This window comes from Rhea pennata, unplaced genomic scaffold (genome assembly GCF_028389875.1).
Source record: "Rhea pennata isolate bPtePen1 unplaced genomic scaffold, bPtePen1.pri scaffold_23_1, whole genome shotgun sequence".
Taxonomy (NCBI): Eukaryota; Metazoa; Chordata; class Aves; order Rheiformes; family Rheidae; genus Rhea; species Rhea pennata.
Window position 1 is genome coordinate 607,990 of NW_026907675.1, and position 144,179 is coordinate 752,168.

Below are 144,179 nucleotides of genomic sequence, written 5' to 3' on the forward strand. Positions count from 1 at the left end.
GCACCAATGGCCACACCAAAAGGCACCTCCCAAGGACAAACAGCACCTTCCCACACTGACACATGCCTGCCAGGGCCTCACGCAGCACTCACCTCACAGCTGCCAAGAGCAGCCAGGCAACCAGCACTGGCCTAGCACGCACTGCTTCACAAGTGACCTCAAAACCACCACCACCAGCAGCAGCCAACACCCTAGCACTGCCCGCCAAGGCACACAGGCACAAGTGACCTCACAATGCTGCCTCCAGCTCTGGCCTCTCACACCCTGGGACACAAGGCACCAGCCACAGCACCAATGGCCACACCAAAAGGCACCTCCCAAGGACAAACAGCACCTTCCCACACTGACACATGCCTGCCAGGGCCTCACGCAGCACTCACCTCACAGCTGCCAAGAGCAGCCAGGCAACCAGCACTGGCCTAGCACGCACTGCTTCACAAGTGACCTCACAACCACCACCAGCAGCAGCCAACACCCTAGCACTGCCTGCCAAGGCACACAGGCACAAGTGACTTCACAATGCTGCCTCCAGCTCTGGCCTCTCACACCCTGGACCACAAGGCATCAGCCACAGCACCAATGGCCACACCAAAAGGCACCTCCCAAGCACAAACAGCACCTTCCCACACTGACACATGCCTGCCAGGGCCTCACGCAGCACTCACCTCACAGCTGCCAAGAGCAGCCAGGCAACCAGCGCTGGCCTAGCATGCACTGCTTCACAAGTCATCTCACAACCACCACCACCAGCAGCAGCCAACACCCTAGCACAGCCCGCCAAGGCACACAGGCACAAGTGACCTCACAATGCTGCCTCCAGCTCTGGCCTCTCACACCCTGGGACACAAGGCACCAGCCACAGCACCAATGGCCACACCAAAAGGCACCTCCCAAGCACAAACAGCACCTTCCCACACTGACACATGCCTGCCAGGGCCTCACGCAGCACTCACCTCACAGCTGCCAAGAGCAGCCAGGCAACCAGCACTGGCCTAGCACGCACTGCTTCACAAGTGACCTCACAACCACCACCACCAGCAGCAGCCAACACCCTAGCACTGCCCGCCAAGGCACACAGGCACAAGTGACCTCACAATGCTGCCTCCAGCTCTGGCCTCTCACACCCTGGGCCTCAAAGCACCAGCCACAGCACCAATGGCCACACCAAAAGGCACCTCCCAAGCACAAACAGCACCTTCCCACACTGACACATGCCTGCGACGGCCTCACGCAGCACTCACCTCACAGCTGCCAAGAGCAGCCATGCAACCAGCACTGGCCTAGCACGCACTGCTTCACAAGTGACCTCACAACCACCACCACCAGCAGCAGCCAACACCCTAGCACTGCCCGCCAAGGCACATAGGCACAAGTGACCTCACAATGCTGCCTCCAGCTCTGGCCTCGCACACCCTGGGCCTCAAAGCACCAGCCACAGCACCAATGGCCACACCAAAAGGCACCTTCCAAGGATAAACAGCACCTTCCCACACTGACACATGCCTGCCAGGGCCTCACGCAGCACTCACCTCACAGCTGCCAAGAGCAGCCAGGCAACCAGCACTGGCCTAGCATGCACTGCTTCACAAGTGACCTCACAACCACCACCACCAGCAGCAGCCAACACCCTAGCACTGCCCGCCAAGGCACACAGGCACAAGTGACCTCACAATGCTGCCTCCAGCTCTGGCCTCTCACACCCTGGGACACAAGGCACCAGCCACAGCACCAATGGCCACACCAAAAGGCACCTCCCAAGGACAAACAGCACCTTCCCACACTGACACATGCCTGCCAGGGCCTCACGCAGCACTCACCTCACAGCTGCCAAGAGCAGCCAGGCAACCAGCACTGGCCTAGCACGCACAGCTTCACAAGTGACCTCACAACCACCACCAGCAGCAGCCAACACCCTAGCACTGCCTGCCAAGGCACAGAGGCACAAGTGACTTCACAATGCTGCCTCCAGTTCTGGCCTCTCACACCCTGGGCCTCAAAGCACCAGCCACAGCACCAATGGCCACACCAAAAGGCACCTCCCAAGCACAAACAGCACCTTCCCACACTGACACATGCCTGCCAGGGCCTCACGCAGCACTCACCTCACAGCTGCCAAGAGCAGCCAGGCAACCAGCACTGGCCTAGCACGCACTGCTTCACAAGTGACCTCACAACCACCACCACCAGCAGCAGCCAACACCCTAACACTGCCCGCCAAGGCACACAGGCACAAGTGACCTCACAATGCTGCCTCCAGCTCTGGCCTCTCACACCCTGGGCCTCAAAGCACCAGCCACAGCACCAATGGCCACACCAAAAGGCACCTCCCAAGCACAAACAGATCCTTCCCACACTGACACATGCCTGAGACGGCCTCACGCAGCACTCACCTCACAGCTGCCAAGAGCAGCCAGGCAACCAGCGCTGGCCTAGCACGCACTGCTTCACAAGTCACCTCACAACCACCACCACCAGCAGCAGCCAACACCCTAGCACAGCCCGCCAAGGCACACAGGCACAAGTGACCTCACAATGCTGCCTCCAGCTCTGGCCTCTCACACCCTGGGACACAAGGCACCAGCCACAGCACCAATGGCCACACCAAAAGGCACCTCCCAAGGACAAACAGCACCTTCCCACACTGACACATGCCTGCCAGGGCCTCACGCAGCACTCACCTCACAGCTGCCAAGAGCAGCCAGGCAACCAGCACTGGCCTAGCACGCACTGCTTCACAAGTGACCTCAAAACCACCACCACCAGCAGCAGCCAACACCCTAGCACTGCCCGCCAAGGCACACAGGCACAAGTGACCTCACAATGCTGCCTCCAGCTCTGGCCTCTCACACCCTGGGACACAAGGCACCAGCCACAGCACCAATGGCCACACCAAAAGGCACCTCCCAAGGACAAACAGCACCTTCCCACACTGACACATGCCTGCCAGGGCCTCACGCAGCACTCACCTCACAGCTGCCAAGAGCAGCCAGGCAACCAGCACTGGCCTAGCACGCACTGCTTCACAAGTGACCTCACAACCACCACCAGCAGCAGCCAACACCCTAGCACTGCCTGCCAAGGCACACAGGCACAAGTCACCTCACAATGCTGCCTCCAGCTCTGGCCTCGCACACCCTGGACCACAAGGCACCAGCCACAGCACCAATGGCCACACCAAAAGGCACCTCCCAAGCACAAACAGCACCTTCCCACACTGACACATGCCTGCCAGGGCCTCACGCAGCACTCACCTCACAGCTGCCAAGAGCAGCCAGGCAACCAGCGCTGGCCTAGCACGCACTGCTTCACAAGTGACCTCACAACCACCACCACCAGCAGCAGCCAACACCCTAGCACAGCCCGCCAAGGCACACAGGCACAAGTGACCTCACAATGCTGCCTCCAGCTCTGGCCTCTCACACCCTGGGACACAAGGCACCAGCCACAGCACCAATGGCCACACCAAAAGGCACCTCCCAAGGACAAACAGCACCTTCCCACACTGACACATGCCTGCCAGGGCCTCACGCAGCACTCACCTCACAGCTGCCAAGAGCAGCCAGGCAACCAGCACTGGCCTAGCACGCACTGCTTCACAAGTGACCTCACAACCACCACCACCAGCAGCAGCCAACACCCTAGCACTGCCCGCCAAGGCACACAGGCACAAGTGACCTCACAATGCTGCCTCCAGCTCTGGCCTCTCACACCCTGGGCCTCAAAGCACCACCCACAGCACCAATGGCCACACCAAAAGGCACCTCCCAAGGACAAAGAGCAACTTCCCACACTGACACATGCCTACGACAGCCTCACGCAGCACTCACCTCACAGCTGCCAAGAGCAGCCAGGCAACCAGCACTGGCCTAGCACGCACTGCTTCACAAGTCACCTCACAACCACCACCACCAGCAGCAGCCAACACCCTAGCACTGCCCGCCAAGGCACACAGGCACAAGTGACCTCACAATGCTGCCTCCAGCTCTGGCCTCTCACACCCTGGGCCTCAAAGCACCAGCCACAGCACCAATGGCCACACCAAAAGGCACCTCCCAAGCACAAACAGCACCTTCCCACACTGACACATGCCTGCGACAGCCTCACGCAGCACTCACCTCACAGCTGCCAAGAGCAGCCAGGCAACCAGCACTGGCCTAGCACGCACAGCTTCACAAGTGACCTCACAACCACCACCACCAGCAGCAGCCAACACCCTAGCACTGCCTGCCAAGGCACACAGGCACAAGTGACTTCACAATGCTGCCTCCAGCTCTGGCCTCTCACACCCTGGACCACAAGGCACCAGCCACAGCACCAATGGCCACACCAAAAGGCACCTCCCAAGCACAAACAGCACCTTCCCACACTGACACATGCCTGCCAGGGCCTCACGCAGCACTCACCTCACAGCTGCCAAGAGCAGCCAGGCAACCAGCACTGGCCTAGCACGCACTGCTTCACAAGTGACCTCACAACCACCACCACCAGCAGCAGCCAACACCCTAGCACTGCCCGCCAAGGCACACAGGCACAAGTGACCTCACAATGCTGCCTCCAGCTCTGGCCTCTCACACCCTGGGCCTCAAAGCACCAGCCACAGCACCAATGGCCACACCAAAAGGCACCTCCCAAGGACAAACAGCACCTTCCCACACTGACACATGCCTGCCAGGGCCTCACGCAGCACTCACCTCACAGCTGCCAAGAGCAGCCAGGCAACCAGCACTGGCCTAGCACGCACTGCTTCACAAGTGACCTCACAACCACCACCACCAGCAGCAGCCAACACCCTAGCACTGCCCGCCAAGGCACACAGGCACAAGTGACCTCACAATGCTGCCTCCAGCTCTGGCCTCTCACACCCTGGGACACAAGGCACCAGCCACAGCACCAATGGCCACACCAAAAGGCACCTCCCAAGCACAAACAGCACCTTCCCACACTTACACATGCCTGCCAGGGCCTCACGCAGCACTCACCTCACAGCTGCCAAGAGCAGCCAGGCAACCAGCACTGGCCTAGCACGCACTGCTTCACAAGTCACCTCACAACCACCACCACCAGCAGCAGCCAACACCCTAGCACTGCCCGCCAAGGCACATAGGCACAAGTGACCTCACAATGCTGCCTCCAGCTCTGGCCTCTCACACCCTGGGCCTCAAAGCACCAGCCACAGCACCAATGGCCACACCAAAAGGCACCTTCCAAGGACAAACAGCACCTTCCCACACTGACACATGCCTGCCAGGGCCTCACGCAGCACTCACTTCACAGCTGCCAAGAGCAGCCAGGCAACCAGCGCTGGCCTAGCACGCACTGCTTCACAAGTGACCTCACAACCACCACCACCAGCAGCAGCCAACACCCTAGCACTGCCCGCCAAGGCACAAAGGCACAAGTGACCTCACAATGCTGCCTCCAGCTCTGGCCTCTCACACCCTGGGCCTCAAAGCACCAGCCACAGCACCAATGGCCACACCAAAAGGCACCTCCCAAGGACAAACAGCACCTTCCCACACTGACACATGCCTGCCAGGGCCTCACGCAGCACTCACCTCACAGCTGCCAAGAGCAGCCAGGCAACCAGCACTGGCCTAGCACGCACTGCTTCACAAGTCACCTCACAACCACCACCAGCAGCAGCAGCCAACACCCTAGCACTGCCCGCCAAGGCACATAGGCACAAGTGACCTCACAATGCTGCCTCCAGCTCTGGCCTCTCACACCCTGGGCCTCAAAGCACCAGCCACAGCACCAATGGCCACACCAAAAGGCACCTCCCAAGCACAAACAGCACCTTCCCACACTGACACATGCCTGCGACAGCCTAACGCAGCACTCACCTCACAGCTGCCAAGAGGAGCCAGGCAACCAGCACTGGCCTAGCACGCACAGCTTCACAAGTGACCTCACAACCACCACCACCAGCAGCCAACACCCTAGCACTGCCTGCCAAGGCACACAGGCACAAGTGACTTCACAATGCTGCCTCCAGCTCTGGCCTCTCACACCCTGGGACACAAGGCACCAGCCACAGCACCAATGGCCACACCAAAAGGCACCTCCCAAGGACAAACAGCACCTTCCCACACTGACACATGCCTGCCAGGGCCTCACGCAGCACTCACCTCACAGCTGCCAAGAGCAGCCAGGCAACCAGCACTGGCCTAGCACGCACTGCTTCACAAGTCACCTCACAACCACCACCACCAGCAGCAGCCAACACCCTAGCACTGCCCGCCAAGGCACACAGGCACAAGTGACCTCACAATGCTGCCTCCAGCTCTGGCCTCTCACACCCTGGGACACAAGGCACCAGCCACAGCACCAATGGCCACACCAAAAGGCACCTCCCAAGGACAAACAGCACCTTCCCACACTGACACATGCCTGCCAGGGCCTCACGCAGCACTCACCTCACAGCTGCCAAGAGCAGCCAGGCAACCAGCACTGGCCTAGCACGCACTGCTTCACAAGTGACCTCACAACCACCACCACCAGCAGCAGCCAACACCCTAGCACTGCCCGCCAAGGCACACAGGCACAAGTGACCTCACAATGCTGCCTCCAGCTCTGGCCTCGCACACCCTGGGCCTCAAAGCACCAGCCACAGCACCAATGGCCACACCAAAAGGCACCTCCCAAGCACAAACAGCACCTTCCCACACTGACACATGCCTGCCAGGGCCTCACGCAGCACTCACCTCACAGCTGCCAAGAGCAGCCAGGCAACCAGCACTGGCCTAGCACGCACTGCTTCACAAGTGACCTCACAACCACCACCACCAGCAGCAGCCAACACCCTAGCACTGCCCGCCAAGGCACACAGGCACAAGTGACCTCACAATGCTGCCTCCAGCTCTGGCCTCTCACACCCTGGGCCTCAAAGCACCAGCCACAGCACCAATGGCCACACCAAAAGGCACCTCCCAAGCACAAACAGCACCTTCCCACACTGACACATGCCTGCCAGGGCCTCACGCAGCACTCACCTCACAGCTGCCAAGAGCAGCCAGGCAACCAGCACTGGCCTAGCACGCACTGCTTCACAAGTGACCTCACAACCACCACCAGCAGCAGCCAACACCCTAGCACTGCCTGCCAAGGCACACAGGCACAAGTGACTTCACAATGCTGCCTCCAGCTCTGGCCTCTCACACCCTGGGCCTCAAAGCACCAGCCACAGCACCAATGGCCACACCAAAAGGCACCTCCCAAGGACAAACAGCACCTTCCCACACTGACACATGCCTGCCAGGGCCTCACGCAGCACTCACCTCACAGCTGCCAAGAGCAGCCAGGCAACCAGCACTGGCCTAGCACGCACTGCTTCACAAGTCACCTCACAACCACCACCAGCAGCAGCAGCCAACACCCTAGCACTGCCCGCCAAGGCACATAGGCACAAGTGACCTCACAATGCTGCCTCCAGCTCTGGCCTCTCACACCCTGGGCCTCAAAGCACCAGCCACAGCACCAATGGCCACACCAAAAGGCACCTCCCAAGCACAAACAGCACCTTCCCACACTGACACATGCCTGCGACAGCCTAACGCAGCACTCACCTCACAGCTGCCAAGAGGAGCCAGGCAACCAGCACTGGCCTAGCACGCACAGCTTCACAAGTGACCTCACAACCACCACCACCAGCAGCCAACACCCTAGCACTGCCCGCCAAGGCACACAGGCACAAGTGACCTCACAATGCTGCCTCCAGCTCTGGCCTCTCACACCCTGGGACACAAGGCACCAGCCACAGCACCAATGGCCACACCAAAAGGCACCTCCCAAGGACAAACAGCACCTTCCCACACTGACACATGCCTGCCAGGGCCTCACGCAGCACTCACCTCACAGCTGCCAAGAGCAGCCAGGCAACCAGCACTGGCCTAGCACGCACTGCTTCACAAGTGACCTCACAACCACCACCACCAGCAGCAGCCAACACCCTAGCACTGCCCGCCAAGGCACACAGGCACAAGTGACCTCACAATGCTGCCTCCAGCTCTGGCCTCTCACACCCTGGGCCTCAAAGCACCAGCCACAGCACCAATGCCCACACCAAAAGGCACCTCCCAAGCACAAACAGCACCTTCCCACACTGACACATGCCTGCCAGGGCCTCACGCAGCACTCACCTCACAGCTGCCAAGAGCAGCCATGCAACCAGCACTGGCCTAGCACGCACTGCTTCACAAGTGACCTCACAACCACCACCACCAGCAGCAGCCAACACCCTAGCACTGCCCGCCAAGGCACATAGGCACAAGTGACCTCACAATGCTGCCTCCAGCTCTGGCCTCGCACACCCTGGGCCTCAAAGCACCAGCCACAGCACCAATGGCCACACCAAAAGGCACCTTCCAAGGATAAACAGCACCTTCCCACACTGACACATGCCTGCCAGGGCCTCACGCAGCACTCACCTCACAGCTGCCAAGAGCAGCCAGGCAACCAGCACTGGCCTAGCACGCACTGCTTCACAAGTGACCTCACAACCACCACCACCAGCAGCAGCCAACACCCTAGCACTGCCCGCCAAGGCACACAGGCACAAGTGACCTCACAATGCTGCCTCCAGCTCTGGCCTCTCACACCCTGGGCCTCAAAGCACCAGCCACAGCACCAATGGCCACACCAAAAGGCACCTCCCAAGCACAAACAGCACCTTCCCACACTGACACATGCCTGCCAGGGCCTCACGCAGCACTCACCTCACAGCTGCCAAGAGCAGCCAGGCAACCAGCACTGGCCTAGCACGCACTGCTTCACAAGTGACCTCACAACCACCACCAGCAGCAGCCAACACCCTAGCACTGCCTGCCAAGGCACACAGGCACAAGTGACTTCACAATGCTGCCTCCAGCTCTGGCCTCTCACACCCTGGGCCTCAAAGCACCAGCCACAGCACCAATGGCCACACCAAAAGGCACCTCCCAAGGACAAACAGCACCTTCCCACACTGACACATGCCTGCCAGGGCCTCACGCAGCACTCACCTCACAGCTGCCAAGAGCAGCCAGGCAACCAGCACTGGCCTAGCACGCACTGCTTCACAAGTCACCTCACAACCACCACCAGCAGCAGCAGCCAACACCCTAGCACTGCCCGCCAAGGCACATAGGCACAAGTGACCTCACAATGCTGCCTCCAGCTCTGGCCTCTCACACCCTGGGACACAAAGCACCAGCCACAGCACCAATGGCCACACCAAAAGGCACCTCCCAAGCACAAACAGCACCTTCCCACACTGACACATGCCTGCGACAGCCTAACGCAGCACTCACCTCACAGCTGCCAAGAGGAGCCAGGCAACCAGCACTGGCCTAGCACGCACAGCTTCACAAGTGACCTCACAACCACCACCACCAGCAGCCAACACCCTAGCACTGCCTGCCAAGGCACACAGGCACAAGTGACTTCACAATGCTGCCTCCAGCTCTGGCCTCTCACACCCTGGGACACAAGGCACCAGCCACAGCACCAATGGCCACACCAAAAGGCACCTCCCAAGGACAAACAGCACCTTCCCACACTGACACATGCCTGCCAGGGCCTCACGCAGCACTCACCTCACAGCTGCCAAGAGCAGCCAGGCAACCAGCACTGGCCTAGCACGCACTGCTTCACAAGTCACCTCACAACCACCACCACCAGCAGCAGCCAACACCCTAGCACTGCCCGCCAAGGCACACAGGCACAAGTGACCTCACAATGCTGCCTCCAGCTCTGGCCTCTCACACCCTGGGACACAAGGCACCAGCCACAGCACCAATGGCCACACCAAAAGGCACCTCCCAAGGACAAACAGCACCTTCCCACACTGACACATGCCTGCCAGGGCCTCACGCAGCACTCACCTCACAGCTGCCAAGAGCAGCCAGGCAACCAGCACTGGCCTAGCACGCACTGCTTCACAAGTGACCTCACAACCACCACCACCAGCAGCAGCCAACACCCTAGCACTGCCCGCCAAGGCACACAGGCACAAGTGACCTCACAATGCTGCCTCCAGCTCTGGCCTCTCACACCCTGGGCCTCAAAGCACCAGCCACAGCACCAATGCCCACACCAAAAGGCACCTCCCAAGCACAAACAGCACCTTCCCACACTGACACATGCCTGCCAGGGCCTCACGCAGCACTCACCTCACAGCTGCCAAGAGCAGCCATGCAACCAGCACTGGCCTAGCACGCACTGCTTCACAAGTGACCTCACAACCACCACCACCAGCAGCAGCCAACACCCTAGCACTGCCCGCCAAGGCACATAGGCACAAGTGACCTCACAATGCTGCCTCCAGCTCTGGCCTCGCACACCCTGGGCCTCAAAGCACCAGCCACAGCACCAATGGCCACACCAAAAGGCACCTTCCAAGGATAAACAGCACCTTCCCACACTGACACATGCCTGCCAGGGCCTCACGCAGCACTCACCTCACAGCTGCCAAGAGCAGCCAGGCAACCAGCACTGGCCTAGCACGCACTGCTTCACAAGTGACCTCACAACCACCACCACCAGCAGCAGCCAACACCCTAGCACTGCCCGCCAAGGCACACAGGCACAAGTGACCTCACAATGCTGCCTCCAGCTCTGGCCTCTCACACCCTGGGCCTCAAAGCACCAGCCACAGCACCAATGGCCACACCAAAAGGCACCTCCCAAGCACAAACAGCACCTTCCCACACTGACACATGCCTGCCAGGGCCTCACGCAGCACTCACCTCACAGCTGCCAAGAGCAGCCAGGCAACCAGCACTGGCCTAGCACGCACTGCTTCACAAGTGACCTCACAACCACCACCAGCAGCAGCCAACACCCTAGCACTGCCTGCCAAGGCACACAGGCACAAGTGACTTCACAATGCTGCCTCCAGCTCTGGCCTCTCACACCCTGGGCCTCAAAGCACCAGCCACAGCACCAATGGCCACACCAAAAGGCACCTCCCAAGGACAAACAGCACCTTCCCACACTGACACATGCCTGCCAGGGCCTCACGCAGCACTCACCTCACAGCTGCCAAGAGCAGCCAGGCAACCAGCACTGGCCTAGCACGCACTGCTTCACAAGTCACCTCACAACCACCACCAGCAGCAGCAGCCAACACCCTAGCACTGCCCGCCAAGGCACATAGGCACAAGTGACCTCACAATGCTGCCTCCAGCTCTGGCCTCTCACACCCTGGGCCTCAAAGCACCAGCCACAGCACCAATGGCCACACCAAAAGGCACCTCCCAAGCACAAACAGCACCTTCCCACACTGACACATGCCTGCGACAGCCTAACGCAGCACTCACCTCACAGCTGCCAAGAGGAGCCAGGCAACCAGCACTGGCCTAGCACGCACAGCTTCACAAGTGACCTCACAACCACCACCACCAGCAGCCAACACCCTAGCACTGCCTGCCAAGGCACACAGGCACAAGTGACTTCACAATGCTGCCTCCAGCTCTGGCCTCTCGCACCCTGGGACACAAGGCACCAGCCACAGCACCAATGGCCACACCAAAAGGCACCTCCCAAGGACAAACAGCACCTTCCCACACTGACACATGCCTGCCAGGGCCTCACGCAGCACTCACCTCACAGCTGCCAAGAGCAGCCAGGCAACCAGCACTGGCCTAGCACGCACTGCTTCACAAGTCACCTCACAACCACCACCACCAGCAGCAGCCAACACCCTAGCACTGCCCGCCAAGGCACACAGGCACAAGTGACCTCACAATGCTGCCTCCAGCTCTGGCCTCTCACACCCTGGGACACAAGGCACCAGCCACAGCACCAATGGCCACACCAAAAGGCACCTCCCAAGGACAAACAGCACCTTCCCACACTGACACATGCCTGCCAGGGCCTCACGCAGCACTCACCTCACAGCTGCCAAGAGCAGCCAGGCAACCAGCACTGGCCTAGCACGCACTGCTTCACAAGTGACCTCACAACCACCACCACCAGCAGCAGCCAACACCCTAGCACTGCCCGCCAAGGCACACAGGCACAAGTGACCTCACAATGCTGCCTCCAGCTCTGGCCTCTCACACCCTGGGCCTCAAAGCACCAGCCACAGCACCAATGCCCACACCAAAAGGCACCTCCCAAGCACAAACAGCACCTTCCCACACTGACACATGCCTGCCAGGGCCTCACGCAGCACTCACCTCACAGCTGCCAAGAGCAGCCATGCAACCAGCACTGGCCTAGCACGCACTGCTTCACAAGTGACCTCACAACCACCACCACCAGCAGCAGCCAACACCCTAGCACTGCCCGCCAAGGCACATAGGCACAAGTGACCTCACAATGCTGCCTCCAGCTCTGGCCTCGCACAACCTGGGCCTCAAAGCACCAGCCACAGCACCAATGGCCACACCAAAAGGCACCTTCCAAGGATAAACAGCACCTTCCCACACTGACACATGCCTGCCAGGGCCTCACGCAGCACTCACCTCACAGCTGCCAAGAGCAGCCAGGCAACCAGCACTGGCCTAGCACGCACTGCTTCACAAGTGACCTCACAACCACCACCACCAGCAGCAGCCAACACCCTAGCACTGCCCGCCAAGGCACACAGGCACAAGTGACCTCACAATGCTGCCTCCAGCTCTGGCCTCTCACACCCTGGGCCTCAAAGCACCAGCCACAGCACCAATGGCCACACCAAAAGGCACCTCCCAAGCACAAACAGCACCTTCCCACACTGACACATGCCTGCCAGGGCCTCACGCAGCACTCACCTCACAGCTGCCAAGAGCAGCCAGGCAACCAGCACTGGCCTAGCACGCACTGCTTCACAAGTGACCTCACAACCACCACCAGCAGCAGCCAACACCCTAGCACTGCCTGCCAAGGCACACAGGCACAAGTGACTTCACAATGCTGCCTCCAGCTCTGGCCTCTCACACCCTGGACCACAAGGCACCAGCCACAGCACCAATGGCCACACCAAAAGGCACCTCCCAAGCACAAACAGCACCTTCCCACACTGACACATGCCTGCCAGGGCCTCACGCAGCACTCACCTCACAGCTGCCAAGAGCAGCCAGGCAACCAGCACTGGCCTAGCACGCACTGCTTCACAAGTCACCTCACAACCACCACCACCAGCAGCAGCCAACACCCTAGCACTGCCCGCCAAGGCACACAGGCACAAGTGACCTCACAATGCTGCCTCCAGCTCTGGCCTCTCACACCCTGGGCCTCAAAGCACCAGCCACAGCACCAATGGCCACACCAAAAGGCACCTCCCAAGCACAAACAGCACCTTCCCACACTGACACATGCCTGCCAGGGCCTCACGCAGCACTCACCTCACAGCTGCCAAGAGCAGCCAGGCAACCAGCACTGGCCTAGCACGCACTGCTTCACAAGTCACCTCACAACCACCACCACCAGCAGCAGCCAACACCCTAGCACTGCCCGCCAAGGCACACAGGCACAAGTGACCTCACAATGCTGCCTCCAGCTCTGGCCTCTCACACCCTGGGCCTCAAAGCACCAGCCACAGCACCAATGGCCACACCAAAAGGCACCTCCCAAGGACAAACAGCACCTTCCCACACTGACACATGCCTGCCAGGGCCTCACGCAGCACTCACCTCACAGCTGCCAAGAGCAGCCAGGCAACCAGCACTGGCCTAGCACGCACAGCTTCACAAGTGACCTCACAACCACCACCAGCAGCAGCCAACACCCTAGCACTGCCTGCCAAGGCACACAGGCACAAGTGACTTCACAATGCTGCCTCCAGCTCTGGCCTCTCACACCCTGGACCACAAGGCACCAGCCACAGCACCAATGGCCACACCAAAAGGCACCTCCCAAGCACAAACAGCACCTTCCCACACTGACACATGCCTGCCAGGGCCTCACGCAGCACTCACCTCACAGCTGCCAAGAGCAGCCAGGCAACCAGCACTGGCCTAGCACGCACTGCTTCACAAGTGACCTCACAACCACCACCACCAGCAGCAGCCAACACCCTAGCACTGCCCGCCAAGGCACACAGGCACAAGTGACCTCACAATGCTGCCTCCAGCTCTGGCCTCTCACACCCTGGGCCTCAAAGCACCAGCCACAGCACCAATGGCCACACCAAAAGGCACCTCCCAAGCACAAACAGCACCTTCCCACACTGACACATGCCTGCCAGGGCCTCACGCAGCACTCACCTCACAGCTGCCAAGAGCAGCCAGGCAACCAGCACTGGCCTAGCACGCACTGCTTCACAAGTGACCTCACAACCACCACCACCAGCAGCAGCCAACACCCTAGCACTGCCCGCCAAGGCACACAGGCACAAGTGACCTCACAATGCTGCCTCCAGCTCTGGCCTCTCACACCCTGGGCCTCAAAGCACCAGCCACAGCACCAATGGCCACACCAAAAGGCACCTCCCAAGCACAAACAGCACCTTCCCACACTGACACATGCCTGCCAGGGCCTCACGCAGCACTCACCTCACAGCTGCCAAGAGCAGCCATGCAACCAGCACTGGCCTAGCACGCACTGCTTCACAAGTCACCTCACAACCACCACCACCAGCAGCAGCCAACACCCTAGCACTGCCCGCCAAGGCACATAGGCACAAGTGACCTCACAATGCTGCCTCCAGCTCTGGCCTCGCACACCCTGGGCCTCAAAGCACCAGCCACAGCACCAATGGCCACACCAAAAGGCACCTCCCAAGCACAAACAGCACCTTCCCACACTGACACATGCCTGCCAGGGCCTCACGCAGCACTCACCTCACAGCTGCCAAGAGCAGCCAGGCAACCAGCACTGGCCTAGCACGCACTGCTTCACAAGTCACCTCACAACCACCACCACCAGCAGCAGCCAACACCCTAGCACTGCCCGCCAAGGCACACAGGCACAAGTGACCTCACAATGCTGCCTCCAGCTCTGGCCTCTCACACCCTGGGCCTCAAAGCACCAGCCACAGCACCAATGGCCACACCAAAAGGCACCTCCCAAGGACAAACAGCACCTTCCCACACTGACACATGCCTGCCAGGGCCTCACGCAGCACTCACCTCACAGCTGCCAAGAGCAGCCAGGCAACCAGCACTGGCCTAGCACGCACAGCTTCACAAGTGACCTCACAACCACCACCAGCAGCAGCCAACACCCTAGCACTGCCCGCCAAGGCACACAGGCACAAGTGACTTCACAATGCTGCCTCCAGCTCTGGCCTCTCACACCCTGGACCACAAGGCACCAGCCACAGCACCAATGGCCACACCAAAAGGCACCTCCCAAGCACAAACAGCACCTTCCCACACTGACACATGCCTGCCAGGGCCTCACGCAGCACTCACCTCACAGCTGCCAAGAGCAGCCAGGCAACCAGCACTGGCCTAGCACGCACTGCTTCACAAGTGACCTCACAACCACCACCACCAGCAGCAGCCAACACCCTAGCACTGCCCGCCAAGGCACACAGGCACAAGTGACCTCACAATGCTGCCTCCAGCTCTGGCCTCTCACACCCTGGGCCTCAAAGCACCAGCCACAGCACCAATGGCCACACCAAAAGGCACCTCCCAAGCACAAACAGCACCTTCCCACACTGACACATGCCTGCCAGGGCCTCACGCAGCACTCACCTCACAGCTGCCAAGAGCAGCCAGGCAACCAGCACTGGCCTAGCACGCACTGCTTCACAAGTGACCTCACAACCACCACCACCAGCAGCAGCCAACACCCTAGCACTGCCCGCCAAGGCACACAGGCACAAGTGACCTCACAATGCTGCCTCCAGCTCTGGCCTCTCACACCCTGGGCCTCAAAGCACCAGCCACAGCACCAATGGCCACACCAAAAGGCACCTCCCAAGCACAAACAGCACCTTCCCACACTGACACATGCCTGCCAGGGCCTCACGCAGCACTCACCTCACAGCTGCCAAGAGCAGCCATGCAACCAGCACTGGCCTAGCACGCACTGCTTCACAAGTCACCTCACAACCACCACCACCAGCAGCAGCCAACACCCTAGCACTGCCCGCCAAGGCACATAGGCACAAGTGACCTCACAATGCTGCCTCCAGCTCTGGCCTCTCACACCCTGGGCCTCAAAGCACCAGCCACAGCACCAATGCCCACACCAAAAGGCACCTTCCAAGGATAAACAGCACCTTCCCACACTGACACATGCCTGCCAGGGCCTCACGCAGCACTCACCTCACAGCTGCCAAGAGCAGCCAGGCAACCAGCACTGGCCTAGCACGCACTGCTTCACAAGTGACCTCACAACCACCACCACCAGCAGCAGCCAACACCTTAGCACTGCCCGCCAAGGCACACAGGCACAAGTGACCTCACAATGCTGCCTCCAGCTCTGGCCTCTCACACCCTGGGACACAAGGCACCAGCCACAGCACCAATGGCCACACCAAAAGGCACCTCCCAAGGACAAACAGCACCTTCCCACACTTACACATGCCTGCCAGGGCCTCACGCAGCACTCACCTCACAGCTGCCAAGAGCAGCCAGGCAACCAGCACTGGCCTAGCACGCACAGCTTCACAAGTGACCTCACAACCACCACCAGCAGCAGCCAACACCCTAGCACTGCCTGCCAAGGCACACAGGCACAAGTGACCTCACAATGCTGCCTCCAGCTCTGGCCTCTCACACCCTGGACCACAAGGCACCAGCCACAGCACCAATGGCCACACCAAAAGGCACCTCCCAAGCACAAACAGCACCTTCCCACACTGACACATGCCTGCCAGGGCCTCACGCAGCACTCACCTCACAGCTGCCAAGAGCAGCCAGGCAACCAACACTGGCCTAGCACGCACTGCTTCACAAGTGACCTCACAACCACCACCACCAGCAGCAGCCAACACCCTAGCACTGCCCGCCAAGGCACACAGGCACAAGTGACCTCACAATGCTGCCTCCAGCTCTGGCCTCTCACACCCTGGGCCTCAAAGCACCAGCCACAGCACCAATGCCCACACCAAAAGGCACCTTCCAAGGATAAACAGCACCTTCCCACACTGACACATGCCTGCCAGGGCCTCACGCAGCACTCACCTCACAGCTGCCAAGAGCAGCCAGGCAACCAGCACTGGCCTAGCACGCACTGCTTCACAAGTGACCTCACAACCACCACCACCAGCAGCAGCCAACACCTTAGCACTGCCCGCCAAGGCACACAGGCACAAGTGACCTCACAATGCTGCCTCCAGCTCTGGCCTCTCACACCCTGGGACACAAGGCACCAGCCACAGCACCAATGGCCACACCAAAAGGCACCTCCCAAGGACAAACAGCACCTTCCCACACTTACACATGCCTGCCAGGGCCTCACGCAGCACTCACCTCACAGCTGCCAAGAGCAGCCAGGCAACCAGCACTGGCCTAGCACGCACTGCTTCACAAGTGACCTCACAACCACCACCAGCAGCAGCCAACACCCTAGCACTGCCTGCCAAGGCACACAGGCACAAGTGACTTCACAATGCTGCCTCCAGCTCTGGCCTCTCACACCCTGGACCACAAGGCACCAGCCACAGCACCAATGGCCACACCAAAAGGCACCTCCCAAGCACAAACAGCACCTTCCCACACTGACACATGCCTGCCAGGGCCTCACGCAGCACTCACCTCACAGCTGCCAAGAGCAGCCAGGCAACCAACACTGGCCTAGCACGCACTGCTTCACAAGTGACCTCACAACCACCACCACCAGCAGCAGCCAACACCCTAGCACTGCCCGCCAAGGCACACAGGCACAAGTGACCTCACAATGCTGCCTCCAGCTCTGGCCTCTCACACCCTGGGCCTCAAAGCACCAGCCACAGCACCAATGGCCACACCAAAAGGCACCTCCCAAGCACAAACAGCACCTTCCCACACTGACACATGCCTGCCAGGGCCTCACGCAGCACTCACCTCACAGCTGCCAAGAGCAGCCAGGCAACCAGCACTGGCCTAGCACGCACTGCTTCACAAGTCACCTCACAACCACCACCAGCAGCAGCAGCCAACACCCTAGCACTGCCCGCCAAGGCACATAGGCACAAGTGACCTCACAATGCTGCCTCCAGCTCTGGCCTCTCACACCCTGGGCCTCAAAGCACCAGCCACAGCACCAATGGCCACACCAAAAGGCACCTCCCAAGCACAAACAGCACCTTCCCACACTGACACATGCCTGCGACAGCCTCACGCAGCACTCACCTCACAGCTGCCAAGAGCAGCCAGGCAACCAGCACTGGCCTAGCACGCACAGCTTCACAAGTGACCTCACAACCACCACCAGCAGCAGCCAACACCCTAGCACTGCCCGCCAAGGCACACAGGCACAAGTGACCTCACAATGCTGCCTCCAGCTCTGGCCTCGCACACCCTGGGACACAAGGCACCAGCCACAGCACCAATGGCCACACCAAAAGGCACCTCCCAAGCACAAACAGCACCTTCCCACACTGACACATGCCTGAGACGGCCTCACGCAGCACTCACCTCACAGCTGCCAAGAGCAGCCAGGCAACCAGCGCTGGCCTAGCACGCACTGCTTCACAAGTCATCTCACAACCACCACCACCAGCAGCAGCCAACACCCTAGCACAGCCCGCCAAGGCACACAGGCACAAGTGACCTGACAATGCTGCCTCCAGCTCTGGCCTCTCACACCCTGGGACACAAGGCACCAGCCACAGCACCAATGGCCACACCAAAAGGCACCTCCCAAGCACAAACAGCACCTTCCCACACTGACACATGCCTGCCAGGGCCTCACGCAGCACTCACCTCACAGCTGCCAAGAGCAGCCAGGCAACCAGCACTGGCCTAGCACGCACTGCTTCACAAGTCACCTCACAACCACCACCACCAGCAGCAGCCAACACCCTAGCACTGCCCGCCAAGGCACATAGGCACAAGTGACCTCACAATGCTGCCTCCAGCTCTGGCCTCTCACACCCTGGGCCTCAAAGCACCAGCCACAGCACCAATGGCCACACCAAAAGGCACCTCCCAAGCACAAACAGCACCTTCCCACACTGACACATGCCTGCGACAGCCTCACGCAGCACTCACCTCACAGCTGCCAAGAGCAGCCAGGCAACCAGCACTGGCCTAGCACGCACAGCTTCACAAGTGACCTCACAACCACCACCAGCAGCAGCCAACACCCTAGCACTGCCCGCCAAGGCACACAGGCACAAGTGACCTCACAATGCTGCCTCCAGCTCTGGCCTCGCACACCCTGGGACACAAGGCACCAGCCACAGCACCAATGGCCACACCAAAAGGCACCTCCCAAGCACAAACAGCACCTTCCCACACTGACACATGCCTGAGACGGCCTCACGCAGCACTCACCTCACAGCTGCCAAGAGCAGCCAGGCAACCAGCGCTGGCCTAGCACGCACTGCTTCACAAGTCATCTCACAACCACCACCACCAGCAGCAGCCAACACCCTAGCACAGCCCGCCAAGGCACACAGGCACAAGTGACCTGACAATGCTGCCTCCAGCTCTGGCCTCTCACACCCTGGGACACAAGGCACCAGCCACAGCACCAATGGCCACACCAAAAGGCACCTCCCAAGCACAAACAGCACCTTCCCACACTGACACATGCCTGCCAGGGCCTCACGCAGCACTCACCTCACAGCTGCCAAGAGCAGCCAGGCAACCAGCACTGGCCTAGCACGCACTGCTTCACAAGTGACCTCACAACCACCACCACCAGCAGCAGCCAACACCCTAGCACTGCCCGCCAAGGCACACAGGCACAAGTGACCTCACAATGCTGCCTCCAGCTCTGGCCTCTCACACCCTGGGCCTCAAAGCACCACCCACAGCACCAATGGCCACACCAAAAGGCACCTCCCAAGCACAAACAGCACCTTCCCACACTGACACATGCCTGCCAGGGCCTCACGCAGCACTCACCTCACAGCTGCCAAGAGCAGCCAGGCAACCAGCACTGGCCTAGCACGCACTGCTTCACAAGTCACCTCACAACCACCACCACCAGCAGCAGCCAACACCCTAGCACTGCCCGCCAAGGCACATAGGCACAAGTGACCTCACAATGCTGCCTCCAGCTCTGGCCTCGCACACCCTGGGCCTCAAAGCACCAGCCACAGCACCAATGGCCACACCAAAAGGCACCTTCCAAGGATAAACAGCACCTTCCCACACTGACACATGCCTGCCAGGGCCTCACGCAGCACTCACCTCACAGCTGCCAAGAGCAGCCAGGCAACCAGCACTGGCCTAGCACGCACTGCTTCACAAGTGACCTCACAACCACCACCACCAGCAGCAGCCAACACCCTAGCACTGCCCGCCAAGGCACACAGGCACAAGTGACCTCACAATGCTGCCTCCAGCTCTGGCCTCTCACACCCTGGGACACAAGGCACCAGCCACAGCACCAATGGCCACACCAAAAGGCACCTCCCAAGGACAAACAGCACCTTCCCACACTGACACATGCCTGCCAGGGCCTCACGCAGCACTCACCTCACAGCTGCCAAGAGCAGCCAGGCAACCAGCACTGGCGTAGCACGCACAGCTTCACAAGTGACCTCACAACCACCACCAGCAGCAGCCAACACCCTAGCACTGCCCGCCAAGGCACACAGGCACAAGTGACTTCACAATGCTGCCTCCAGCTCTGGCCTCTCACACCCTGGACCACAAGGCACCAGCCACAGCACCAATGGCCACACCAAAAGGCACCTCCCAAGCACAAACAGCACCTTCCCACACTGACACATGCCTGCCAGGGCCTCACGCAGCACTCACCTCACAGCTGCCAAGAGCAGCCAGGCAACCAGCACTGGCCTAGCACACACTGCTTCACAAGTGACCTCACAACCACCACCACCAGCAGCAGCCAACACCCTAGCACTGCCCGCCAAGGCACACAGGCACAAGTGACCTCACAATGCTGCCTCCAGCTCTGGCCTCTCACACCCTGGGCCTCAAAGCACCAGCCACAGCACCAATGGCCACACCAGAAGGCACCTCCCAAGGACAAACAGCACCTTCCCACACTGACACATGCCTGCCAGGGCCTCACGCAGCACTCACCTCACAGCTGCCAAGAGCAGCCAGGCAACCAGCACTGGCCTAGCACGCACAGCTTCACAAGTGACCTCACAACCACCACCAGCAGCAGCCAACACCCTAGCACTGCCTGCCAAGGCACACAGGCACAAGTGACTTCACAATGCTGCCTCCAGCTCTGGCCTCTCACACCCTGGACCACAAGGCACCAGCCACAGCACCAATGGCCACACCAAAAGGCACCTCCCAAGCACAAACAGCACCTTCCCACACTGACACATGCCTGAGACGGCCTCACGCAGCACTCACCTCACAGCTGCCAAGAGCAGCCAGGCAACCAGCGCTGGCCTAGCACGCACTGCTTCACAAGTCATCTCACAACCACCACCACCAGCAGCAGCCAACACCCTAGCACAGCCCGCCAAGGCACACAGGCACAAGTGACCTCACAATGCTGCCTCCAGCTCTGGCCTCTCACACCCTGGGACACAAGGCACCAGCCACAGCACCAATGGCCACACCAAAAGGCACCTCCCAAGCACAAACAGCACCTTCCCACACTGACACATGCCTGCCAGGGCCTCACGCAGCACTCACCTCACAGCTGCCAAGAGCAGCCAGGCAACCAGCACTGGCCTAGCACGCACTGCTTCACAAGTGACCTCACAACCACCACCACCAGCAGCAGCCAACACCCTAGCACTGCCCGCCAAGGCACACAGGCACAAGTGACCTCACAATGCTGCCTCCAGCTCTGGCCTCGCACACCCTGGGCCTCAAAGCACCAGCCACAGCACCAATGGCCACACCAAAAGGCACCTTCCAAGGATAAACAGCACCTTCCCACACTGACACATGCCTGCCAGGGCCTCACGCAGCACTCACCTCACAGCTGCCAAGAGCAGCCAGGCAACCAGCACTGGCCTAGCACGCACTGCTTCACAAGTGACCTCACAACCACCACCACCAGCAGCAGCCAACACCCTAGCACTGCCCGCCAAGGCACACAGGCACAAGTGACCTCACAATGCTGCCTCCAGCTCTGGCCTCTCACACCCTGGGACACAAGGCACCAGCCACAGCACCAATGGCCACACCAAAAGGCACCTCCCAAGGACAAACAGCACCTTCCCACACTGACACATGCCTGCCAGGGCCTCACGCAGCACTCACCTCACAGCTGCCAAGAGCAGCCAGGCAACCAGCACTGGCGTAGCATGCACAGCTTCACAAGTGACCTCACAACCACCACCAGCAGCAGCCAACACCCTAGCACTGCCCGCCAAGGCACACAGGCACAAGTGACTTCACAATGCTGCCTCCAGCTCTGGCCTCTCACACCCTGGACCACAAGGCACCAGCCACAGCACCAATGGCCACACCAAAAGGCACCTCCCAAGCACAAACAGCACCTTCCCACACTGACACATGCCTGCCAGGGCCTCACGCAGCACTCACCTCACAGCTGCCAAGAGCAGCCAGGCAACCAGCACTGGCCTAGCACACACTGCTTCACAAGTGACCTCACAACCACCACCACCAGCAGCAGCCAACACCCTAGCACTGCCCGCCAAGGCACACAGGCACAAGTGACCTCACAATGCTGCCTCCAGCTCTGGCCTCTCACACCCTGGGCCTCAAAGCACCAGCCACAGCACCAATGGCCACACCAGAAGGCACCTCCCAAGGACAAACAGCACCTTCCCACACTGACACATGCCTGCCAGGGCCTCACGCAGCACTCACCTCACAGCTGCCAAGAGCAGCCAGGCAACCAGCACTGGCCTAGCACGCACAGCTTCACAAGTGACCTCACAACCACCACCAGCAGCAGCCAACACCCTAGCACTGCCTGCCAAGGCACACAGGCACAAGTGACTTCACAATGCTGCCTCCAGCTCTGGCCTCTCACACCCTGGACCACAAGGCACCAGCCACAGCACCAATGGCCACACCAAAAGGCACCTCCCAAGCACAAACAGCACCTTCCCACACTGACACATGCCTGAGACGGCCTCACGCAGCACTCACCTCACAGCTGCCAAGAGCAGCCAGGCAACCAGCGCTGGCCTAGCACGCACTGCTTCACAAGTCATCTCACAACCACCACCACCAGCAGCAGCCAACACCCTAGCACAGCCCGCCAAGGCACACAGGCACAAGTGACCTCACAATGCTGCCTCCAGCTCTGGCCTCTCACACCCTGGGACACAAGGCACCAGCCACAGCACCAATGGCCACACCAAAAGGCACCTCCCAAGCACAAACAGCACCTTCCCACACTGACACATGCCTGCCAGGGCCTCACGCAGCACTCACCTCACAGCTGCCAAGAGCAGCCAGGCAACCAGCACTGGCCTAGCACGCACTGCTTCACAAGTGACCTCACAACCACCACCACCAGCAGCAGCCAACACCCTAGCACTGCCCGCCAAGGCACACAGGCACAAGTGACCTCACAATGCTGCCTCCAGCTCTGGCCTCTCACACCCTGGGACACAAGGCACCAGCCACAGCACCAATGGCCACACCAAAAGGCACCTCCCAAGGACAAACAGCACCTTCCCACACTGACACATGCCTGCCAGGGCCTCACGCAGCACTCACCTCACAGCTGCCAAGAGCAGCCAGGCAACCAGCACTGGCCTAGCACGCACTGCTTCACAAGTGACCTCACAACCACCACCAGCAGCAGGCAACACCCTAGCACTGCCTGCCAAGGCACACAGGCACAAGTGACCTCACAATGCTGCCTCCAGCTCTGGCCTCTCACACCCTGGGACACAAGGCACCAGCCACAGCACCAATGCCCACACCAAAAGGCACCTCCCAAGGACAAACAGCACCTTCCCACACTGACACATGCCTGCCAGGGCCTCACGCAGCACTCACCTCACAGCTGCCAAGAGCAGCCAGGCAACCAGCACTGGCCTAGCACGCACAGCTTCACAAGTGACCTCACAACCACCACCAGCAGCAGCCAACACCCTAGCACTGCCTGCCAAGGCACACAGGCACAATTGACTTCACAATGCTGCCTCCAGCTCTGGCCTCTCACACCCTGGGACACAAGGCACCAGCCACAGCACCAATGGCCACACCAAAAGGCACCTCCCAAGCACAAACAGCACCTTCCCACACTGACACATGCCTGCCAGGGCCTCACGCAGCACTCACCTCACAGCTGCCAAGAGCAGCCAGGCAACCAGCACTGGCCTAGCACGCACTGCTTCACAAGTGACCTCACAACCACCACCACCAGCAGCAGCCAACACCCTAGCACAGCCTGCCAAGGCACACAGGCACAAGTGACCTCACAATGCTGCCTCCAGCTCTGGCCTCTCACACCCTGGGCCTCAAAGCACCAGCCACAGCACCAATGGCCACACCAAAAGGCACCTCCCAAGGACAAACAGCACCTTCCCACACTGACACATGCCTGCCAGGGCCTCACGCAGCACTCACCTCACAGGTGCCAAGAGCAGCCAGGCAACCAGCACTGGCCTAGCACGCACTGCTTCACAAGTCACCTCACAACCACCACCAGCAGCAGCAGCCAACACCCTAGCACTGCCCGCCAAGGCACATAGGCACAAGTGACCTCACAATGCTGCCTCCAGCTCTGGCCTCGCACACCCTGGGCCTCAAAGCACCAGCCACAGCACCAATGGCCACACCAAAAGGCACCTTCCAAGGATAAACAGCACCTTCCCACACTGACACATGCCTGCCAGGGCCTCACGCAGCACTCACCTCACAGCTGCCAAGAGCAGCCAGGCAACCAGCACTGGCCTAGCACGCACTGCTTCACAAGTGACCTCACAACCACCACCACCAGCAGCAGCCAACACCCTAGCACTGCCCGCCAAGGCACACAGGCACAAGTGACCTCACAATGCTGCCTCCAGCTCTGGCCTCTCACACCCTGGGACACAAGGCACCAGCCACAGCACCAATGGCCACACCAAAAGGCACCTCCCAAGGACAAACAGCACCTTCCCACACTGACACATGCCTGCCAGGGCCTCACGCAGCACTCACCTCACAGCTGCCAAGAGCAGCCAGGCAACCAGCACTGGCGTAGCACGCACAGCTTCACAAGTGACCTCACAACCACCACCAGCAGCAGCCAACACCCTAGCACTGCCTGCCAAGGCACACAGGCACAAGTGACTTCACAATGCTGCCTCCAGCTCTGGCCTCTCACACCCTGGACCACAAGGCACCAGCCACAGCACCAATGGCCACACCAAAAGGCACCTCCCAAGGACAAACAGCACCTTCCCACACTGACACATGCCTGCCAGGGCCTCACGCAGCACTCACCTCACAGCTGCCAAGAGCAGCCAGGCAACCAGCACTGGCCTAGCACGCACTGCTTCACAAGTGACCTCACAACCACCACCACCAGCAGCAGCCAACACCCTAGCACTGCCCGCCAAGGCACACAGGCACAAGTGACCTCACAATGCTGCCTCCAGCTCTGGCCTCTCACACCCTGGGCCTCAAAGCACCAGCCACAGCACCAATGGCCACACCAAAAGGCACCTCCCAAGCACAAACAGCACCTTCCCACACTGACACATGCCTGCCAGGGCCTCACGCAGCACTCACCTCACAGCTGCCAAGAGCAGCCAGGCAACCAGCACTGGCCTAGCACGCACAGCTTCACAAGTGACCTCACAACCACCACCAGCAGCAGCCAACACCCTAGCACTGCCTGCCAAGGCACACAGGCACAAGTGACTTCACAATGCTGCCTCCAGCTCTGGCCTCTCACACCCTGGACCACAAGGCACCAGCCACAGCACCAATGGCCACACCAAAAGGCACCTCCCAAGCACAAACAGCACCTTCCCACACTGACACATGCCTGAGACGGCCTCAGGCAGCACTCACCTCACAGCTGCCAAGAGCAGCCAGGCAACCAGCGCTGGCCTAGCACGCACTGCTTCACAAGTCATCTCACAACCACCACCACCAGCAGCAGCCAACACCCTAGCACAGCCCGCCAAGGCACACAGGCACAAGTGACCTCACAATGCTGCCTCCAGCTCTGGCCTCTCACACCCTGGGACACAAGGCACCAGCCACAGCACCAATGGCCACACCAAAAGGCACCTCCCAAGCACAAACAGCACCTTCCCACACTGACACATGCCTGCCAGGGCCTCACGCAGCACTCACCTCACAGCTGCCAAGAGCAGCCAGGCAACCAGCACTGGCCTAGCACGCACTGCTTCACAAGTCACCTCACAACCACCACCACCAGCAGCAGCCAACACCCTAGCACTGCCCGCCAAGGCACACAGGCACAAGTGACCTCACAATGCTGCCTCCAGCTCTGGCCTCTCACACCCTGGGACACAAGGCACCAGCCACAGCACCAATGCCCACACCAAAAGGCACCTCCCAAGGACAAACAGCACCTTCCCACACTGACACATGCCTGCCAGGGCCTCACGCAGCACTCACCTCACAGCTGCCAAGAGCAGCCAGGCAACCAGCACTGGCCTAGCACGCACAGCTTCACAAGTGACCTCACAACCACCACCAGCTGCAACCAACACCCTACCACTGCCTGCCAAGGCACACAGGCACAAGTGACTTCACAATGCTGCCTCCAGCTCTGGCCTCTCACACCCTGGACCACAAGGCACCAGCCACAGCACCAATGGCCACACCAAAAGGCACCTCCCAAGCACAAACAGCACCTTCCCACACTGACACATGCCTGAGACGGTCTCAGGCAGCACTCACCTCACAGCTGCCAAGAGCAGCCAGGCAACCAGCACTGGCCTAGCACGCACTGCTTCACAAGTGACCTCAAAACCACCACCACCAGCAGCAGCCAACACCCTAGCACTGCCCGCCAAGGCACACAGGCACAAGTGACCTCACAATGCTGCCTCCAGCTCTGGCCTCTCACACCCTGGGACACAAGGCACCAGCCACAGCACCAATGGCCACACCAGAAGGCACCTCCCAAGCACAAACAGCACCTTCCCACACTGACACATGCCTGCCAGGGCCTCAAGCAGCACTCACCTCACAGCTGCCAAGAGCAGCCAGGCAACCAGCACTGGCCTAGCACGCACTGCTTCACAAGTGACCTCACAACCACCACCACCAGCAGCAGCCAACACCCTAGCACTGCCCGCCAAGGCACACAGGCACAAGTGACCTCACAATGCTGCCTCCAGCTCTGGCCTCTCACACCCTGGGCCACAAAGCACCACCCAGAGCACCAATGGCCACACCAAAAGGCACCTCCCAAGGACAAAGAGCACCTTCCCACACTGACACATGCCTGCGACAGCCTCACGCAGCACTCACCTCACAGCTGCCAAGAGCAGCCAGGCAACCAGCACTGGCCTAGCACGCACTGCTTCACAAGTGACCTCACAACCACCACCACCAGCAGCAGCCAACACCCTAGCACTGCCCGCCAAGGCACATAGGCACAAGTGACCTCACAATGCTGCCTCCAGCTCTGGCCTCGCACACCCTGGGCCTCAAAGCACCAGCCACAGCACCAATGGCCACACCAAAAGGCACCTTCCAAGGATAAACAGCACCTTCCCACACTGACACATGCCTGCCAGGGCCTCACGCAGCACTCACCTCACAGCTGCCAAGAGCAGCCAGGCAACCAGCACTGGCCTAGCACGCACTGCTTCACAAGTGACCTCACAACCACCACCACCAGCAGCAGCCAACACCTTAGCACTGCCCGCCAAGGCACACAGGCACAAGTGACCTCACAATGCTGCCTCCAGCTCTGGCCTCTCACACCCTGGGACACAAGGCACCAGCCACAGCACCAATGCCCACACCAAAAGGCACCTCCCAAGGACAAACAGCACCTTCCCACACTGACACATGCCTGCCAGGGCCTCACGCAGCACTCACCTCACAGCTGCCAAGAGCAGCCAGGCAACCAGCACTGGCCTAGCACGCACAGCTTCACAAGTGACCTCACAACCACCACCAGCTGCAGCCAACACCCTACCACTGCCTGCCAAGGCACACAGGCACAAGTGACTTCACAATGCTGCCTCCAGCTCTGGCCTCTCACACCCTGGACCACAAGGCACCAGCCACAGCACCAATGGCCACACCAAAAGGCACCTCCCAAGCACAAACAGCACCTTCCCACACTGACACATGCCTGCCAGGGCCTCACGCAGCACTCACCTCACAGCTGCCAAGAGCAGCCAGGCAACCAGCACTGGCCTAGCACGCACTGCTTCACAAGTGACCTCAAAACCACCACCACCAGCAGCAGCCAACACCCTAGCACTGCCCGCCAAGGCACACAGGCACAAGTGACCTCACAATGCTGCCTCCAGCTCTGGCCTCTCACACCCTGGGACACAAGGCACCAGCCACAGCACCAATGGCCACACCAGAAGGCACCTCCCAAGCACAAACAGCACCTTCCCACACTGACACATGCCTGCCAGGGCCTCAAGCAGCACTCACCTCACAGCTGCCAAGAGCAGCCAGGCAACCAGCACTGGCCTAGCACGCACTGCTTCACAAGTGACCTCACAACCACCACCACCAGCAGCAGCCAACACCCTAGCACTGCCCGCCAAGGCACACAGGCACAAGTGACCTCACAATGCTGCCTCCAGCTCTGGCCTCTCACACCCTGGGCCACAAAGCACCACCCACAGCACCAATGGCCACACCAAAAGGCACCTCCCAAGGACAAAGAGCACCTTCCCACACTGACACATGCCTGCGACAGCCTCACGCAGCACTCACCTCACAGCTGCCAAGAGCAGCCAGGCAACCAGCACTGGCCTAGCACGCACTGCTTCACAAGTGACCTCACAACCACCACCACCAGCAGCAGCCAACACCCTAGCACTGCCCGCCAAGGCACATAGGCACAAGTGACCTCACAATGCTGCCTCCAGCTCTGGCCTCACACACCCTGGGCCTCAAAGCACCAGCCACAGCACCAATGGCCACACCAAAAGGCACCTTCCAAGGATAAACAGCACCTTCCCACACTGACACATGCCTGCCAGGGCCTCACGCAGCACTCACCTCACAGCTGCCAAGAGCAGCCAGGCAACCAGCACTGGCGTAGCACGCACTGCTTCACAAGTGACCTCAAAACCACCACCACCAGCAGCAGCCAACACCCTAGCACTGCCCGCCAAGGCACACAGGCACAAGTGACCTCACAATGCTGCCTCCAGCTCTGGCCTCTCACACCCTGGACCACAAGGCACCAGCCACAGCACCAATGGCCACACCAAAAGGCACCTCCCAAGCACAAACAGCACCTTCCCACACTGACACATGCCTGAGACGGCCTCACGCAGCACTCACCTCACAGCTGCCAAGAGCAGCCAGGCAACCAGCGCTGGCCTAGCACGCACTGCTTCACAAGTGACCTCACAACCACCACCACCAGCAGCAGCCAACACCCTAGCACAGCCCGCCAAGGCACACAGGCACAAGTGACCTCACAATGCTGCCTCCAGCTCTGGCCTCGCACACCCTGGGCCTCAAAGCACCAGCCACAGCACCAATGGCCACACCAAAAGGCACCTCCCAAGCACAAACAGCACCTTCCCACACTTACACATGCCTGCCAGGGCCTCACGCAGCACTCACCTCACAGCTGCCAAGAGCAGCCATGCAACCAGCACTGGCCTAGCACGCACTGCTTCACAAGTCACCTCACAACCACCACCACCAGCAGCAGCCAACACCCTAGTACTGCCCGCCAAGGCACATAGGCACAAGTGACCTCACAATGCTGCCTCCAGCTCTGGCCTCGCACACCCTGGGCCTCAAAGCACCAGCCACAGCACCAATGGCCACACCAAAAGGCACCTTCCAAGGATAAACAGCACCTTCCCACACTGACACATGCCTGCCAGGGCCTCACGCAGCACTCACCTCACAGCTGCCAAGAGCAGCCAGGCAACCAGCACTGGCCTAGCACGCACTGCTTCACAAGTGACCTCACAACCACCACCACCAGCAGCAGCCAACACCCTAGCACTGCCCGCCAAGGCACACAGGCACAAGTGACCTCACAATGCTGCCTCCAGCTCTGGCCTCTCACACCCTGGGACACAAGGCACCAGCCACAGCACCAATGGCCACACCAAAAGGCACCTCCCAAGGACAAACAGCACCTTCCCACACTGACACATGCCTGCCAGGGCCTCACGCAGCACTCACCTCACAGCTGCCAAGAGCAGCCAGGCAACCAGCACTGGCCTAGCACGCACTGCTTCACAAGTGACCTCACAACCACCACCACCAGCAGCAGCCAACACCCTAGCACTGCCCGCCAAGGCACACAGGCACAAGTGACCTCACAATGCTGCCTCCAGCTCTGGCCTCGCACACCCTGGGCCTCAAAGCACCAGCCACAGCACCAATGGCCACACCAAAAGGCACCTCCCAAGCACAAACAGCACCTTCCCACACTGACACATGCCTGCCAGGGCCTCACGCAGCACTCACCTCACAGCTGCCAAGAGCAGCCAGGCAACCAGCACTGGCCTAGCACGCACAGCTTCACAAGTGACCTCACAACCACCACCAGCAGCAGCCAACACCCTAGCACTGCCTGCCAAGGCACACAGGCACAAGTGACTTCACAATGCTGCCTCCAGCTCTGGCCTCGCACACCCTGGACCACAAGGCACCAGCCACAGCACCAATGGCCACACCAAAAGGCACCTCCCAAGCACAAACAGCACCTTCCCACACTGACACATGCCTGAGACGGCCTCACGCAGCACTCACCTCACAGCTGCCAAGAGCAGCCAGGCAACCAGCGCTGGCCTAGCACGCACTGCTTCACAAGTGACCTCACAACCACCACCACCAGCAGCAGCCAACACCCTAGCACAGCCCGCCAAGGCACACAGGCACAAGTGACCTCACAATGCTGCCTCCAGCTCTGGCCTCGCACACCCTGGGACACAAGGCACCAGCCACAGCACCAATGGCCACACCAAAAGGCACCTCCCAAGCACAAACAGCACCTTCCCACACTGACACATGCCTGCCAGGGCCTCACGCAGCACTCACCTCACAGCTGCCAAGAGCAGCCAGGCAACCAGCACTGGCCTAGCATGCACTGCTTCACAAGTGACCTCACAACCACCACCACCAGCAGCAGCCAACACCCTAGCACTGCCCGCCAAGGCACACAGGCACAAGTGACCTCACAATGCTGCCTCCAGCTCTGGCCTCTCACACCCTGGGACACAAGGCACCAGCCACAGCACCAATGGCCACACCAAAAGGCACCTCCCAAGGACAAACAGCACCTTCCCACACTGACACATGCCTGCCAGGGCCTCACGCAGCACGCACCTCACAGCTGCCAAGAGCAGCCAGGCAACCAGCACTGGCCTAGCACGCACTGCTTCACAAGTGACCTCACAACCACCACCACCAGCAGCAGCCAACACCCTAGCACTGCCCGCCAAGGCACACAGGCACAAGTGACCTCACAATGCTGCCTCCAGCTCTGGCCTCTCACACCCTGTGCCTCAAAGCACCAGCCACAGCACCAATGGCCACACCAAAAGGCACCTCCCAAGCACAAACAGCACCTTCCCACACTTACACATGCCTGCCAGGGCCTCACGCAGCACTCACCAACAGCTGCCAAGAGCAGCCAGGCAACCAGCACTGGCCTAGCACGCACTGCTTCACAAGTGACCTCACAACCACCACCACCAGCAGCAGCCAACACCCTAGCACTGCCCGCCAAGGCACACAGGCACAAGTGACCTCACAATGCTGCCTCCAGCTCTGGCCTCTCACACCCTGGGCCTCAAAGCACCAGCCACAGCACCAATGGCCACACCAAAAGGCACCTCCCAAGGACAAACAGCACCTTCCCACACTGACACATGCCTGCCAGGGCCTCACGCAGCACTCACCAACAGCTGCCAAGAGCAGCCAGGCAACCAGCACTGGCCTAGCACGCACAGCTTCACAAGTGACCTCACAACCACCACCAGCAGCAGCCAACACCCTAGCACTGCCTGCCAAGGCACACAGGCACAAGTGACTTCACAATGCTGCCTCCAGCTCTGGCCTCTCACACCCTGGACCACAAGGCACCAGCCACAGCACCAATGGCCACACCAAAAGGCACCTCCCAAGCACAAACAGCACCTTCCCACACTGACACATGCCTGCGACGGCCTCACGCAGCACTCACCTCACAGCTGCCAAGAGCAGCCAGGCAACCAGCGCTGTCCTAGCACGCACTGCTTCACAAGTGACCTCACAACCACCACCACCAGCAGCAGCCAACACCCTAGCACAGCCCGCCAAGGCACACAGGCACAAGTGACCTCACAATGCTGCCTCCAGCTCTGGCCTCGCACACCCTGGGCCTCAAAGCACCAGCCACAGCACCAATGACCACACCAAAAGGCACCTCCCAAGCACAAACAGCACCTTCCCACACTTACACATGCCTGCCAGGGCCTCACGCAGCACTCACCTCACAGCTGCCAAGAGCAGCCATGCAACCAGCACTGGCCTAGCACGCACTGCTTCACAAGTCACCTCACAACCACCACCACCAGCAGCAGCCAACACCCTAGCACTGCCCGCCAAGGCACATAGGCACAAGTGACCTCACAATGCTGCCTCCAGCTCTGGCCTCGCACACCCTGGGCCTCAAAGCACCAGCCACAGCACCAATGGCCACACCAAAAGGCACCTTCCAAGGATAAACAGCACCTTCCCACACTGACACATGCCTGCCAGGGCCTCACGCAGCACTCACCTCACAGCTGCCAAGAGCAGCCAGGCAACCAGCACTGGCCTAGCACGCACTGCTTCACAAGTGACCTCACAACCACCACCACCAGCAGCAGCCAACACCCTAGCACTGCCCGCCAAGGCACACAGGCACAAGTGACCTCACAATGCTGCCTCCAGCTCTGGCCTCTCACACCCTGGGACACAAGGCACCAGCCACAGCACCAATGGCCACACCAAAAGGCACCTCCCAAGGACAAACAGCACCTTCCCACACTGACACATGCCTGCCAGGGCCTCACGCAGCACTCACCTCACAGCTGCCAAGAGCAGCCAGGCAACCAGCACTGGCCTAGCACGCACAGCTTCACAAGTGACCTCACAACCACCACCAGCAGCAGCCAACACCCTACCACTGCCTGCCAAGGCACACAGGCACAAGTGACTTCACAATGCTGCCTCCAGCTCTGGCCTCTCACACCCTGGACCACAAGGCACCAGCCACAGCACCAATGGCCACACCAAAAGGCACCTCCCAAGCACAAACAGCACCTTCCCACACTGACACATGCCTGCGACGGCCTCATGCAGCACTCACCTCACAGCTGCCAAGAGCAGCCAGGCAACGAGCACTGGCGTAGCACGCACTGCTTCACAAGTGACCTCACAATCACCACCACCAGCAGCAGCCAACACCCTAGCACTGCCCGCCAAGGCACACAGGCACAAGTGACCTCACAATGCTGCCTCCAGCTCTGGCCTCTCACACCCTGGGCCACAAGGCACCAGCCACAGCACCAATGGCCACACCAGAAGGCACCTCCCAAGCACAAACAGCACCTTCCCACACTGACACATGCCTGCCAGGGCCTCACGCAGCACTCACCTCACAGCTGCCAAGAGCAGCCAGGCAACCAGCACTGGCCTAGCACGCACTGCTTCACAAGTGACCTCACAACCACCACCACCAGCAGCAGCCAACACCCTAGCACTGCCCGCCAAGGCACACAGGCACAAGTGACCTCACAATGCTGCCTCCAGCTCTGGCCTCTCACACCCTGGGACACAAGGCACCAGCCACAGCACCAATGGCCACACCAAAAGGCACCTCCCAAGGACAAAGAGCACCTTCCCACACTGACACATGCCTGCCAGGGCCTCACGCAGCACTCACCTCACAGCTGCCAAGAGCAGCCAGGCAACCAGCACTGGCCTAGCACGCACTGCTTCACAAGTGACCTCACAACCACCACCACCAGCAGCAGCCAACACCCTAGCACTGCCCGCCAAGGCACACAGGCACAAGTGACCTCACAATGCTGCCTCCAGCTCTGGCCTCGCACACCCTGGGCCTCAAAGCACCAGCCACAGCACCAATGGCCAAACCAAAAGGCACCTCCCAAGCACAAACAGCACCTTCCCACACTGACACATGCCTGCGACAGCCTCACGCAGCACTCACCTCACAGCTGCCAAGAGCAGCCAGGCAACCAGCACTGGCCTAGCACGCACAGCTTCACAAGTGACCTCACAACCACCACCACCAGCAGCAGCCAACACCCTAGCACTGCCTGCCAAGGCACACAGGCACAAGTGACTTCACAATGCTGCCTCCAGCTCTGGCCTCGCACACCCTGGACCACAAGGCACCAGCCACAGCACCAATGGCCACACCAAAAGGCACCTCCCAAGCACAAACAGCACCTTCCCACACTGACACATGCCTGAGACGGCCTCACGCAGCACTCACCTCACAGCTGCCAAGAGCAGCCAGGCAACCAGCACTGGCCTAGCATGCACTGCTTCACAAGTGACCTCACAACCACCACCACCAGCAGCAGCCAACACCCTAGCACTGCCCGCCAAGGCACACAGGCACAAGTGACCTCACAATGCTGCCTCCAGCTCTGGCCTCGCACACCCTGGGACACAAGGCACCAGCCACAGCACCAATGGCCACACCAAAAGGCACCTCCCAAGGACAAACAGCACCTTCCCACACTGACACATGCCTGCCAGGGCCTCACGCAGCACTCACCTCACAGCTGCCAAGAGCAGCCAGGCAACCAGCACTGGCCTAGCATGCACTGCTTCACAAGTGACCTCACAACCACCACCACCAGCAGCAGCCAACACCCTAGCACTGCCCGCCAAGGCACACAGGCACAAGTGACCTCACAATGCTGCCTCCAGCTCTGGCCTCTCACACCCTGGGACACAAGGCACCAGCCACAGCACCAATGGCCACACCAAAAGGCACCTCCCAAGGACAAACAGCACCTTCCCACACTGACACATGCCTGCCAGGGCCTCACGCAGCACTCACCTCACAGCTGCCAAGAGCAGCCAGGCAACCAGCACTGGCCTAGCACGCACTGCTTCACAAGTCACCTCACAACCACCACCACCAGCAGCAGCCAACACCCTAGCACTGCCCGCCAAGGCACACAGGCACAAGTGACCTCACAATGCTGCCTCCAGCTCTGGCCTCGCACACCCTGGGCCTCAAAGCACCAGCCACAGCACCAATGGCCACACCAAAAGGCACCTCCCAAGGACAAACAGCACCTTCCCACACTGACACATGCCTGCCAGGGCCTCACGCAGCACTCACCTCACAGCTGCCAAGAGCAGCCAGGCAACCAGCACTGGCCTAGCACGCACAGCTTCACAAGTGACCTCACAACCACCACCAGCAGCAGCCAACACCCTAGCACTGCCTGCCAAGGCACACAGGCACAAGTGACTTCACAATGCTGCCTCCAGCTCTGGCCTCTCACACCCTGGACCACAAGGCACCAGCCACAGCACCAATGGCCACACCAAAAGGCACCTCCCAAGCACAAACAGCACCTTCCCACACTGACACATGCCTGCGACGGCCTCACGCAGCACTCACCTCACAGCTGCCAAGAGCAGCCAGGCAACCAGCACTGGCGTAGCACGCACTGCTTCACAAGTGACCTCAAAACCACCACCACCAGCAGCAGCCAACACCCTAGCACTGCCCGCCAAGGCACACAGCCACAAGTGACCTCACAATGCTGCCTCCAGCTCTGGCCTCTCACACCCTGGGCCACAAGGCACCAGCCACGGCACCAATGGCCACACCAGAAGGCACCTCCCAAGCACAAACAGCACCTTCCCACACTGACACATGCCTGCCAGGGCCTCAAGCAGCACTCACCTCACAGCTGCCAAGAGCAGCCAGGCAACCAGCACTGGCCTAGCACGCACTGCTTCACAAGTGACCTCACAACCACCACCACCAGCAGCAGCCAACACCCTAGCACTGCCCGCCAAGGCACACAGGCACAAGTGACCTCACAATGCTGCCTCCAGCTCTGGCCTCTCACACCCTGGGCCACAAAGCACCACCCACAGCACCAATGGCCACACCAAAAGGCACCTCCCAAGGACAAAGAGCACCTTCCCACACTGACACATGCCTGCGGCAGCCTCACGCAGCACTCACCTCACAGCTGCCAAGAGCAGCCAGGCAACCTGCACTGGCCTAGCACGCACTGCTTCACAAGTGACCTCACAACCACCACCACCAGCAGCAGCCAACACCCTAGCACTGCCCGCCAAGGCACACAGGCACAAGTGACCTCACAATGCTGCCTCCAGCTCTGGCCTCGCACACCCTGGGCCTCAAAGCACCAGCCACAGCACCAATGGCCACACCAAAAGGCACCTCCCAAGCACAAACAGCACCTTCCCACACTGACACATGCCTGCGACAGCCTCACGCAGCACTCACCTCACAGCTGCCAAGAGCAGCCAGGCAACCAGCACTGGCCTAGCACGCACAGCTTCACAAGTGACCTCACAACCACCACCAGCAGCAGCCAACACCCTAGCACTGCCCGCCAAGGCACACAGGCACAAGTGACCTCACAATGCTGCCTCCAGCTCTGGCCTCTCACACCCTGGGCCACAAGGCACCAGCCACAGCACCAATGGCCACACCAGAAGGCACCTCCCAAGCACAAACAGCACCTTCCCACACTGACACATGCCTGCCAGGGCCTCAAGCAGCACTCACCTCACAGCTGCCAAGAGCAGCCAGGCAACCAGCACTGGCCTAGCACGCACTGCTTCACAAGTGACCTCACAACCACCACCACCAGCAGCAGCCAACACCCTAGCACTGCCCGCCAAGGCACACAGGCACAAGTGACCTCACAATGCTGCCTCCAGCTCTGGCCTCTCACACCCTGGGCCACAAAGCACCACCCACAGCACCAATGGCCACACCAAAAGGCACCTCCCAAGGACAAAGAGCACCTTCCCACACTGACACATGCCTGCGGCAGCCTCACGCAGCACTCACCTCACAGCTGCCAAGAGCAGCCAGGCAACCAGCACTGGCCTAGCACGCACTGCTTCACAAGTGACCTCACAACCACCACCACCAGCAGCAGCCAACACCCTAGCACAGCCCGCCAAGGCACACAGGCACAAGTGACCTCACAATGCTGCCTCCAGCTCTGGCCTCGCACACCCTGGGCCTCAAAGCACCAGCCACAGCACCAATGGCCACACCAAAAGGCACCTCCCAAGCACAAACAGCACCTTCCCACACTGACACATGCCTGCCAGGGCCTCACGCAGCACTCACCTCACAGCTGCCAAGAGCAGCCAGGCAACCAGCACTGGCCTAGGACGCACAGCTTCACAAGTGACCTCACAACCACCACCAGTAGCAGCCAACACCCTAGCACTGCCCGCCAAGGCACACAGGCACAAGTGACCTCACAATGCTGCCTCCAGCTCTGGCCTCGCACACCCTGGGACACAAGGCACCAGCCACAGCACCAATGGCCACACCAAAAGGCACCTCCCAAGCACAAACAGCACCTTCCCACACTGACACATGCCTGCCAGGGCCTCACGCAGCACTCACCTCACAGCTGCCAAGAGCAGCCAGGCAACCAGCACTGGCCTAGCATGCACTGCTTCACAAGTGACCTCACAACCACCACCACCAGCAGCAGCCAACACCCTAGCACTGCCCGCCAAGGCACACAGGCACAAGTGACCTCACAATGCTGCCTCCAGCTCTGGCCTCTCACACCCTGGGACACAAGGCACCAGCCACAGCACCAATGGCCACACCAAAAGGCACCTCCCAAGGACAAACAGCACCTTCCCACACTGACACATGCCTGCCAGGGCCTCACGCAGCACTCAACTCACAGCTGCCAAGAGCAGCCAGGCAACCAGCACTGGCCTAGCACGCACTGCTTCACAAGTGACCTCACAACCACCACCACCAGCAGCAGCCAACACCCTAGCACTGCCCGCCAAGGCACACAGGCACAAGTGACCTCACAATGCTGCCTCCAGCTCTGGCCTCTCACACCCTGGGCCTCAAAGCACCAGCCACAGCACCAATGGCCACACCAAAAGGCACCTCCCAAGCACAAACAGCACCTTCCCACACTGACACATGCCTGCCAGGGCCTCACGCAGCACTCACCTCACAGCTGCCAAGAGCAGCCAGGCAACCAGCACTGGCCTAGCACACACTGCTTCACAAGTGACCTCACAACCACCACCACCAGCAGCAGCCAACACCCTAGCACTGCCCGCCAAGGCACACAGGCACAAGTGACCTCACAATGCTGCCTCCAGCTCTGGCCTCTCACACCCTGGGACACAAGGCACCAGCCACAGCACCAATGGCCACACCAAAAGGCACCTCCCAAGGACAAACAGCACCTTCCCACACTGACACATGCCTGCCAGGGCCTCACGCAGCACTCACCTCACAGCTGCCAAGAGCAGCCAGGCAACCAGCACTGGCCTAGCACGCACAGCTTCACAAGTGACCTCACAACCACCACCACCAGCAGCAGCCAACACCCTAGCACTGCCCGCCAAGGCACACAGGCACAAGTGACCTCACAATGCTGCCTCCAGCTCTGGCCTCTCACACCCTGGGCCTCAAAGCACCAGCCACAGCACCAATGGCCACACCAAAAGGCACCTCCCAAGGACAAACAGCACCTTCCCACACTGACACATGCCTTCCAGGGCCTCACGCAGCACTCACCTCACAGCTGCCAAGAGCAGCCAGGCAACCAGCACTGGCCTAGCACGCACTGCTTCACAAGTGACCTCACAACCACCACCACCAGCAGCAGCCAACACCCTAGCACTGCCCGCCAAGGCACATAGGCACAAGTGACCTCACAATGCTGCCTCCAGCTCTGGCCTCTCACACCCTGGGCCTCAAAGCACCAGCCACAGCACCAATGGCCACACCAAAAGGCACCTCCCAAGGACAAACAGCACCTTCCCACACTGACACATGCCTGAGACGGCCTCACGCAGCACTCACCTCACAGCTGCCAAGAGCAGCCAGGCAACCAGCACTGGCCTAGCACGCACTGCTTCACAAGTCACCTCACAACCACCACCACCAGCAGAAGCCAACACCCTAGCACAGCCCGCCAAGGCACACAGGCACAAGTGACCTCACAATGCTGCCTCCAGCTCTGGCCTCGCACACCCTGGGCCACAAGGCACCAGCCACAGCACCAATGGCCACACCAAAAGGCACCTCCCAAGCACAAACAGCACCTTCCCACACTGACACATGCCTGCCAGGGCCTCACGCAGCACTCACCTCACAGCTGCCAAGAGCAGCCAGGCAACCAGCACTGGCCTAGCATGCACTGCTTCACAAGTGACCTCACAACCACCACCACCAGCAGCAGCCAACACCCTAGCACTGCCCGCCAAGGCACACAGGCACAAGTGACCTCACAATGCTGCCTCCAGGTCTGGCCTCGCACACCCTGGGACACAAGGCACCAGCCACAGCACCAATGGCCACACCAAAAGGCACCTCCCAAGGACAAACAGCACCTTCCCACACTGACACATGCCTGCCAGGGCCTCACGCAGCACTCACCTCACAGCTGCCAAGAGCAGCCAGGCAACCAGCACTGGCCTAGCACGCACTGCTTCACAAGTGACCTCACAACCACCACCACCAGCAGCAGCCAACACCCTAGCACTGCCCGCCAAGGCACACAGGCACAAGTGACCTCACAATGCTGCCTCCAGCTCTGGCCTCTCACACCCTGGGCCTCAAAGCACCAGCCACAGCACCAATGGCCACACCAAAAGGCACCTCCCAAGCACAAACAGCACCTTCCCACACTTACACATGCCTGCCAGGGCCTCACGCAGCACTCACCTCACAGCTGCCAAGAGCAGCCAGGCAACCAGCACTGGCCTAGCACGCACTGCTTCACAAGTGACCTCACAACCACCACCACCAGCAGCAGCCAACACCCTAGCACTGCCCGCCAAGGCACATAGGCACAAGTGACCTCACAATGCTGCCTCCAGCTCTGGCCTCGCACACCCTGGGCCTCAAAGCACCAGCCACAGCACCAATGGCCACACCAAAAGGCACCTTCCAAGGATAAACAGCACCTTCCCACACTGACACATGCCTGCCAGGGCCTCACGCAGCACTCACCTTACAGCTGCCAAGAGCAGCCAGGCAACCAGCACTGGCCTAGCACGCACTGCTTCACAAGTGACCTCACAACCACCACCACCAGCAGCAGCCAACACCCTAGCACTGCCCGCCAAGGCACACAGGCACAAGTGACCTCACAATGCTGCCTCCAGCTCTGGCCTCTCACACCCTGGGCCACAAGGCACCAGCCACAGCACCAATGGCCACACCAGAAGGCACCTCCCAAGCACAAACAGCACCTTCCCACACTGACACATGCCTGAGACGGCCTCACGCAGCACTCACCTCACAGCTGCCAAGAGCAGCCAGGCAACCAGCACTGGCCTAGCACGCACTGCTTCACAAGTGACCTCACAACCACCACCACCAGCAGCAGCCAACACCCTAGCACTGCCCGCCAAGGCACACAGGCACAAGTGACCTCACAATGCTGCCTCCAGCTCTGGCCTCGCACACCCTGGGCCACAAAGCACCACCCACAGCACCAATGGCCACACCAAAAGGCACCTCCCAAGGACAAAGAGCACCTTCCCACACTGACACATGCCTGCGACAGCCTCACGCAGCACTCACCTCACAGCTGCCAAGAGCAGCCAGGCAACCAGCACTGGCCTAGCACGCACTGCTTCACAAGTGACCTCACAACCACCACCACCAGCAGCAGCCAACACCCTAGCACTGCCCGCCAAGGCACACAGGCACAAGTGACCTCACAATGCTGCCTCCAGCTCTGGCCTCTCACACCCTGGGCCTCAAAGCACCAGCCACAGCACCAATGGCCACACCAAAAGGCACCTCCCAAGGACAAACAGCACCTTCCCACACTGACACATGCCTGCCAGGGCCTCACGCAGCACTCACCTCACAGCTGCCAAGAGCAGCCAGGCAACCAGCACTGGCCTAGCACGCACTGCTTCACAAGTCACCTCACAACCACCACCAGCAGCAGCAGCCAACACCCTAGCACTGCCCGCCAAGGCACATAGGCACAAGTGACCTCACAATGCTGCCTCCAGCTCTGGCCTCTCACACCCTGGGCCTCAAAGCACCAGCCACAGCACCAATGGCCACACCAAAAGGCACCTCCCAAGCACAAACAGCACCTTCCCACACTGACACATGCCTGCCAGGGCCTCACGCAGCACTCACCTCACAGCTGCCAAGAGCAGCCAGGCAACCAGCACTGGCCTAGCACGCACAGCTTCACAAGTGACCTCACAACCACCACCAGCAGCAGCCAACACCCTAGCACTGCCTGCCAAGGCACACAGGCACAAGTGACTTCACAATGCTGCCTCCAGCTCTGGCCTCGCACACCCTGGACCACAAGGCACCAGCCACAGCACCAATGGCCACACCAAAAGGCACCTCCCAAGGACAAACAGCACCTTCCCACACTGACACATGCCTGAGACGGCCTCACGCAGCACTCACCTCACAGCTGCCAAGAGCAGCCAGGCAACCAGCGCTGGCCTAGCACGCACTGCTTCACAAGTCACCTCACAACCACCACCACCAGCAGCAGCCAACACCCTAGCACAGCCCGCCAAGGCACACAGGCACAAGTGACCTCACAATGCTGCCTCCAGCTCTGGCCTCGCACACCCTGGGACACAAGGCACCAGCCACAGCACCAATGGCCACACCAAAAGGCACCTCCCAAGCACAAACAGCACCTTCCCACACTGACACATGCCTGCCAGGGCCTCACGCAGCACTCACCTCACAGCTGCCAAGAGCAGCCAGGCAACCAGCACTGGCCTAGCATGCACTGCTTCACAAGTGACCTCACAACCACCACCACCAGCAGCAGCCAACACCCTAGCACTGCCCGCCAAGGCACACAGGCACAAGTGACCTCACAATGCTGCCTCCAGCTCTGGCCTCTCACACCCTGGGCCACAAGGCACCAGCCACAGCACCAATGGCCACACCAAAAGGCACCTCCCAAGGACAAACAGCACCTTCCCACACTGACACATGCCTGCCAGGGCCTCACGCAGCACTCACCTCACAGCTGCCAAGAGCAGCCAGGCAACCAGCACTGGCCTAGCACGCACTGCTTCACAAGTGACCTCACAACCACCACCACCAGCAGCAGCCAACACCCTAGCACTGCCCGCCAAGGCACACAGGCACAAGTGACCTCACAATGCTGCCTCCAGCTCTGGCCTCTCACACCCTGGGCCTCAAAGCACCAGCCACAGCACCAATGGCCACACCAAAAGGCACCTCCCAAGCACAAACAGCACCTTCCCACACTTACACATGCCTGCGACGGCCTCACGCAGCACTCACCTCACAGCTGCCAAGAGCAGCCAGGCAACCAGCACTGGCCTAGCACGCACTGCTTCACAAGTCACCTCACAACCACCACCACCAGCAGCAGCCAACACCCTAGCACTGCCCGCCAAGGCACACAGGCACAAGTGACCTCACAATGCTGCCTCCAGGTCTGGCCTCTCACACCCTGGGACACAAGGCACCAGCCACAGCACCAATGGCCACACCAAAAGGCACCTCCCAAGGACAAACAGCACCTTCCCACACTGACACATGCCTGCCAGGGCCTCACGCAGCACTCACCTCACAGCTGCCAAGAGCAGCCAGGCAACCAGCACTGGCGTAGCACGCACAGCTTCACAAGTGACCTCACAACCACCACCACCAGCAGCAGCCAACACCCTAGCACTGCCCGCCAAGGCACACAGGCACAAGTGACCTCACAATGCTGCCTCCAGCTCTGGCCTCTCACACCCTGGGACACAAGGCACCAGCCACAGCACCAATGGCCACACCAAAAGGCACCTCCCAAGGACAAACAGCACCTTCCCACACTGACACATGCCTGCCAGGGCCTCACGCAGCACTCACCTCACAGCTGCCAAGAGCAGCCAGGCAACCAGCACTGGCCTAGCACGCACTGCTTCACAAGTGACCTCACAACCACCACCACCAGCAGCAGCCAACACCCTAGCACTGCCCGCCAAGGCACACAGGCACAAGTGACCTCACAATGCTGCCTCCAGCTCTGGCCTCTCACACCCTGGGCCTCAAAGCACCAGCCACAGCACCAATGGCCACACCAAAAGGCACCTCCCAAGCACAAACAGCACCTTCCCACACTTACACATGCCTGCCAGGGCCTCACGCAGCACTCACCTCACAGCTGCCAAGAGCAGCCAGGCAACCAGCACTGGCCTAGCACGCACTGCTTCACAAGTCACCTCACAACCACCACCACCAGCAGCAGCCAACACCCTAGCACTGCCCGCCAAGGCACATAGGCACAAGTGACCTCACAATGCTGCCTCCAGCTCTGGCCTCGCACACCCTGGGCCTCAAAGCACCAGCCACAGCACCAATGGCCACACCAAAAGGCACCTTCCAAGGATAAACAGCACCTTCCCACACTGACACATGCCTGCCAGGGCCTCAAGCAGCACTCACCTCACAGCTGCCAAGAGCAGCCAGGCAACCAGCACTGGCCTAGCACGCACTGCTTCACAAGTGACCTCACAACCACCACCACCAGCAGCAGCCAACACCCTAGCACTGCCCGCCAAGGCACACAGGCACAAGTGACCTCACAATGCTGCCTCCAGCTCTGGCCTCTCACACCCTGGGCCACAAGGCACCAGCCACAGCACCAATGGCCACACCAGAAGGCACCTCCCAAGCACAAACAGCACCTTCCCACACTGACACATGCCTGCCAGGGCCTCAAGCAGCACTCACCTCACAGCTGCCAAGAGCAGCCAGGCAACCAGCACTGGCCTAGCACGCACTGCTTCACAAGTGACCTCACAACCACCACCACCAGCAGCAGCCAACACCCTAGCACTGCCCGCCAAGGCACACAGGCACAAGTGACCTCACAATGCTGCCTCCAGCTCTGGCCTCTCACACCCTGGGCCACAAAGCACCACCCACAGCACCAATGGCCACACCAAAAGGCACCTCCCAAGGACAAAGAGCACCTTCCCACACTGACACATGCCTGCGACAGCCTCACGCAGCACTCACCTCAAAGCTGCCAAGAGCAGCCAGGCAACCAGCACTGGCCTAGCACGCACTGCTTCACAAGTGACCTCACAACCACCACCACCAGCAGCAGCCAACACCCTAGCACTGCCCGCCAAGGCACACAGGCACAAGTGACCTCACAATGCTGCCTCCAGCTCTGGCCTCTCACACCCTGGGCCTCAAAGCACCAGCCACAGCACCAATGGCCACACCAAAAGGCACCTCCCAAGGACAAACAGCACCTTCCCACACTGACACATGCCTGCCAGGGCCTCACGCAGCACTCACCTCACAGCTGCCAAGAGCAGCCAGGCAACCAGCACTGGCCTAGCACGCACTGCTTCACAAGTCACCTCACAACCACCACCACCAGCAGCAGCCAACACCCGAGCACTGCCCGCCAAGGCACATAGGCACAAGTGACCTCACAATGCTGCCTCCAGCTCTGGCCTCTCACACCCTGGGCCTCAAAGCACCAGCCACAGCACCAATGGCCACACCAAAAGGCACCTCCCAAGCACAAACAGCACCTTCCCACACTGACACATGCCTGCGACAGCCTCACGCAGCACTCACCTCACAGCTGCCAAGAGCAGCCAGGCAACCAGCACTGGCCTAGCACGCACAGCTTCACAAGTGACCTCACAACCACCACCAGCAGCAGCCAACACCCTAGCACTGCCTGCCAAGGCACACAGGCACAAGTGACTTCACAATGCTGCCTCCAGCTCTGGCCTCGCACACCCTGGACCACAAGGCACCAGCCACAGCACCAATGGCCACACCAAAAGGCACCTCCCAAGCACAAACAGCACCTTCCCACACTTACACATGCCTGCCAGGGCCTCACGCAGCACTCACCTCACAGCTGCCAAGAGCAGCCAGGCAACCAGCACTGGCCTAGCACGCACTGCTTCACAAGTGACCTCACAACCACCACCACCAGCAGCAGCCAACACCCTAGCACTGCCCGCCAAGGCACACAGGCACAAGTGACCTCACAATGCTGCCTCCAGCTCTGGCCTCGCACACCCTGGGACACAAGGCACCAGCCACAGCACCAATGGCCACACCAAAAGGCACCTCCCAAGGACAAACAGCACCTTCCCACACTGACACATGCCTGCCAGGGCCTCACGCAGCACTCACCTCACAGCTGCCAAGAGCAGCCAGGCAACCAGCACTGGCCTAGCACGCACTGCTTCACAAGTCACCTCACAACCACCACCACCAGCAGCAGCCAACACCCTAGCACTGCCCGCCAAGGCACACAGGCACAAGTGACCTCACAATGCTGCCTCCAGCTCTGGCCTCTCACACCCTGGGCCTCAAAGCACCAGCCACAGCACCAATGGCCACACCAAAAGGCACCTCCCAAGCACAAACAGCACCTTCCCACACTTACACATGCCTGCCAGGGCCTCACGCAGCACTCACCTCACAGCTGCCAAGAGCAGCCAGGCAACCAGCACTGGCCTAGCACGCACTGCTTCACAAGTCACCTCACAACCACCACCACCAGCAGCAGCCAACACCCTAGCACTGCCCGCCAAGGCACATAGGCACAAGTGACCTCACAATGCTGCCTCCAGCTCTGGCCTCGCACACCCTGGGCCTCAAAGCACCAGCCACAGCACCAATGGCCACACCAAAAGGCACCTTCCAAGGATAAACAGCACCTTCCCACACTGACACATGCCTGCCAGAGCCTCACGCAGCACTCACCTCACAGCTGCCAAGAGCAGCCAGGCAACCAGCACTGGCCTAGCACGCACTGCTTCACAAGTGACCTCACAACCACCACCACCAGCAGCAGCCAACACCCTAGCACTGCCCGCCAAGGCACACAGGCACAAGTGACCTCACAATGCTGCCTCCAGCTCTGGCCTCGCACACCCTGGGACACAAGGCACCAGCCACAGCACCAATGGCCACACCAGAAGGCACCTCCCAAGCACAAACAGCACCTTCCCACACTGACACATGCCTGCCAGGGCCTCAAGCAGCACTCACCTCACAGCTGCCAAGAGCAGCCAGGCAACCAGCACTGGCCTAGCACGCACTGCTTCACAAGTCACCTCACAACCACCACCACCAGCAGCAGCCAACACCCTAGCACTGCCCGCCAAGGCACACAGGCACAAGTGACCTCACAATGCTGCCTCCAGCTCTGGCCTCTCACACCCTGGGCCACAAAGCACCACCCACAGCACCAATGGCCACACCAAAAGGCACCTCCCAAGGACAAACAGCACCTTCCCACACTGACACATGCCTGCGACAGCCTCACGCAGCACTCACCTCACAGCTGCCAAGAGCAGCCAGGCAACCAGCACTGGCCTAGCACGCACTGCTTCACAAGTGACCTCAGAACCACCACCACCAGCAGCAGCCAACACCCTAGCACTGCCCGCCAAGGCACACAGGCACAAGTGACCTCACAATGCTGCCTCCAGCTCTGGCCTCGCACACCCTGGGCCTCAAAGCACCAGCCACAGCACCAATGGCCACACCAAAAGGCACCTCCCAAGCACAAACAGCACCTTCCCACACTGACACATGCCTGCCAGGGCCTCACGCAGCACTCACCTCACAGCTGCCAAGAGCAGCCAGGCAACCAGCACTGGCCTAGCACGCACTGCTTCACAAGTGACCTCACAACCACCACCACCAGCAGCAGCCAACACCCTAGCACTGCCCGCCAAGGCACACAGGCACAAGTGACCTCACAATGCTGCCTCCAGCTCTGGCCTCTCACACCCTGGGCCTCAAAGCACCAGCCACAGCACCAATGGCCACACCAAAAGGCACCTCCCAAGCACAAACAGCACCTTCCCACACTTACACATGCCTGCCAGGGCCTCACGCAGCACTCACCTCACAGCTGCCAAGAGCAGCCAGGCAACCAGCACTGGCCTAGCACGCACTGCTTCACAAGTCACCTCACAACCACCACCACCAGCAGCAGCCAACACCCTAGCACTGCCCGCCAAGGCACATAGGCACAAGTGACCTCACAATGCTGCCTCCAGCTCTGGCCTCGCACACCCTGGGCCTCAAAGCACCAGCCACAGCACCAATGGCCACACCAAAAGGCACCTTCCAAGGATAAACAGCACCTTCCCACACTGACACATGCCTGCCAGGGCCTCACGCAGCACTCACCTCACAGCTGCCAAGAGCAGCCAGGCAACCAGCACTGGCCTAGCACGCACTGCTTCACAAGTGACCTCACAACCACCACCACCAGCAGCAGCCAACACCCTAGCACTGCCCGCCAAGGCACACAGGCACAAGTGACCTCACAATGCTGCCTCCAGCTCTGGCCTCTCACACCCTGGGCCACAAGACACCAGCCACAGCTCCAATGGCCACACCAGAAGGCACCTCCCAAGCACAAACAGCACCTTCCCACACTGACACATGCCTGCCAGGGCCTCAAGCAGCACTCACCTCACAGCTGCCAAGAGCAGCCAGGCAACCAGCACTGGCCTAGCACGCACTGCTTCACAAGTGACCTCACAACCACCACCACCAGCAGCAGCCAACACCCTAGCACTGCCCGCCAAGGCACACAGGCACAAGTGACCTCACAATGCTGCCTCCAGCTCTGGCCTCTCACACCCTGGGCCACAAGGCACCAGCCACAGCACCAATGGCCACACCAAAAGGCACCTCCCAAGGACAAACAGCACCTTCCCACACTGACACATGCCTGCGACAGCCTCACGCAGCACTCACCTCACAGCTGCCAAGAGCAGCCAGGCAACCAGCACTGGCCTAGCACGCACTGCTTCACAAGTGACCTCAGAACCACCACCACCAGCAGCAGCCAACACCCTAGCACTGCCCGCCAAGGCACACAGGCACAAGTGACCTCACAATGCTGCCTCCAGCTCTGGCCTCGCACACCCTGGGCCTCAAAGCACCAGCCACAGCACCAATGGCCACACCAAAAGGCACCTCCCAAGCACAAACAGCACCTTCCCACACTGACACATGCCTGCCAGGGCCTCACGCAGCACTCACCTCACAGCTGCCAAGAGCAGCCAGGCAACCAGCACTGGCCTAGCACGCACTGCTTCACAAGTGACCTCACAACCACCACCACCAGCAGCAGCCAACACCCTAGCACTGCCCGCCAAGGCACACAGGCACAAGTGACCTCACAATGCTGCCTCCAGCTCTGGCCTCTCACACCCTGGGCCTCAAAGCACCAGCCACAGCACCAATGGCCACACCAAAAGGCACCTCCCAAGCACAAACAGCACCTTCCCACACTTACACATGCCTGCCAGGGCCTCACGCAGCACTCACCTCACAGCTGCCAAGAGCAGCCAGGCAACCAGCACTGGCCTAGCACGCACTGCTTCACAAGTCACCTCACAACCACCACCACCAGCAGCAGCCAACACCCTAGCACTGCCCGCCAAGGCACATAGGCACAAGTGACCTCACAATGCTGCCTCCAGCTCTGGCCTCGCACACCCTGGGCCTCAAAGCACCAGCCACAGCACCAATGGCCACACCAAAAGGCACCTTCCAAGGATAAACAGCACCTTCCCACACTGACACATGCCTGCCAGGGCCTCACGCAGCACTCACCTCACAGCTGCCAAGAGCAGCCAGGCAACCAGCACTGGCCTAGCACGCACTGCTTCACAAGTGACCTCACAACCACCACCACCAGCAGCAGCCAACACCCTAGCACTGCCCGCCAAGGCACACAGGCACAAGTGACCTCACAATGCTGCCTCCAGCTCTGGCCTCTCACACCCTGGGCCACAAGACACCAGCCACAGCTCCAATGGCCACACCAGAAGGCACCTCCCAAGCACAAACAGCACCTTCCCACACTGACACATGCCTGCCAGGGCCTCAAGCAGCACTCACCTCACAGCTGCCAAGAGCAGCCAGGCAACCAGCACTGGCCTAGCACGCACTGCTTCACAAGTGACCTCACAACCACCACCACCAGCAGCAGCCAACACCCTAGCACTGCCCGCCAAGGCACACAGGCACAAGTGACCTCACAATGCTGCCTCCAGCTCTGGCCTCTCACACCCTGGGCCACAAGGCACCAGCCACAGCACCAATGGCCACACCAAAAGGCACCTCCCAAGGACAAACAGCACCTTCCCACACTGACACATGCCTGCGACAGCCTCACGCAGCACTCACCTCACAGCTGCCAAGAGCAGCCAGGCAACCAGCACTGGCCTAGCACGCACTGCTTCACAAGTGACCTCAGAACCACCACCACCAGCAGCAGCCAACACCCTAGCACTGCCCGCCAAGGCACACAGGCACAAGTGACCTCACAATGCTGCCTCCAGCTCTGGCCTCGCACACCCTGGGCCTCAAAGCACCAGCCACAGCACCAATGGCCACACCAAAAGGCACCTCCCAAGCACAAACAGCACCTTCCCACACTGACACATGCCTGCCAGGGCCTCACGCAGCACTCACCTCACAGCTGCCAAGAGCAGCCAGGCAACCAGCACTGGCCTAGCACGCACTGCTTCACAAGTGACCTCACAACCACCACGAGCAGCAGCCAACACCCTAGCACTGCCCGCCAAGGCACACAGGCACAAGTGACTTCACAATGCTGCCTCCAGCTCTGGCCTCGCACACCCTGGACCACAAGGCACCAGCCACAGCACCAATGGCCACACCAAAAGGCACCTCCCAAGCACAAACAGCACCTTCCCACACTGACACATGCCTGCCAGGGCCTCACGCAGCACTCACCTCACAGCTGCCAAGAGCAGCCAGGCAACCAGCACTGGCCTAGCACGCACAGCTTCACAAGTCACCTCACAACCACCACCAGCAGCAGCCAACACCCTAGCACTGCCCGCCAAGGCACATAGGCACAAGTGACCTCACAATGCTGCCTCCAGCTCTGGCCTCGCACACCCTGGGCCTCAAAGCACCAGCCACAGCACCAATGGCCACACCAAAAGGCACCTTCCAAGGATAAACAGCACCTTCCCACACTGACACATGCCTGCCAGGGCCTCACGCAGCACTCACCTCACAGCTGCCAAGAGCAGCCAGGCAACCAGCACTGGCCTAGCACGCACTGCTTCACAAGTGACCTCACAACCACCACCACCAGCAGCAGCCAACACCCTAGCACTGCCCGCCAAGGCACACAGGCACAAGTGACCTCACAATGCTGCCTCCAGCTCTGGCCTCTCACACCCTGGGACACAAGGCACCAGCCACAGCACCAATGGCCACACCAAAAGGCACCTCCCAAGGACAAACAGCACCTTCCCACACTGACACATGCCTGCCAGGGCCTCACGCAGCACTCACCTCACAGCTGCCAAGAGCAGCCAGGCAACCAGCACTGGCCTAGCACGCACTGCTTCACAAGTGACCTCACAACCACCACCACCAGCAGCAGCCAACACCCTAGCACTGCCCGCCAAGGCACACAGGCACAAGTGACCTCACAATGCTGCCTCCAGCTCTGGCCTCTCACACCCTGGGCCACAAGGCACCAGCCACAGCACCAATGGCCACACCAGAAGGCACCTCCCAAGCACAAACAGCACCTTCCCACACTGACACATGCCTGCCAGGGCCTCAAGCAGCACTCACCTCACAGCTGCCAAGAGCAGCCAGGCAACCAGCACTGGCCTAGCACGCACTGCTTCACAAGTCACCTCACAACCACCACCACCAGCAGCAGCCAACACCCTAGCACTGCCCGCCAAGGCACACAGGCACAAGTGACCTCACAATGCTGCCTCCAGCTCTGGCCTCTCACACCCTGGGCCACAAAGCACCACCCACAGCACCAATGGCCACACCAAAAGGCACCTCCCAAGGACAAAGAGCACCTTCCCACACTGACACATGCCTGCGACAGCCTCACGCAGCACTCACCTCACAGCTGCCAAGAGCAGCCAGGCAACCAGCACTGGCCTAGCACGCACTGCTTCACAAGTGACCTCAGAACCACCACCACCAGCAGCAGCCAACACCCTAGCACTGCCCGCCAAGGCACACAGGCACAAGTGACCTCACAATGCTGCCTCCAGCTCTGGCCTCGCACACCCTGGGCCTCAAAGCACCAGCCACAGCACCAATGGCCACACCAAAAGGCACCTCCCAAGCACAAACAGCACCTTCCCACACTGACACATGCCTGCCAGGGCCTCACGCAGCACTCACCTCACAGCTGCCAAGAGCAGCCAGGCAACCAGCACTGGCCTAGCACGCACTGCTTCACAAGTCACCTCACAACCACCACCAGCAGCAGCCAACACCCTAGCACTGCCTGCCAAGGCACACAGGCACAAGTGACTTCACAATGCTGCCTCCAGCTCTGGCCTCGCACACCCTGGACCACAAGGCACCAGCCACAGCACCAATGGCCACACCAAAAGGCACCTCCCAAGCACAAACAGCACCTTCCCACACTGACACATGCCTGAGACGGCCTCACGCAGCACTCACCTCACAGCTGCCAAGAGCAGCCAGGCAACCAGCACTGGCCTAGCACACACAGCTTCACAAGTCACCTCACAACCACCACCACCAGCAGCCAACACCCTAGCACTGCCCGCCAAGGCACATAGGCACAAGTGACCTCACAATGCTGCCTCCAGCTCTGGCCTCGCACACCCTGGGCCTCAAAGCACCAGCCACAGCACCAATGGCCACACCAAAAGGCACCTTCCAAGGATAAACAGCACCTTCCCACACTGACACATGCCTGCCAGGGCCTCACGCAGCACTCACCTCACAGCTGCCAAGAGCAGCCAGGCAACCAGCACTGGCCTAGCACGCACTGCTTCACAAGTGACCTCACAACCACCACCACCAGCAGCAGCCAACACCCTAGCACTGCCCGCCAAGGCACACAGGCACAAGTGACCTCACAATGCTGCCTCCAGCTCTGGCCTCTCACACCCTGGGACACAAGGCACCAGCCACAGCACCAATGGCCACACCAAAAGGCACCTCCCAAGCACAAACAGCACCTTCCCACACTGACACATGCCTGCCAGGGCCTCACGCAGCACTCACCTCACAGCTGCCAAGAGCAGCCAGGCAACCAGCACTGGCCTAGCACGCACTGCTTCACAAGTGACCTCACAACCACCACCACCAGCAGCAGCCAACACCCTAGCACTGCCCGCCAAGGCACACAGGCACAAGTGACCTCACAATGCTGCCTCCAGCTCTGGCCTCTCACACCCTGGGCCACAAGGCACCAGCCACAGCACCAAAGGCCACACCAGAAGGCACCTCCCAAGCACAAACAGCACCTTCCCACACTGACACATGCCTGCCAGGGCCTCAAGCAGCACTCACCTCACAGCTGCCAAGAGCAGCCAGGCAACCAGCACTGGCCTAGCACGCACTGCTTCACAAGTCACCTCACAACCACCACCACCAGCAGCAGCCAACACCCTAGCACTGCCCGCCAAGGCACACAGGCACAAGTGACCTCACAATGCTGCCTCCAGCTCTGGCCTCGCACACCCTGGGCCTCAAAGCACCAGCCACAGCACCAATGGCCACACCAAAAGGCACCTCCCAAGCACAAACAGCACCTTCCCACACTGACACATGCCTGCCAGGGCCTCACGCAGCACTCACCTCACAGCTGCCAAGAGCAGCCAGGCAACCAGCACTGGCCTAGCACGCACTGCTTCACAAGTCACCTCACAACCACCACCAGCAGCAGCCAACACCCTAGCACTGCCTGCCAAGGCACACAGGCACAAGTGACCTCACAATGCTGCCTCCAGCTCTGGCCTCGCACACCCTGGACCACAAGGCACCAGCCACAGCACCAATGGCCACACCAAAAGGCACCTCCCAAGCACAAACAGCACCTTCCCACACTGACACATGCCTGAGACGGCCTCACGCAGCACTCACCTCACAGCTGCCAAGAGCAGCCAGGCAACCAGCACTGGCCTAGCACACACAGCTTCACAAGTCACCTCACAACCACCACCACCAGCAGCCAACACCCTAGCACTGCCCGCCAAGGCACATAGGCACAAGTGACCTCACAATGCTGCCTCCAGCTCTGGCCTCGCACACCCTGGGCCTCAAAGCACCAGCCACAGCACCAATGGCCACACCAAAAGGCACCTTCCAAGGATAAACAGCACCTTCCCACACTGACACATGCCTGCCAGGGCCTCACGCAGCACTCACCTCACAGCTGCCAAGAGCAGCCAGGCAACCAGCACTGGCCTAGCACGCACTGCTTCACAAGTGACCTCACAACCACCACCACCAGCAGCAGCCAACACCCTAGCACTGCCCGCCAAGGCACACAGGCACAAGTGACCTCACAATGCTGCCTCCAGCTCTGGCCTCTCACACCCTGGGACACAAGGCACCAGCCACAGCACCAATGGCCACACCAAAAGGCACCTCCCAAGCACAAACAGCACCTTCCCACACTGACACATGCCTGCCAGGGCCTCACGCAGCACTCACCTCACAGCTGCCAAGAGCAGCCAGGCAACCAGCACTGGCCTAGCACGCACTGCTTCACAAGTGACCTCACAACCACCACCACCAGCAGCAGCCAACACCCTAGCACTGCCCGCCAAGGCACACAGGCACAAGTGACCTCACAATGCTGCCTCCAGCTCTGGCCTCTCACACCCTGGGCCACAAGGCACCAGCCACAGCACCAAAGGCCACACCAGAAGGCACCTCCCAAGCACAAACAGCACCTTCCCACACTGACACATGCCTGCCAGGGCCTCAAGCAGCACTCACCTCACAGCTGCCAAGAGCAGCCAGGCAACCAGCACTGGCCTAGCACGCACTGCTTCACAAGTCACCTCACAACCACCACCACCAGCAGCAGCCAACACCCTAGCACTGCCCGCCAAGGCACACAGGCACAAGTGACCTCACAATGCTGCCTCCAGCTCTGGCCTCTCACACCCTGGGCCACAAAGCACCACCCACAGCACCAATGGCCACACCAAAAGGCACCTCCCAAGGACAAACAGCACCTTCCCACACTGACACATGCCTGCGACAGCCTCACGCAGCACTCACCTCACAGCTGCCAAGAGCAGCCAGGCAACCAGCACTGGCCTAGCACGCACTGCTTCACAAGTCATCTCACAAACACCACCACCAGCAGCAGCCAACACCCTAGCACTGCCCGCCAAGGCACACAGGCACAAGTGACCTCACAATGCTGCCTCCAGCTCTGGCCTCGCACACCCTGGGCCTCAAAGCACCAGCCACAGCACCAATGGCCACACCAAAAGGCACCTCCCAAGCACAAACAGCACCTTCCCACACTGACACATGCCTGCGACAGCCTCACGCAGCACTCACCTCACAGCTGCCAAGAGCAGCCAGGCAACCAGCACTGGCCTAGCACGCACAGCTTCACAAGTGACCTCACAACCACCACCAGCAGCAGCCAACACCCTAGCACTGCCCGCCAAGGCACACAGGCACAAGTGACCTCACAATGCTGCCTCCAGCTCTGGCCTCTCACACCCTGGGACACAAGGCACCAGCCACAGCACCAATGGCCACACCAGAAGGCACCTCCCAAGCACAAACAGCACCTTCCCACACTGACACATGCCTGCCAGGGCCTCAAGCAGCACTCACCTCACAGCTGCCAAGAGCAGCCAGGCAACCAGCACTGGCCTAGCACGCACTGCTTCACAAGTGACCTCACAACCACCACCACCAGCAGCAGCCAACACCCTAGCACTGCCCGCCAAGGCACACAGGCACAAGTGACCTCACAATGCTGCCTCCAGCTCTGGCCTCGCACACCCTGGGCCACAAAGCACCACCCACAGCACCAATGGCCACACCAAAAGGCACCTCCCAAGGACAAAGAGCACCTTCCCACACTGACACATGCCTGCGACAGCCTCACGCAGCACTCACCTCACAGCTGCCAAGAGCAGCCAGGCAACCAGCACTGGCCTAGCACGCACTGCTTCACAAGTGACCTCAGAACCACCACCACCAGCAGCAGCCAACACCCTAGCACTGCCCGCCAAGGCACACAGGCACAAGTGACCTCACAATGCTGCCTCCAGCTCTGGCCTCGCACACCCTGGGCCTCAAAGCACCAGCCACAGCACCAATGGCCACACCAAAAGGCACCTCCCAAGCACAAACAGCACCTTCCCACACTGACACATGCCTGAGACGGCCTCACGCAGCACTCACCTCACAGCTGCCAAGAGCAGCCAGGCAACCAGCACTGGCCTAGCACGCACAGCTTCACAAGTCACCTCACAACCACCACCAGCAGCAGCCAACACCCTAGCACTGCCCGCCAAGGCACATAGGCACAAGTGACCTCACAATGCTGCCTCCAGCTCTGGCCTCGCACACCCTGGGCCTCAAAGCACCAGCCACAGCACCAATGGCCACACCAAAAGGCACCTTCCAAGGATAAACAGCACCTTCCCACACTGACACATGCCTGCCAGGGCCTCACGCAGCACTCACCTCACAGCTGCCAAGAGCAGCCAGGCAACCAGCACTGGCCTAGCACGCACTGCTTCACAAGTGACCTCACAACCACCACCACCAGCAGCAGCCAACACCCTAGCACTGCCCGCCAAGGCACACAGGCACAAGTGACCTCACAATGCTGCCTCCAGCTCTGGCCTCGCACACCCTGGACCACAAGGCACCAGCCACAGCACCAATGGCCACACCAAAAGGCACCTCCCAAGGACAAACAGCACCTTCCCACACTGACACATGCCTGCCAGGGCCTCACGCAGCACTCACCTCACAGCTGCCAAGAGCAGCCAGGCAACCAGCACTGGCCTAGCACGCACTGCTTCACAAGTGACCTCAAAACCACCACCACCAGCAGCAGCCAACACCCTAGCACTGCCCGCCAAGGCACACAGGCACAAGTGACCTCACAATGCTGCCTCCAGCTCTGGCCTCTCACACCCTGGGCCACAAGGCACCAGCCACAGCACCAATGGCCACACCAGAAGGCACCTCCCAAGCACAAACAGCACCTTCCCACACTGACACATGCCTGCCAGGGCCTCAAGCAGCACTCACCTCACAGCTGCCAAGAGCAGCCAGGCAACCAGCACTGGCCTAGCACGCACTGCTTCACAAGTCACCTCACAACCACCACCACCAGCAGCAGCCAACACCCTAGCACTGCCCGCCAAGGCACACAGGCACAAGTGACCTCACAATGCTGCCTCCAGCTCTGGCCTCTCACACCCTGGGCCACAAAGCACCACCCACAGCACCAATGGCCACACCAAAAGGCACCTCCCAAGGACAAACAGCACCTTCCCACACTGACACATGCCTGCCAGGGCCTCACGCAGCACTCACCTCACAGCTGCCAAGAGCAGCCAGGCAACCAGCACTGGCCTAGCACGCACTGCTTCACAAGTCACCTCACAACCACCACCACCAGCAGCAGCCAACACCCTAGCACTGCCCGCCAAGGCACACAGGCACAAGTGACCTCACAATGCTGCCTCCAGCTCTGGCCTCGCACACCCTGGGCCTCAAAGCACCAGCCACAGCACCAATGGCCACACCAAAAGGCACCTCCCAAGCACAAACAGCACCTTCCCACACTGACACATGCCTGCGACAGCCTCACGCAGCACTCACCTCACAGCTGCCAAGAGCAGCCAGGCAACCAGCACTGGCCTAGCACGCACAGCTTCACAAGTGACCTCACAACCACCACCAGCAGCAGCCAACACCCTAGCACTGCCTGCCAAGGCACACAGGCACAAGTGACTTCACAATGCTGCCTCCAGCTCTGGCCTCGCACACCCTGGACCACAAGGCACCTGCCACAGCACCAATGGCTACACCAAAAGGCACCTCCCAAGCACAAACAGCACCTTCCCACACTGACACATGCCTGAGACGGCCTCACGCAGCACTCACCTCACAGCTGCCAAGAGCAGCCAGGCAACCAGCGCTGGCCTAGCACGCACTGCTTCACAAGTGACCTCACAACCACCACCACCAGCAGCAGCCAACACCCTAGCACAGCCCGACAAGGCACACAGGCACAAGTGACCTCACAATGCTGCCTCCAGCTCTGGCCTCGCACACCCTGGGACACAAGGCACCAGCCACAGCACCAATGGCCACACCAAAAGGCACCTCCCAAGGACAAACAGCACCTTCCCACACTGACACATGCCTGCCAGGGCCTCACGCAGCACTCACCTCACAGCTGCCAAGAGCAGCCAGGCAACCAGCACTGGCCTAGCACGCACTGCTTCACAAGTGACCTCACAACCACCACCACCAGCAGCAGCCAACACCCTAGCACTGCCCGCCAAGGCACACAGGCACAAGTGACCTCACAATGCTGCCTCCAGCTCTGGCCTCTCACACCCTGGGACACAAGGCACCAGCCACAGCACCAATGGCCACACCAAAAGGCACCTTCCAAGGATAAACAGCACCTTCCCACACTGACACATGCCTGCCAGGGCCTCACGCAGCACTCACCTCACAGCTGCCAAGAGCAGCCAGGCAACCAGCACTGGCCTAGCACGCACTGCTTCACAAGTGACCTCACAACCACCACCACCAGCAGCACCCAACACCCTAGCACTGCCCGCCAAGGCACACAGGCACAAGTGACCTCACAATGCTGCCTCCAGCTCTGGCCTCTCACACCCTGGGCCACAAAGCACCACCCACAGCACCAATGGCCACACCAAAAGGCACCTCCCAAGGACAAAGAGCACCTTCCCACACTGACACATGCCTGCGACAGCCTCACGCAGCACTCACCTCACAGCTGCCAAGAGCAGCCAGGCAACCAGCACTGGCCTAGCACGCACTGCTTCACAAGTGACCTCAGAACCACCACCACCAGCAGCAGCCAACACCCTAGCACTGCCCGCCAAGGCACACAGGCACAAGTGACCTCACAATGCTGCCTCCAGCTCTGGCCTCGCACACACTGGGCCTCAAAGCACCAGCCACAGCACCAATGGCCACACCAAAAGGCACCTCCCAAGGACAAACAGCACCTTCCCACACTGACACATGCCTGCCAGGGCCTCACGCAGCACTCACCTCACAGCTGCCAAGAGCAGCCAGGCAACCAGCACTGGCCTAGCACGCACAGCTTCACAAGTGACCTCACAACCACCACCAGCAGCAGCCAACACCCTAGCACTGCCTGCCAAGGCACACAGGCACAAGTGACTTCACAATGCTGCCTCCAGCTCTGGCCTCGCACACCCTGGACCACAAGGCACCAGCCACAGCACCAATGGCCACACCAAAAGGCACCTCCCAAGCACAAACAGCACCTTCCCACACTGACACATGCCTGAGACGGCCTCACGCAGCACTCACCTCACAGCTGCCAAGAGCAGCCAGGCAACCAGCACTGGCCTAGCACGCACAGCTTCACAAGTCACCTCACAACCACCACCAGCAGCAGCCAACACCCTAGCACTGCCCGCCAAGGCACATAGGCACAAGTGACCTCACAATGCTGCCTCCAGCTCTGGCCTCGCACACCCTGGGCCTCAAAGCACCAGCCACAGCACCAATGGCCACACCAAAAGGCACCTTCCAAGGATAAACAGCACCTTCCCACACTGACACATGCCTGCCAGGGCCTCACGCAGCACTCACCTCACAGCTGCCAAGAGCAGCCAGGCAACCAGCACTGGCCTAGCACGCACTGCTTCACAAGTGACCTCACAACCACCACCACCAGCAGCAGCCAACACCCTAGCACTGCCCGCCAAGGCACACAGGCACAAGTGACCTCACAATGCTGCCTCCAGCTCTGGCCTCGCACACCCTGGACCACAAGGCACCAGCCACAGCACCAATGGCCACACCAAAAGGCACCTCCCAAGGACAAACAGCACCTTCCCACACTGACACATGCCTGCCAGGGCCTCACGCAGCACTCACCTCACAGCTGCCAAGAGCAGCCAGGCAACCAGCACTGGCCTAGCACGCACTGCTTCACAAGTGACCTCAAAACCACCACCACCAGCAGCAGCCAACACCCTAGCACTGCCCGCCAAGGCACACAGGCACAAGTGACCTCACAATGCTGCCTCCAGCTCTGGCCTCTCACACCCTGGGCCACAAGGCACCAGCCACAGCACCAATGGCCACACCAGAAGGCACCTCCCAAGCACAAACAGCACCTTCCCACACTGACACATGCCTGCCAGGGCCTCACGCAGCACTCACCTCACAGCTGCCAAGAGCAGCCAGGCAACCAGCACTGGCCTAGCACGCACTGCTTCACAAGTCACCTCACAACCACCACCACCAGCAGCAGCCAACACCCTAGCACTGCCCGCCAAGGCACACAGGCACAAGTGACCTCACAATGCTGCCTCCAGCTCTGGCCTCTCACACCCTGGGCCACAAAGCACCACCCACAGCACCAATGGCCACACCAAAAGGCACCTCCCAAGGACAAAGAGCACCTTCCCACACTGACACATGCCTGCCAGGGCCTCACGCAGCACTCACCTCACAGCTGCCAAGAGCAGCCAGGCAACCAGCACTGGCCTAGCACGCACTGCTTCACAAGTCACCTCACAACCACCACCACCAGCAGCAGCCAACACCCTAGCACTGCCCGCCAAGGCACACAGGCACAAGTGACCTCACAATGCTGCCTCCAGCTCTGGCCTCGCACACCCTGGGCCTCAAAGCACCAGCCACAGCACCAATGGCCACACCAAAAGGCACCTCCCAAGCACAAACAGCACCTTCCCACACTGACACATGCCTGCCAGGGCCTCACGCAGCACTCACCTCACAGCTGCCAAGAGCAGCCAGGCAACCAGCACTGGCCTAGCACGCACAGCTTCACAAGTGACCTCACAACCACCACCAGCAGCAGCCAACACCCTAGCACTGCCTGCCAAGGCACACAGGCACAAGTGACTTCACAATGCTGCCTCCAGCTCTGGCCTCGCACACCCTGGACCACAAGGCACCAGCCACAGCACCAATGGCCACACCAAAAGGCACCTCCCAAGCACAAACAGCACCTTCCCACACTGACACATGCCTGAGACGGCCTCACGCAGCACTCACCTCACAGCTGCCAAGAGCAGCCAGGCAACCAGCACTGGCCTAGCACGCACAGCTTCACAAGTCACCTCACAACCACCACCAGCAGCAGCCAACACCCTAGCACTGCCCGCCAAGGCACATAGGCACAAGTGACCTCACAATGCTGCCTCCAGCTCTGGCCTCGCACACCCTGGGCCTCAAAGCACCAGCCACAGCACCAATGGCCACACCAAAAGGCACCTTCCAAGGATAAACAGCACCTTCCCACACTGACACATGCCTGCCAGGGCCTCACGCAGCACTCACCTCACAGCTGCCAAGAGCAGCCAGGCAACCAGCACTGGCCTAGCACGCACTGCTTCACAAGTGACCTCACAACCACCACCACCAGCAGCAGCCAACACCCTAGCACTGCCCGCCAAGGCACACAGGCACAAGTGACCTCACAATGCTGCCTCCAGCTCTGGCCTCGCACACCCTGGACCACAAGGCACCAGCCACAGCACCAATGGCCACACCAAAAGGCACCTCCCAAGGACAAACAGCACCTTCCCACACTGACACATGCCTGCCAGGGCCTCACGCAGCACTCACCTCACAGCTGCCAAGAGCAGCCAGGCAACCAGCACTGGCCTAGCACGCACTGCTTCACAAGTGACCTCAAAACCACCACCACCAGCAGCAGCCAACACCCTAGCACTGCCCGCCAAGGCACACAGGCACAAGTGACCTCACAATGCTGCCTCCAGCTCTGGCCTCTCACACCCTGGGCCACAAGGCACCAGCCACAGCACCAATGGCCACACCAGAAGGCACCTCCCAAGCACAAACAGCACCTTCCCACACTGACACATGCCTGCCAGGGCCTCAAGCAGCACTCACCTCACAGCTGCCAAGAGCAGCCAGGCAACCAGCACTGGCCTAGCACGCACTGCTTCACAAGTCACCTCACAACCACCACCACCAGCAGCAGCCAACACCCTAGCACTGCCCGCCAAGGCACACAGGCACAAGTGACCTCACAATGCTGCCTCCAGCTCTGGCCTCTCACACCCTGGGCCACAAAGCACCACCCACAGCACCAATGGCCACACCAAAAGGCACCTCCCAAGGACAAACAGCACCTTCCCACACTGACACATGCCTGCCAGGGCCTCACGCAGCACTCACCTCACAGCTGCCAAGAGCAGCCAGGCAACCAGCACTGGCCTAGCACGCACTGCTTCACAAGTCACCTCACAACCACCACCACCAGCAGCAGCCAACACCCTAGCACTGCCCGCCAAGGCACACAGGCACAAGTGACCTCACAATGCTGCCTCCAGCTCTGGCCTCGCACACCCTGGGCCTCAAAGCACCAGCCACAGCACCAATGGCCACACCAAAAGGCACCTCCCAAGCACAAACAGCACCTTCCCACACTGACACATGCCTGCCAGGGCCTCACGCAGCACTCACCTCACAGCTGCCAAGAGCAGCCAGGCAACCAGCACTGGCCTAGCACGCACAGCTTCACAAGTGACCTCACAACCACCACCAGCAGCAGCCAACACCCTAGCACTGCCTGCCAAGGCACACAGGCACAAGTGACTTCACAATGCTGCCTCCAGCTCTGGCCTCGCACACCCTGGACCACAAGGCACCAGCCACAGCACCAATGGCTACACCAAAAGGCACCTCCCAAGCACAAACAGCACCTTCCCACACTGACACATGCCTGAGACGGCCTCACGCAGCACTCACCTCACAGCTGCCAAGAGCAGCCAGGCAACCAGCGCTGGCCTAGCACGCACTGCTTCACAAGTGACCTCACAACCACCACCACCAGCAGCAGCCAACACCCTAGCACTGCCCGCCAAGGCACACAGGCACAAGTGACCTCACAATGCTGCCTCCAGCTCTGGCCTCGCACACCCTGGGACACAAGGCACCAGCCACAGCACCAATGGCCACACCAAAAGGCACCTTCCAATGATAAACAGCACCTTCCCACACTGACACATGCCTGCCAGGGCCTCACGCAGCACTCACCTCACAGCTGCCAAGAGCAGCCAGGCAACCAGCACTGGCCTAGCACGCACTGCTTCACAAGTCACCTCACAACCACCACCACCAGCAGCAGCCAACACCCTAGCACTGCCCGCCAAGGCACACAGGCACAAGTGACCTCACAATGCTGCCTCCAGCTCTGGCCTCTCACACCCTGGGCCACAAGGCACCAGCCACAGCACCAATGGCCACACCAGAAGGCACCTCCCAAGCACAAACTGCACCTTCCCACACTGACACATGCCTGCCAGGGCCTCAAGCAGCACTCACCTCACAGCTGCCAAGAGCAGCCAGGCAACCAGCACTGGCCTAGCACGCACTGCTTCACAAGTGACCTCAGAACCACCACCACCAGCAGCAGCCAACACCCTAGCACTGCCCGCCAAGGCACACAGGCACAAGTGACCTCACAATGCTGCCTCCAGCTCTGGCCTCTCACACCCTGGGCCACAAAGCACCACCCACAGCACCAATGGCCACACCAAAAGGCACCTCCCAAGGACAAAGAGCACCTTCCCACACTGACACATGCCTGCGACAGCCTCACGCAGCACTCACCTCACAGCTGCCAAGAGCAGCCAGGCAACCAGCACTGGCCTAGCACGCACTGCTTCACAAGTGACCTCACAACCACCACCACCAGCAGCAGCCAACACCCTAGCACTGCCCGCCAAGGCACACAGGCACAAGTGACCTCACAATGCTGCCTCCAGCTCTGGCCTCTCACACCCTGGGACACAAAGCACCACCCACAGCACCAATGGCCACACCAAAAGGCACCTCCCAAGGACAAAGAGCACCTTCCCACACTGACACATGCCTGCCAGGGCCTCACGCAGCACTCACCTCACAGCTGCCAAGAGCAGCCAGGCAACCAGCACTGGCCTAGCACGCACTGCTTCACAAGTCACCTCACAACCACCACCACCAGCAGCAGCCAACACCCTAGCACTGCCCGCCAAGGCACACAGGCACAAGTGACCTCACAATGCTGCCTCCAGCTCTGGCCTCGCACACCCTGGGCCTCAAAGCACCAGCCACAGCACCAATGGCCACACCAAAAGGCACCTCCCAAGCACAAACAGCACCTTCCCACACTGACACAAGCCTGCGACAGCCTCACGCAGCACTCACCTCACAGCTGCCAAGAGCAGCCAGGCAACCAGCACTGGCCTAGCACGCACAACTTCACAAGTGACCTCACAACCACCACCAGCAGCAGCCAACACCCTAGCACTGCCTGCCAAGGCACACAGGCACAAGTGACTTCACAATGCTGCCTCCAGCTCTGGCCTCGCACACCCTGGACCACAAGGCACCAGCCACAGCACCAATGGCCACACCAAAAGGCACCTCCCAAGCACAAACAGCACCTTCCCACACTGACACATGCCTGAGACGGCCTCACGCAGCACTCACCTCACAGCTGCCAAGAGCAGCCAGGCAACCAGCGCTGGCCTAGCACGCACTGCTTCACAAGTGACCTCACAACCACCACCACCAGCAGCAGCCAACACCCTAGCACAGCCCGACAAGGCACACAGGCACAAGTGACCTCACAATGCTGCCTCCAGCTCTGGCCTCGCACACCCTGGGCCACAAGGCACCAGCCACAGCACCAATGGCCACACCAAAAGGCACCTCCCAAGGACAAACAGCACCTTCCCACACTGACACATGCCTGCCAGGGCCTCACGCAGCACTCACCTCACAGCTGCCAAGAGCAGCCAGGCAACCAGCACTGGCCTAGCACGCACTGCTTCACAAGTGACCTCACAACCACCACCACCAGCAGCAGCCAACACCCTAGCACTGCCCGACAAGGCACACAGGCACAAGTGACCTCACAATGCTGCCTCCAGCTCTGGCCTCTCACACCCTGGGCCTCAAAGCACCAGCCACAGCACCAATGGCCACACCAAAAGGCACCTCCCAAGCACAAACAGCACCTTCCCACACTGACACATGCCTGCCAGGGCCTCACGCAGCACTCACCTCACAGCTGCCAAGAGCAGCCAGGCAACCAGCACTGGCCTAGCACGCACTGCTTCACAAGTGACCTCACAACCACCACCACCAGCAGCAGCCAACACCCTAGCACTGCCCGCCAAGGCACACAGGCACAAGTGACCTCACAATGCTGCCTCCAGCTCTGGCCTCTCACACCCTGGGCCTCAAAGCACCAGCCACAGCACCAATGGCCACACCAAAAGGCACCTCCCAAGCACAAACAGCACCTTCCCACACTTACACATGCCTGCCAGGGCCTCACGCAGCACTCACCTCACAGCTGCCAAGAGCAGCCAGGCAACCAGCACTGGCCTAGCACGCACTGCTTCACAAGTGACCTCACAACCACCACCACCAGCAGCAGCCAACACCCTAGCACTGCCCGCCAAGGCACACAGGCACAAGTGACCTCACAATGCTGCCTCCAGCTCTGGCCTCTCACACCCTGGGACACAAGGCACCAGCCACAGCACCAATGGCCACACCAAAAGGCACCTTCCAAGGATAAACAGCACCTTCCCACACTGACACATGCCTGCCAGGGCCTCACGCAGCACTCACCTCACAGCTGCCAAGAGCAGCCAGGCAACCAGCACTGGCCTAGCACGCACTGCTTCACAAGTCACCTCACAACCACCACCACCAGCAGCAGCCAACACCCTAGCACTGCCCGCCAAGGCACACAGGCACAAGTGACCTCACAATGCTGCCTCCAGCTCTGGCCTCTCACACCCTGGGCCACAAGGCACCAGCCACAGCACCAATGGCCATGCTAGAAGGCACCTCCCAAGCACAAACAGCACCTTCCCACACTGACACATGCCTGCCAGGGCCTCAAGCAGCACTCACCTCACAGCTGCCAAGAGCAGCCAGGCAACCAGCACTGGCCTAGCACGCACTGCTTCACAAGTGACCTCACAACCACCACCACCAGCAGCAGCCAACACCCTAGCACTGCCCGCCAAGGCACACAGGCACAAGTGACCTCACAATGCTGCCTCCAGCTCTGGCCTCTCACACCCTGGGCCACAAAGCACCAGCCACAGCACCAATGGCCACACCAAAAGGCACCTCCCAAGGACAAAGAGCACCTTCCCACACTGACACATGCCTGCGACAGCCTCACGCAGCACTCACCTCACAGCTGCCAAGAGCAGCCAGGCAACCAGCACTGGCCTAGCACGCACTGCTTCACAAGTCACCTCACAACCACCACCACCAGCAGCAGCCAACACCCTAGCACTGCCCGCCAAGGCACACAGGCACAAGTGACCTCACAATGCTGCCTCCAGCTCTGGCCTCGCACACCCTGGGCCTCAAAGCACCAGCCACAGCACCAATGGCCACACCAAAAGGCACCTCCCAAGCACAAACAGCACCTTCCCACACTGACACATGCCTGCCAGGGCCTCACGCAGCACTCACCTCACAGCTGCCAAGAGCAGCCAGGCAACCAGCACTGGCCTAGCACGCACAGCTTCACAAGTGACCTCACAACCACCACCAGCAGCAGCCAACACCCTAGCACTGCCTGCCAAGGCACACAGGCACAAGTGACTTCACAATGCTGCCTCCAGCTCTGGCCTCGCACACCCTGGACCACAAGGCACCAGCCACAGCACCAATGGCCACACCAAAAGGCACCTCCCAAGCACAAACAGCACCTTCCCACACTGACACATGCCTGAGACGGCCTCACGCAGCACTCACCTCACAGCTGCCAAGAGCAGCCAGGCAACCAGCACTGGCCTAGCACGCACAGCTTCACAAGTCACCTCACAACCACCACCACCAGCAGCAGCCAACACCCTAGCACTGCCCGCCAAGGCACATAGGCACAAGTGACCTCACAATGCTGCCTCCAGCTCTGGCCTCGCACACCCTGGGCCTCAAAGCACCAGCCACAGCACCAATGGCCACACCAAAAGGCACCTTCCAAGGATAAACAGCACCTTCCCACACTGACACATGCCTGCCAGGGCCTCACGCAGCACTCACCTCACAGCTGCCAAGAGCAGCCAGGCAACCAGCACTGGCCTAGCACGCACTGCTTCACAAGTCACCTCACAACCACCACCACCAGCAGCAGCCAACACCCTAGCACTGCCCGCCAAGGCACACAGGCACAAGTGACCTCACAATGCTGCCTCCAGCTCTGGCCTCTCACACCCTGGGACACAAGGCACCAGCCACAGCACCAATGGCCACACCAAAAGGCACCTCCCAAGGACAAACAGCACCTTCCCACACTGACACATGCCTGCCAGGGCCTCACGCAGCACTCACCTCACAGCTGCCAGGAGCAGCCAGGCAAACAGCACTGGCCTAGCACGCACAGCTTCACAAGTGACCTCACAACCACCACCAGCAGCAGCCAACACCCTAGCACTGCCTGCCAAGGCACACAGGCACAAGTGACTTCACAATGCTGCCTCCAGCTCTGGCCTCTCACACCCTGGACCACAAGGCACCAGCCACAGCACCAATGGCCACACCAAAAGGCACCTCCCAAGCACAAACAGCACCTTCCCACACTGACACATGCCTGCCAGGGCCTCACGCAGCACTCACCTCACAGCTGCCAAGAGCAGCCAGGCAACCAGCACTGGCCTAGCACGCACTGCTTCACAAGTCACCTCACAACCACCACCACCAGCAGCAGCCAACACCCTAGCACTGCCCGCCAAGGCACACAGGCACAAGTGACCTCACAATGCTGCCTCCAGCTCTGGCCTCTCACACCCTGGGCCTCAAAGCACCAGCCACAGCACCAATGGCCACACCAAAAGGCACCTCCCAAGCACAAACAGCACCTTCCCACACTGACACATGCCTGCCAGGGCCTCACGCAGCACTCACCTCACAGCTGCCAAGAGCAGCCAGGCAACCAGCACTGGCCTAGCACGCACAGCTTCACAAGTGACCTCACAACCACCACCAGCAGCAGCCAACACCCTAGCACTGCCTGCCAAGGCACACAGGCACAAGTGACTTCACAATGCTGCCTCCAGCTCTGGCCTCTCACACCCTGGACCACAAGGCACCAGCCACAGCACCAATGGCCACACCAAAAGGCACCTCCCAAGCACAAACAGCACCTTCCCACACTGACACATGCCTGAGACGGCCTCACGCAGCACTCACCTCACAGCTGCCAAGAGCAGCCAGGCAACCAGCGCTGGCCTAGCACGCACTGCTTCACAAGTCATCTCACAACCACCACCACCAGCAGCAGCCAACACCCTAGCACAGCCCGCCAAGGCACACAGGCACAAGTGACCTCACAATGCTGCCTCCAGCTCTGGCCTCTCACACCCTGGGACACAAGGCACCAGCCGCAGCACCAATGGCCCCACCAAAAGGCACCTCCCAAGGACAAACAGCACCTTCCCACACTGACACATGCCTGCCAGGGCCTCACGCAGCACTCACCTCACAGCTGCCAAGAGCAGCCATGCAACCAGCACTGGCCTAGCACGCACTGCTTCACAAGTCACCTCACAACCACCACCACCAGCAGCAGCCAACACCCTAGCACTGCCCGCCAAGGCACACAGGCACAAGTGACCTCACAATGCTGCCTCCAGCTCTGGCCTCTCACAACCTGGGCCTCAAAGCACCAGCCACAGCACCAATGGCCACACCAAAAGGCACCTCCCAAGCACAAACAGCACCTTCCCACACTTACACATGCCTGCCAGGGCCTCACGCAGCACTCACCTCACAGCTGCCAAGAGCAGCCAGGCAACCAGCACTGGCCTAGCACGCACTGCTTCACAAGTCACCTCACAACCACCACCACCAGCAGCAGCCAACACCCTAGCACTGCCCGCCAAGGCACACAGGCACAAGTGACCTCACAATGCTGCCTCCAGCTCTGGCCTCGCACACCCTGGGCCTCAAAGCACCAGCCACAGCACCAATGGCCACACCAAAAGGCACCTTCCAAGGATAAACAGCACCTTCCCACACTGACACATGCCTGCCAGGGCCTCACGCAGCACTCACCTCACAGCTGCCAAGAGCAGCCAGGCAACCAGCACTGGCCTAGCACGCACTGCTTCACAAGTGACCTCACAACCACCACCACCAGCAGCAGCCAACACCCTAGCACTGCCCGCCAAGGCACACAGGCACAAGTGACCTCACAATGCTGCCTCCAGCTCTGGCCTCTCACACCCTGGGACACAAGGCACCAGCCACAGCACCAATGCCCACACCAAAAGGCACCTCCCAAGGACAAACAGCACCTTCCCACACTGACACATGCCTGCCAGGGCCTCACGCAGCACTCACCTCACAGCTGCCAAGAGCAGCCAGGCAACCAGCACTGGCCTAGCACGCACTGCTTCACAAGTGACCTCACAACCACCACCACCAGCAGCCAACACCCTAGCACTGCCCGCCAAGGCACACAGGCACAAGTGACTTCACAATGCTGCCTCCAGCTCTGGCCTCTCACACCCTGGACCACAAGGCACCAGCCACAGCACCAATGGCCACACCAAAAGGCACCTCCCAAGCACAAACAGCACCTTCCCACACTGACACATGCCTGCCAGGGCCTCACGCAGCACTCACCTCACAGCTGCCAAGAGCAGCCAGGCAACCAGCGCTGGCCTAGCACGCACTGCTTCACAAGTGACCTCACAACCACCACCACCAGCAGCAGCCAACACCCTAGCACTGCCCGCCAAGGCACACAGGCACAAGTGACCTCACAATGCTGCCTCCAGCTCTGGCCTCTCACACCCTGGGCCTCAAAGCACCAGCCACAGCACCAATGGCCACACCAAAAGGCACCTCCCAAGCACAAACAGCACCTTCCCACACTGACACATGCCTGCCAGGGCCTCACGCAGCACTCACCTCACAGCTGCCAAGAGCAGCCAGGCAACCAGCACTGGCCTAGCACGCACTGCTTCACAAGTCACCTCACAACCACCACCACCAGCAGCAGCCAACACCCTAGCACTGCCCGCCAAGACACACAGGCACAAGTGACCTCACAATGCTGCCTCCAGCTCTGGCCTCTCACACCCTGGGCCACAAAGCACCAGCCACAGCACCAATGGCCACACCAAAAGGCACCTCCCAAGCACAAACAGCACCTTCCCACACTGACACATGCCTGCGACAGCCTCACGCAGCACTCACCTCACAGCTGCCAAGAGCAGCCAGGCAACCAGCACTGGCCTAGCACGCACAGCTTCACAAGTGACCTCACAACCACCACCACCAGCAGCAGCCAACACCCTACCACTGCCTGCCAAGGCACACAGGCACAAGTGACCTCACAATGCTGCCTCCAGCTCTGGCCTCTCACACCCTGGACCACAAGGCACCAGCCACAGCACCAATGGCCACACCAAAAGGCACCTCCCAAGCACAAACAGCACCTTCCCACACTGACACATGCCTGAGACGGCCTCACGCAGCACTCACCTCACAGCTGCCAAGAGCAGCCAGGCAACCAGCACTGGCCTAGCACGCACTGCTTCACAAGTGACCTCACAACCACCACCACCAGCAGCAGCCAACACCCTAGCACAGCCCACCAAGGCACACAGGCACAAGTGACCTCACAATGCTGCCTCCAGCTCTGGCCTCTCACACCCTGGGACACAAGGCACCAGCCACAGCACCAATGGCCACACCAAAAGGCACCTCCCAAGGACAAACAGCACCTTCCCACACTGACACATGCCTGCCAGGGCCTCACGCAGCACTCACCTCACAGCTGCCAAGAGCAGCCAGGCAACCAGCACTGGCCTAGCACGCACTGCTTCACAAGTGACCTCACAACCACCACCACCAGCAGCAGCCAACACCCTAGCACTGCCCGCCAAGGCACACAGGCACAAGTGACCTCACAATGCTGCCTCCAGCTCTGGCCTCTCACACCCTGGGACACAAGGCACCAGCCACAGCACCAATGGCCACACCAAAAGGCACCTCCCAAGGACAAACAGCACCTTCCCACACTGACACATGCCTGCCAGGGCCTCACGCAGCACTCACCTCACAGCTGCCAAGAGCAGCCAGGCAACCAGCACTGGCCTAGCACGCACTGCTTCACAAGTGACCTCACAACCACCACCACCAGCAGCAGCCAACACCCTAGCACTGCCCGCCAAGGCACACAGGCACAAGTGACCTCACAATGCTGCCTCCAGCTCTGGCCTCTCACACCCTGGGCCTCAAAGCACCAGCCACAGCACCAATGGCCACACCAAAAGGCACCTCCCAAGCACAAACAGCACCTTCCCACACTTACACATGCCTGCCAGGGCCTCACGCAGCACTCACCTCACAGCTGCCAAGAGCAGCCATGCAACCAGCACTGGCCTAGCACGCACTGCTTCACAAGTCACCTCACAACCACCACCACCAGCAGCAGCCAACACCCTAGCACTGCCCGCCAAGGCACATAGGCACAAGTGACCTCACAATGCTGCCTCCAGCTCTGGCCTCGCACACCCTGGGCCTCAAAGCACCAGCCACAGCACCAATGGCCACACCAAAAGGCACCTTCCAAGGATAAACAGCACCTTCCCACACTGACACATGCCTGCCAGGGCCTCACGCAGCACTCACCTCACAGCTGCCAAGAGCAGCCAGGCAACCAGCACTGGCCTAGCACGCACTGCTTCACAAGTGACCTCACAACCACCACCACCAGCAGCAGCCAACACCCTAGCACTGCCCGCCAAGGCACACAGGCACAAGTGACCTCACAATGCTGCCTCCAGCTCTGGCCTCTCACACCCTGGGACACAAGGCACCAGCCACAGCACCAATGCCCACACCAAAAGGCACCTCCCAAGGACAAACAGCACCTTCCCACACTGACACATGCCTGCCAGGGCCTCACGCAGCACTCACCTCACAGCTGCCAAGAGCAGCCAGGCAACCAGCACTGGCCTAGCACGCACTGCTTCACAAGTGACCTCACAACCACCACCACCAGCAGCAGCCAACACCCTAGCACTGCCCGCCAAGGCACACAGGCACAAGTGACCTCACAATGCTGCCTCCAGCTCTGGCCTCTCACACCCTGGGACACAAGGCACCAGCCACAGCACCAATGGCCACACCAAAAGGCACCTCCCAAGGACAAACAGCACCTTCCCACACTGACACATGCCTGCGACAGCCTCACGCAGCACTCACCTCACAGCTGCCAAGAGCAGCCAGGCAACCAGCACTGGCCTAGCACGCACAGCTTCACAAGTGACCTCACAACCACCACCAGCAGCAGCCAACACCCTACCACTGCCTGCCAAGGCACACAGGCACAAGTGACCTCACAATGCTGCCTCCAGCTCTGGCCTCTCACACCCTGGGACACAAGGCACCAGCCACAGCACCAATGGCCACACCAAAAGGCACCTCCCAAGCACAAACAGCACCTTCCCACACTGACACATGCCTGCCAGGGCCTCACGCAGCACTCACCTCACAGCTGCCAAGAGCAGCCAGGCAACCAGCACTGGCCTAGCACGCACTGCTTCACAAGTCACCTCACAACCACCACCACCAGCAGCAGCCAACACCCTAGCACTGCCTGCCAAGGCACACAGGCAAAAGTGACCTCACAATGCTGCCTCCAGCTCTGGCCTCGCACACCCTGGGCCTCAAAGCACCAGCCACAGCACCAATGGCCACACCAAAAGGCACCTCCCAAGGACAAACAGCACCTTCCCACACTGACACATGCCTGCGACAGCCTCACGCAGCACTCACCTCACAGCTGCCAAGAGCAGCCAGGCAACCAGCACTGGCCTAGCACGCACTGCTTCACAAGTGACCTCACAACCACCACCACCAGCAGCAGCCAACACCCTAGCACTGCCCGCCAAGGCACATAGGCACAAGTGACCTCACAATGCTGCCTCCAGCTCTGGCCTCGCACACCCTGGGCCTCAAAGCACCAGCCACAGCACCAATGGCCACACCAAAAGGCACCTTCCAAGGATAAACAGCACCTTCCCACACTGACACATGCCTGCCAGGGCCTCACGCAGCACTCACCTCACAGCTGCCAAGAGCAGCCAGGCAACCAGCACTGGCCTAGCACGCACTGCTTCACAAGTGACCTCACAACCACCACCACCAGCAGCAGCCAACACCCTAGCACTGCCCGCCAAGGCACACAGGCACAAGTGACCTCACAATGCTGCCTCCAGCTCTGGCCTCTCACACCCTGGGACACAAGGCACCAGCCACAGCACCAATGCCCACACCAAAAGGCACCTCCCAAGGACAAACAGCACCTTCCCACACTGACACATGCCTGCCAGGGCCTCACGCAGCACTCACCTCACAGCTGCCAAGAGCAGCCAGGCAACCAGCACTGGCCTAGCACGCACTGCTTCACAAGTGACCTCACAACCACCACCACCAGCAGCAGCCAACACCCTAGCACTGCCCGCCAAGGCACACAGGCACAAGTGACCTCACAATGCTGCCTCCAGCTCTGGCCTCTCACACCCTGGGACACAAGGCACCAGCCACAGCACCAATGCCCACACCAAAAGGCACCTCCCAAGGACAAACAGCACCTTCCCACACTGACACATGCCTGCCAGGGCCTCACGCAGCACTCACCTCACAGCTGCCAAGAGCAGCCAGGCAACCAGCACTGGCCTAGCACGCACTGCTTCACAAGTGACCTCACAACCACCACCACCAGCAGCAGCCAACACCCTAGCACTGCCCGCCAAGGCACACAGGCACAAGTGACCTCACAATGCTGCCTCCAGCTCTGGCCTCTCACACCCTGGGACACAAGGCACCAGCCACAGCACCAATGCCCACACCAAAAGGCACCTCCCAAGGACAAACAGCACCTTCCCACACTGACACATGCCTGCCAGGGCCTCACGCAGCACTCACCTCACAGCTGCCAAGAGCAGCCAGGCAACCAGCACTGGCCTAGCACGCACAGCTTCACAAGTGACCTCACAACCACCACCAGCAGCAGCCAACACCCTAGCACTGCCCGCCAAGGCACACAGGCACAAGTGACCTCACAATGCTGCCTCCAGCTCTGGCCTCTCACACCCTGGGACACAAGGCACCAGCCACAGCACCAATGGCCACACCAAAAGGCACCTCCCAAGCACAAACAGCACCTTCCCACACTGACACATGCCTGCCAGGGCCTCACGCAGCACTCACCTCACAGCTGCCAAGAGCAGCCAGGCAACCAGCACTGGCCTAGCACGCACTGCTTCACAAGTCACCTCACAACCACCACCACCAGCAGCAGCCAACACCCTAGCACTGCCTGCCAAGGCACACAGGCAAAAGTGACCTCACAATGCTGCCTCCAGCTCTGGCCTCTCACACCCTGGGCCTCAAAGCACCAGCCACAGCACCAATGGCCACACCAAAAGGCACCTCCCAAGCACAAACAGCACCTTCCCACACTGACACATGCCTGCGACAGCCTCACGCAGCACTCACCTCACAGCTGCCAAGAGCAGCCAGGCAACCAGCACTGGCCTAGCACGCACTGCTTCACAAGTGACCTCACAACCACCACCACCAGCAGCCAACACCCTAGCACTGCCTGCCAAGGCACACAGGCACAAGTGACCTCACAATGCTGCCTCCAGCTCTGGCCTCGCACACCCTGGGCCACAAGGCACCAGCCACAGCAACAATGGCCACACCAAAAGGCACCTCCCAAGGACAAACAGCACCTTCCCACACTGACACATGCCTGCCAGGGCCTCACGCAGCACTCACATCACAGCTGCCAAGAGCAGCCGGGCAACCAGCACTGGCCTAGCACGCACTGCTTCACAAGTGACCTCACAACCACCACCACCAGCAGCAGCCAACACCCTAGCACTGCCCGCCAAGGCACACAGGCACAAGTGACCTCACAATGCTGCCTCCAGCTCTGGCCTCTCACACCCTGGGCCTCAAAGCACCAGCCACAGCACCAATGGCCACACCAAAAGGCACCTCCCAAGCACAAACAGCACCTTCCCACACTTACACATGCCTGCCAGGGCCTCACGCAGCACTCACCTCACAGCTGCCAAGAGCAGCCATGCAACCAGCACTGGCCTAGCACGCACTGCTTCACAAGTCACCTCACAACCACCACCACCAGCAGCAGCCAACACCCTAGCACTGCCCGCCAAGGCACATAGGCACAAGTGACCTCACAATGCTGCCTTCAGCTCTGGCCTCGCACACCCTGGGCCTCAAAGCACCAGCCACAGCACCAATGGCCACACCAAAAGGCACCTTCCAAGGACAAACAGCACCTTCCCACACTGACACATGCCTGCCAGGGCCTCACGCAGCACTCACCTCACAGCTGCCAAGAGCAGCCAGGCAACCAGCACTGGCCTAGCACGCACTGCTTCACAAGTGACCTCACAACCACCACCACCAGCAGCAGCCAACACCCTAGCACTGCCCGCCAAGGCACACAGGCACAAGTGACCTCACAATGCTGCCTCCAGCTCTGGCCTCTCACACCCTGGGACACAAGGCACCAGCCACAGCACCAATGCCCACACCAAAAGGCACCTCCCAAGCACAAACAGCACCTTCCCACACTGACACATGCCTGCCAGGGCCTCACGCAGCACTCACCTCACAGCTGCCAAGAGCAGCCAGGCAACCAGCACTGGCCTAGAACGCACAGCTTCACAAGTGACCTCACAACCACCACCAGCAGCAGCCAACACCCTACCACTGCCTGCCAAGGCACACAGGCACAAGTGACCTCACAATGCTGCCTCCAGCTCTGGCCTCTCACACCCTGGGACACAAGGCACCAGCCACAGCACCAATGGCCACACCAAAAGGCACCTCCCAAGCACAAACAGCACCTTCCCACACTGACACATGCCTGCCAGGGCCTCACGCAGCACTCACCTCACAGCTGCCAAGAGCAGCCAGGCAACCAGCACTGGCCTAGCACGCACTGCTTCACAAGTCACCTCACAACCACCACCACCAGCAGCAGCCAACACCCTAGCACTGCCTGCCAAGGCACACAGGCAAAAGTGACCTCACAATGCTGCCTCCAGCTCTGGCCTCTCACACCCTGGGCCTCAAAGCACCAGCCACAGCACCAATGGCCACACCAAAAGGCACCTCCCAAGCACAAACAGCACCTTCCCACACTGACACATGCCTGCGACAGCCTCACGCAGCACTCACCTCACAGCTGCCAAGAGCAGCCAGGCAACCAGCACTGGCCTAGCACGCACTGCTTCACAAGTGACCTCACAACCACCACCACCAGCAGCCAACACCCTAGCACTGCCTGCCAAGGCACACAGGCACAAGTGACCTCACAATGCTGCCTCCAGCTCTGGCCTCGCACACCCTGGGCCACAAGGCACCAGCCACAGCAACAATGGCCACACCAAAAGGCACCTCCCAAGGACAAACAGCACCTTCCCACACTGACACATGCCTGCCAGGGCCTCACGCAGCACTCACATCACAGCTGCCAAGAGCAGCCGAGCAACCAGCACTGGCCTAGCACGCACTGCTTCACAAGTGACCTCACAACCACCACCACCAGCAGCAGCCAACACCCTAGCACTGCCCGCCAAGGCACACAGGCACAAGTGACCTCACAATGCTGCCTCCAGCTCTGGCCTCGCACACCCTGGGCCTCAAAGCACCAGCCACAGCACCAATGGCCACACCAAAAGGCACCTTCCAAGGATAAACAGCACCTTCCCACACTGACACATGCCTGCCAGGGCCTCACGCAGCACTCACCTCACAGCTGCCAAGAGCAGCCAGGCAACCAGCACTGGCCTAGCACGCACTGCTTCACAAGTCACCTCACAACCACCACCACCAGCAGCAGCCAACACCCTAGCACTGCCTGCCAAGGCACACAGGCAAAAGTGACCTCACAATGCTGCCTCCAGCTCTGGCCTCGCACACCCTGGGCCTCAAAGCACCAGCCACAGCACCAATGGCCACACCAAAAGGCACCTCCCAAGCACAAACAGCACCTTCCCACACTGACACATGCCTGCGACAGCCTCACGCAGCACTCACCTCACAGCTGCCAAGAGCAGCCAGGCAACCAGCACTGGCCTAGCACGCACTGCTTCACAAGTGACCTCACAACCACCACCACCAGCAGCAGCCAACACCCTAGCACTGCCCGCCAAGGCACATAGGCACAAGTGACCTCACAATGCTGCCTCCAGCTCTGGCCTCGCACACCCTGGGCCTCAAAGCACCAGCCACAGCACCAATGGCCACACCAAAAGGCACCTTCCAAGGATAAACAGCACCTTCCCACACTGACACATGCCTGCCAGGGCCTCACGCAGCACTCACCTCACAGCTGCCAAGAGCAGCCAGGCAACCAGCACTGGCCTAGCACGCACTGCTTCACAAGTGACCTCACAACCACCACCACCAGCAGCAGCCAACACCCTAGCACTGCCCGCCAAGGCACACAGGCACAAGTGACCTCACAATGCTGCCTCCAGCTCTGGCCTCTCACACCCTGGGACACAAGGCACCAGCCACAGCACCAATGCCCACACCAAAAGGCACCTCCCAAGGACAAACAGCACCTTCCCACACTGACACATGCCTGCCAGGGCCTCACGCAGCACTCACCTCACAGCTGCCAAGAGCAGCCAGGCAACCAGCACTGGCCTAGCACGCACTGCTTCACAAGTGACCTCACAACCACCACCACCAGCAGCAGCCAACACCCTAGCACTGCCCGCCAAGGCACACAGGCACAAGTGACCTCACAATGCTGCCTCCAGCTCTGGCCTCTCACACCCTGGGACACAAGGCACCAGCCACAGCACCAATGCCCACACCAAAAGGCACCTCCCAAGGACAAACAGCACCTTCCCACACTGACACATGCCTGCCAGGGCCTCACGCAGCACTCACCTCACAGCTGCCAAGAGCAGCCAGGCAACCAGCACTGGCCTAGCACGCACAGCTTCACAAGTGACCTCACAACCACCACCAGCAGCAGCCAACACCCTAGCACTGCCCGCCAAGGCACACAGGCACAAGTGACCTCACAATGCTGCCTCCAGCTCTGGCCTCTCACACCCTGGGACACAAGGCACCAGCCACAGCACCAATGGCCACACCAAAAGGCACCTCCCAAGCACAAACAGCACCTTCCCACACTGACACATGCCTGCCAGGGCCTCACGCAGCACTCACCTCACAGCTGCCAAGAGCAGCCAGGCAACCAGCACTGGCCTAGCACGCACTGCTTCACAAGTCACCTCACAACCACCACCACCAGCAGCAGCCAACACCCTAGCACTGCCTGCCAAGGCACACAGGCAAAAGTGACCTCACAATGCTGCCTCCAGCTCTGGCCTCTCACACCCTGGGCCTCAAAGCACCAGCCACAGCACCAATGGCCACACCAAAAGGCACCTCCCAAGCACAAACAGCACCTTCCCACACTGACACATGCCTGCGACAGCCTCACGCAGCACTCACCTCACAGCTGCCAAGAGCAGCCAGGCAACCAGCACTGGCCTAGCACGCACTGCTTCACAAGTGACCTCACAACCACCACCACCAGCAGCCAACACCCTAGCACTGCCTGCCAAGGCACACAGGCACAAGTGACCTCACAATGCTGCCTCCAGCTCTGGCCTCGCACACCCTGGGCCACAAGGCACCAGCCACAGCAACAATGGCCACACCAAAAGGCACCTCCCAAGGACAAACAGCACCTTCCCACACTGACACATGCCTGCCAGGGCCTCACGCAGCACTCACATCACAGCTGCCAAGAGCAGCCGGGCAACCAGCACTGGCCTAGCACGCACTGCTTCACAAGTGACCTCACAACCACCACCACCAGCAGCAGCCAACACCCTAGCACTGCCCGCCAAGGCACACAGGCACAAGTGACCTCACAATGCTGCCTCCAGCTCTGGCCTCTCACACCCTGGGCCTCAAAGCACCAGCCACAGCACCAATGGCCACACCAAAAGGCACCTCCCAAGCACAAACAGCACCTTCCCACACTTACACATGCCTGCCAGGGCCTCACGCAGCACTCACCTCACAGCTGCCAAGAGCAGCCATGCAACCAGCACTGGCCTAGCACGCACTGCTTCACAAGTCACCTCACAACCACCACCACCAGCAGCAGCCAACACCCTAGCACTGCCCGCCAAGGCACATAGGCACAAGTGACCTCACAATGCTGCCTTCAGCTCTGGCCTCGCACACCCTGGGCCTCAAAGCACCAGCCACAGCACCAATGGCCACACCAAAAGGCACCTTCCAAGGATAAACAGCACCTTCCCACACTGACACATGCCTGCCAGGGCCTCACGCAGCACTCACCTCACAGCTGCCAAGAGCAGCCAGGCAACCAGCACTGGCCTAGCACGCACTGCTTCACAAGTGACCTCACAACCACCACCACCAGCAGCAGCCAACACCCTAGCACTGCCCGCCAAGGCACACAGGCACAAGTGACCTCACAATGCTGCCTCCAGCTCTGGCCTCTCACACCCTGGGACACAAGGCACCAGCCACAGCACCAATGCCCACACCAAAAGGCACCTCCCAAGCACAAACAGCACCTTCCCACACTGACACATGCCTGCCAGGGCCTCACGCAGCACTCACCTCACAGCTGCCAAGAGCAGCCAGGCAACCAGCACTGGCCTAGAACGCACAGCTTCACAAGTGACCTCACAACCACCACCAGCAGCAGCCAACACCCTACCACTGCCTGCCAAGGCACACAGGCACAAGTGACCTCACAATGCTGCCTCCAGCTCTGGCCTCTCACACCCTGGGACACAAGGCACCAGCCACAGCACCAATGGCCACACCAAAAGGCACCTCCCAAGCACAAACAGCACCTTCCCACACTGACACATGCCTGCCAGGGCCTCACGCAGCACTCACCTCACAGCTGCCAAGAGCAGCCAGGCAACCAGCACTGGCCTAGCACGCACTGCTTCACAAGTCACCTCACAACCACCACCACCAGCAGCAGCCAACACCCTAGCACTGCCTGCCAAGGCACACAGGCAAAAGTGACCTCACAATGCTGCCTCCAGCTCTGGCCTCTCACACCCTGGGCCTCAAAGCACCAGCCACAGCACCAATGGCCACACCAAAAGGCACCTCCCAAGCACAAACAGCACCTTCCCACACTGACACATGCCTGCGACAGCCTCACGCAGCACTCACCTCACAGCTGCCAAGAGCAGCCAGGCAACCAGCACTGGCCTAGCACGCACTGCTTCACAAGTGACCTCACAACCACCACCACCAGCAGCCAACACCCTAGCACTGCCTGCCAAGGCACACAGGCACAAGTGACCTCACAATGCTGCCTCCAGCTCTGGCCTCGCACACCCTGGGCCACAAGGCACCAGCCACAGCAACAATGGCCACACCAAAAGGCACCTCCCAAGGACAAACAGCACCTTCCCACACTGACACATGCCTGCCAGGGCCTCACGCAGCACTCACATCACAGCTGCCAAGAGCAGCCGAGCAACCAGCACTGGCCTAGCACGCACTGCTTCACAAGTGACCTCACAACCACCACCACCAGCAGCAGCCAACACCCTAGCACTGCCTGCCAAGGCACACAGGCACAAGTGACCTCACAATGCTGCCTCCAGCTCTGGCCTCTCACACCCTGGGCCTCAAAGCACCAGCCACAGCACCAATGGCCACACCAAAAGGCACCTCCCAAGCACAAACAGCACCTTCCCACACTTACACATGCCTGCCAGGGCCTCACGCAGCACTCACCTCACAGCTGCCAAGAGCAGCCATGCAACCAGCACTGGCCTAGCACGCACTGCTTCACAAGTCACCTCACAACCACCACCACCAGCAGCAGCCAACACCCTAGCACTGCCCGCCAAGGCACATAGGCACAAGTGACCTCACAATGCTGCCTCCAGCTCTGGCCTCGCACACCCTGGGCCTCAAAGCACCAGCCACAGCACCAATGGCCACACCAAAAGGCACCTTCCAAGGATAAACAGCACCTTCCCACACTGACACATGCCTGCCAGGGCCTCACGCAGCACTCACCTCACAGCTGCCAAGAGCAGCCAGGCAACCAGCACTGGCCTAGCACGCACTGCTTCACAAGTGACCTCACAACCACCACCACCAGCAGCAGCCAACACCCTAGCACTGCCCGCCAAGGCACACAGGCACAAGTGACCTCACAATGCTGCCTCCAGCTCTGGCCTCTCACACCCTGGGACACAAGGCACCAGCCACAGCACCAATGCCCACACCAAAAGGCACCTCCCAAGGACAAACAGCACCTTCCCACACTGACACATGCCTGCGACAGCCTCACGCAGCACTCACCTCACAGCTGCCAAGAGCAGCCAGGCAACCAGCACTGGCCTAGCACGCACTGCTTCACAAGTGACCTCAGAACCACCACCACCAGCAGCAGCCAACACCCTAGCACTGCCCGCCAAGGCACACAGGCACAAGTGACCTCACAATGCTGCCTCCAGCTCTGGCCTCTCACACCCTGGGACACAAGGCACCAGCCACAGCACCAATGCCCACACCAAAAGGCACCTCCCAAGGACAAACAGCACCTTCCCACACTCACACATGCCTGCGACAGCCTCACGCAGCACTCACCTCACAGCTGCCAAGAGCAGCCAGGCAACCAGCACTGGCCTAGCACGCACAGCTTCACAAGTGACCTCACAACCACCACCAGCAGCAGCCAACACCCTACCACTGCCTGCCAAGGCACACAGGCACAAGTGACCTCACAATGCTGCCTCCAGCTCTGGCCTCTCACACCCTGGGACACAAGGCACCAGCCACAGCACCAATGGCCACACCAAAAGGCACCTCCCAAGCACAAACAGCACCTTCCCACACTGACACATGCCTGCCAGGGCCTCACGCAGCACTCACCTCACAGCTGCCAAGAGCAGCCAGGCAACCAGCACTGGCCTAGCACGCACTGCTTCACAAGTGACCTCACAACCACCACCACCAGCAGCAGCCAACACCCTAGCACTGCCTGCCAAGGCACACAGGCAAAAGTGACCTCACAATGCTGCCTCCAGCTCTGGCCTCGCACACCCTGGGCCTCAAAGCACCAGCCACAGCACCAATGGCCACACCAAAAGGCACCTCCCAAGCACAAACAGCACCTTCCCACACTGACACATGCCTGCGACAGCCTCACGCAGCACTCACCTCACAGCTGCCAAGAGCAGCCAGGCAACCAGCACTGGCCTAGCACGCACTGCTTCACAAGTGACCTCACAACCACCACCACCAGCAGCCAACACCCTAGCACTGCCTGCCAAGGCACACAGGCACAAGTGACCTCACAATGCTGCCTCCAGCTCTGGCCTCGCACACCCTGGGCCACAAGGCACCAGCCACAGCAACAATGGCCACACCAAAAGGCACCTCCCAAGGACAAACAGCACCTTCCCACACTGACACATGCCTGCCAGGGCCTCACGCAGCACTCACATCACAGCTGCCAAGAGCAGCCGGGCAACCAGCACTGGCCTAGCACGCACTGCTTCACAAGTGACCTCACAACCACCACCACCAGCAGCAGCCAACACCCTAGCACTGCCAGCCAAGGCACACAGGCACAAGTGACCTCACAATGCTGCCTCCAGCTCTGGCCTCTCACACCCTGGGCCACAAAGCACCAGCCACAGCACCAATGGCCACACCAAAAGGCACCTCCCAAGGACAAACAGCACCTTCCCACACTGACACATGCCTTCCAGGGCCTCACGCAGCACTCACCTCACAGCTGCCAAGAGCAGCCGGGCAATCAGCACTGGCCTAGCACGCACTGCTTCACAAGTCACCTCACAACCACCACCACCAGCAGCCAACACTATAGCACTGCCTGCCAAGGCACACAGGCACAAGTGACCTCACAATGCTGCCTCCAGCTCTGGCCTTGCACACCCTGGGACACAAGGCACCAGCCACAGCACCAATGGCCACACCAAAAGGCACCTCCCAAGGACAAACAGCACCTTCCCACACTGACACATGCCTGCGACGGCCTCACGCAGCACTCACCTCACAGCTGCCAAGAGCAGCCAGGCAACCAGCACTGGCCTAGCACGCACTGCTTCACAAGTGACCTCACAACCACCACCACCAGCAGCAGCCAACACCCTAGCACTGCCCGCCAAGGCACACAGGCACAAGTGACCTCACAATGCTGCCTCCAGCTCTGGCCTCTCATACCCTGGGACACAAGACACCAGCCACGGCAACAATGGCCACACCAAAAGGCACCTCCCAAGCACAAACAGCACCTTCCCACACTGACACATGCCTGCCAGGGCCTCACGCAGCACTCACCTCACAGCTGCCAAGAGCAGCCAGGCAACCAGCACTGGCCTAGCACGCACTGCTTCACAAGTGACCTCACAACCACCACCACCAGCAGCAGCCAACACACTAGCACTGCCCGCCAAGGCACACAGGCACAAGTGACCTCACAATGCTGCCTCCAGCTCTGGCCTCTCACACCCTGGGCCTCAAAGCACCAGCCACAGCACCAATGGCCACACCAAAAGGCACCTCCCAAGCACAAACAGCACCTTCCCACACTGACACATGCCTGCCAGGGCCTCACGCAGCACTCACCTCACAGCTGCCAAGAGCAGCCAGGCAACCAGCACTGGCCTAGCACGCACTGCTTCACAAGTCACCTCACAACCACCACCACCAGCAGCAGCCAACAACCTAGCACTGCCCGCCAAGGCACATAGGCACAAGTGACCTCACAATGCTGCCTCCAGCTCTGGCCTCTCACACCCTGGGCCTCAAAGCACCAGCCACAGCACCAATGGCCACACCAAAAGGCACCTCCCAAGCACAAACAGCACCTTCCCACACTGACACATGCCTGCGACAGCCTCACGCAGCACTCACCTCACAGCTGCCAAGAGCAGCCAGGCAACCAGCACTGGCCTAGCACGCACAGCTTCACAAGTGACCTCACAACCACCACCAGCAGAAGCCAACACCCTAGCACTGCCTGCCAAGGCACATAGGCACAAGTGACTTCACAATGCTGCCTCCAGCTCTGGCCTCTCACACCCTGGACCACAAGGCACCAGCCACAGCACCAATGGCCACACCAAAAGGCACCTCCCAAGCACAAACAGCACCTTCCCACACTTACACATGCCTGCCAGGGCCTCACGCAGCACTCACCTCACAGCTGCCAAGAGCAGCCAGGCAACCAGCGCTGGCCTAGCACGCACTGCTTCACAAGTCATCTCACAACCACCACCACCAGCAGCAGCCAACACCCTAGCACAGCCCGCCAAGGCACACAGGCACAAGTGACCTCACAATGCTGCCTCCAGCTCTGGCCTCGCACACCCTGGGCCACAAGGCACCAGCCACAGCACCAATGGCCACACCAAAAGGCACCTCCCAAGGACAAACAGCACCTTCCCACACTGACACATGCCTGCCAGGGCCTCACGCAGCACTCACCTCACAGCTGCCAAGAGCAGCCAGGCAACCAGCACTGGCCTAGCACGCACTGCTTCACAAGTGACCTCACAACCACCACCACCAGCAGCAGCCAACACCCTAGCACTGCCCGCCAAGGCACACAGGCACAAGTGACCTCACAATGCTGCCTCCAGCTCTGGCCTCTCACACCCTGGGACACAAGGCACCAGCCACAGCACCAATGGCCACACCAAAAGGCACCTCCCAAGCACAAACAGCACCTTCCCACACTGACACATGCCTGCCAGGGCCTCACGCAGCACTCACCTCACAGCTGCCAAGAGCAGCCAGGCAACCAGCACTGGCCTAGCACGCACTGCTTCACAAGTCACCTCACAACCACCACCACCAGCAGCAGCCAACACCCTAGCACTGCCCGCCAAGGCACACAGGCACAAGTGACCTCACAATGCTGCCTCCAGCTCTGGCCTCTCACACCCTGGGCCTCAAAGCACCAGCCACAGCACCAATGGCCACACCAAAAGGCACCTCCCAAGCACAAACAGCACCTTCCCACACTTACACATGCCTGCCAGGGCCTCACGCAGCACTCACCTCACAGCTGCCAAGAGCAGCCATGCAACCAGCACTGGCCTAGCACGCACTGCTTCACAAGTCACCTCACAACCACCACCACCAGCAGCAGCCAACACCCTAGCACTGCCCGCCAAGGCACATAGGCACAAGTGACCTCACAATGCTGCCTCCAGCTCTGGCCTCAAACACCCTGGGCCTCAAAGCACCAGCCACAGCACCAATGGCCACACCAAAAGGCACCTTCCAAGGATAAACAGCACCTTCCCACACTGACACATGCCTGCCAGGGCCTCACGCAGCACTCACCTCACAGCTGCCAAGAGCAGCCAGGCAACCAGCACTGGCCTAGCACGCACTGCTTCACAAGTCACCTCACAACCACCACCACCAGCAGCAGCCAACACCCTAGCACTGCCCGCCAAGGCACATAGGCACAAGTGACCTCACAATGCTGCCTCCAGCTCTGGCCTCTCACACCCTGGGCCTCAAAGCACCAGCCACAGCACCAATGGCCACACCAAAAGGCACCTCCCAAGCACAAACAGCACCTTCCCACACTGACACATGCCTGCCAGGGCCTCACGCAGCACTCACCTCACAGCTGCCAAGAGCAGCCAGGCAACCAGCACTGGCCTAGCACGCACTGCTTCACAAGTCACCTCACAACCACCACCACCAGCAGCAGCCAACACCCTAGCACTGCCCGCCAAGGCACACAGGCAAAAGTGACCTCACAATGCTGCCTCCAGCTCTGGCCTCGCACACCCTGGGCCTCAAAGCACCAGCCACAGCACCAATGGCCACACCAAAAGGCACCTCCCAAGCACAAACAGCACCTTCCCACACTGACACATGCCTGCGACAGCCTCACGCAGCACTCACCTCACAGCTGCCAAGAGCAGCCAGGCAACCAGCACTGGCCTAGCACGCACTGCTTCACAAGTCACCTCACAACCACCACCACCAGCAGCCAACACCCTAGCACTGCCTGCCAAGGCACACAGGCACAAGTGACCTCACAATGCTGCCTCCAGCTCTGGCCTCGCACACCCTGGGACACAAGGCACCAGCCACAGCACCAATGGCCACACCAAAAGGCACCTCCCAAGGACAAACAGCTCCTTCCCACACTGACACATGCCTGCCAGGGCCTCACGCAGCACTCACATCACAGCTGCCAAGAGCAGCCGGGCAACCAGCACTGGCCTAGCACGCACTGCTTCACAAGTCACCTCACAACCACCACCACCAGCAGCAGCCAACACCCTAGCACTGCCCGCCAAGGCACACAGGCAAAAGTGACCTCACAATGCTGCCTCCAGCTCTGGCCTCTCACACCCTGGGCCACAAAGCACCAGCCACAGCACCAATGGCCACACCAAAAGGCACCTCCCAAGGACAAACAGCACCTTCCCACACTGACACATGCCTGCCAGGGCCTCACGCAGCACTCACCTCACAGCTGCCAAGAGCAGCCGGGCAACCAGCACTGGCCTAGCACGCACTGCTTCACAAGTCACCTCACAACCAGCACCACCAGCAGCCAACACCCTAGCACTGCCTGCCAAGGCACACAGGCACAAGTGACCTCACAATGCTGCCTCCAGCTCTGGCCTTGCACACCCTGGGACACAAGGCACCAGCCACAGCACCAATGGCCACACCAAAAGGCACCTCCCAAGGACAAACAGCACCTTCCCACACTGACACATGCCTGCGACGGCCTCACGCAGCACTCACCTCACAGCTGCCAAGAGCAGCCAGGCAACCAGCACTGGCCTAGCACGCACTGCTTCACAAGTGACCTCACAACCACCACCACCAGCAGCAGCCAACACCCTAGCACTGCCCGCCAAGGCACACAGGCACAAGTGACCTCACAATGCTGCCTCCAGCTCTGGCCTCTCATACCCTGGGACACAAGACACCAGCCACGGCAACAATGGCCACACCAAAAGGCACCTCCCAAGCACAAACAGCACGTTCCAACACTGACACATGCCTGCCAGGGCCTCACGCAGCACTCACCTCACAGCTGCCAAGAGCAGCCAGGCAACCAGCACTGGCCTAGCACGCACTGCTTCACAAGTGACCTCACAACCACCACCACCAGCAGCAGCCAACACCCTAGCACTGCCCGCCAAGGCACACAGGCACAAGTGACCTCACAATGCTGCCTCCAGCTCTGGCCTCTCACACCCTGGGCCACAAAGCACCAGCCACAGCACCAATGGCCAAACCAAAAGGCACCTCCCAAGGACAAACAGCACCTTCCCACACTGACACATGCCTGCCAGGGCCTCACGCAGCACTCACCTCACAGCTGCCAAGAGCAGCCAGGCAACCAGCACTGGCCTAGCACGCACTGCTTCACAAGTGACCTCACAACCACCACCACCAGCAGCAGCCAACACCCTAGCACTGCCCACCAAGGCACACAGGCACAAGTGACCTCACAATGCTGCCTCCAGCTCTGGCCTCGCACACCCTGGGCCACAAGGCACCAGCCACAGCACCAATGGCCACACCAAAAGGCACCTCCCAAGGACAAACAGCACCTTCCCACACTGACACATGCCTGCCAGGGCCTCACGCAGCACTCACCTCACAGCTGCCAAGAGCAGCCAGGCAACCAGCACTGGCCTAGCACGCACTGCTTCACAAGTCATCTCACAACCACCACCACCAGCAGCAGCCAACACCCTAGCACAGCCCGCCAAGGCACACAGGCACAAGTGACCTCACAATGCTGCCTCCAGCTCTGGCCTCGCACACCCTGGGCCACAAGGCACCAGCCACAGCACCAATGGCCACACCAAAAGGCACCTCCCAAGGACAAACAGCACCTTCCCACACTGACACATGCCTGCCAGGGCCTCACGCAGCACTCACCTCACAGCTGCCAAGAGCAGCCAGGCAACCAGCACTGGCCTAGCACGCACTGCTTCACAAGTCATCTCACAACCACCACCACCAGCAGCAGCCAACACCCTAGCACAGCCCGCCAAGGCACACAGGCACAAGTGACCTCACAATGCTGCCTCCAGCTCTGGCCTCGCACACCCTGGGCCACAAGGCACCAGCCACAGCACCAATGGCCACACCAAAAGGCACCTCCCAAGGACAAACAGCACCTTCCCACACTGACACATGCCTGCCAGGGCCTCACGCAGCACTCACCTCACAGCTGCCAAGAGCAGCCAGGCAACCAGCACTGGCCTAGCACGCACTGCTTCACAAGTGACCTCACAACCACCACCACCAGCAGCAGCCAACACCCTAGCACTGCCCGCCAAGGCACACAGGCACAAGTGACCTCACAATGCTGCCTCCAGCTCTGGCCTCTCACACCCTGGGACACAAGGCACCAGCCACAGCACCAATGGCCACACCAAAAGGCACCTCCCAAGCACAAACAGCACCTTCCCACACTGACACATGCCTGCCAGGGCCTCACGCAGCACTCACCTCACAGCTGCCAAGAGCAGCCAGGCAACCAGCACTGGCCTAGCACGCACTGCTTCACAAGTCACCTCACAACCACCACCACCAGCAGCAGCCAACACCCTAGCACTGCCCGCCAAGGCACACAGGCACAAGTGACCTCACAATGCTGCCTCCAGCTCTGGCCTCTCACACCCTGGGCCTCAAAGCACCAGCCACAGCACCAATGGCCACACCAAAAGGCACCTCCCAAGCACAAACAGCACCTTCCCACACTGACACATGCCTGCCAGGGCCTCACGCAGCACTCACCTCACAGCTGCCAAGAGCAGCCAGGCAACCAGCACTGGCCTAGCACGCACTGCTTCACAAGTCACCTCACAACCACCACCACCAGCAGCAGCCAACACCCTAGCACTGCCCGCCAAGGCACATAGGCACAAGTGACCTCACAATGCTGCCTCCAGCTCTGGCCTCGCACACCCTGGGCCTCAAAGCACCAGCCACAGCACCAATGGCCACACCAAAAGGCACCTTCCAAGGATAAACAGCACCTTCCCACACTGACACATGCCTGCCAGGGCCTCACGCAGCACTCACCTCACAGCTGCCAAGAGCAGCCAGGCAACCAGCACTGGCCTAGCACGCACTGCTTCACAAGTCACCTCACAACCACCACCACCAGCAGCAGCCAACACCCTAGCACTGCCCGCCAAGGCACACAGGCACAAGTGACCTCACAATGCTGCCTCCAGCTCTGGCCTCTCACACCCTGGGCCTCAAAGCACCAGCCACAGCACCAATGGCCACACCAAAAGGCACCTCCCAAGCACAAACAGCACCTTCCCACACTGACACATGCCTGCGACAGCCTCACGCAGCACTCACCTCACAGCTGCCAAGAGCAGCCAGGCAACCAGCACTGGCCTAGCACGCACTGCTTCACAAGTCACCTCACAACCACCACCACCAGCAGCAGCCAACACCCTAGTACTGCCCGCCAAGGCACATAGGCACAAGTGACCTCACAATGCTGCCTCCAGCTCTGGCCTCGCACACCCTGGGCCTCAAAGCACCAGCCACAGCACCAATGGCCACACCAAAAGGCACCTCCCAAGCACAAACAGCACCTTCCCACACTGACACATGCCTGCCAGGGCCTCACGCAGCACTCACCTCACAGCTGCCAAGAGCAGCCAGGCAACCAGCACTGGCCTAGCACGCACTGCTTCACAAGTCACCTCACAACCACCACCACCAGCAGCAGCCAACACCCTAGCACTGCCTGCCAAGGCACACAGGCAAAAGTGACCTCACAATGCTGCCTCCAGCTCTGGCCTCGCACACCCTGGGCCTCAAAGCACCAGCCACAGCACCAATGGCCACACCAAAAGGCACCTCCCAAGCACAAACAGCACCTTCCCACACTGACACATGCCTGCGACAGCCTCACGCAGCACTCACCTCACAGCTGCCAAGAGCAGCCAGGCAACCAGCACTGGCCTAGCACGCACTGCTTCACAAGTCACCTCACAACCACCACCACCAGCAGCCAACACCCTAGCACTGCCTGCCAAGGCACACAGGCACAAGTGACCTCACAATGCTGCCTCCAGCTCTGGCCTCGCACACCCTGGGACACAAGGCACCAGCCACAGCACCAATGGCCACACCAAAAGGCACCTCCCAAGGACAAACAGCACCTTCCCACACTGACACATGCCTGCCAGGGCCTCACGCAGCACTCACCTCACAGCTGCCAAGAGCAGCCGGGCAACCAGCACTGGCCTAGCACGCACTGCTTCACAAGTGACCTCACAACCACCACCACCAGCAGCAGCCAACACCCTAGCACTGCCCGCCAAGGCACACAGCCACAAGTGACCTCACAATGCTGCCTCCAGCTCTGGCCTCTCACACCCTGGGCCACAAAGCACCAGCCACAGCACCAATGGCCACACCAAAAGGCACCTCCCAAGGACAAACAGCACCTTCCCACACTGACACATGCCTTCCAGGGCCTCACGCAGCACTCACCTCACAGCTGCCAAGAGCAGCCGGGCAACCAGCACTGGCCTAGCACGCACTGCTTCACAAGTCACCTCACAACCACCACCACCAGCAGCCAACACCCTAGCACTGCCTGCCAAGGCACACAGGCACAAGTGACCTCACAATGCTGCCTCCAGCTCTGGCCTTGCACACCCTGGGACACAAGGCACCAGCCACAGCACCAATGGCCACACCAAAAGGCACCTCCCAAGGACAAACAGCACCTTCCCACACTGACACATGCCTGCGACGGCCTCACGCAGCACTCACCTCACAGCTGCCAAGAGCAGCCAGGCAACCAGCACTGGCCTAGCACGCACTGCTTCACAAGTGACCTCACAACCACCACCACCAGCAGCAGCCAACACCCTAGCACTGCCCGCCAAGGCACACAGGCACAAGTGACCTCACAATGCTGCCTCCAGCTCTGGCCTCTCCTACCCTGGGACACAAGACACCAGCCACGGCAACAATGGCCACACCAAAAGGCACCTCCCAAGCACAAACAGCACGTTCCAACACTGACACATGCCTGCCAGGGCCTCACGCAGCACTCACCTCACAGCTGCCAAGAGCAGCCAGGCAACCAGCACTGGCCTAGCACGCACTGCTTCACAAGTGACCTCACAACCACCACCACCAGCAGCAGCCAACACCCTAGCACTGCCCGCCAAGGCACACAGGCACAAGTGACCTCACAATGCTGCCTCCAGCTCTGGCCTCTCACACCCTGGGCCACAAAGCACCAGCCACAGCACGAATGGCCACACCAAAAGGCACCTCCCAAGGACAAACAGCACCTTCCCACACTGACACATGCCTGCCAGGGCCTCACGCAGCACTCACCTCACAGCTGCCAAGAGCAGCCAGGCAACCAGCACTGGCCTAGCACGCACTGCTTCACAAGTGACCTCACAACCACCACCACCAGCAGCAGCCAACACCCTAGCACTGCCCACCAAGGCACAGAGGCACAAGTGACCTCACAATGCTGCCTCCAGCTCTGGCCTCGCACACCCTGGGCCACAAGGCACCAGCCACAGCACCAATGGCCACACCAAAAGGCACCTCCCAAGGACAAACAGCACCTTCCCACACTGACACATGCCTGCCAGGGCCTCACGCAGCACTCACATCACAGCTGCCAAGAGCAGCCAGGCAACCAGCACTGGCCTAGCACGCACTGCTTCACAAGTGACCTCACAACCACCACCACCAGCAGCAGCCAACACCCTAGCACTGCCCGCGAAGGCACACAGGCACAAGTGACCTCACAATGCTGCCTCCAGCTCTGGCCTCTCACACCCTGGGCCTCAAAGCACCAGCCACAGCACCAATGGCCACACCAAAAGGCACCTCCCAAGCACAAACAGCACCTTCCCACACTGACACATGCCTGCGACAGCCTCACGCAGCACTCACCTCACAGCTGCCAAGAGCAGCCAGGCAACCAGCACTGGCCTAGCACGCACAGCTTCACAAGTGACCTCACAACCACCACCAGCAGCAGCCAACACTGTAGCACTGCCTGCCAAGGCACACAGGCACAAGTGACTTCACAATGCTGCCTCCAGCTCTGGCCTCTCACACCCTGGGACACAAGGCACCAGCCACAGCACCAATGGCCACACCAAAAGGCACCTCCCAAGCACAAACAGCACCTTCCCACACTGACACATGCCTGAGACGGCCTCACGCAGCACTCACCTCACAGCTGCCAAGAGCAGCCAGGCAACCAGCACTGGCCTAGCACGCACTGCTTCACAAGTCATCTCACAACCACCACCACCAGCAGCAGCCAACACCCTAGCACAGCCCGCCAAGGCACACAGGCACAAGTGACCTCACAATGCTGCCTCCAGCTCTGGCCTCTCACACCCTGGGACACAAGGCACCAGCCACAGCACCAATGGCCACACCAAAAGGCACCTCCCAAGGACAAACAGCACCTTCCCACACTGACACATGCCTGCCAGGGCCTCACGCAGCACTCACCTCACAGCTGCCAAGAGCAGCCAGGCAACCAGCACTGGCCTAGCACGCACTGCTTCACAAGTCACCTCACAACCACCACCACCAGCAGCAGCCAACACCGTAGCACTGCCCGCCAAGGCACACAGGCACAAGTGACCTCACAATGCTGCCTCCAGCTCTGGCCTCTCACACCCTGGGACACAAGGCACCAGCCACAGCACCAATGGCCACACCAAAAGGCACCTCCCAAGGACAAACAGCACCTTCCCACACTGACACATGCCTGCCAGGGCCTCACGCAGCACTCACCTCACAGCTGCCAAGAGCAGCCAGGCAACCAGCACTGGCCTAGCACGCACTGCTTCACAAGTCACCTCACAACCACCACCACCAGCAGCAGCCAACACCCTAGCACTGCCCGCCAAGGCACACAGGCACAAGTGACCTCACAATGCTGCCTCCAGCTCTGGCCTCTCACACCCTGGGCCTCAAAGCACCAGCCACAGCACCAATGGCCACACCAAAAGGCACCTCCCAAGGACAAACAGCACGTTCCAACACTGACACATGCCTGCCAGGGCCTCACGCAGCACTCACCTCACAGCTGCCAAGAGCAGCCAGGCAACCAGCACTGGCCTAGCACGCACTGCTTCACAAGTCACCTCACAACCACCACCACCAGCAGCAGCCAACACCCTAGCACTGCCTGCCAAGGCACACAGGCAAAAGTGACCTCACAATGCTGCCTCCAGCTCTGGCCTCGCACACCCTGGGCCTCAAAGCACCAGCCACAGCACCAATGGCCACACCAAAAGGCACCTCCCAAGCACAAACAGCACCTTCCCACACTGACACATGCCTGCGACAGCCTCACGCAGCACTCACCTCACAGCTGCCAAGAGCAGCCAGGCAACCAGCACTGGCCTAGCACGCACTGCTTCACAAGTGACCTCACAACCACCACCACCAGCAGCCAACACCCTAGCACTGCCTGCCAAGGCACACAGGCACAAGTGACCTCACAATGCTGCCTCCAGCTCTGGCCTCGCACACCCTGGGCCACAAGGCACCAGCCACAGCACCAATGGCCACACCAAAAGGCACCTCCCAAGGACAAACAGCACCTTCCCACACTGACACATGCCTGCCAGGGCATCACGCAGCACTCACATCACAGCTGCCAAGAGCAGCCGGGCAACCAGCACTGGCCTAGCACGCACTGCTTCACAAGTGACCTCACAACCACCACCACCAGCAGCAGCCAACACCCTAGCACTGCCCGCCAAGGCACACAGGCACAAGTGACCTCACAATGCTGCCTCCAGCTCTGGCCTCTCACACCCTGGGACACAAGGCACCAGCCACAGCACCAATGGCCACACCAAAAGGCACCTCCCAAGGACAAACAGCACCTTCCCACACTGACACATGCCTGCCAGGGCCTCACGCAGCACTCACCTCACAGCTGCCAAGAGCAGCCGGGCAACCAGCACTGGCCTAGCACGCACTGCTTCACAAGTCACCTCACAACCACCACCACCAGCAGCCAACACCCTAGCACTGCCTGCCAAGGCACACAGGCACAAGTGACCTCACAATGCTGCCTCCAGCTCTGGCCTTGCACACCCTGGGACACAAGGCACCAGCCACAGCACCAATGGCCACACCAAAAGGCACCTCCCAAGGACAAACAGCACCTTCCCACACTGACACATGCCTGCGACGGCCTCACGCAGCACTCACCTCACAGCTGCCAAGAGCAGCCAGGCAACCAGCACTGGCCTAGCACGCACTGCTTCACAAGTGACCTCACAACCACCACCACCAGCAGCAGCCAACACCCTAGCACTGCCCGCCAAGGCACACAGGCACAAGTGACCTCACAATGCTGCCTCCAGCTCTGGCCTCTCACACCCTGGGACACAAGGCACCAGCCACAGCACCAATGGCCACACCAAAAGGCACCTCCCAAGGACAAACAGCACCTTCCCACACTGACACATGCCTGCCAGGGCCTCACGCAGCACTCACCTCACAGCTGCCAAGAGCAGCCAGGCAACCAGCACTGGCCTAGCACGCACTGCTTCACAAGTCACCTCACAACCACCACCACCAGCAGCAGCCAACACCGTAGCACTGCCCGCCAAGGCACACAGGCACAAGTGACCTCACAATGCTGCCTCCAGCTCTGGCCTCTCACACCCTGGGACACAAGGCACCAGCCACAGCACCAATGGCCACACCAAAAGGCACCTCCCAAGGACAAACAGCACCTTCCCACACTGACACATGCCTGCCAGGGCCTCACGCAGCACTCACCTCACAGCTGCCAAGAGCAGCCAGGCAACCAGCACTGGCCTAGCACGCACTGCTTCACAAGTGACCTCACAACCACCACCACCAGCAGCAGCCAACACCCTAGCACTGCCCGCCAAGGCACACAGGCACAAGTGACCTCACAATGCTGCCTCCAGCTCTGGCCTCTCACACCCTGGGTCTCAAAGCACCAGCCACAGCACCAATAGCCACACCAAAAGGCACCTCCCAAGCACAAACAGCACCTTCCCACACTTACACATGCCTGAGACGGCCTCACGCAGCACTCACCTCACAGCTGCCAAGAGCAGCCAGGCAACCAGCACTGGCCTAGCACGCACTGCTTCACAAGTCACCTCACAACCACCACCACCAGCAGCAGCCAACACCCTAGCACTGCCCGCCAAGGCACATAGGCACAAGTGACCTCACAATGCTGCCTCCAGCTCTGGCCTCGCACACCCTGGGCCTCAAAGCACCAGCCACAGCACCAATGGCCACACCAAAAGGCACCTTCCAAGGATAAACAGCACCTTCCCACACTGACACATGCCTGCCAGGGCCTCACGCAGCACTCACCTCACAGCTGCCAAGAGCAGCCAGGCAACCAGCACTGGCCTAGCACGCACTGCTTCACAAGTGACCTCACAACCACCACCACCAGCAGCAGCCAACACCCTAGCACTGCCCGCCAAGGCACACAGGCACAAGTGACCTCACAATGCTGCCTCCAGCTCTGGCCTCTCACACCCTGGGCCACAAGGCACCACCCACAGCACCAATGGCCACACCAAAAGGCACCTCCCAAGGACAAACAGCACGTTCCAACACTGACACATGCCTGCCAGGGCCTCACGCAGCACTCACCTCACAGCTGCCAAGAGCAGCCAGGCAACCAGCACTGGCCTAGCACGCACTGCTTCACAAGTCACCTCACAACCACCACCACCAGCAGCAGCCAACACCCTAGCACTGCCTGCCAAGGCACACAGGCACAAGTGACCTCACAATGCTGCCTCCAGCTCTGGCCTCGCACACCCTGGGACACAAGGCACCAGCCACAGCACCAATGGCCACACCAAAAGGCACCTCCCAAGGACAAACAGCACCTTCCCACACTGACACATGCCTGCGACGGCCTCACGCAGCACTCACCTCACAGCTGCCAAGAGCAGCCAGGCAACCAGCACTGGCCTAGCACGCACTGCTTCACAAGTGACCTCACAACCACCACCACCAGCAGCAGCCAACACCCTAGCACTGCCCGCCAAGGCACACAGGCACAAGTGACCTCACAATGCTGCCTCCAGCTCTGGCCTCTCACACCCTGGGCCACAAAGCACCAGCCACAGCACGAATGGCCACACCAAAAGGCACCTCCCAAGCACAAACAGCACCTTCCCACACTGACACATGCCTGCGACAGCCTCACGCAGCACTCACCTCACAGCTGCCAAGAGCAGCCAGGCAACCAGCACTGGCCTAGCACGCACTGCTTCACAAGTCACCTCACAACCACCACCACCAGCAGCAGCCAACACCCTAGCACTGCCCGCCAAGGCACATAGGCACAAGTGACCTCACAATGCTGCCTCCAGCTCTGGCCTCGCACACCCTGGGCCTCAAAGCACCAGCCACAGCACCAATGGCCACACCAAAAGGCACCTCCCAAGGACAAACAGCACCTTCCCACACTGACACATGCCTGCCAGGGCCTCACGCAGCACTCACCTCACAGCTGCCAAGAGCAGCCAGGCAACCAGCACTGGCCTAGCACGCACAGCTTCACAAGTGACCTCACAACCACCACCACCAGCAGCAGCCAACACCCTAGCACTGCCCGCCAAGACACACAGGCACAAGTGACCTCACAATGCTGCCTCCAGCTCTGGCCTCTCACACCCTGGGCCACAAAGCACCAGCCACAGCACCAATGGCCACACCAAAAGGCACCTCCCAAGCACAAACAGCACCTTCCCACACTGACACATGCCTGCCAGGGCCTCACGCAGCACTCACCTCACAGCTGCCAAGAGCAGCCAGGCAACCAGCACTGGCCTAGCATGCACTGCTTCACAAGTGACCTCACAACCACCACCACCAGCAGCAGCCAACACCGTAGCACTGCCCGCCAAGGCACACAGGCACAAGTGACCTCACAATGCTGCCTCCAGCTCTGGCCTCTCACACCCTGGGACACAAGGCACCAGCCACAGCACCAATGGCCACACCAAAAGGCACCTCCCAAGGACAAACAGCACCTTCCCACACTGACACATGCCTGCCAGGGCCTCATGCAGCACTCACCTCACAGCTGCCAAGAGCAGCCAGGCAACCAGCACTGGCCTAGCACGCACTGCTTCACAAGTGACCTCACAACCACCACCACCAGCAGCAGCCAACACCCTAGCACTGCCCGCCAAGGCACACAGGCACAAGTGACCTCACAATGCTGCCTCCAGCTCTGGCCTCTCACACCCTGGGCCTCAAAGCACCAGCCACAGCACCAATGGCCACACCAAAAGGCACCTCCCAAGCACAAACAGCACCTTCCCACACTTACACATGCCTGCCAGGGCCTCACGCAGCACTCACCTCACAGCTGCCAAGAGCAGCCATGCAACCAGCACTGGCCTAGCACGCACTGCTTCACAAGTCACCTCACAACCACCACCACCAGCAGCAGCCAACACCCTAGCACTGCCCGCCAAGGCACATAGGCACAAGTGACCTCACAATGCTGCCTCCAGCTCTGGCCTCGCACACCCTGGGCCTCAAAGCACCAGCCACAGCACCAATGGCCACACCAAAAGGCACCTCCCAAGGACAAACAGCACCTTCCCACACTGACACATGCCTGCCAGGGCCTCACGCAGCACTCACCTCACAGCTGCCAAGAGCAGCCAGGCAACCAGCACTGGCCTAGCACGCACAGCTTCACAAGTGACCTCACAACCACCACCACCAGCAGCAGCCAACACCCTAGCACTGCCCGCCAAGGCACACAGGCACAAGTGACCTCACAATGCTGCCTCCAGCTCTGGCCTCTCACACCCTGGGCCACAAAGCACCAGCCACAGCACCAATGGCCACACCAAAAGGCACCTCCCAAGCACAAACAGCACCTTCCCACACTGACACATGCCTGCCAGGGCCTCACGCAGCACTCACCTCACAGCTGCCAAGAGCAGCCAGGCAACCAGCACTGGCCTAGCACGCACTGCTTCACAAGTGACCTCACAACCACCACCACCAGCAGCAGCCAACACCCTAGCACTGCCCACCAAGGCACAGAGGCACAACTGACCTCACAATGCTGCCTCCAGCTCTGGCCTCGCACACCCTGGGCCACAAGGCACCAGCCACAGCACCAATGGCCACACCAAAAGGCACCTCCCAAGGACAAACAGCACCTTCCCACACTTACACATGCCTGCGACGGCCTCACGCAGCACTCACCTCACAGCTGCCAAGAGCAGCCAGGCAACCAGCACTGGCCTAGCACGCACTGCTTCACAAGAGACATCACAACCACCACCACCAGCAGCAGCCAACACCCTAGCACAGCCCGCCAAGGCACACAGGCACAAGTGACCTCACAATGCTGCCTCCAGCTCTGGCCTCGCACACCCTGGGACACAAGGCACCAGCCACAGCACCAATGGCCACACCAAAAGGCACCTTCCAAGGATAAACAGCACCTTCCCACACTGACACATGCCTGCCAGGGCCTCACGCAGCACTCACCTCACAGCTGCCAAGAGCAGCCAGGCAACCAGCACTGGCCTAGCACGCACTGCTTCACAAGAGACCTCACAACCACCACCAGCAGCAGCAGCCAACACCCTAGCACTGCCCGCCAAGGCACACAGGCACAAGTGACCTCACAATGCTGCCTCCAGCTCTGGCCTCTCACACCCTGGGCCACAAGGCACCACCCACAGCACCAATGGCCACACCAAAAGGCACCTCCCAAGCACAAACAGCACGTTCCAACACTGACACATGCCTGCCAGGGCCTCACGCAGCACTCACCTCACAGCTGCCAAGAGCAGCCAGGCAACCAGCACTGGCCTAGCACGCACTGCTTCACAAGTCACCTCACAACCACCACCACCAGCAGCAGCCAACACCCTAGCACTGCCTGCCAAGGCACACAGGCAAAAGTGACCTCACAATGCTGCCTCCAGCTCTGGCCTCGCACACCCTGGGCCTCAAAGCACCAGCCACAGCACCAATGGCCACACCAAAAGGCACCTCCCAAGCACAAACAGCACCTTCCCACACTTACACATGCCTGCCAGGGCCTCACGCAGCACTCACCTCACAGCTGCCAAGAGCAGCCAGGCAACCAGCACTGGCCTAGCACGCACTGCTTCACAAGTCACCTCACAACCACCACCACCAGCAGCAGCCAACACCCTAGCACTGCCCGCCAAGGCACATAGGCACAAGTGACCTCACAATGCTGCCTCCAGCTCTGGCCTCGCACACCCTGGGCCTCAAAGCACCAGCCACAGCACCAATGGCCACACCAAAAGGCACCTTCCAAGGATAAACAGCACCTTCCCACACTGACACATGCCTGCCAGGGCCTCACGCAGCACTCACCTCACAGCTGCCAAGAGCAGCCAGGCAACCAGCACTGGCCTAGCACGCACTGCTTCACAAGTGACCTCACAACCACCACCACCAGCAGCAGCCAACACCCTAGCACTGCCCGCCAAGGCACACAGGCACAAGTGACCTCACAATGCTGCCTCCAGCTCTGGCCTCTCACACCCTGGGCCACAAGGCACCACCCACAGCACCAATGGCCACACCAAAAGGCACCTCCCAAGGACAAACAGCACGTTCCAACACTGACACATGCCTGCCAGGGCCTCACGCAGCACTCACCTCACAGCTGCCAAGAGCAGCCAGGCAACCAGCACTGGCCTAGCACGCACTGCTTCACAAGTCACCTCACAACCACCACCACCAGCAGCAGCCAACACCCTAGCACTGCCTGCCAAGGCACACAGGCACAAGTGACCTCACAATGCTGCCTCCAGCTCTGGCCTCGCACACCCTGGGACACAAGGCACCAGTCACAGCACCAATGGCCACACCAAAAGGCACCTCCCAAGGACAAACAGCACCTTCCCACACTGACACATGCCTGCGACGGCCTCACGCAGCACTCACCTCACAGCTGCCAAGAGCAGCCAGGCAACCAGCACTGGCCTAGCACGCACTGCTTCACAAGTGACCTCACAACCACCACCACCAGCAGCAGCCAACACCCTAGCACTGCCCGCCAAGGCACACAGGCACAAGTGACCTCACAATGCTGCCTCCAGCTCTGGCCTCTCACACCCTGGGCCTCAAAGCACCAGCCACAGCACCAATGGCCACACCAAAAGGCACCTCCCAAGCACAAACAGCACCTTCCCACACTTACACATGCCTGCCAGGGCCTCACGCAGCACTCACCTCACAGCTGCCAAGAGCAGCCATGCAACCAGCACTGGCCTAGCACGCACTGCTTCACAAGTCACCTCACAACCACCACCACCAGCAGCAGCCAACACCCTAGCACTGCCCGCCAAGGCACATAGGCACAAGTGACCTCACAATGCTGCCTCCAGCTCTGGCCTCGCACACCCTGGGCCTCAAAGCACCAGCCACAGCACCAATGGCCACACCAAAAGGCACCTCCCAAGGACAAACAGCACCTTCCCACACTGACACATGCCTGCCAGGGCCTCACGCAGCACTCACCTCACAGCTGCCAAGAGCAGCCAGGCAACCAGCACTGGCCTAGCACGCACAGCTTCACAAGTCACCTCACAACCACCACCACCAGCAGCAGCCAACACCCTAGCACTGCCCGCCAAGACACACAGGCACAAGTGACCTCACAATGCTGCCTCCAGCTCTGGCCTCTCACACCCTGGGCCACAAAGCACCAGCCACAGCACCAATGGCCACACCAAAAGGCACCTCCCAAGCACAAACAGCACCTTCCCACACTGACACATGCCTGCCAGGGCCTCACGCAGCACTCACCTCACAGCTGCCAAGAGCAGCCAGGCAACCAGCACTGGCCTAGCACGCACTGCTTCACAAGTGACCTCACAACCACCACCACCAGCAGCAGCCAACACCCTAGCACTGCCTGCCAAGGCACACAGGCACAAGTGACCTCACAATGCTGCCTCCAGCTCTGGCCTCGCACACCCTGGGCCACAAGGCACCAGCCACAGCACCAATGGCCACACCAAAAGGCACCTCCCAAGGACAAACAGCACCTTCCCACACTGACACATGCCTGCCAGGGCCTCACGCAGCACTCACCTCACAGCTGCCAAGAGCAGCCAGGCAACCAGCACTGGCCTAGCACGCACTGCTTCACAAGTGACCTCACAACCACCACCACCAGCAGCAGCCAACACCCTAGCACTGCCCGCCAAGGCACACAGGCACAAGTGACCTCACAATGCTGCCTCCAGCTCTGGCCTCTCACACCCTGGGCCTCAAAGCACCAGCCACAGCACCAATGGCCACACCAAAAGGCACCTCCCAAGCACAAACAGCACCTTCCCACACTTACACATGCCTGCCAGGGCCTCACGCAGCACTCACCTCACAGCTGCCAAGAGCAGCCATGCAACCAGCACTGGCCTAGCACGCACTGCTTCACAAGTCACCTCACAACCACCACCACCAGCAGCAGCCAACACCCTAGCACTGCCCGCCAAGGCACATAGGCACAAGTGACCTCACAATGCTGCCTCCAGCTCTGGCCTCGCACACCCTGGGCCTCAAAGCACCAGCCACAGCACCAATGGCCACACCAAAAGGCACCTTCCAAGGATAAACAGCACCTTCCCACACTGACACATGCCTGCCAGGGCCTCACGCAGCACTCACCTCACAGCTGCCAAGAGCAGCCAGGCAACCAGCACTGGCCTAGCACGCACTGCTTCACAAGAGACCTCACAACCACCACCAGCAGCAGCAGCCAACACCCTAGCACTGCCCGCCAAGGCACACAGGCACAAGTGACCTCACAATGCTGCCTCCAGCTCTGGCCTCTCACACCCTGGGCCACAAGGCACCACCCACAGCACCAATGGCCACACCAAAAGGCACCTCCCAAGCACAAACAGCACGTTCCAACACTGACACATGCCTGCCAGGGCCTCACGCAGCACTCACCTCACAGCTGCCAAGAGCAGCCAGGCAACCAGCACTGGCCTAGCACGCACTGCTTCACAAGTCACCTCACAACCACCACCACCAGCAGCAGCCAACACCCTAGCACTGCCTGCCAAGGCACACAGGCACAAGTGACCTCACAATGCTGCCTCCAGCTCTGGCCTCGCACACCCTGGGACACAAGGCACCAGCCACAGCACCAATGGCCACACCAAAAGGCACCTCCCAAGGACAAACAGCACCTTCCCACACTGACACATGCCTGCGACGGCCTCACGCAGCACTCACCTCACAGCTGCCAAGAGCAGCCAGGCAACCAGCACTGGCCTAGCACGCACTGCTTCACAAGTGACCTCACAACCACCACCACCAGCAGCAGCCAACACCCTAGCACTGCCCGCCAAGGCACACAGGCACAAGTGACCTCACAATGCTGCCTCCAGCTCTGGCCTCTCACACCCTGGGCCACAAAGCACCAGCCACAGCACGAATGGCCACACCAAAAGGCACCTCCCAAGCACAAACAGCACCTTCCCACACTGACACATGCCTGCCAGGGCCTCACGCAGCACTCACCTCACAGCTGCCAAGAGCAGCCAGGCAACCAGCACTGGCCTAGCACGCACTGCTTCACAAGTCACCTCACAACCACCACCACCAGCAGCAGCCAACACCCTAGCACTGCCCGCCAAGGCACATAGGCACAAGTGACCTCACAATGCTGCCTCCAGCTCTGGCCTCGCACACCCTGGGCCTCAAAGCACCAGCCACAGCACCAATGGCCACACCAAAAGGCACCTCCCAAGGACAAACAGCACCTTCCCACACTGACACATGCCTGCCAGGGCCTCACGCAGCACTCACCTCACAGCTGCCAAGAGCAGCCAGGCAACCAGCACTGGCCTAGCACGCACAGCTTCACAAGTGACCTCACAACCACCACCACCAGCAGCAGCCAACACCCTAGCACTGCCCGCCAAGACACACAGGCACAAGTGACCTCACAATGCTGCCTCCAGCTCTGGCCTCTCACACCCTGGGCCACAAAGCACCAGCCACAGCACCAATGGCCACACCAAAAGGCACCTCCCAAGCACAAACAGCACCTTCCCACACTGACACATGCCTGCCAGGGCCTCACGCAGCACTCACCTCACAGCTGCCAAGAGCAGCCAGGCAACCAGCACTGGCCTAGCATGCACTGCTTCACAAGTGACCTCACAACCACCACCACCAGCAGCAGCCAACACCGTAGCACTGCCCGCCAAGGCACACAGGCACAAGTGACCTCACAATGCTGCCTCCAGCTCTGGCCTCTCACACCCTGGGACACAAGGCACCAGCCACAGCACCAATGGCCACACCAAAAGGCACCTCCCAAGGACAAACAGCACCTTCCCACACTGACACATGCCTGCCAGGGCCTCATGCAGCACTCACCTCACAGCTGCCAAGAGCAGCCAGGCAACCAGCACTGGCCTAGCACGCACTGCTTCACAAGTGACCTCACAACCACCACCACCAGCAGCAGCCAACACCCTAGCACTGCCCGCCAAGGCACACAGGCACAAGTGACCTCACAATGCTGCCTCCAGCTCTGGCCTCTCACACCCTGGGCCTCAAAGCACCAGCCACAGCACCAATGGCCACACCAAAAGGCACCTCCCAAGCACAAACAGCACCTTCCCACACTTACACATGCCTGCCAGGGCCTCACGCAGCACTCACCTCACAGCTGCCAAGAGCAGCCATGCAACCAGCACTGGCCTAGCACGCACTGCTTCACAAGTCACCTCACAACCACCACCACCAGCAGCAGCCAACACCCTAGCACTGCCCGCCAAGGCACATAGGCACAAGTGACCTCACAATGCTGCCTCCAGCTCTGGCCTCGCACACCCTGGGCCTCAAAGCACCAGCCACAGCACCAATGGCCACACCAAAAGGCACCTCCCAAGGACAAACAGCACCTTCCCACACTGACACATGCCTGCCAGGGCCTCACGCAGCACTCACCTCACAGCTGCCAAGAGCAGCCAGGCAACCAGCACTGGCCTAGCACGCACAGCTTCACAAGTGACCTCACAACCACCACCACCAGCAGCAGCCAACACCCTAGCACTGCCCGCCAAGACACACAGGCACAAGTGACCTCACAATGCTGCCTCCAGCTCTGGCCTCTCACACCCTGGGCCACAAAGCACCAGCCACAGCACCAATGGCCACACCAAAAGGCACCTCCCAAGCACAAACAGCACCTTCCCACACTGACACATGCCTGCCAGGGCCTCACGCAGCACTCACCTCACAGCTGCCAAGAGCAGCCAGGCAACCAGCACTGGCCTAGCACGCACTGCTTCACAAGTGACCTCACAACCACCACCACCAGCAGCAGCCAACACCCTAGCACTGCCCACCAAGGCACAGAGGCACAACTGACCTCACAATGCTGCCTCCAGCTCTGGCCTCGCACACCCTGGGCCACAAGGCACCAGCCACAGCACCAATGGCCACACCAAAAGGCACCTCCCAAGGACAAACAGCACCTTCCCACACTTACACATGCCTGCGACGGCCTCACGCAGCACTCACCTCACAGCTGCCAAGAGCAGCCAGGCAACCAGCACTGGCCTAGCACGCACTGCTTCACAAGAGACATCACAACCACCACCACCAGCAGCAGCCAACACCCTAGCACAGCCCGCCAAGGCACACAGGCACAAGTGACCTCACAATGCTGCCTCCAGCTCTGGCCTCGCACACCCTGGGACACAAGGCACCAGCCACAGCACCAATGGCCACACCAAAAGGCACCTCCCAAGGACAAACAGCACCTTCCCACACTGACACATGCCTGCCAGGGCCTCACGCAGCACTCACCTCACAGCTGCCAAGAGCAGCCAGGCAACCAGCACTGGCCTAGCATGCACTGCTTCACAAGTGACCTCACAACCACCACCACCAGCAGCAGCCAACACCCTAGCACTGCCCGCCAAGGCACACAGGCACAAGTGACCTCACAATGCTGCCTCCAGCTCTGGCCTCTCACACCCTGGGACACAAGGCACCAGCCACAGCACCAATGGCCACACCAAAAGGCACCTCCCAAGGACAAACAGCACCTTCCCACACTGACACATGCCTGCCAGGGCCTCATGCAGCACTCACCTCACAGCTGCCAAGAGCAGCCAGGCAACCAGCACTGGCCTAGCACGCACTGCTTCACAAGTGACCTCACAACCACCACCACCAGCAGCAGCCAACACCCTAGCACTGCCCGCCAAGGCACACAGGCACAAGTGACCTCACAATGCTGCCTCCAGCTCTGGCCTCTCACACCCTGGGCCTCAAAGCACCAGCCACAGCACCAATGGCCACACCAAAAGGCACCTCCCAAGCACAAACAGCACCTTCCCACACTTACACATGCCTGCCAGGGCCTCACGCAGCACTCACCTCACAGCTGCCAAGAGCAGCCATGCAACCAGCACTGGCCTAGCACGCACTGCTTCACAAGTCACCTCACAACCACCACCACCAGCAGCAGCCAACACCCTAGCACTGCCCGCCAAGGCACATAGGCACAAGTGACCTCACAATGCTGCCTCCAGCTCTGGCCTCGCACACCCTGGGCCTCAAAGCACCAGCCACAGCACCAATGGCCACACCAAAAGGCACCTCCCAAGGACAAACAGCACCTTCCCACACTGACACATGCCTGCCAGGGCCTCACGCAGCACTCACCTCACAGCTGCCAAGAGCAGCCAGGCAACCAGCACTGGCCTAGCACGCACAGCTTCACAAGTGACCTCACAACCACCACCACCAGCAGCAGCCAACACCCTAGCACTGCCCGCCAAGACACACAGGCACAAGTGACCTCACAATGCTGCCTCCAGCTCTGGCCTCTCACACCCTGGGCCACAAAGCACCAGCCACAGCACCAATGGCCACACCAAAAGGCACCTCCCAAGCACAAACAGCACCTTCCCACACTGACACATGCCTGCCAGGGCCTCACGCAGCACTCACCTCACAGCTGCCAAGAGCAGCCAGGCAACCAGCACTGGCCTAGCACGCACTGCTTCACAAGTGACCTCACAACCACCACCACCAGCAGCAGCCAACACCCTAGCACTGCCTGCCAAGGCACACAGGCACAAGTGACCTCACAATGCTGCCTCCAGCTCTGGCCTCGCACACCCTGGGCCACAAGGCACCAGCCACAGCACCAATGGCCACACCAAAAGGCACCTCCCAAGGACAAACAGCACCTTCCCACACTGACACATGCCTGCCAGGGCCTCACGCAGCACTCACCTCACAGCTGCCAAGAGCAGCCAGGCAACCAGCACTGGCCTAGCACGCACTGCTTCACAAGTGACCTCACAACCACCACCACCAGCAGCAGCCAACACCCTAGCACTGCCCGCCAAGGCACACAGGCACAAGTGACCTCACAATGCTGCCTCCAGCTCTGGCCTCTCACACCCTGGGCCTCAAAGCACCAGCCACAGCACCAATGGCCACACCAAAAGGCACCTCCCAAGCACAAACAGCACCTTCCCACACTTACACATGCCTGCCAGGGCCTCACGCAGCACTCACCTCACAGCTGCCAAGAGCAGCCATGCAACCAGCACTGGCCTAGCACGCACTGCTTCACAAGTCACCTCACAACCACCACCACCAGCAGCAGCCAACACCCTAGCACTGCCCGCCAAGGCACATAGGCACAAGTGACCTCACAATGCTGCCTCCAGCTCTGGCCTCGCACACCCTGGGCCTCAAAGCACCAGCCACAGCACCAATGGCCACACCAAAAGGCACCTTCCAAGGATAAACAGCACCTTCCCACACTGACACATGCCTGCCAGGGCCTCACGCAGCACTCACCTCACAGCTGCCAAGAGCAGCCAGGCAACCAGCACTGGCCTAGCACGCACTGCTTCACAAGAGACCTCACAACCACCACCAGCAGCAGCAGCCAACACCCTAGCACTGCCCGCCAAGGCACACAGGCACAAGTGACCTCACAATGCTGCCTCCAGCTCTGGCCTCTCACACCCTGGGCCACAAGGCACCACCCACTGCACCAATGGCCACACCAAAAGGCACCTCCCAAGCACAAACAGCACGTTCCAACACTGACACATGCCTGCCAGGGCCTCACGCAGCACTCACCTCACAGCTGCCAAGAGCAGCCAGGCAACCAGCACTGGCCTAGCACGCACTGCTTCACAAGTCACCTCACAACCACCACCACCAGCAGCAGCCAACACCCTAGCACTGCCTGCCAAGGCACACAGGCAAAAGTGACCTCACAATGCTGCCTCCAGCTCTGGCCTCGCACACCCTGGGCCTCAAAGCACCAGCCACAGCACCAATGGCCACACCAAAAGGCACCTCCCAAGCACAAACAGCACCTTCCCACACTGACACATGCCTGCGACAGCCTCACGCAGCACTCACCTCACAGCTGCCAAGAGCAGCCAGGCAACCAGCACTGGCCTAGCACGCACTGCTTCACAAGTGACCTCACAACCACCACCACCAGCAGCCAACACCCTAGCACTGCCTGCCAAGGCACACAGGCACAAGTGACCTCACAATGCTGCCTCCAGCTCTGTCCTCGCACACCCTGGGCCACAAGGCACCAGCCACAGCACCAATGGCCACACCAAAAGGCACCTCCCAAGGACAAACAGCACCTTCCCACACTGACACATGCCTGCCAGGGCATCACGCAGCACTCACATCACAGCTGCCAAGAGCAGCCGGGCAACCAGCACTGGCCTAGCACGCACTGCTTCACAAGTGACCTCACAACCACCACCACCAGCAGCAGCCAACACCCTAGCACTGCCCACCAAGGCACACAGGCACAAGTGACCTCACAATGCTGCCTCCAGCTCTGGCCTCTCACACCCTGGGACACAAGGCACCAGCCACAGCACCAATGGCCACACCAAAAGGCACCTCCCAAGGACAAACAGCACCTTCCCACACTGACACATGCCTGCCAGGGCCTCACGCAGCACTCACCTCACAGCTGCCAAGAGCAGCCAGGCAACCAGCACTGGCCTAGCACGCACTGCTTCACAAGTCACCTCACAACCACCACCACCAGCAGCAGCCAACACCCTAGCACTGCCCGCCAAGGCACACAGGCACAAGTGACCTCACAATGCTGCCTCCAGCTCTGGCCTCTCACACCCTGGGCCACAAAGCACCAGCCACAGCACGAATGGCCACACCAAAAGGCACCTCCCAAGCACAAACAGCACCTTCCCACGCTGACACATGCCTGCCAGGGCCTCACGCAGCACTCACCTCACAGCTGCCAAGAGCAGCCAGGCAACCAGCACTGGCCTAGCACGCACTGCTTCACAAGTCACCTCACAACCACCACCACCAGCAGCAGCCAACACCCTAGCACTGCCGACCAAGGCACAGAGGCACAACTGACCTCACAATGCTGCCTCCAGCTCTGGCCTCGCACACCCTGGGCCACAAGGCACCAGCCACAGCACCAATGGCCACACCAAAAGGCACCTCCCAAGGACAAACAGCACCTTCCCACACTGACACATGCCTGCCAGGGCCTCACGCAGCACTCACCTCACAGCTGCCAAGAGCAGCCAGGCAACCAGCACTGGCCTAGCACGCACTGCTTCACAAGTCACCTCACAACCACCACCACCAGCAGCAGCCAACACCCTAGCACTGCCTGCCAAGGCACACAGGCAAAAGTGACCTCACAATGCTGCCTCCAGCTCTGGCCTCTCACACCCTGGGCCTCAAAGCACCAGCCACAGCACCAATGGCCACACCAAAAGGCACCTCCCAAGCACAAACAGCACCTTCCCACACTGACACATGCCTGCGACAGCCTCACACAGCACTCACCTCACAGCTGCCAAGAGCAGCCAGGCAACCAGCACTGGCCTAGCACGCACTGCTTCACAAGTGACCTCACAACCACCACCACAAGCAGCCAACACCCTAGCACTGCCTGCCAAGGCACACAGGCACAAGTGACCTCACAATGCTGCCTCCAGCTCTGGCCTTGCACACCCTGGGACACAAAGCACCAGCCACAGCACCAATGGCCACACCAAAAGGCACCTCCCAAGCACAAACAGCACCTTCCCACACTGACACATGCCTGCGACAGCCTCACGCAGCACTCACCTCACAGCTGCCAAGAGCAGCCAGGCAACCAGCACTGGCCTAGCACGCACAGCTTCACAAGTGACCTCACAACCACCACCACCAGCAGCAGCCAACACCCTAGCACTGCCCGCCAAGACACACAGGCACAAGTGACCTCACAATGCTGCCTCCAGCTCTGGCCTCTCACACCCTGGGCCACAAAGCACCAGCCACAGCACCAATGGCCACACCAAAAGGCACCTCCCAAGCACAAACAGCACCTTCCCACACTGACACATGCCTGCCAGGGCCTCACGCAGCACTCACCTCACAGCTGCCAAGAGCAGCCAGGCAACCAGGACTGGCCTAGCACGCACTGCTTCACAAGTGACCTCACAACCACCACCACCAGCAGCAGCCAACACCCTAGCACTGCCCACCAAGGCACAGAGGCACAACTGACCTCACAATGCTGCCTCCAGCTCTGGCCTCGCACACCCTGGGCCTCAAAGCACCAGCCACAGCACCAATGGCCACACCAAAAGGCACCTCCCAAGGACAAACAGCACCTTCCCACACTTACACATGCCTGCCAGGGCCTCACACAGCACTCACCTCACAGCTGCCAAGAGCAGCCAGGCAACCAGCACTGGCCTAGCACGCACTGCTTCACAAGTCACCTCACAACCACCACCACCAGCAGCAGCCAACACCCTAGCACTGCCCGCCAAGGCACACAGGCACAAGTGACCTCACAATGCTGCCTCCAGCTCTGGCCTCGCACACCCTGGGACACAAGGCACCAGCCACAGCACCAATGGCCACACCAAAAGGCACCTCCCAAGGACAAACAGCACCTTCCCACACTGACACATGCCTGCCAGGGCCTCACGCAGCACTCACCTCACAGCTGCCAAGAGCAGCCAGGCAACCAGCACTGGCCTAGCATGCACTGCTTCACAAGTCACCTCACAACCACCACCACCAGCAGCAGCCAACACCCTAGCACTGCCCGCCAAGGCACACAGGCACAAGTGACCTCACAATGCTGCCTCCAGCTCTGGCCTCTCACACCCTGGGACACAAGGCACCAGCCACAGCACCAATGGCCACACCAAAAGGCACCTCCCAAGGACAAACAGCACCTTCCCACACTGACACATGCCTGCCAGGGCCTCATGCAGCACTCACCTCACAGCTGCCAAGAGCAGCCAGGCAACCAGCACTGGCCTAGCACGCACTGCTTCACAAGTCACCTCACAACCACCACCACCAGCAGCAGCCAACACCCTAGCACTGCCCGCCAAGGCACACAGGCACAAGTGACCTCACAATGCTGCCTCCAGCTCTGGCCTTGCACACCCTGGGACACAAGGCACCAGCCACGGCAACAATGGCCACACCAAAAGGCACCTCCCAAGCACAAACAGCACGTTCCAACACTGACACATGCCTGCCAGGGCCTCACGCAGCACTCACCTCACAGCTGCCAAGAGCAGCCAGGCAACCAGCACTGGCCTAGCACGCACTGCTTCACAAGTCACCTCACAACCACCACCACCAGCAGCAGCCAACACCCTAGCACTGCCCGCCAAGGCACACAGGCACAAGTGACCTCACAATGCTGCCTCCAGCTCTGGCCTCTCACACCCTGGGCCACAAAGCACCAGCCACAGCACCAACGGCCACACCAAAAGGCACCTCCCAAGGACAAACAGCACCTTCCCACACTGACACATGCCTTCCAGGGCCTCACGCAGCACTCACCTCACAGCAGCCAAGAGCAGCCAGGCAACCAGCACTGGCCTAGCACGCACTGCTTCACAAGTGACCTCACAACCACCACCACCAGCAGCAGCCAACACCCTAGCACTGCCCAACAAGGCACACAGGCACAAGTGACCTCACAATGCTGCCTCCAGCTCTGGCCTCGCACACCCTGGGCCACAAGGCACCAGCCATGGCACCAATGGCCACACCAAAAGGCACCTCCCAAGGACAAACAGCACCTTCCCACACTGACACATGCCTGCCAGGGCCTCACGCAGCACTCACCTCACAGCTGCCAAGAGCAGCCAGGCAACCAGCACTGGCCTAGCACGCACTGCTTCACAAGTCACCTCACAACCACCACCACCAGCAGCAGCCAACACCCTAGCACTGCCTGCCAAGGCACACAGGCAAAAGTGACCTCACAATGCTGCCTCCAGCTCTGGCCTCGCACACCCTGGGCCTCAAAGCACCAGCCACAGCACCAATGGCCACACCAAAAGGCACCTCCCAAGCACAAACAGCACCTTCCCACACTGACACATGCTGCGACAGCCTCACACAGCACTCACCTCACAGCTGCCAAGAGCAACCAGGCAACCAGCACTGGCCAAGCACGCACTGCTTCACAAGTGACCTCACAACCACCATTACCAGCAGCCAACACCCTAGCACTGCCTGCCAAGGCACACAGGCACAAGTGACCTCACAATGCTGCCTCCAGCTCTGGCCTCGCACACCCTGGGCCACAAGGCACCAGCCACAGCACCAATGGCCACACCAAAAGGCACCTCCCAAGGACAAACAGCACCTTCCCACACTGACACATGCCTGCCAGGGCCTCACGCAGCACTCACCTCACAGCTGCCAAGAGCAGCCGGGCAACCAGCACTGGCCTAGCACGCACTGCTTCACAAGTGACCTCACAACCACCACCACCAGCAGCAGCCAACACCCTAGCACTGCCCGCCAAGACACACAGGCACAAGTGACCTCACAATGCTGCCTCCAGCTCTGGCCTCTCACACCCTGGGCCACAAAGCACCAGCCACAGCACCAATGGCCACACCAAAAGGCACCTCCCAAGGACAAACAGCACCTTCCCACACTGACACATGCCTTCCAGGGCCTCACGCAGCACTCACCTCACAGCTGCCAAGAGCAGCCAGGCAACCAGCACTGGCCTAGCACGCACTGCTTCACAAGTCACCTCACAACCACCACCACCAGCAGCAGCCAACACCCTAGCACTGCCTGCCAAGGCACACAGGCAAAAGTGACCTCACAATGCTGCCTCCAGCTCTGGCCTCTCACACCCTGGGCCTCAAAGCACCAGCCACAGCACCAATGGCCACACCAAAAGGCACCTCCCAAGCACAAACAGCACCTTCCCACACTGACACATGCCTGCGACAGCCTCACACAGCACTCACCTCACAGCTGCCAAGAGCAGCCAGGCAACCAGCACTGGCCTAGCACGCACTGCTTCACAAGTGACCTCACAACCACCACCACCAGCAGCCAACACCCTAGCACTGCCTGCCAAGGCACACAGGCACAAGTGACCTCACAATGCTGCCTCCAGCTCTGGCCTTGCACACCCTGGGACACAAAGCACCAGCCACAGCACCAATGGCCACACCAAAAGGCACCTCCCAAGCACAAACAGCACCTTCCCACACTGACACATGCCTGCCAGGGCCTCACGCAGCACTCACCTCACAGCTGCCAAGAGCAGCCAGGCAACCAGCACTGGCCTAGCACGCACAGCTTCACAAGTGACCTCACAACCACCACCACCAGCAGCAGCCAACACCCTAGCACTGCCCGCCAAGACACACAGGCACAAGTGACCTCACAATGCTGCCTCCAGCTCTGGCCTCTCACACCCTGGGCCACAAAGCACCAGCCACAGCACCAATGGCCACACCAAAAGGCACCTCCCAAGCACAAACAGCACCTTCCCACACTGACACATGCCTGCCAGGGCCTCACGCAGCACTCACCTCACAGCTGCCAAGAGCAGCCAGGCAACCAGCACTGGCCTAGCACGCACTGCTTCACAAGTGACCTCACAACCACCACCACCAGCAGCAGCCAACACCCTAGCACTGCCCGCCAAGACACACAGGCACAAGTGACCTCACAATGCTGCCTCCAGCTCTGGCCTTGCACACCCTGGGACACAAGGCACCAGCCACGGCAACAATGGCTACACCAAAAGGCACCTCCCAAGCACAAACAGCACCTTCCCACACTGACACATGCCTGCCAGGGCCTCACGCAGCACTCACCTCACAGCTGCCAAGAGCAGCCAGGCAACCAGCACTGGCCTAGCACGCACTGCTTCACAAGTCACCTCACAACCACCACCACCAGCAGCAGCCAACACCCTAGCACTGCCCGCCAAGGCACACAGGCACAAGTGACCTCACAATGCTGCCTCCAGCTCTGGCCTCTCACACCCTGGGCCACAAAGCACCAGCCACAGCACCAACGGCCACACCAAAAGGCACCTCCCAAGGACAAACAGCACCTTCCCACACTGACACATGCCTGCCAGGGCCTCACGCAGCACTCACCTCACAGCAGCCAAGAGCAGCCAGGCAACCAGCACTGGCCTAGCACGCACTGCTTCACAAGTCACCTCACAACCACCACCACCAGCAGCAGCCAACACCCTAGCTCTGCCTGCCAAGGCACACAGGCAAAAGTGACCTCACAATGCTGCCTCCAGCTCTGGCCTCTCACACCCTGGGCCTCAAAGCACCAGCCACAGCACCAATGGCCACACCAAAAGGCACCTCCCAAGCACAAACAGCACCTTCCCACACTGACACATGCCTGCGACAGCCTCACACAGCACTCACCTCACAGCTGCCAAGAGCAGCCAGGCAACCAGCACTGGCCTAGCACGCACTGCTTCACAAGTGACCTCACAACCACCACCACCAGCAGCCAACACCCTAGCACTGCCTGCCAAGGCACACAGGCACAAGTGACCTCACAATGCTGCCTCCAGCTCTGGCCTTGCACACCCTGGGACACAAAGCACCAGCCACAGCACCAATGGCCACACCAAAAGGCACCTCCCAAGCACAAACAGCACCTTCCCACACTGACACATGCCTGCCAGGGCCTCACGCAGCACTCACCTCACAGCTGCCAAGAGCAGCCAGGCAACCAGCACTGGCCTAGCATGCACTGCTTCACAAGTGACCTCACAACCACCACCACCAGCAGCAGCCAACACCCTAGCACTGCCCGCCAAGGCACACAGGCACAAGTGACCTCACAATGCTGCCTCCAGCTCTGGCCTCTCACACCCTGGGCCACAAAGCACCAGCCACAGCACCAACGGCCACACCAAAAGGCACCTCCCAAGGACAAACAGCACCTTCCCACACTGACACATGCCTGCCAGGGCCTCACGCAGCACTCACCTCACAGCAGCCAAGAGCAGCCAGGCAACCAGCACTGGCCTAGCATGCACTGCTTCACAAGTGACCGCACAACCACCACCACCAGCAGCAGCCAACACCCTAGCACTGCCCGCCAAGGCACACAGGCACAAGTGACCTCACAATGCTGCCTCCAGCTCTGGCCTTGCACACCCTGGGACACAAGGCACCAGCCACGGCAACAATGGCCACACCAAAAGGCACCTCCCAAGCACAAACAGCACGTTCCAACACTGACACATGCCTGCCAGGGCCTCACGCAGCACTCACCTCACAGCTGCCAAGAGCAGCCAGGCAACCAGCACTGGCCTAGCACGCACTGCTTCACAAGTGACCTCACAACCACCACCACCAGCAGCAGCCAACACCCTAGCACTGCCCGCCAAGGCACACAGGCACAAGTGACCTCACAATGCTGCCTCCAGCTCTGGCCTCGCACACCCTGGGCCACAAGGCACCAGCCACAGCACCAATGGCCACACCAAAAGGCACCTCCCAAGGACAAACAGCACCTTCCCACACTGACACATGCCTGCCAGTGCCTCACGCAGCACTCACCTCACAGCTGCCAAGAGCAGCCAGGCAACCAGCACTGGCCTAGCACGCACTGCTTCACAAGAGACCTCACAACCACCACCACCAGCAGCAGCCAACACCCTAGCACTGCCCAACAAGGCACACAGGCACAAGTGACCTCACAATGCTGCCTCCAGCTCTGGCCTCGCACACCCTGGGCCACAAGGCACCAGCCATGGCACCAATGGCCACACCAAAAGGCACCTCCCAAGGACAAACAGCACCTTCCCACACTGACACATGCCTGCCAGGGCCTCACGCAGCACTCACCTCACAGCTGCCAAGAGCAGCCAGGCAACCAGCACTGGCCTAGCACGCACTGCTTCACAAGTCACCTCACAACCACCACCACCAGCAGCAGCCAACACCCTAGCACTGCCTGCCAAGGCACACAGGCAAAAGTGACCTCACAATGCTGCCTCCAGCTCTGGCCTCGCACACCCTGGGCCTCAAAGCACCAGCCACAGCACCAATGGCCACACCAAAAGGCACCTCCCAAGCACAAACAGCACCTTCCCACACTGACACATGCTGCGACAGCCTCACACAGCACTCACCTCACAGCTGCCAAGAGCAACCAGGCAACCAGCACTGGCCAAGCACGCACTGCCTCACAAGTGACCTCACAACAACCATTACCAGCAGCCAACACCCTAGCACTGCCTGCCAAGGCACACAGGCACAAGTGACCTCACAATGCTGCCTCCAGCTCTGGCCTCGCACACCCTGGGCCACAAGGCACCAGCCACAGCACCAATGGCCACACCAAAAGGCACCTCCCAAGGACAAACAGCACCTTCCCACACTGACACATGCCTGCCAGGGCCTCACGCAGCACTCACCTCACAGCTGCCAAGAGCAGCCGGGCAACCAGCACTGGCCTAGCACGCACTGCTTCACAAGTGACCTCACAACCACCACCACCAGCAGCAGCCAACACCCTAGCACTGCCCGCCAAGACACACAGGCACAAATGACCTCACAATGCTGCCTCCAGCTCTGGCCTCTCACACCCTGGGCCACAAAGCACCAGCCACAGCACCAATGGCCACACCAAAAGGCACCTCCCAAGGACAAACAGCACCTTCCCACACTGACACATGCCTTCCAGGGCCTCACGCAGCACTCACCTCACAGCTGCCAAGAGCAGCCGGGCAACCAGCACTGGCCTAGCACGCACTGCTTCACAAGTCACCTCACAACCACCACCACCAGCAGCCAACACCCTAGCACTGCCTGCCAAGGCACACAGGCACAAGTGACCTCACAATGCTGCCTCCAGCTCTGGCCTCTCACACCCTGGGACACAAGGCACCAGCCACAGCACCAATGGCCACACCAAAAGGCACCTCCCAAGGACAAACAGCACCTTCCCACACTGACACATGCCTGCCAGGGCCTCACGCAGCACTCACCTCACAGCTGCCAAGAGCAGCCAGGCAACCAGCACTGGCCTAGCACGCACTGCTTCACAAGTGACCTCACAACCACCACCACCAGCAGCAGCCAACACCCTAGCACTGCCCGCCAAGGCACACAGGCACAAGTGACCTCACAATGCTGCCTCCAGCTCTGGCCTCTCATACCCTGGGATACAAGACACCAGCCACGGCAACAATGGCCACACCAAAAGGCACCTCCCAAGCACAAACAGCACGTTCCAACACTGACACATGCCTGCCAGGGCCTCATGCAGCACTCACCTCACAGCTGCCAAGAGCAGCCAGGCAACCAGCAGTGGCCTAGCACGCACTGCTTCACAAGTGACCTCACAACCACCACCACCACCAGCAGCCAACACCCTAGCACTGCCCGCCAAGGCACACAGGCACAAGTGACCTCACAATGCTGCCTCCAGCTCTGGCCTCTCACACCCTGGGACACAAGGCACCAGCCACAGCACCAATGGCCACACCAAAAGGCACCTCCCAAGCACAAACAGCACCTTCCCACACTGACAAATGCCTGCCAGGGCCTCACGCAGCACTCACCTCACAGCTGCCAAGAGCAGCCAGGCAACCAGCACTGGCCTAGCACGCACTGCTTCACAAGTCACCTCACAACCACCACCACCAGCAGCAGCCAACACCCTAGCACTGCCTGCCAAGGCACACAGGCACAAGTGACCTCACAATGCTGCCTCCAGCTCTGGCCTCGCACACCCTGGGCCACAAGGCACCAGCCACAGCACCAATGGCCACACCAAAAGGCACCTCCCAAGGACAAACAGCACCTTCCCACACTGACACATGCCTGCCAGGGCCTCACGCAGCACTCACCTCACAGCTGCCAAGAGCAGCCGGGCAACCAGCACTGGCCTAGCACGCACTGCTTCACAAGTGACCTCACAACCACCACCACCAGCAGCAGCCAACACCCTAACACTGCCCGCCAAGACACACAGGCACAAATGACCTCACAATGCTGCCTCCAGCTCTGGCCTCTCACACCCTGGGCCACAAAGCACCAGCCACAGCACCAATGGCCACACCAAAAGGCACCTCCCAAGGACAAACAGCACCTTCCCACACTGACACATGCCTTCCAGGGCCTCACGCAGCACTCACCTCACAGCTGCCAAGAGCAGCCGGGCAACCAGCACTGGCCTAGCACGCACTGCTTCACAAGTGACCTCACAACCACCACCACCACCAGCAGCCAACACCCTAGCACTGCCCGCCAAGGCACACAGGCACAAGTGACCTCACAATGCTGCCTCCAGCTCTGGCCTCTCACACCCTGGGCCACAAAGCACCAGCCACAGCACCAATGGCCACACCAAAAGGCACCTCCCAAGCACAAACAGCACCTTCCCACACTGACACATGCCTGCCAGGGCCTCACGCAGCACTCACCTCACAGCTGCCAAGAGCAGCCAGGCAACCAGCACTGGCCTAGCACGCACTGCTTCACAAGTCACCTCACAACCACCACCACCAGCAGCAGCCAACACCCTAGCACTGCCCACCAAGGCACAGAGGCACAACTGACCTCACAATGCTGCCTCCAGCTCTGGCCTCGCACACCCTGGGCCACAAGGCACCAGCCACAGCACCAATGGCCACACCAAAAGGCACCTCCCAAGCACAAACAGCACCTTCCCACACTGACACATGCCTGCCAGGGCCTCACGCAGCACTCACCTCACAGCTGCCAAGAGCAGCCAGGCAACCAGCACTGGCCTAGCACGCACTGCTTCACAAGTGACCTCACAACCACCACCACCAGCAGCAGCCAACACCCTAGCACTGCCCGCCAAGGCACACAGGCACAAGTGACCTCACAATGCTGCCTCCAGCTCTGGCCTCGCACACCCTGGGACACAAGGCACCAGCCACAGCACCAATGGCCACACCAAAAGGCACCTCCCAAGGACAAACAGCACCTTCCCACACTGACACATGCCTGCCAGGGCCTCACGCAGCACTCACCTCACAGCTGCCAAGAGCAGCCAGGCAACCAGCACTGGCCTAGCACGCACTGCTTCACAAGTCACCTCACAACCACCACCACCAGCAGCCAACACCCTAGCACTGCCTGCCAAGGCACACAGGCACAAGTGACCTCACAATGCTGCCTCCAGCTCTGGCCTCGCACACCCTGGGACACAAGGCACCAGCCACAGCACCAATGGCCACACCAAAAGGCACCTCCCAAGCACAAACAGCACCTTCCCACACTGACACATGCCTGCGACGGCCTCACGCAGCACTCACCTCACAGCTGCCAAGAGCAGCCAGGCAACCAGCACTGGCCTAGCACGCACTGCTTCACAAGTCACCTCACAACCACCACCACCAGCAGCAGCCAACACCCTAGCACTGCCCGCCAAGGCACACAGGCACAAGTGACCTCACAATGCTGCCTCCAGCTCTGGCCTCTCACACCCTCGGCCACAAAGCACCAGCCACAGCACGAATGGCCACACCAAAAGGCACCTCCCAAGCACAAACAGCACCTTCCCACACTGACACATGCCTGCCAGGGCCTCACGCAGCACTCACCTCACAGCTGCCAAGAGCAGCCAGGCAACCAGCACTGGCCTAGCACGCACTGCTTCACAAGTCACCTCACAAACACCACCACCAGCAGCAGCCAACACCCTAGCACTGCCCGCCAAGGCACATAGGCACAAGTGACCTCACAATGCTGCCTCCAGCTCTGGCCTCGCACACCCTGGGCCTCAAAGCACCAGCCACAGCACCAATGGCCACACCAAAAGGCACCTCCCAAGGACAAACAGCACCTTCCCACACTGACACATGCCTGCCAGGGCCTCACGCAGCACTCACCTCACAGCTGCCAAGAGCAGCCAGGCAACCAGCACTGGCCTAGCACGCACAGCTTCACAAGTGACCTCACAACCACCACCACCAGCAGCAGCCAACACCCTAGCACTGCCCGCCAAGACACACAGGCACAAGTGACCTCACAATGCTGCCTCCAGCTCTGGCCTCTCACACCCTGGGCCACAAAGCACCAGCCACAGCACCAATGGCCACACCAAAAGGCACCTCCCAAGCACAAACAGCACCTTCCCACACTGACACATGCCTGCCAGGGCCTCACGCAGCACTCACCTCACAGCTGCCAAGAGCAGCCAGGCAACCAGCACTGGCCTAGCACGCACTGCTTCACAAGTCACCTCACAACCACCACCACCAGCAGCAGCCAACACCCTAGCACTGCCCACCAAGGCACAGAGGCACAACTGACCTCACAATGCTGCCTCCAACTCTGGCCTCGCACACCCTGGGCCACAAGGCACCAGCCACAGCACCAATGGCCACACCAAAAGGCACCTCCCAAGGACAAACAGCACCTTCCCACACTGACACATGCCTGCCAGGGCCTCACGCAGCACTCACCTCACAGCTGCCAAGAGCAGCCAGGCAACCAGCACTGGCCTAGCACGCACTGCTTCACAAGTCACCTCACAACCACCACCACCAGCAGCAGCCAACACCCTAGCACTGCCTGCCAAGGCACACAGGCAAAAGTGACCTCACAATGCTGCCTCCAGCTCTGGCCTCGCACACCCTGGGCCTCAAAGCACCAGCCACAGCACCAATGGCCACACCAAAAGGCACCTCCCAAGCACAAACAGCACCTTCCCACACTGACACATGCTGCGACAGCCTCACACAGCACTCACCTCACAGCTGCCAAGAGCAACCAGGCAACCAGCACTGGCCAAGCACGCACTGCTTCACAAGTGACCTCACAACAACCATTACCAGCAGCCAACACCCTAGCACTGCCTGCCAAGGCACACAGGCACAAGTGACCTCACAATGCTGCCTCCAGCTCTGGCCTCGCACACCCTGGGCCACAAGGCACCAGCCACAGCACCAATGGCCACACCAAAAGGCACCTCCCAAGGACAAACAGCACCTTCCCACACTGACACATGCCTGCCAGGGCCTCACGCAGCACTCACCTCACAGCTGCCAAGAGCAGCCGGGCAACCAGCACTGGCCTAGCACGCACTGCTTCACAAGTGACCTCACAACCACCACCACCAGCAGCAGCCAACACCCTAGCACTGCCCGCCAAGACACACAGGCACAAATGACCTCACAATGCTGCCTCCAGCTCTGGCCTCTCACACCCTGGGCCACAAAGCACCAGCCACAGCACCAATGGCCACACCAAAAGGCACCTCCCAAGGACAAACAGCACCTTCCCACACTGACACATGCCTTCCAGGGCCTCACGCAGCACTCACCTCACAGCTGCCAAGAGCAGCCGGGCAACCAGCACTGGCCTAGCACGCACTGCTTCACAAGTGACCTCACAACCACCACCACCAGCAGCCAACACCCTAGCACTGCCTGCCAAGGCACACAGGCACAAGTGACCTCACAATGCTGCCTCCAGCTCTGGCCTCTCACACCCTGGGACACAAGGCACCAGCCACAGCACCAATGGCCACACCAAAAGGCACCTCCCAAGGACAAACAGCACCTTCCCACACTGACACATGCCTGCCAGGGCCTCACGCAGCACTCACCTCACAGCTGCCAAGAGCAGCCAGGCAACCAGCACTGGCCTAGCACGCACTGCTTCACAAGTCACCTCACAACCACCACCACCAGCAGCAGCCAACACCCTAGCACTGCCTGCCAAGGCACACAGGCAAAAGTGACCTCACAATGCTGCCTCCAGCTCTGGCCTCGCACACCCTGGGCCTCAAAGCACCAGCCACAGCACCAATGGCCACACCAAAAGGCACCTCCCAAGCACAAACAGCACCTTCCCACACTGACACATGCTGCGACAGCCTCACACAGCACTCACCTCACAGCTGCCAAGAGCAACCAGGCAACCAGCACTGGCCAAGCACGCACTGCTTCACAAGTGACCTCACAACAACCATTACCAGCAGCCAACACCCTAGCACTGCCTGCCAAGGCACACAGGCACAAGTGACCTCACAATGCTGCCTCCAGCTCTGGCCTCGCACACCCTGGGCCACAAGGCACCAGCCACAGCACCAATGGCCACACCAAAAGGCACCTCCCAAGGACAAACAGCACCTTCCCACACTGACACATGCCTGCCAGGGCCTCACGCAGCACTCACCTCACAGCTGCCAAGAGCAGCCGGGCAACCAGCACTGGCCTAGCACGCACTGCTTCACAAGTGACCTCACAACCACCACCACCAGCAGCAGCCAACACCCTAGCACTGCCCGCCAAGACACACAGGCACAAATGACCTCACAATGCTGCCTCCAGCTCTGGCCTCTCACACCCTGGGCCACAAAGCACCAGCCACAGCACCAATGGCCACACCAAAAGGCACCTCCCAAGGACAAACAGCACCTTCCCACACTGACACATGCCTTCCAGGGCCTCACGCAGCACTCACCTCACAGCTGCCAAGAGCAGCCGGGCAACCAGCACTGGCCTAGCACGCACTGCTTCACAAGTGACCTCACAACCACCACCACCAGCAGCCAACACCCTAGCACTGCCTGCCAAGGCACACAGGCACAAGTGACCTCACAATGCTGCCTCCAGCTCTGGCCTCTCACACCCTGGGACACAAGGCACCAGCCACAGCACCAATGGCCACACCAAAAGGCACCTCCCAAGGACAAACAGCACCTTCCCACACTGACACATGCCTGCCAGGGCCTCACGCAGCACTCACCTCACAGCTGCCAAGAGCAGCCAGGCAACCAGCACTGGCCTAGCACGCACTGCTTCACAAGTGACCTCACAACCACCACCACCAGCAGCAGCCAACACCCTAGCACTGCCCGCCAAGGCACACAGGCACAAGTGACCTCACAATGCTGCCTCCAGCTCTGGCCTCTCATACCCTGGGACACAAGACACCAGCCACGGCAACAATGGCCACACCAAAAGGCACCTCCCAAGCACAAACAGCACGTTCCAACACTGACACATGCCTGCCAGGGCCTCATGCAGCACTCACCTCACAGCTGCCAAGAGCAGCCAGGCAACCAGCAGTGGCCTAGCACGCACTGCTTCACAAGTGACCTCACAACCACCACCACCACCAGCAGCCAACACCCTAGCACTGCCCGCCAAGGCACACAGGCACAAGTGACCTCACAATGCTGCCTCCAGCTCTGGCCTCTCACACCCTGGGACACAAGGCACCAGCCACAGCACCAATGGCCACACCAAAAGGCACCTCCCAAGCACAAACAGCACCTTCCCACACTGACAAATGCCTGCCAGGGCCTCACGCAGCACTCACCTCACAGCTGCCAAGAGCAGCCAGGCAACCAGCACTGGCCTAGCACGCACTGCTTCACAAGTCACCTCACAACCACCACCACCAGCAGCAGCCAACACCCTAGCACTGCCTGCCAAGGCACACAGGCACAAGTGACCTCACAATGCTGCCTCCAGCTCTGGCCTCGCACACCCTGGGCCACAAGGCACCAGCCACAGCACCAATGGCCACACCAAAAGGCACCTCCCAAGGACAAACAGCACCTTCCCACACTGACACATGCCTGCCAGGGCCTCACGCAGCACTCACCTCACAGCTGCCAAGAGCAGCCGGGCAACCAGCACTGGCCTAGCACGCACTGCTTCACAAGTGACCTCACAACCACCACCACCAGCAGCAGCCAACACCCTAACACTGCCCGCCAAGACACACAGGCACAAATGACCTCACAATGCTGCCTCCAGCTCTGGCCTCTCACACCCTGGGCCACAAAGCACCAGCCACAGCACCAATGGCCACACCAAAAGGCACCTCCCAAGGACAAACAGCACCTTCCCACACTGACACATGCCTTCCAGGGCCTCACGCAGCACTCACCTCACAGCTGCCAAGAGCAGCCGGGCAACCAGCACTGGCCTAGCACGCACTGCTTCACAAGTGACCTCACAACCACCACCACCACCAGCAGCCAACACCCTAGCACTGCCCGCCAAGGCACACAGGCACAAGTGACCTCACAATGCTGCCTCCAGCTCTGGCCTCTCACACCCTGGGCCACAAAGCACCAGCCACAGCACCAATGGCCACACCAAAAGGCACCTCCCAAGCACAAACAGCACCTTCCCACACTGACACATGCCTGCCAGGGCCTCACGCAGCACTCACCTCACAGCTGCCAAGAGCAGCCAGGCAACCAGCACTGGCCTAGCACGCACTGCTTCACAAGTCACCTCACAACCACCACCACCAGCAGCAGCCAACACCCTAGCACTGCCCACCAAGGCACAGAGGCACAACTGACCTCACAATGCTGCCTCCAGCTCTGGCCTCGCACACCCTGGGCCACAAGGCACCAGCCACAGCACCAATGGCCACACCAAAAGGCACCTCCCAAGCACAAACAGCACCTTCCCACACTGACACATGCCTGCCAGGGCCTCACGCAGCACTCACCTCACAGCTGCCAAGAGCAGCCAGGCAACCAGCACTGGCCTAGCACGCACTGCTTCACAAGTGACCTCACAACCACCACCACCAGCAGCAGCCAACACCCTAGCACTGCCCGCCAAGGCACACAGGCACAAGTGACCTCACAATGCTGCCTCCAGCTCTGGCCTCGCACACCCTGGGACACAAGGCACCAGCCACAGCACCAATGGCCACACCAAAAGGCACCTCCCAAGGACAAACAGCACCTTCCCACACTGACACATGCCTGCCAGGGCCTCACGCAGCACTCACCTCACAGCTGCCAAGAGCAGCCAGGCAACCAGCACTGGCCTAGCACGCACTGCTTCACAAGTCACCTCACAACCACCACCACCAGCAGCCAACACCCTAGCACTGCCTGCCAAGGCACACAGGCACAAGTGACCTCACAATGCTGCCTCCAGCTCTGGCCTCGCACACCCTGGGCCACAAGGCACCAGCCACAGCACCAATGGCCACACCAAAAGGCACCTCCCAAGCACAAACAGCACCTTCCCACACTGACACATGCCTGCGACGGCCTCACGCAGCACTCACCTCACAGCTGCCAAGAGCAGCCAGGCAACCAGCACTGGCCTAGCACGCACTGCTTCACAAGTCACCTCACAACCACCACCACCAGCAGCAGCCAACACCCTAGCACTGCCCGCCAAGGCACACAGGCACAAGTGACCTCACAATGCTGCCTCCAGCTCTGGCCTCTCACACCCTGGGCCACAAAGCACCAGCCACAGCACGAATGGCCACACCAAAAGGCACCTCCCAAGCACAAACAGCACCTTCCCACACTGACACATGCCTGCCAGGGCCTCACGCAGCACTCACCTCACAGCTGCCAAGAGCAGCCAGGCAACCAGCACTGGCCTAGCACGCACTGCTTCACAAGTCACCTCACAAACACCACCACCAGCAGCAGCCAACACCCTAGCACTGCCCGCCAAGGCACATAGGCACAAGTGACCTCACAATGCTGCCTCCAGCTCTGGCCTCGCACACCCTGGGCCTCAAAGCACCAGCCACAGCACCAATGGCCACACCAAAAGGCACCTCCCAAGGACAAACAGCACCTTCCCACACTGACACATGCCTGCCAGGGCCTCACGCAGCACTCACCTCACAGCTGCCAAGAGCAGCCAGGCAACCAGCACTGGCCTAGCACGCACAGCTTCACAAGTGACCTCACAACCACCACCACCAGCAGCAGCCAACACCCTAGCACTGCCCGCCAAGACACACAGGCACAAGTGACCTCACAATGCTGCCTCCAGCTCTGGCCTCTCACACCCTGGGCCACAAAGCACCAGCCACAGCACCAATGGCCACACCAAAAGGCACCTCCCAAGCACAAACAGCACCTTCCCACACTGACACATGCCTGCCAGGGCCTCACGCAGCACTCACCTCACAGCTGCCAAGAGCAGCCAGGCAACCAGCACTGGCCTAGCACGCACTGCTTCACAAGTCACCTCACAACCACCACCACCAGCAGCAGCCAACACCCTAGCACTGCCCACCAAGGCACAGAGGCACAACTGACCTCACAATGCTGCCTCCAGCTCTGGCCTCGCACACCCTGGGCCACAAGGCACCAGCCACAGCACCAATGGCCACACCAAAAGGCACCTCCCAAGCACAAACAGCACCTTCCCACACTGACACATGCCTGCCAGGGCCTCACGCAGCACTCACCTCACAGCTGCCAAGAGCAGCCAGGCAACCAGCACTGGCCTAGCACGCACTGCTTCACAAGTGACCTCACAACCACCACCACCAGCAGCAGCCAACACCCTAGCACTGCCCGCCAAGGCACACAGGCACAAGTGACCTCACAATGCTGCCTCCAGCTCTGGCCTCGCACACCCTGGGACACAAGGCACCAGCCACAGCACCAATGGCCACACCAAAAGGCACCTCCCAAGGACAAACAGCACCTTCCCACACTGACACATGCCTGCCAGGGCCTCACGCAGCACTCACCTCACAGCTGCCAAGAGCAGCCAGGCAACCAGCACTGGCCTAGCACGCACTGCTTCACAAGTCACCTCACAACCACCACCACCAGCAGCCAACACCCTAGCACTGCCTGCCAAGGCACACAGGCACAAGTGACCTCACAATGCTGCCTCCAGCTCTGGCCTCGCACACCCTGGGACACAAGGCACCAGCCACAGCACCAATGGCCACACCAAAAGGCACCTCCCAAGCACAAACAGCACCTTCCCACACTGACACATGCCTGCGACGGCCTCACGCAGCACTCACCTCACAGCTGCCAAGAGCAGCCAGGCAACCAGCACTGGCCTAGCACGCACTGCTTCACAAGTCACCTCACAACCACCACCACCAGCAGCAGCCAACACCCTAGCACTGCCCGCCAAGGCACACAGGCACAAGTGACCTCACAATGCTGCCTCCAGCTCTGGCCTCTCACACCCTGGGCCACAAAGCACCAGCCACAGCACGAATGGCCACACCAAAAGGCACCTCCCAAGCACAAACAGCACCTTCCCACACTGACACATGCCTGCCAGGGCCTCACGCAGCACTCACCTCACAGCTGCCAAGAGCAGCCAGGCAACCAGCACTGGCCTAGCACGCACTGCTTCACAAGTCACCTCACAACCACCACCACCAGCAGCAGCCAACACCCTAGCACTGCCCGCCAAGGCACATAGGCACAAGTGACCTCACAATGCTGCCTCCAGCTCTGGCCTCGCACACCCTGGGCCTCAAAGCACCAGCCACAGCACCAATGGCCACACCAAAAGGCACCTCCCAAGGACAAACAGCACCTTCCCACACTGACACATGCCTGCCAGGGCCTCACGCAGCACTCACCTCACAGCTGCCAAGAGCAGCCAGGCAACCAGCACTGGCCTAGCACGCACAGCTTCACAAGTGACCTCACAACCACCACCACCAGCAGCAGCCAACACCCTAGCACTGCCCGCCAAGACACACAGGCACAAGTGACCTCACAATGCTGCCTCCAGCTCTGGCCTCTCACACCCTGGGCCACAAAGCACCAGCCACAGCACCAACGGCCACACCAAAAGGCACCTCCCAAGCACAAACAGCACCTTCCCACACTGACACATGCCTGCCAGGGCCTCACGCAGCACTCACCTCACAGCTGCCAAGAGCAGCCAGGCAACCAGCACTGGCCTAGCACGCACTGCTTCACAAGTCACCTCACAACCACCACCACCAGCAGCAGCCAACACCCTAGCACTGCCCACCAAGGCACAGAGGCACAACTGACCTCACAATGCTGCCTCCAGCTCTGGCCTCGCACACCCTGGGCCACAAGGCACCAGCCACAGCACCAATGGCCACACCAAAAGGCACCTCCCAAGGACAAACAGCACCTTCCCACACTGACACATGCCTGCGACGGCCTCACGCAGCACTCACCTCACAGCTGCCAAGAGCAGCCAGGCAACCAGCACTGGCCTAGCACGCACTGCTTCACAAGAGACATCACAACCACCACCACCAGCAGCAGCCAACACCCTAGCACAGCCCGCCAAGGCACACAGGCACAAGTGACCTCACAATGCTGCCTCCAGCTCTGGCCTCGCACACCCTGGGACACAAGGCACCAGCCACAGCACCAATGGCCACACCAAAAGGCACCTCCCAAGGACAAACAGCACCTTCCCACACTGACACATGCCTGCCAGGGCCTCACGCAGCACTCACCTCACAGCTGCCAAGAGCAGCCAGGCAACCAGCACTGGCCTAGCATGCACTGCTTCACAAGTGACCTCACAACCACCACCACCAGCAGCAGCCAACACCGTAGCACTGCCCGCCAAGGCACACAGGCACAAGTGACCTCACAATGCTGCCTCCAGCTCTGGCCTCTCACACCCTGGGACACAAGGCACCAGCCACAGCACCAATGGCCACACCAAAAGGCACCTCCCAAGGACAAACAGCACCTTCCCACACTGACACATGCCTGCCAGGGCCTCATGCAGCACTCACCTCACAGCTGCCAAGAGCAGCCAGGCAACCAGCACTGGCCTAGCACGCACTGCTTCACAAGTGACCTCACAACCACCACCACCAGCAGCAGCCAACACCCTAGCACTGCCCGCCAAGGCACACAGGCACAAGTGACCTCACAATGCTGCCTCCAGCTCTGGCCTCTCACACCCTGGGCCTCAAAGCACCAGCCACAGCACCAATGGCCACACCAAAAGGCACCTCCCAAGCACAAACAGCACCTTCCCACACTTACACATGCCTGCCAGGGCCTCACGCAGCACTCACCTCACAGCTGCCAAGAGCAGCCATGCAACCAGCACTGGCCTAGCACGCACTGCTTCACAAGTCACCTCACAACCACCACCACCAGCAGCAGCCAACACCCTAGCACTGCCCGCCAAGGCACATAGGCACAAGTGACCTCACAATGCTGCCTCCAGCTCTGGCCTCGCACACCCTGGGCCTCAAAGCACCAGCCACAGCACCAATGGCCACACCAAAAGGCACCTCCCAAGGACAAACAGCACCTTCCCACACTGACACATGCCTGCCAGGGCCTCACGCAGCACTCACCTCACAGCTGCCAAGAGCAGCCAGGCAACCAGCACTGGCCTAGCACGCACAGCTTCACAAGTGACCTCACAACCACCACCACCAGCAGCAGCCAACACCCTAGCACTGCCCGCCAAGACACACAGGCACAAGTGACCTCACAATGCTGCCTCCAGCTCTGGCCTCTCACACCCTGGGCCACAAAGCACCAGCCACAGCACCAATGGCCACACCAAAAGGCACCTCCCAAGCACAAACAGCACCTTCCCACACTGACACATGCCTGCCAGGGCCTCACGCAGCACTCACCTCACAGCTGCCAAGAGCAGCCAGGCAACCAGCACTGGCCTAGCACGCACTGCTTCACAAGTGACCTCACAACCACCACCACCAGCAGCAGCCAACACCCTAGCACTGCCCACCAAGGCACAGAGGCACAACTGACCTCACAATGCTGCCTCCAGCTCTGGCCTCGCACACCCTGGGCCACAAGGCACCAGCCACAGCACCAATGGCCACACCAAAAGGCACCTCCCAAGGACAAACAGCACCTTCCCACACTGACACATGCCTGCGACGGCCTCACGCAGCACTCACCTCACAGCTGCCAAGAGCAGCCAGGCAACCAGCACTGGCCTAGCACGCACTGCTTCACAAGAGACATCACAACCACCACCACCAGCAGCAGCCAACACCCTAGCACAGCCCGCCAAGGCACACAGGCACAAGTGACCTCACAATGCTGCCTCCAGCTCTGGCCTCGCACACCCTGGGACACAAGGCACCAGCCACAGCACCAATGGCCACACCAAAAGGCACCTCCCAAGGACAAACAGCACCTTCCCACACTGACACATGCCTGCCAGGGCCTCACGCAGCACTCACCTCACAGCTGCCAAGAGCAGCCAGGCAACCAGCACTGGCCTAGCATGCACTGCTTCACAAGTGACCTCACAACCACCACCACCAGCAGCAGCCAACACCCTAGCACTGCCCGCCAAGGCACACAGGCACAAGTGACCTCACAATGCTGCCTCCAGCTCTGGCCTCTCACACCCTGGGACACAAAGCACCAGCCACAGCACCAATGGCCACACCAAAAGGCACCTCCCAAGGACAAACAGCACCTTCCCACACTGACACATGCCTGCCAGGGCCTCACGCAGCACTCACCTCACAGCTGCCAAGAGCAGCCAGGCAACCAGCACTGGCCTAGCACGCACTGCTTCACAAGTGACCTCACAACCACCACCACCAGCAGCAGCCAACACCCTAGCACTGCCCACCAAGGCACAGAGGCACAACTGACCTCACAATGCTGCCTCCAGCTCTGGCCTCGCACACCCTGGGCCACAAGGCACCAGCCACAGCACCAATGGCCACACCAAAAGGCACCTCCCAAGGACAAACAGCACCTTCCCACACTGACACATGCCTGCGACGGCCTCACGCAGCACTCACCTCACAGCTGCCAAGAGCAGCCAGGCAACCAGCACTGGCCTAGCACGCACTGCTTCACAAGAGACATCACAACCACCACCACCAGCAGCAGCCAACACCCTAGCACTGCCTGCCAAGGCACACAGGCACAAGTGACCTCACAATGCTGCCTCCAGCTCTGGCCTCGCACACCCTGGGCCACAAGGCACCAGCCACAGCACCAATGGCCACACCAAAAGGCACCTCCCAAGGACAAACAGCACCTTCCCACACTGACACATGCCTGCGACGGCCTCACGCAGCACTCACCTCACAGCTGCCAAGAGCAGCCAGGCAACCAGCACTGGCCTAGCACGCACTGCTTCACAAGAGACATCACAACCACCACCACCAGCAGCAGCCAACACCCTAGCACAGCCCGCCAAGGCACACAGGCACAAGTGACCTCACAATGCTGCCTCCAGCTCTGGCCTCGCACACCCTGGGACACAAGGCACCAGCCACAGCACCAATGGCCACACCAAAAGGCACCTCCCAAGGACAAACAGCACCTTCCCACACTGACACATGCCTGCCAGGGCCTCACGCAGCACTCACCTCACAGCTGCCAAGAGCAGCCAGGCAACCAGCACTGGCCTAGCATGCACTGCTTCACAAGTGACCTCACAACCACCACCACCAGCAGCAGCCAACACACTAGCACTGCCCGCCAAGGCACACAGGCACAAGTGACCTCACAATGCTGCCTCCAGCTCTGGCCTCTCACACCCTGGGACACAAGGCACCAGCCACAGCACCAATGGCCACACCAAAAGGCACCTCCCAAGCACAAACAGCACCTTCCCACACTGACACATGCCTGCCAGGGCCTCATGCAGCACTCACCTCACAGCTGCCAAGAGCAGCCAGGCAACCAGCACTGGCCTAGCACGCACTGCTTCACAAGTGACCTCACAACCACCACCACCAGCAGCAGCCAACACCCTAGCACTGCCCGCCAAGGCACACAGGCACAAGTGACCTCACAATGCTGCCTCCAGCTCTGGCCTCTCACACCCTGGGCCTCAAAGCACCAGCCACAGCACCAATGGCCACACCAAAAGGCACCTCCCAAGCACAAACAGCACCTTCCCACACTTACACATGCCTGCCAGGGCCTCACGCAGCACTCACCTCACAGCTGCCAAGAGCAGCCATGCAACCAGCACTGGCCTAGCACGCACTGCTTCACAAGTCACCTCACAACCACCACCACCAGCAGCAGCCAACACCCTAGCACTGCCCGCCAAGGCACATAGGCACAAGTGACCTCACAATGCTGCCTCCAGCTCTGGCCTCGCACACCCTGGGCCTCAAAGCACCAGCCACAGCACCAATGGCCACACCAAAAGGCACCTTCCAAGGATAAACAGCACCTTCCCACACTGACACATGCCTGCCAGGGCCTCACGCAGCACTCACCTCACAGCTGCCAAGAGCAGCCAGGCAACCAGCACTGGCCTAGCACGCACTGCTTCACAAGAGACCTCACAACCACCACCAGCAGCAGCAGCCAACACCCTAGCACTGCCCGCCAAGGCACACAGGCACAAGTGACCTCACAATGCTGCCTCCAGCTCTGGCCTCTCACACCCTGGGCCACAAGGCACCACCCACAGCACCAATGGCCACACCAAAAGGCACCTCCCAAGCACAAACAGCACGTTCCAACACTGACACATGCCTGCCAGGGCCTCACGCAGCACTCACCTCACAGCTGCCAAGAGCAGCCAGGCAACCAGCACTGGCCTAGCACGCACTGCTTCACAAGTCACCTCACAACCACCACCACCAGCAGCAGCCAACACCCTAGCACTGCCTGCCAAGGCACACAGGCAAAAGTGACCTCACAATGCTGCCTCCAGCTCTGGCCTCGCACACCCTGGGCCTCAAAGCACCAGCCACAGCACCAATGGCCACACCAAAAGGCACCTCCCAAGCACAAACAGCACCTTCCCACACTGACACATGCCTGCGACAGCCTCACGCAGCACTCACCTCACAGCTGCCAAGAGCAGCCAGGCAACCAGCACTGGCCTAGCACGCACTGCTTCACAAGTGACCTCACAACCACCACCACCAGCAGCCAACACCCTAGCACTGCCTGCCAAGGCACACAGGCACAAGTGACCTCACAATGCTGCCTCCAGCTCTGGCCTCGCACACCCTGGGCCACAAGGCACCAGCCACAGCACCAATGGCCACACCAAAAGGCACCTCCCAAGGACAAACAGCACCTTCCCACACTGACACATGCCTTCCAGGGCATCACGCAGCACTCACATCACAGCTGCCAAGAGCAGCCGGGCAACCAGCACTGGCCTAGCACGCACTGCTTCACAAGTGACCTCACAACCACCACCACCAGCAGCAGCCAACACCCTAGCACTGCCTGCCAAGGCACACAGGCACAAGTGACCTCACAATGCTGCCTCCAGCTCTGGCCTTGCACACCCTGGGACACAAAGCACCAGCCACAGCACCAATGGCCACACCAAAAGGCACCTCCCAAGGACAAACAGCACCTTCCCACACTGACACATGCCTGCCAGGGCCTCACGCAGCACTCACCTCACAGCTGCCAAGAGCAGCCAGGCAACCAGCACTGGCCTAGCACGCACAGCTTCACAAGTGACCTCACAACCACCACCACCAGCAGCAGCCAACACCCTAGCACTGCCCGCCAAGACACACAGGCACAAGTGACCTCACAATGCTGCCTCCAGCTCTGGCCTCTCACACCCTGGGCCACAAAGCACCAGCCACAGCACCAATGGCCACACCAAAAGGCACCTCCCAAGCACAAACAGCACCTTCCCACACTGACACATGCCTGCCAGGGCCTCACGCAGCACTCACCTCACAGCTGCCAAGAGCAGCCAGGCAACCAGGACTGGCCTAGCACGCACTGCTTCACAAGTGACCTCACAACCACCACCACCAGCAGCAGCCAACACCCTAGCACTGCCCACCAAGGCACAGAGGCACAACTGACCTCACAATGCTGCCTCCAGCTCTGGCCTCGCACACCCTGGGCCACAAGGCACCAGCCACAGCACCAATGGCCACACCAAAAGGCACCTCCCAAGGACAAACAGCACCTTCCCACACTTACACATGCCTGCCAGGGCCTCACACAGCACTCACCTCACAGCTGCCAAGAGCAGCCAGGCAACCAGCACTGGCCTAGCACGCACTGCTTCACAAGAGACATCACAACCACCACCACCAGCAGCAGCCAACACCCTAGCACAGCCCGCCAAGGCACACAGGCACAAGTGACCTCACAATGCTGCCTCCAGCTCTGGCCTCGCACACCCTGGGACACAAGGCACCAGCCACAGCACCAATGGCCACACCAAAAGGCACCTCCCAAGGACAAACAGCACCTTCCCACACTGACACATGCCTGCCAGGGCCTCACGCAGCACTCACCTCACAGCTGCCAAGAGCAGCCAGGCAACCAGCACTGGCCTAGCATGCACTGCTTCACAAGTGACCTCACAACCACCACCACCAGCAGCAGCCAACACCCTAGCACTGCCCGCCAAGGCACACAGGCACAAGTGACCTCACAATGCTGCCTCCAGCTCTGGCCTCGCACACCCTGGGACACAAGGCACCAGCCACAGCACCAATGGCCACACCAAAAGGCACCTCCCAAGGACAAACAGCACCTTCCCACACTGACACATGCCTGCCAGGGCCTCATGCAGCACTCACCTCACAGCTGCCAAGAGCAGCCAGGCAACCAGCACTGGCCTAGCACGCACTGCTTCACAAGTGACCTCACAACCACCACCACCAGCAGCAGCCAACACCCTAGCACTGCCCGCCAAGACACACAGGCACAAGTGACCTCACAATGCTGCCTCCAGCTCTGGCCTTGCACACCCTGGGACACAAGGCACCAGCCACGGCAACAATGGCCACACCAAAAGGCACCTCCCAAGCACAAACAGCACGTTCCAACACTGACACATGCCTGCCAGGGCCTCACGCAGCACTCACCTCACAGCTGCCAAGAGCAGCCAGGCAACCAGCACTGGCCTAGCACGCACTGCTTCACAAGTCACCTCACAACCACCACCACCAGCAGCAGCCAACACCCTAGCACTGCCCGCCAAGGCACACAGGCACAAGTGACCTCACAATGCTGCCTCCAGCTCTGGCCTCTCACACCCTGGGCCACAAAGCACCAGCCACAGCACCAACGGCCACACCAAAAGGCACCTCCCAAGGACAAACAGCACCTTCCCACACTGACACATGCCTTCCAGGGCCTCACGCAGCACTCACCTCACAGCAGCCAAGAGCAGCCAGGCAACCAGCACTGGCCTAGCACGCACTGCTTCACAAGTGACCTCACAACCACCACCACCAGCAGCAGCCAACACCCTAGCACTGCCCACCAAGGCACAGAGGCACAACTGACCTCACAATGCTGCCTCCAGCTCTGGCCTCGCACACCCTGGGCCACAAGGCACCAGCCACAGCACCAATGGCCACACCAAAAGGCACCTCCCAAGGACAAACAGCACCTTCCCACACTTACACATGCCTGCCAGGGCCTCACACAGCACTCACCTCACAGCTGCCAAGAGCAGCCAGGCAACCAGCACTGGCCTAGCACGCACTGCTTCACAAGAGACATCACAACCACCACCACCAGCAGCAGCCAACACCCTAGCACAGCCCGCCAAGGCACACAGGCACAAGTGACCTCACAATGCTGCCTCCAGCTCTGGCCTCGCACACCCTGGGACACAAGGCACCAGCCACAGCACCAATGGCCACACCAAAAGGCACCTCCCAAGGACAAACAGCACCTTCCCACACTGACACATGCCTGCCAGGGCCTCACGCAGCACTCACCTCACAGCTGCCAAGAGCAGCCAGGCAACCAGCACTGGCCTAGCATGCACTGCTTCACAAGTGACCTCACAACCACCACCACCAGCAGCAGCCAACACCCTAGCACTGCCCGCCAAGGCACACAGGCACAAGTGACCTCACAATGCTGCCTCCAGCTCTGGCCTCGCACACCCTGGGACACAAGGCACCAGCCACAGCACCAATGGCCACACCAAAAGGCACCTCCCAAGGACAAACAGCACCTTCCCACACTGACACATGCCTGCCAGGGCCTCATGCAGCACTCACCTCACAGCTGCCAAGAGCAGCCAGGCAACCAGCACTGGCCTAGCACGCACTGCTTCACAAGTGACCTCACAACCACCACCACCAGCAGCAGCCAACACCCTAGCACTGCCCGCCAAGACACACAGGCACAAGTGACCTCACAATGCTGCCTCCAGCTCTGGCCTTGCACACCCTGGGACACAAGGCACCAGCCACGGCAACAATGGCCACACCAAAAGGCACCTCCCAAGCACAAACAGCACGTTCCAACACTGACACATGCCTGCCAGGGCCTCACGCAGCACTCACCTCACAGCTGCCAAGAGCAGCCAGGCAACCAGCACTGGCCTAGCACGCACTGCTTCACAAGTCACCTCACAACCACCACCACCAGCAGCAGCCAACACCCTAGCACTGCCCGCCAAGGCACACAGGCACAAGTGACCTCACAATGCTGCCTCCAGCTCTGGCCTCTCACACCCTGGGCCACAAAGCACCAGCCACAGCACCAACGGCCACACCAAAAGGCACCTCCCAAGGACAAACAGCACCTTCCCACACTGACACATGCCTTCCAGGGCCTCACGCAGCACTCACCTCACAGCAGCCAAGAGCAGCCAGGCAACCAGCACTGGCCTAGCACGCACTGCTTCACAAGTGACCTCACAACCACCACCACCAGCAGCAGCCAACACCCTAGCACTGCCTGCCAAGGCACACAGGCACAAGTGACCTCACAATGCTGCCTCCAGCTCTGGCCTCGCACACCCTGGGCCACAAGGCACCAGCCACGGCACCAATGCCCACACCAAAAGGCACCTCCCAAGGACAAACAGCACCTTCCCACACTGACACATGCCTGCCAGGGCCTCACGCAGCACTCACCTCACAGCTGCCAAGAGCAGCCAGGCAACCAGCACTGGCCTAGCACGCACTGCTTCACAAGTCACCTCACAACCACCACCACCAGCAGCAGCCAACACCCTAGCACTGCCTGCCAAGGCACACAGGCAAAAGTGACCTCACAATGCTGCCTCCAGCTCTGGCCTCGCACACCCTGGGCCTCAAAGCACCAGCCACAGCACCAATGGCCACACCAAAAGGCACCTCCCAAGCACAAACAGCACCTTCCCACACTGACACATGCTGCGACAGCCTCACACAGCACTCACCTCACAGCTGCCAAGAGCAACCAGGCAACCAGCACTGGCCAAGCACGCACTGCTTCACAAGTGACCTCACAACCACCATTACCAGCAGCCAACACCCTAGCACTGCCTGCCAAGGCACACAGGCACAAGTGACCTCACAATGCTGCCTCCAGCTCTGGCCTCGCACACCCTGGGCCACAAGGCACCAGCCACAGCACCAATGGCCACACCAAAAGGCACCTCCCAAGGACAAACAGCACCTTCCCACACTGACACATGCCTGCCAGGGCCTCACGCAGCACTCACCTCACAGCTGCCAAGAGCAGCCGGGCAACCAGCACTGGCCTAGCACGCACTGCTTCACAAGTGACCTCACAACCACCACCACCAGCAGCAGCCAACACCCTAGCACTGCCCGCCAAGACACACAGGCACAAGTGACCTCACAATGCTGCCTCCAGCTCTGGCCTCTCACACCCTGGGCCACAAAGCACCAGCCACAGCACCAATGGCCACACCAAAAGGCACCTCCCAAGGACAAACAGCACCTTCCCACACTGACACATGCCTGCCAGGGCCTCACGCAGCACTCACCTCACAGCTGCCAAGAGCAGCCAGGCAACCAGCACTGGCCTAGCACGCACTGCTTCACAAGTCACCTCACAACCACCACCACCAGCAGCAGCCAACACCCTAGCACTGCCTGCCAAGGCACACAGGCAAAAGTGACCTCACAATGCTGCCTCCAGCTCTGGCCTCTCACACCCTGGGCCTCAAAGCACCAGCCACAGCACCAATGGCCACACCAAAAGGCACCTCCCAAGCACAAACAGCACCTTCCCACACTGACACATGCCTGCGACAGCCTCACACAGCACTCACCTCACAGCTGCCAAGAGCAGCCAGGCAACCAGCACTGGCCTAGCACGCACTGCTTCACAAGTGACCTCACAACCACCACCACCAGCAGCCAACACCCTAGCACTGCCTGCCAAGGCACACAGGCACAAGTGACCTCACAATGCTGCCTCCAGCTCTGGCCTTGCACACCCTGGGACACAAAGCACCAGCCACAGCACCAATGGCCACACCAAAAGGCACCTCCCAAGCACAAACAGCACCTTCCCACACTGACACATGCCTGCCAGGGCCTCACGCAGCACTCACCTCACAGCTGCCAAGAGCAGCCAGGCAACCAGCACTGGCCTAGCATGCACAGCTTCACAAGTGACCTCACAACCACCACCACCAGCAGCAGCCAACACCCTAGCACTGCCCGCCAAGACACACAGGCACAAGTGACCTCACAATGCTGCCTCCAGCTCTGGCCTCTCATACCCTGGGCCACAAAGCACCAGCCACAGCACCAATGGCCACACCAAAAGGCACCTCCCAAGCACAAACAGCACCTTCCCACACTGACACATGCCTGCCAGGGCCTCACGCAGCACTCACCTCACAGCTGCCAAGAGCAGCCAGGCAACCAGCACTGGCCTAGCACACACTGCTTCACAAGTGACCTCACAACCACCACCACCAGCAGCAGCCAACACCCTAGCACTGCCCGCCAAGACACACAGGCACAAGTGACCTCACAATGCTGCCTCCAGCTCTGGCCTTGCACACCCTGGGACACAAGGCACCAGCCACGGCAACAATGGCTACACCAAAAGGCACCTCCCAAGCACAAACAGCACCTTCCCACACTGACACATGCCTGCCAGGGCCTCACGCAGCACTCACCTCACAGCTGCCAAGAGCAGCCAGGCAACCAGCACTGGCCTAGCACGCACTGCTTCACAAGTGACCTCACAACCACCACCACCAGCAGCAGCCAACACCCTAGCACTGCCCGCCAAGGCACACAGGCACAAGTGACCTCACAATGCTGCCTCCAGCTCTGGCCTCTCACACCCTGGGCCACAAAGCACCAGCCACAGCACCAACGGCCACACCAAAAGGCACCTCCCAAGGACAAACAGCACCTTCCCACACTGACACATGCCTGCCAGGGCCTCACGCAGCACTCACCTCACAGCAGCCAAGAGCAGCCAGGCAACCAGCACTGGCCTAGCATGCACTGCTTCACAAGTGACCTCACAACCACCACCACCAGCAGCAGCCAACACCCTAGCACTGCCCGCCAAGGCACACAGGCACAAGTGACCTCACAATGCTGCCTCCAGCTCTGGCCTTGCACACCCTGGGACACAAGGCACCAGCCACGGCAACAATGGCCACACCAAAAGGCACCTCCCAAGCACAAACAGCACGTTCCAACACTGACACATGCCTGCCAGGGCCTCACGCAGCACTCACCTCACAGCTGCCAAGAGCAGCCAGGCAACCAGCACTGGCCTAGCACGCACTGCTTCACAAGTGACCTCACAACCACCACCACCAGCAGCAGCCAACACCCTAGCACTGCCCGCCAAGGCACACAGGCACAAGTGACCTCACAATGCTGCCTCCAGCTCTGGCCTCGCACACCCTGGGCCACAAGGCACCAGCCACAGCACCAATGGCCACACCAAAAGGCACCTCCCAAGGACAAACAGCACCTTCAAACACTGACACATGCCTGCCAGTGCCTCACGCAGCACTCACCTCACAGCTGCCAAGAGCAGCCAGGCAACCAGCACTGGCCTAGCACGCACTGCTTCACAAGAGACCTCACAACCACCACCACCAGCAGCAGCCAACACCCTAGCACTGCCCAACAAGGCACACAGGCACAAGTGACCTCACAATGCTGCCTCCAGCTCTGGCCTCGCACACCCTGGGCCACAAGGCACCAGCCACAGCACCAATGGCCACACCAAAAGGCACGTCCCAAGGACAAACAGCACCTTCCCACACTGACACATGCCTGCCAGGGCCTCACGCAGCACTCACCTCACAGCTGCCAAGAGCAGCCAGGCAACCAGCACTGGCCTAGCACGCACTGCTTCACAAGTCACCTCACAACCACCACCACCAGCAGCAGCCAACACCCTAGCACTGCCTGCCAAGGCACACAGGCAAAAGTGACCTCACAATGCTGCCTCCAGCTCTGGCCTCGCACACCCTGGGCCTCAAAGCACCAGCCACAGCACCAATGGCCACACCAAAAGGCACCTCCCAAGCACAAACAGCACCTTCCCACACTGACACATGCTGCGACAGCCTCACACAGCACTCACCTCACAGCTGCCAAGAGCAACCAGGCAACCAGCACTGGCCAAGCACGCACTGCTTCACAAGTGACCTCACAACCACCATTACCAGCAGCCAACACCCTAGCACTGCCTGCCAAGGCACACAGGCACAAGTGACCTCACAATGCTGCCTCCAGCTCTGGCCTCGCACACCCTGGGCCACAAGGCACCAGCCACAGCACCAATGGCCACACCAAAAGGCACCTCCCAAGGACAAACAGCACCTTCCCACACTGACACATGCCTGCCAGGGCCTCACGCAGCACTCACCTCACAGCTGCCAAGAGCAGCCGGGCAACCAGCACTGGCCTAGCACGCACTGCTTCACAAGTGACCTCACAACCACCACCACCAGCACCAGCCAACACCCTAGCACTGCCCGCCAAGACACACAGGCACAAATGACCTCACAATGCTGCCTCCAGCTCTGGCCTCTCACACCCTGGGCCACAAAGCACCAGCCACAGCACCAATGGCTACACCAAAAGGCACCTCCCAAGGACAAACAGCACCTTCCCACACTGACACATGCCTTCCAGGGCCTCACGCAGCACTCACCTCACAGCTGCCAAGAGCAGCCGGGCAACCAGCACTGGCCTAGCACGCACTGCTTCACAAGTGACCTCACAACCACCACCACCAGCAGCCAACACCCTAGCACTGCCTGCCAAGGCACACAGGCACAAGTGACCTCACAATGCTGCCTCCAGCTCTGGCCTCTCACACCCTGGGACACAAGGCACCAGCCACAGCACCAATGCCCACACCAAAAGGCACCTCCCAAGCACAAACAGCACCTTCCCACACTGACACATGCCTGCGACGGCCTCACGCAGCACTCACCTCACAGCTGCCAAGAGCAGCCAGGCAACCAGCACTGGCCTAGCACGCACTGCTTCACAAGTGACCTCACAACCACCACCACCAGCAGCAGCCAACACCCTAGCACTGCCCGCCAAGGCACACAGGCACAAGTGACCTCACAATGCTGCCTCCAGCTCTGGCCTCTCATACCCTGGGACACAAGACACCAGCCACGGCAACAATGGCCACACCAAAAGGCACCTCCCAAGCACAAACAGCACGTTCCAACACTGACACATGCCTGCCAGGGCCTCATGCAGCACTCACCTCACAGCTGCCAAGAGCAGCCAGGCAACCAGCAGTGGCCTAGCACGCACTGCTTCACAAGTGACCTCACAACCACCACCACCACCAGCAGCCAACACCCTAGCACTGCCCGCCAAGGCACACAGGCACAAGTGACCTCACAATGCTGCCTCCAGCTCTGGCCTCTCACACCCTGGGCCACAAAGCACCAGCCACAGCACCAATGGCCACACCAAAAGGCACCTCCCAAGCACAAACAGCACCTTCCCACACTGACAAATGCCTGCCAGGGCCTCACGCAGCACTCACCTCACAGCTGCCAAGAGCAGCCAGGCAACCAGCACTGGCCTAGCACGCACTGCTTCACAAGTCACTTCACAACCACCACCACCAGCAGCAGCCAACACCCTAGCACTGCCTGCCAAGGCACACAGGCACAAGTGACCTCACAATGCTGCCTCCAGCTCTGGCCTCGCACACCCTGGGCCACAAGGCACCAGCCACAGCACCAATGGCCACACCAAAAGGCACCTCCCAAGGACAAACAGCACCTTCCCACACTGACACATGCCTGCCAGGGCCTCACGCAGCACTCACCTCACAGCTGCCAAGAGCAGCCGGGCAACCAGCACTGGCCTAGCACGCACTGCTTCACAAGTGACCTCACAACCACCACCACCAGCAGCAGCCAACACCCTAACACTGCCCGCCAAGACACACAGGCACAAATGACCTCACAATGCTGCCTCCAGCTCTGGCCTCTCACACCCTGGGCCACAAAGCACCAGCCACAGCACCAATGGCCACACCAAAAGGCACCTCCCAAGGACAAACAGCACCTTCCCACACTGACACATGCCTGCCAGGGCCTCACGCAGCACTCACCTCACAGCTGCCAAGAGCAGCCGGGCAACCAGCACTGGCCTAGCACGCACTGCTTCACAAGTGACCTCACAACCACCACCACCACCAGCAGCCAACACCCTAGCACTGCCCGCCAAGGCACACAGGCACAAGTGACCTCACAATGCTGCCTCCAGCTCTGGCCTCTCACACCCTGGGCCACAAAGCACCAGCCACAGCACCAATGGCCAGACCAAAAGGCACCTCCCAAGCACAAACAGCACCTTCCCACACTGACACATGCCTGCCAGGGCCTCACGCAGCACTCACCTCACAGCTGCCAAGAGCAGCCAGGCAACCAGCACTGGCCTAGCACGCACTGCTTCACAAGTCACCTCACAACCACCACCACCAGCAGCAGCCAACACCCTAGCACTGCCCACCAAGGCACAGAGGCACAACTGACCTCACAATGCTGCCTCCAGCTCTGGCCTCGCACACCCTGGGCCACAAGGCACCAGCCACAGCACCAATGGCCACACCAAAAGGCACCTCCCAAGGACAAACAGCACCTTCCCACACTGACACATGCCTGCCAGGGCCTCACGCAGCACTCACCTCACAGCTGCCAAGAGCAGCCAGGCAACCAGCACTGGCCTAGCACGCACTGCTTCACAAGTCACCTCACAACCACCACCACCAGCAGCCAACACCCTAACACTGCCTGCCAAGGCACACAGGCACAAGTGACCTCACAATGCTGCCTCCAGCTCTGGCCTTGCACACCCTGGGACACAAAGCACCAGCCACAGCACCAATGGCCACACCAAAAGGCACCTCCCAAGGACAAACAGCACCTTCCCACACTGACACATGCCTGCCAGGGCCTCACGCAGCACTCACCTCACAGCTGCCAAGAGCAGCCAGGCAACCAGCACTGGCCTAGCACGCACAGCTTCACAAGTGACCTCACAACCACCACCACCAGCAGCAGCCAACACCCTAGCACTGCCCACCAAGGCACACAGGCACAAGTGACCTCACAATGCTGCCTCCAGCTCTGGCCTCTCACACCCTGGGCCACAAAGCACCAGCCACAGCACCAATGGCCACACCAAAAGGCACCTCCCAAGGACAAACAGCACCTTCCCACACTGACACATGCCTGCCAGGGCCTCACGCAGCACTCACCTCACAGCTGCCAAGAGCAGCCAGGCAACCAGCACTGGCCTAGCACGCACTGCTTCACAAGTGACCTCACAACCACCACCACCAGCAGCAGCCAACACCCTAGCACTGCCCACCAAGGCACAGAGGCACAACTGACCTCACAATGCTGCCTCCAGCTCTGGCCTCGCACACCCTGGGCCACAAGGCACCAGCCACAGCACCAATGGCCACACCAAAAGGCACCTCCCAAGCACAAACAGCACCTTCCCACACTGACACATGCCTGCGACGGCCTCACGCAGCACTCACCTCACAGCTGCCAAGAGCAGCCAGGCAACCAGCACTGGCCTAGCACGCACTGCTTCACAAGAGACATCACAACCACCACCACCACCAGTAGCCAACACCCTAGCACAGCCCGCCAAGGCACACAGGCACAAGTGACCTCACAATGCTGCCTCCAGCTCTGGCCTCGCACACCCTGGGCCACAAGGCACCAGCCACAGCACCAATGGCCACACCAAAAGGCACCTCCCAAGGACAAACAGCACCTTCCCACACTGACACATGCCTGCCAGGGCCTCACGCAGCACTCACCTCACAGCTGCCAAGAGCAGCCAGGCAACCAGCACTGGCCTAGCATGCACTGCTTCACAAGTGACCTCACAACCACCACCACCAGCAGCAGCCAACACCCTAGCACTGCCCGCCAAGGCACACAGGCACAAGTGACCTCACAATGCTGCCTCCAGCTCTGGCCTCTCACACCCTGGTACACAAGGCACCAGCCACAACACCAATGGCCACACCAAAAGGCACCTCCCAAGGACAAACAGCACCTTCCCACACTGACACATGCCTGCCAGGGCCTCATGCAGCACTCACCTCACAGCTGCCAAGAGCAGCCAGGCAACCAGCACTGGCCTAGCACGCACTGCTTCACAAGTGACCTCACAACCACCACCACCAGCAGCAGCCAACACCCTAGCACTGCCCGCCAAGACACACAGGCACAAGTGACCTCACAATGCTGCCTCCAGCTCTGGCCTTGCACACCCTGGGACACAAGGCACGAGCCACGGCAACAATGGCCACACCAAAAGGCACCTCCCAAGCACAAACAGCACGTTCCAACACTGACACATGCCTGCCAGGGCCTCACGCAGCACTCACCTCACAGCTGCCAAGAGCAGCCAGGCAACCAGCACGGGCCTAGCACGCACTGCTTCACAAGTCACCTCACAACCACCACCACCAGCAGCAGCCAACACCCTAGCACTGCCCGCCAAGGCACACAGGCACAAGTGACCTCACAATGCTGCCTCCAGCTCTGGCCTCTCACACCCTGGGCCACAAAGCACCAGCCACAGCACCAACGGCCACACCAAAAGGCACCTCCCAAGGACAAACAGCACCTTCCCACACTGACACATGCATTCCAGGGCCTCACGCAGCACTCACCTCACAGCAGCCAAGAGCAGCCAGGCAACCAGCACTGGCCTAGCACGCACTGCTTCACAAGTGACCTCACAACCACCACCACCAGCAGCAGCCAACACCCTAGCACTGCCCGCCAAGACACACAGGCACAAGTGACCTCACAATGCTGCTTCCAGCTCTGGCCTTGCACACCCTGGGACACAAGGCACCAGCCACGGCAACAATGGCCACACCAAAAGGCACCTCCCAAGCACAAACAGCACGTTCCAACACTGACACATGCCTGCCAGGGCCTCACGCAGCACTCACCTCACAGCTGCCAAGAGCAGCCAGGCAACCAGCACTGGCCTAGCACGCACTGCTTCACAAGTGACCTCACAACCACCACCACCAGCAGCAGCCAACACCCTAGCACTGCCCGCCAAGGCACACAGGCACAAGTGACCTCACAATGCTGCCTCCAGCTCTGGCCTCGCACACCCTGGGCCACAAGGCACCAGCCACAGCACCAATGGCCACACCAAAAGGCACCTCCCAAGGACAAACAGCACCTTCCCACACTGACACATGCCTGCCAGTGCCTCACGCAGCACTAACCTCACAGCTGCCAAGAGCAGCCAGGCAACCAGCACTGGCCTAGCACGCACTGCTTCACAAGAGACCTCACAACCACCACCACCAGCAGC